Source organism: Microtus oregoni, unplaced genomic scaffold (assembly GCF_018167655.1).
Source record: "Microtus oregoni isolate MIOR12 unplaced genomic scaffold, Mior012 000022F_ref0000154, whole genome shotgun sequence".
Lineage (NCBI taxonomy): Eukaryota > Metazoa > Chordata > Mammalia > Rodentia > Cricetidae > Microtus > Microtus oregoni.
Genome location: NW_024543081.1, coordinates 7,790,585 through 7,932,954, shown reverse-complemented (window position 1 = coordinate 7,932,954; position 142,370 = coordinate 7,790,585). Strand labels below are relative to the sequence as shown.

General features: G+C 49.1%; 3 protein-coding genes across 7 annotated transcripts; 1 reads left to right on the top strand and 2 right to left on the bottom strand.

Annotated features, from left to right (window-relative positions):
• Window positions 1-53,345: 53,345 nt before the first annotated feature.
• Window positions 53,346-119,849, top strand: Ppara (peroxisome proliferator activated receptor alpha). 3 transcript variants are annotated; one of them, XM_041671920.1, is made up of 8 exons: window positions 53,346-53,717; window positions 54,459-54,545; window positions 96,778-97,024; window positions 102,980-103,140; window positions 104,916-105,054; window positions 106,210-106,412; window positions 114,755-115,202; window positions 117,863-119,849. In XM_041671920.1, the coding sequence occupies exons 3-8, from the start codon at window positions 96,817-96,819 to the stop codon at window positions 118,108-118,110; spliced, it is 1,407 nt and encodes a 468-aa protein (XP_041527854.1). In that variant the 5' UTR covers window positions 53,346-53,717; window positions 54,459-54,545; window positions 96,778-96,816; the 3' UTR covers window positions 118,111-119,849. The 3 variants fall into 3 exon arrangements, with proteins under 3 accessions (XP_041527854.1, XP_041527853.1, XP_041527855.1); XM_041671919.1 differs by having other exon boundaries at window positions 53,346-53,791; XM_041671921.1 differs by lacking the exon at window positions 117,863-119,849 and adding an exon at window positions 115,756-115,913 and having other exon boundaries at window positions 53,346-53,791.
• Window positions 119,850-124,548: 4,699 nt separating this feature from the next.
• Window positions 124,549-129,123, bottom strand: Cdpf1 (cysteine rich DPF motif domain containing 1). 3 transcript variants are annotated; one of them, XM_041671918.1, is made up of 4 exons: window positions 129,093-129,123; window positions 126,577-126,692; window positions 125,639-125,750; window positions 124,549-124,919 (listed from the first exon to the last, which is right to left on the bottom strand). In XM_041671918.1, the coding sequence occupies exons 2-4, from the start codon at window positions 126,687-126,689 to the stop codon at window positions 124,785-124,787; spliced, it is 360 nt and encodes a 119-aa protein (XP_041527852.1). In that variant the 5' UTR covers window positions 126,690-126,692; window positions 129,093-129,123; the 3' UTR covers window positions 124,549-124,784. The 3 variants fall into 3 exon arrangements, with proteins under 3 accessions (XP_041527852.1, XP_041527850.1, XP_041527851.1); XM_041671916.1 differs by having other exon boundaries at window positions 129,055-129,114; XM_041671917.1 differs by lacking the exon at window positions 129,093-129,123 and adding an exon at window positions 127,727-128,539.
• A 3,470-nt stretch (window positions 129,124-132,593) lies between these two features.
• On the bottom strand, window positions 132,594-139,004 carry Pkdrej (polycystin family receptor for egg jelly). Its single transcript, XM_041672580.1, has one exon. It carries the CDS (start codon window positions 139,002-139,004, stop codon window positions 132,594-132,596), a length of 6,411 nt encoding a protein of 2,136 aa, XP_041528514.1.
• Window positions 139,005-142,370: the final 3,366 nt, after the last annotated feature.

The following is a 142,370-nucleotide window of genomic DNA, read 5'->3' as shown; positions in this document are numbered from 1 at the left end:
GCTTCCTTGTGGTACTTTGGAGCCTCGGAATATTCCCAAAGCAGGACTCCCTTCTCCTTTCCACCCAGAGAGGAGGGAAAATCAGAAAGATCCAGCCAGCTGAGCAGTTAGGTCAGGAATCGGGGCCTAATGGGCTTTCCTCCAAAGTCACTGTGGGTCAGCTATAATTTTTCACTGGCCTGTACCCCGTACATGTACAGGTTGGAACATGGATGTGCAACAAGGTCTTTGCAGAGAAACATGCACAGAGGCGTGTGTGTGTGTGTGTGTGTGTGTGTGTGTGTCTGTCTGTCTGTCTGTATTCCCCCGGTGGCTAGCATTCAGACCTGACCTGGGTACTGGTAATAGGCATTTTCCACCAAGGTGGGCAGTGTCTTTTAGATATTGTCTCTCTTCTTTAAGTGGATCACAGAGCCCTTTGTCCACCCTTGCAATAACTGCAGTAGACAGCCCATCGCTGCCCCTAGGGGCTTGAAAGGAGCCCCCATCCCTAGGCTGGGGTATGTTGAGGTAGAGGGTGGTGGGGTGCCGTCAGAGGTAGTCAGACCCAGGCAAGGCCCCGACCACCTTCTCCCTATGTGAACGGATGGACAGTTCCAGGCGCCGGCCATTTGCAGACCCGGAGGAATGAGAGTGAGCCTCTGGGCCCAGCAGAGGAAATGGCGGCCCAGAGTGGGGAATCTAGAAAGGCGGGCCCTAGGGCGGGGAGCTGCCCGGAAGTCCTGCTATTGCTGCTGGTCAGCTGCTAGGGGCCTTCTTCCAAGGAGCCACCCACAGGGCTGGGCCTTCCCGGGCAGGTCTGTGTATGCCTGCACACATGCAGGGCCTAGGGCAGGGCTTGCCTGTCAGGAACATCAGGCAACTGAAGGGTTGAATGAGATGGGACAGAAGCCCGCCCCATACTCCTCACAGGTCTTGGAGCTTGGTTTTTAAAGAGAGGGTTATAGTACCAGTCTCAGAGTCCGGAGGAAGCTCATAGGAGTTCTTGGCCGGGAAGCCCATGAGTTGCTGTCTTTATAGCCTCATCGTGTCCCGGTAGGAAGATCTAGGAAGCCCGCATTTGTAAGTGAGAGGTACTTGTTCACCTTATCCTCAACGTCCCCTTCTCGAAATGGGAGAACATCAGACACACGGGCTTCTTGGGAGGTTAAAGATCTGTGATGTGATGGGACATTTGGACAGATGCAGGGTTGTTGACGGGTCGCAGCTGTGGGTGGGCCATGGGAAAGAAGCCTTGGCATTGGGCCTTGTGACTTTAGGCTTTAGAACTTTGAGTTTGGGTAGGGGATCGAGGCTGGAGCTGGGGTGCTCAGGAGGTAGCCTGGCCACACTAGTATGTGCGGGAACCTCTGGCCCAGTTTCCTGGGTGCCCAGCCCTGCCCAGGATTCCTGGGGTAGGTGTGCCTATGCTTCTGGCTCAGGCGTGGGAGGAGGGATCCTGGGATCCTGCCTGCTCTCGCCTTGCCGGGGCACATGGGATGAACCTCACCTGGGCCTAGGCTTTCAGAGTTCCTATTAATGACCTATTTCATCTACCAGCAGTACATGTGACCTTCTGGTGGACCCTTCAAAGTCCAACATGGCTGCTATCAGAGGTCTTAGTGTCAGGGAGACACACTCCATCCTGCTCAGGCCTAATGCCAGCACATTGGGAGACTCAGATCCTGAGGGCTGGGGCCAGAGAATCTCAGGTCTGCATCCAGAGTTCTGTAGCACCCTGGGAAAGCTCTGAGATGTGGACACTCTTGAACGGGTGACCCTCTTGGCCATCTAGCTGAGAGGTCATGCCAGGCACTTAAAAGTGGGCACTCCCAAGGCCAAGAACGCAACTAAAACCTCACAGCTAGGTACCAGGGTAGGAAAGGCATGGATGGCCACTATAGTCAGTGCCCAACCACCAAAAGGGGATAAGACCAGGTGGGCGGGCCTGGATGGAGATCTCCACAGCTGAAAGCCCCTGCCTTGCCTCAGGTGAAAGCTTGGTCACAGTAGGCTTTTCCCAGAGAGCACCAGTGCAGCTTGGCTATCACAAACATGTCTTACGCTGATTGACTCCCATTCTGCAGAGTACCTACTAAGTGCTAGGACTTTGCATGCGTTTTAAAAACCATGGCCGTGTTTTAAAAAGTGTCCGTTTTTAACTTTAATCTATCCGATTAGATTTTATCTCAGCATCTGACCAGAACCCTTGCGAACTAGTTAGAATCCTCCTGACTTTGTGGAAGAAGTCCTAGTCTAGTGAGGGGTGGACATCAACTTTTCTATACCAGAAAATACAGGCTCAGAGAGGCCAAGGAACTTTCTCACAGCCACACAGCTTGGGTAGCAGAACCCTAGCCTAGATCTTCTCCATGGCTGTGCTAAACAACCTGATCTTGGACCCCTGTTTATTTTCTGCCTGTTGGAGACTGACCTTGGCTGGTTCTCCTCAAACACCCAACCTCAGTAAGGATCTTTCCTGCAGCCTGGAATTCTGCTGCAGAAAGGAGTTGTCCCAGGTGGGGCTCCAGGTCATGTAGGTTTGAGGGTGCTGAAGACCCCTCCCTAACAGAACTACCAACACCTCTACTCTGGTGCATGCAGGTTTGAAGGGTCCAGGACATTGTCCTAGCTCATGGTCTCATTTGCTGTGAGTCACACTCAGGGTGACAGTGGGAGAGAAGGAGAGAACATGGTGCTGTCGTTGCTTCTCTGTGGCCCTGAGACAGGGAGCTACTTGGGACTCTGGACCTAGATGCTGTGTCCCAGGTCATGGTGGTCTCCTAAATGCCAGTTCTTTATGGTGAATAGGAACTGTGTCACCATAGGGAGCAAGGGAGCCTTCTAAGAACCCCAGCCAGCCTTCAGTCAGTGTGGCCCATGCTGGGGGTTTGAATCCCCAAGCCCACAGAGTCTCAGGCACACCAGAGTCATGCCAAGCTCCCTCTCTTCTTCATGGCCACAGTGCACAGGTTTTAGGTCCTTCAGCCTACCAGGCCAAGTGTGCCTGTGGGAGGAGATCCAGTAGCACCATCCAGAGCACAGTGGAGAGGACCATGTGGTGCTCTAGGGGTTTGCCCCCCTCTCTACAAGTACCAGCAGGCCTGAGGCACACAGAGCACCAGCATGGCTGGCATGGCAAATGCAGATATGTTCATCTCACTAAGATGCCACTGGCTCGATCCCTTCTGAGGAGGCTCAGGCTATGCACTTGGAACACCTGAGGAATCCAGGCGACTTCTTGAAGGTGGTGGACCCACCGCCCCGATCTCTTTCCTAAAGCTGACCGTCAGGGCTATGGCTGCAGGGCCCTGCGCCCAGCCCTACTCCTGCCACGTCCCAGGGCTCCCTGCCAGGCACCACCCCCCCCCCCCCCCAACCCTGTACAGGCCACATCTGCTGCAGCAGCCACGCCAGAGCTCCACCTCCTATCCTGTCCCCATGGAAACCAAGGAGGGGGGGTTAGCCACTGACTGGTTTCCATTAGAGCAGCCTGCTTTTCTGGAGCCCTGCCCCTGAGCTTCAAGGCCTCCCCAGAGACTTCTTCCTGCATTTACTGAACACCACTCAGTCTGTGCCAGGGAGCCCAAGGGTCTCAGCCTTGCTCACACTGGCTGACTTCCATCAGGGGAGTATCAGGTGGGTCCAGGGCCCTGCTCAACACTGGGGACGCTTTGGGTCTTGGCAAGTTACGGTATCAGTACTTGGTCCGTCCTCGCCGAAGACTATCCCTACAGAGATTTGAATGACCCAGAGAACCTGTGTGGCTGAATCAGTCCTGCCTGGATTCTGGAACTCCCACCCAGCCATCAAACTTATGGGGCCTGGACCCCTTTCTTGTTACTGGGCCTTGGTTTACCCATCTGTAACACGAGAGGGCCAGCGACTTTCCCTGCGTCTCTTGTAGATGTATTTAAAAAGGAAGGACAAGAAGGAGGAAGGGTGAGGAATAAAAAAGAAGACGGGGCCTTGGTTCTCAGGCCCGGGTTTTGTTTGCTTTCAGGAAGGGTTTTTGAGGGAGCCTGGTCCTGGAATGTAATGGAGACGGTGGTTGGAGAGGCCACGAGCCAGCCCGAGCCCTCGGCATCTGTTTGGCACCCAGTGACCTGGCTATGAGGGCAGTGACAGGAGGCTTCAGTCCTGCCAGCGGGCTCTGCAAACGACTGGAGAGGCTTCCGGAGATCAGCAGTGTAGGCTGAAAATGAGATCCAGCTTTTGAAACCTCGGTGGGTTCATCTCTAGGAAGGCGGGGAGGCCCGTGAAAGGGACACACACGGTGGCTTTGTGAATTTCTTTCCAGGGTTATATGTGTCTGTAGTAGCTCAACCTGGCTGACCTTTATACTGGGGGCATCATAGCATGCCACCCCCTTCAGAATCGGGAAGCTGAATTAGAGAGTATGGGTGTAGTTACCGGCACTGGCTCTGGGGGGACTTTGGGGGCAACCTCCACGTGGGCTGCTTGTGAGAGACCATTGCTGGCGCTGGTACTACTGAGGCTACTGAGTTCTACCCACGTTGGTCCCACACCAGGACCAGAGAACTGCTGGTATCAGGCCATCTGAGTCATGCAAGCCACTGGCATTGCCTTCTGTGCCTCAGTGTTTTCATCTGCACAATAGGGACAGTGACTCAGACTCTGTGTAAGAACTAGATGAGAGGAGGGGTTGGGGTGGCGTCTGAGTGGTACCAATGCAGGGTCCTTAAGATGAGCAAAACAGGCCACGCGTTCCAGTTGCTACTGCCCATGCGTTCACGCACCCTCTCTTGATACTGTCTCTGTTTGATTTCCCATTCAGGTGCCACCCCAGCCTCGTATCCCTAGACTTCCAAGGGTTACTGGCCCCTCCCTGTGCCAGGGAAAGTGGCCCATGAGGATGCTGTCTGTACCTCCAAGGGTGGGTGTGATGGCATTTTCAGTCTTCTGCCCTGGGCAGGGAGGAAACTTAGATGGGGATGGTGGCCTCCGGTGGCTACTGTCCAGCGTGCAAACCATACAACCTGATAGCTGTATGCCAGAAGAGCTGGAGAGAGCGGCATCCTGGGCCTGGCCTGGGCTGATTTAGACATCCAGGAGACTAGGAAAGTGAAGGAAATGAAGGAAATTTCCCCAGGGAAGGGAGAGACAAGATAGAGGCGCTTAAGTGCCCAGATAATTACAAAGCCTGGCCTGGTGGTTTACTACCAGGCGGACTGGCTCCTCTGACTGCCTCCACGACCCATCCTTCTGGCCCCCCCCATGCCCTAGAGACCAGGGAAAGAGGCCGTGGGCACTGCCCCCACGCCCAGCCTCCACATTGTCTACTAGAGTTGAGCTCCAAGTCGGCTCTTGCAGGAGGTACCGCGAAGGGGATCAAGCTTCATTCAGTGCCGGGCTCAGACATCTGGTATCTGGGTGGCCTCAGAGAACGCCAACCTCACCCAGCCCCTTTCTACAGACCGAGGGAAAAGGGCTACGAGATCAGACTCTCACAAACAGCATCCTAGCCTGTACCTCTATTCGCAGCCGCAGGGACCTTAGTGGGCAACTAAAAAGGAGACCACTGCCTGCCCCTCCCACCTGAAAGAGGGCTCCCATCCGTTCTCAGTTGAAGGCCAGTGTCCTTAGCGGAACATGTACTGCTGTGGGTTGTTCTCAGGGTGTTACAGTGTAGCCCTAGCTAGCCTGGAACTTGTTAACTTCACAGAGACCTACCTGCTTCTGCTCCTAGAGTCCTGGGATTAAAGGTGCGTGCCACTGTGCCCAAGTCTTGGCGGAATTCACGACTAGCCTTGTGTCTCCACAACCGTTTTTCATTTTATTGGGACCCTGTGTCGCCACCTCGAAGCCCTCTGAGCCCTGTACTCAACACCCATACTGTGGACTTACAACCCCGGTGGTCCTTTCACCCCGGTGTCTACACTGGGAGATCCTGGGGCAGGGTGGCTATAACTGCTCATGGTCTTACAGCCTGGATCGGGTGTGTTTTGGGGGAACATTCTGAGACTGAAGGCTGTAGAAGGAAGGTCCCCATGCCTCCATGTACGGCACCTGACTGGGACCTCTCCCAGGGATGTTCTCCAGTGCCGTGAAACACAGCGTTCTCTAGGGCTGATCCACACATATGGAACTACATACAGCTCAATAAAGGTGGTTTCCTAACTCTCAGACAGGCCTGCATATTCCTGCAGAGAGGACAGTCCTACTGTGGCTACCTTGTCTGCCATTCACCTTCCGGGGCCTGTGATCAACAGATACAGTATGTCTTCATCCAGTGAAGCAGCTGTCCTGTAGCTTGGTTATAACTGTATAACACGTGTGCATTCAACCTCATTGTTGGCGAGTGGGTGAGAACTGTGATCCTGGGACCCATTCCTCATAAGCCTTGGGCCTCAGCGTCTCCATCTGCCTTGCTTTAGCTCTGATATTGGTGGGTAGCTGGAAGGTTCTAGAGTCCAGATTAAGCCGCTGGCTTGAAAGCATTCCTGAGCTTCAACCTGAGGCCCTGATTTTTGAAGTCTCCCTAGAAACCAGGAGGACTGACCCACAAAGCTGCAGGTGTCTGTTGTATAGATAGGACACTCGGAGCAACCACCCGCTTCCCCAGGCCAGGTGCTAGGGCGCTGTCACCTGGTGGGCACTCATGCAGTGCCCAGCACAGCCCACCAGGTTCCTGAAACATAGGAGCCACTATGAGGGCAGGCTGATGGAAACACATACACACACACACACACACACACACACACACACACACAGGAACCCCTGTGGAGACAGGTAGATACACAGATACATGTATACATCACACACACACACACATACACGCACGCGTGCGCGCACACACACAAAGCTGGGTTGTAGGTCAGGCCAGACCTGGCCTCTGCTTTCTCTTTTCCTTTGTGTCCTAGATGTTTTGGTTCATGAATACTGTTCCTTTTGCACTGGAAAAAAAAATACTGAAGTGACAAAATAAACCATCTGTCCAGAGAAAAATTGACCCTGCCTAAGTTACCACTATGTGTTTCTTCCCCAAATAGAGGCATTCCCAAAACAGGTGTGACGTTGGAAGCGGTTAACACCATCCGCCAGCATGTACGAGGCTTCTAACAGAAGCAGACCCCGTAGGGGCTTTACAGGGCCAGTGTCCCGTGTCCGGATAGCTCATGACCACAGCAACGGTGCCACTTTAGGACAGGACCCTTGTGTGCTAGCTATAATGTTCTGAGTCTTTTATCTGAAAAGAACATCTGAAAAGAAACCAGGACTGGTTTTCCCCCAGAACCGGAACCGAGGCCTGTTACATTGACATCACAAACAGTGGCATCATTTGTGAGACTTACCTAAGCGGTCCAGGTGGGAGTGCACAACCTGGGAGATTCTGTGGCTTCTTGGTTTTGGGTAAAGCAGGACTTCACCCTGGGACAGCCATTCTGCCAACCTAGATGGATGTCATGGCCCCACTGGACCCTGCAGATACATAACGTAATTGTATGGTTGTGAGTCTGAGTAGGAATGAGGTTGGGGTGGGGCTGGCCCGAGACTCCGGGCCCTCCTGCCTGGTGTTTGGCCTGACAAATTCAGTACTATCATGAACACCAGTAACTGTGCTATGGAGGGTAAGCTCTAAGGGACAGAGGGACGGCATTGGGAGACTCATCAGCCTGAGAGGGGGCAGTGTACCTCTGTGGTTTATTCAGAGGCTCTTATGGTAGATAATGTAGTATCTGCCCACTCTTGGATCCCAGTGAGGTCCCTGTCCCAGGTTCCTGGGGATTAAACCCAGGGCCAGTGTCTGAAGTTAGAGGGAGCTTTGCAAAGCCCTCTACAGCTGGGGTCCCCTTGAGCTTGCCAACTACGTACAGCCAGGTGCATTCCTGCATTACTAAGGGTGGAACCAGGGTTCTCAGAACCACTCTTGGACTGCCGGCCGGAGCCCTGTACTGTCAGCATAGGAGCCATAGGCCTTCCTGTGTCCAGAGTGGGCCCGAAGCAACTTGTGTAGTCTCGGCCACTGACCCTATAGGGCTGTGCTCAGCCCCGCCAAGGGTCTGATCAACATCTCTGTTTCCCTCGGCTGACCATCTTAATCCCATGTCACCTGACCCTGTACCTGTGACCCTAGTTTGGAGGCATGAAGTCGTGCTGTTTAGAAAGCAGGGGGGCTCTTCTGCGGGCTCTATGGGCACCCCACCATTTTGTTTGTGGAAATGCCCCTCTTTGAGCCCAAGCAGGTGCAAGCTTTACTGGTTTCAATGTTCCTATGGTTCTTTTCCTAGGGAGGCCTTGGAGCCCAAGAGATGGGTCCGGCCCACGTTCCCCTGGTGAGGTTAGGACATGGGATTGCCTGTCCAGGCTGTAGGATCTGTGAACAGCAGGCAGCTGTCCTGAGATCATTAAATTGGGTAATCTGTACACTGTGGGTCCAGAAGTGGAGGGGGTTTTACTTTTGGTCCATGCCAAAAGAAGAGATGGGAGGGGTTTAGCTGTCAAGGGTACAGGACAGTCCTTTCTCAAAAGATAGGGTCGGAGGCTTGGACTTAGCAGCCCCAGCCCTGGGCTCTCCTCTTCCCTCTTGCCCACTGGCTTCTCTGGAGCCTTCACAGCCCTGTGTGGATGAAGAACAGCATGAAGCTCTCATGGGCTCCCACTTCCACCTGTGCGTGCTAGCAGCCTGTGGAGACAGAGGGATGCCAGCAGTCCCTAGTGGGCCTCAGGGCCCGGCACGTTAGGAAAGAATCCTGAGTCCCTCTAGGTCCTAGAGAGTTTAATGAAAAATCACTCTCTGGCGATAATGCTTATCTAAGCAGGACAAGGTGACAACCCTCACTGCTTTTGACTTGTCCATGAGAGAGTAGCCCCTGGTCCTTGGTGACAAATCCTGGAGAAGGCCACAATCCTAAGAGGATACCCTGAGCCTTCTTACAACCCAGAGCTCGTGGAAGTGTGGATGCCTGAACCATGGTGGACTCAGGAGGGCAGGAGAGAAGCAGGCAATTCTGTCCAAGGCCAAAACACCCAGATGTGTAGGGATGAGGGGGGAACCTGGGAGGCCTTCTGATCAAGGCTGACTCTTGGTCTTGGTGTCCTGTTGTCAATCCTGGTCTATCCCCCCCCTTCTTGGCTCATAGTGACAACTGAAGTTCCTTACCTCTTGGTAATGCCCCAAAGTCCTGTTTATACCTCATAAACCCCAGTGTCATTCCCAGAGTTAGGCAGGTAATGGACACTTGTGGATGCCAGGCACTGCTAGGCCCAGCGATAAATGCGAGTGGAAGGCCATCCTGTCTGAAAGATCCCAAGTCTGCAGGGGCAGTACAGGCATTGTGCGGTGAGGTGGAGGGACTCCCAATGCCGGTGCTGCCTGACAGTGCATACTGGGGTGGTCATCTATGGCAGCCGGAGGACATTCTGCCCACAGGGAATTGTGGGTACCACAGTAGGGTTGGAGTTAAGGGAGGATCTTAGCCAGGCACCAGTAAGCCAAGCCCCATGAGCCCTTCCCCTATAGTCACAGAGGACTCTAGGGTAGAGGTTAGGTCTTCTGTGTGATTTGGCTGCCTAGGAGCCTTGGCAGGGAGTTGGTTTGGAATGTGGTTCCTGGCCGGCTGGAACTGGTTAAAGCCAGGCTTGGCTCTCTTGTGTTGTCCTCTGTCTCTTGTGACCTGGAACTCCAGGCCTCTGGTGCCAAGGCCACAGTGAATAGCGCATGGGTTGTCTTATCTAGAGGTGGCTGTGGGAGTAACCAAGGAAGGGAGGGCCACACTACTTCTGACCTTTCTCTGTCCAAGCTACATGACCTGCCAAGCTGACGCCTCATTTATTTTTTCATTTCCTTATGTCTTGCAGAACATGGCTGCTCCAGAGAGCCTCCCAGGAAAGGAAAAGCCAGTCACGTGTATCAGAAGACCCCGGAGGACCTCATACATAGGTACGGTCTGCCCCACTTGGGCAGAGATCTCACTCCATCACTCGGTCGGAAATAGTCCTGGAGATGATAGTATACTGGCAGACAGGAGTCCACGAGAGAAGCCAGGACCAGTCCTCCCCTCAGAGACTTTACCTGCTGCCAGGCCTACCCTGCCCTCATCCCCTCAGGGGCTCATCCTGGCCTCCAACCAGTGGAAGAGATCCTTGCCCAGGACAGGACAGGAGACAGTGCCAAGGATTCCGGGTCCCTGCTTCAGCCCTGCCTTCTGCCCTGCAGGCTGTGATGGCCTGACTTGTCCTCTTGAAGCAGATGGAATCCGGCAGGGACAGATTGCCTGTGGTGGAGGGCAGAATTAGTTCTGAGACAGCCTCTTGCAGCCCAGTCATGCAGTAGGCATACTGGACCTTCTCCTCCAACCTCCTTTCTACCTGCCATTTATCCAGATAGGTTCTGTTAGCATTTAAGCCTCAGTGTGCCGGCCCACAGAATGGGCAGAGATACTTGTTGGTGGAGATCAGGGACTGAATGGTGACCCTTAAATACCTATAGCTCAGTGGGGAAGACCCAGGGAGCTAGACAGTCTTTGGAAACTGTAGGTTCCTTGACAGGGGAAGACTGTGTAATACACTGAAGCCAGATTGCAACCCCGATCGCAGCCTCCTCTCAGCCAGCCTCCACAGGCTCAGAATCAGCTCTCCACGACTCAGCCATCCAGTTGGCGTCTGTGCCTGCTGGTGCTGCTCAGGCGGTCCTCAGGTTGAGGCATTGTATCTGCCTCTGTCCAGAGGGTGGCGCTGTGCTGTCTTCTTTCTTCATATGGCTGAGCAAGGGTCTGTATCTAGGAGCCCAGATGTGTAGGGCTCCGTGGTTTCAAGTTAGTTTTGAGGAGGGTGCGCAGAGGCCTCATCGATTGGGATGACCTAGCCACTTGAAGGCCTGGACCTGTTATATATCACTTAGGTAGGGCAGGGTGCCTACTCTGCCCTTGGCAGGCTGTGTCACCCACCAGAGGTCCAGTGCCAGCAGTTTGGCCAGAACTCTGGCAGTGACATTCCCTCCAGGGATGGCTCTGTGCGTGGCTCCTCCATGCAGCCTCTCGGTCCTTCGTGACCAGGTCCTTGTAGGAGGGGTAGGCCCAGGACTTTCTGAGATTTGAGCCCCAACATTTGGCCATGAGCTACCCTGAGTTCCAAGTGTCTCCTAAGCTGTGCCAAGGCCTTTTGTGGGCCCTTGCAAGTTGGTGTTTGTAGGAAATGATACAAATGCAAAAGGAGTGTTCATGGATGTACCCCAGCACCTAACAGGTGTCTCTTTCCTTCTAGGCATCAGCCTCTTCTCGACAACTCTCCCAGGTGACCTCTGAAGCTCAAGGACCCGTGTCCAGCCCAGGTCAGAGCAACATTTTGGTTATTTATGGAACTCAGGGCCACCTTCCCCAGCTCTCCTGGATATTGCTGTAGGTTCATGCCACACAGACCTGGAGGTTTGCATATGCTGGGCCTTGACGGGGCAGCCTCAACCCCTGCCAGGCACTTTCTAGGACTCTAGGATGTCTGGGCATATCCAGGTGCACCCAGGACCCTAGACTGGGCCATCTTTCTGCCCCAGCCATCAAGAAGGAGATGCTGGGGGCACAATGAGATGACCTCAGGACGTATACAATATCTGCAGTATTACTTGAGACTCAGTGGTAAAGGTCCTGTTTCCTCTGCCTTGGACACCTTACAGTTAGAACTGGGAACCTGGGCCTCTAGTGCTCAGAGGGACCTGGGAGCTGTGCTCACACTTGTCCCTGCCTGCAAAGAGCCAGATGCCAAGTATAGCCTTGGACCTACCCAGATGAATCTAGATCCAGGAAATTGGTGTGGCCATGGTCAAGGGCAGTCTTATCACCCAGGCTGTAGGCAGGGTCCCACGCCTTCTTGTATAAGCTAGAGAAATCCGTATTTGGGCCTGGGATCCCTCTGCTATCTGTGCTTTGGTGTAGATGAACTGCCACACACAACCCTAGTCTCTGTGTCTGCACCTGAGGTGAGGGATGTCAGCCAGTGCTTGAGAGTAGGGCAAATAGACAGGTGTGTGTATGGGGGGATTTCAGATCTCGGTAGATGGGATAGGACAGAGTGGGAGAGCCCAGGCAGAGATGGAAGAGAGACCGAGCCTCTGAACACCTGAACTACCTCAAGAGTGCAGCTGGCCCAGGTATCCCTAGGGACCTAGTAGCTCCTGGCCAAGGGGCTCTGATTAATAGATCCTGGACTTTCCGGGATACCCACCCTAAGACAGACCTTCCTGTCATACCCCATCTTAGCCCCAGGCAGCCTTTAATACACACACACCCCCCCCACTGTCCCATGGGCATAGATGAACCTCTAGAGTCCAACAGTGTACCTTTCACCAGGGCTCAGGCTAGGAATGTGCCCGAGTCTCTGAGTCCCAGGAGCTAATGTGTATGGGAGACTGTGGGTGCAGGACACCAGGAACAAAGGTGGGAGTCCCAGAGGGCTCCTGGGCCAAGACATATGAGGAAGGGTCCGGAACAGAAAAGAATGGGCTCGGTTGGGGTGAGTGGCCAGTCCTGGTCCATGACCCAGTCCCTACTTAGCTCCATGCACATAAGATGCACTGGGTGTATACAGTAGGTGCTTACTCAGTGCAGGTGTTAGTGACAGTTAGTTTCAGAGACACCCCCCCAATACACAATATGGGGGTTTACCATCCCATTCTCCTTTCTAGGGATCCCTTCTGGTGGAGAGAGTTAGCCCCATCTCCCCTGTGTCCTGGGCATACTGGACCATGGGGTCTTTGAGACACCAGCTTAGACTGGGAAGCCATGGAAAGTTGGGACTCTAGGGTTTAGTTGGCAAGGTTGGAATTGCACCCCATGAAATCTGCCAGACTGGATTTGGGCCGGGGAGGTCTGAGCACAGGCAAGCCCCTGGCTTTGAGCTCTACCCCTGCATGTTTAGCCAGCCATGGTCCCTACCGTGCTTGTAGTGTTGGCCCCAGCAAGTAGCCAAGTAGCCAAGTAGCCAACCTCAGCCGACCACCAACCCAGCAAGTGGTGGTCTCATGGCCTTGCGCAGTCTCGGAGGGAAACTGAGTCTTGGGGTCAGTGGGCTGGACAACCAAAGGAGAAGCACACTGGAAGTTAGATATGGGACTTCCAGATTCCCAGGGTCTGACACTCCCAGTCAGGAGACCAGCTGCCCCAGATCTCTGAAGGGTGAGGGAGGACACAGATTTATCTAATAGCCAGGTAGTGTGTTTTTTAGGTAAGGTCTCTAGCCTAGGCTGACCTTGAACTCTGCATGCAATTGAAGGTGGCCTTGAACTCTTGATCCTCCTGTCTTCACCTCTTGGGTGCTTGGATTCTAGGTGTGAGCCACTACACCCAGGGTATAGCGTGTTGGGGATTGAGCCCAGGGCTGGAGGCTTGCTATCCAGGCACCCCACTCTCAGAGCTCTAGCTCCAGATCTCTTAAACATTTTTAAAAAGATTTTTCGCCTGGTGGTGGCAGCACACACTTTTAATCCCAGCACTCGGGAGGCAGAGACAGGTGAATCTCTGAGTTCAAGGCTAGCCTGGTCTACAGAGTGAGTTCCAGGACAGCCAGGGCTATGCAGAAAAACTCGGTCTCTAAAAAACAAGCAAACAAAAAAATTTTCTTTAAAAAAACAATTAATGCCTAGCACTCGGGAGGCAGAGACAGGCGGATCTCTGTGAGTTCGAGGCCAGCCTGGTCTACAAGAGCTAGTTCCAGGACAGGAACCAAAAGCAACAGAGAAACCCTGTCTCGAAAAATCAAAAAAAAACAAACAAACAAACAAAAAAAAAAACAATTAATGTGTGTCAGTATTTTGCTTCCATATGTGTCTGTGAGCCACGTTTGTGCCGTGTGCTCCCAGAGTTTAGAAGAGGCCACTGGATCTCCTGGAACTGGAGTCGCCGATTGTTGTAAAGGACCACGCGATGTTTGGAATACAACCAGGCTTCTCTAGACGAGCAAAAAGTGCTTTTAACTGCTAAGCCATTGCTCCAGCCCCAGGACGTTCTTTATTTAGTCTTACAAATACCTTGCATTTGGTCGTTGGCTCCAGTGTAATGGCCTAGCCTTGGTCCAGCACCAGCTCTGTCTTCATGTAGTCTTGTAGCCTCCAGCTCCCAAGGACCCCCTGCCAGCCAGGCTGAGTGAGGATGATTCCAGAGAGACGTTCCTGAGAGGCTGAAAGGCCCTGAGGAAGGCACCGTTGGCCTTCCATGATGGGGAGCTTCTTGGGAGGCTCTCAGAGAGGCTCTGATCCCTCTGAACAACTTAGTGACCTGTCACAATGTACCTGAGTTCTCTCTGTTTCCTTATCCCTAAAACACGGGAGGATGAAAACACCCATGCTGTCCTGTGGCTGGGGGTGGGGTGGAGGGCACAGTCACAGCCTCTCTGTGTTCCACCATTTTTAGCCAAGGATCCCGTTGTCATGAGGACAAAGTGAACCCTAGTAGTAAGGAATTTAATAGTGCCTGGCACGTTGAAGGTACCAAATGCTCTCATTTGCTGGGCCTCGCGACAAAGGCCTAGTTACTTAGGAAGACTAAAAGTTTGAGGCTAGCCTGAGCTATATAGAATGAATTCGTGGTCAGCCTGGGAAACTTAGCATGACCCTCAAAATAAAAATTTTGAAGGGTAGGAGATGACACTCAATGGTAGAGACCAGGGTTCAGTCCCCAGTACCACCACCACCCCTAAACTGTGTTCACACGTATGGGTCCTTAGTGTGTACCCAGAACTGGCCCATAAGGTTAGAGCACTCTTGAGTGGCTAGGGACTTGAAGCCAGAACCATGTGGTTTCCCTCTGAGGAGAAGCCTTTAGTGATTAAAAGAGGCCACCATGCTGTTAACACTCTATAGCATTATCAGGACCACTATGGCTGAACAGGTGATGTCTGGTGGCACTCTCCCTTGCCACGTCACCATGGCAGTGTTACCCTGTAAAGATGACGCGGACTCCTCTCAATTCCACTCTGGTTTTTGTTTGTTTCTGTTCTGTCACAGGCCCTGCCCTGGATTCCTGTCGACTGGTCCCTGTCAGAGGCGTAAACCCTTGGCTGTGGGAGTTGCATCTCCCCTATGACCCACCCACCCTGCAAGGTGGCTTCCATGACTGTAGCGTCCCTGTCCCCTGGGCCTCAGACTGGCTACCTGTGAAGTGGGATTGTACTCCACACAGGTTTTTTGCTCTGCACAGGTCCAAAGGAGGCAGCCTGAGGTGAGACCTGTACCCCCTAGAGCTGTTTTCTTTGCCCCAACTGTGTAACTGGATTCTGAATAGAGCAGAGGCTATGATGGGGAGGGGGCACAAAGCAATTCTGATCCAGCCCTCTGGAGTGTCTACTGCACTCTGTCTAGAGAGGCTTGGAGACCAGCTGTGGTGAGGGGGCAGAGGGACCCCTGGCCAGGAGCCGGAAAGGGGAATTGAATAGATGATGGTCACATGTTTAAGAAGCAGCTGGAACGAGATGAAAAAGCTAGGGCTGTTCTAGTTGGATCCGTAGAAAGTAGGGATAGTGGTAGCCATATGCTCCTGAAGAAAGTCTTCCTGGCATCCGTCCTGTTGATGGCCGCTTTGGCAACTGATCCCTTGACCTCTTGGCCCCAGACAGGAAGGAACTATCTAGCCCACTCGTTCCTGGAGCATAGGATGGCACTTGAGCCCCTTGGCTTGGGGCCTCCCAACCCGGGCAGGTAAGGACATGTCCTGTAGATTCTAGAGAGGAGCTCAGGTGCGGGAGGTGTCACCGTGGGCCACCTGGAGCCCCTTGAGGGGAAGTGTGGGAGTCTCTGGAAGCCCAGAGCCAGTTTGGAACTTGGGTGGGAGGAGAGTTCTGGAGGGGATGGCTTGACCTATTTTCTCTGACCAGACCATCTCAGGCCTGGGCCCAGGGCAAAGCCTTGATCTGGTGGGTTGTTCTTTCTCCTCCCTGCCAGGCATCCACTGGTCCCACCCTCTGGCTTCCACAGCCTTTGTCTTCCAAGGGTGCCACAAAATGGCCGACACAGCCCTCCGCCATTTTGTAGCTGAAACAAGCTGTAGCCTTGGAGAGGAGGAGACCCCTGCTTCCTGCCTGCCCCGAGTGGCCTGGACAGAGCCCAGGACCAGCGCTCCCCCAACCCCCACTTGGCTTTGGCCATGGCTGCCCCAGGCTTGGCACAACCAGTTGCTTGGCAAGGGTGCCTGGGAGTCCTGGCCCCTTAGCCAGCTCCACTTCTGCCTTACTACCCACCAAGCAAACAGAGGAGGCTGCACATCAGAGTCGGGAAAAGCCAGCCACCAGCACTGTCCTTGGTAAGGGCTGGGCCAGCATGGATGGTTATAGAAATGATGTCTGTACTGCGGTACCAGGTTCCTGAATGTGGCCATCAACAAGCATAGATTTGAGTTAGGTCTCCCTGAGAGAAAAGCCTCTGGCCTCCAAATGCCCTTCATACCCTTAACCTGTCCAGGGACCTTGGGGATCCCTGGCTGAGTGTGATATAGAATGCCAGGGTTTCACAGCGGCCAGTCTGTCTCCTGGCCTGGGTAACCTATGATGTCATCAAGTAGTCCAGGTGCTTGCTAGAGGAGGCTGCTTTGCTCCAAGAGCAAGGCTACCCAGTGGGCCACTGGAGCTCTGAGGTACAAGAAACTTTTCCCTGTCACACGGTTCCTCTGCCTTCTAGAGATCAGAAGCAGCACCTCCCAGAGTGCTACCTTAATGACGCTATCCAGGCCCACAGCACCCCCAGCGTCCCTTGGTCATCGTCATACAGTGCTGTCCAGCTTCCCAAGGTAGGACAAACGGGGCAAGCTCTGGGAGCCAGGAATGGCCAGACAGCCCCGCCACCCCGTGAGGTAGGGAGGTTCTTAAAAGAAGCTAGGGGGTAACTCCCTGGGAAGCAGGGAAGGGTGTGGGATAAAATGTCTTTGACTCTTGGGCAGCATGGGGGTTGCTCCATGGCCCTGCCTCGCCCCGTGCCCTCTACCAGGATAGCAAGAAGCCATGTGTAGACAGTAGGGCCAAGCTGTCCCATCTAGGGAGCTAGCTGGATGCCAGCCCCAGGCTTCTTCTCACAGCTCCCAGGAAGAACATTCTGTCACCATGAAGTGAGGCTTGCTCAGGCCATGTCCCCTTCCAGGGAAACCCTGAAGTCCAAAACCCCACCTGCCCAGTCCAGTGTTTTCCCATGTGCCAGGCCAGGATGGAACCTCCCGGGGTCCTGGAGTATAGGCTTCCTAGAATGAGAAAAATCTCCCCAGGAAGGGCCAGGTTCAGAGGGAGTCAACAAGAAGGCAGAGTATGTGCCCCACAGTGTGGCATCTGAAGTCATTTCCCACGCACCTTCCTATGTCCTGGACAGTGCTTGGGTCGGGGAATATCTGCGGATGAGTGGCCAGAGCTGGTAACCTGTAGCTAAATGTCCAGCCCCAGGCGGAGTGCAGGAAGCAGGAGGGCCCCGCAAGGGCCTTGCCCAGTGTACCACGGGCCTTCGGTGCTTTGCCCTAGGCATACGCCATCATGATTCCCACTACTGTCCATACCAGACTGCTATCTCACTAGCCCTCCAGAGAAGGCACAGAGCCAACTGCCGACTGACTTTGTCTTGGACCCTATTTCTAGATGAAGAGGGCTAGGCTCAGATCTGGGCCTTCCCAGCCAGGCTCTAGACCCTGAGTCTCCCCTTTTCTCTCGTGAATTTTGCTATGGGTCACATTGTTCATTACCTCTATTCTAGGGGTGGGCATGCTACCAGGGTACCGCAGCTCTCGAGTCTGCTCAAAGCCCAGTGCAGGTCAAATCCACCTCGGGATCAGTGTGAGGTGTGTAGGGCTAGAGAGAGCCAGGTCCGAGGCACTTAGATGCTAGCTCCAGGTTTGACCTTGCATCCCTGTGGTACACTTTTGGAAAAGGATGTTCAAGTCTGTGGGTACTTCCCCACGGACCTGTCAGAGCAGTCCAGTCTGAAGCCAGGGCACTGAGCAAACCTGGGTCATCTTTGTTCAAATATGATCTTGTAATGTCTCAAGCGATCACATTAGTCATTTTGCTAAAGTTTACACAAAGGCCTCACTTGTCTTAGTGACTGAGATTTTGGTCACCCCTAATATGCTTGTCTTAGCCAGACCAAAGAGACTCCTCAGTAGGCATGGCCCGCCTCTGGGCACACTGACCCAGGCCTAGTCAGTAAGCATGCATCTTGCTAACTTTATGGGCCGTGTTCACGAGGAGACCCGCCTTCTGCCCAGCCGGATGCCACCCCTCCCACTTTTCCCAGACTCGCTGTTGGCACGGCCTACTGAGCAGAGACACTGGCGGCTTTATGGGAGAAACCTAATCAGGGAGACCAGGAGGGGGAGGCTGCCATGGGGGGGGGGGGGGTCTGGCTCTTGGTGGCCCCAAGCCAAGCCTGAGGTGACTTCAGGGTGACACCGTCTGTCTGCCTCTCTCCCTCCAGACATCCGCCCAGCACTGAAAGGGCCACCTGCCTGCCTAGGCCTTTGGCGCACCTGTCCTGGCCGGCCTGGCTCCTCCCCCAGGCACCCTGCCCATGGGCAGACACTGCAAGACTAGGGCAAGGCTGGGAGGTGGCAGCTGGCAGATGGCAAGGTGCCTGCTGACTGCTCACTCCCTGGCGACCTGTTCAGGATCGCCATTCATGTGCACTGCCCGCCCCGCCAGTGGCCCTCATCCAGCCTCGCCCCACTGGATCCCTTTGGTTTGTTTCAGGACCCCTTCCCTGTTACCCGTTAAGAAAGGAGGCATTTATGTGAGTCCCATCCCCCAGGGTGGAGGCCAGTGGTCAAGCTAATCCTGGCACATCTGAACACTTCTCGAGTATGAACTGGGTCTTTTCCTCACTCACTCACATTCAGCTTCAGAGACCAAGTAAAGGTGACCACAGACCAAGAAAGGGTGACCCTTCCGGAGTCTCGTGGAACCAGTGTACCCCTGTGTAGGGCAGAGTTGTCTAAGAACTGAGTGGCCATGGTAGCCGGGCCTGCCAACAGAGCATGGAGAGACACCTGAGGGAAATGGGTCTTAGACAGGCACCTGTGGGTCAGCCTCGCCAGACTAGCACCCTGGGCAGAGTGAGGCCCCCTGGGGAGCAGAAACCTTGTGGGAAGGAACAGGAACCACAGGTCAGTGGTTCTCGGAAGAGGGACAGACCAGGGCAAAAGCCGGGAGGTGGGGAGGGCCTGGGAGATGGCCAAGGAGAGCAAAGGAGGCTTGCCCAGGGCATTCTGCTGCTTTGTGGGCTGGGGGCGGGGCTGACAGGCACGGTGGAAAGGATCAGAGAAAGGGTGTCCGATGGATAGCTGGGCCATCTTGGTGGTAACAAGCAAGGCTGGTAGTCAGGGAGGGAGGGCCTTTCCCACCCTTGTGTCCTCACCACCCTCGATAGCCAATGGTCTCATCTTCCTCTCCTTGAGATGTGCAGGAATAGCAAGGCTTGTAACAAACTGCTCTGGCTTGATGGGCAGATCCAAAGCAGGCCTTGTCTCTATTCCACACCCCAGGCTCAGCTCCAGAGCCCTTCAGCTGGCTGGGCTGCTCCCTCACTGCCACCATGTCCCTGCTTGGCCTTCCATCTTTCTGCTGGCCCTGCCGTGATGCCTTGGCCAGAATGGGCCCAAGGGAAGTAGGGTAGTGACTTGATTCATGGAAGAAGTCTGTAGTCCAGTGAGTCCCTTCTCTGGCTCTCAGCTCTCAGGAGGGAGAGTTCAGGCCCCACTTGTCCTATCTTGGGAAGCTGCATCTTGCTGACAACCTCTGAGAGAGGATTAACTCTTTCCGGGGTGCAGTTAACTACCACAGTGTACGTGAGGGAGAGTATAAGCCTGTCCCCTCGTGGCGCTGCTTCTCTCAGGCCCCACAGTCAGTGGCCACATGGGTCACTGACCACCCACATAGACATGCTTGACCACCATGGATGAAGTTTGAGTCATAGTCTCTGGCCAGCTGGTTTGAGAGGCCATTCCATCCAAGCCTTTGCCTGCTGCAGAGTGTCACCAGGCAGCAGACAAACTGGATGAAAATGTCACTGTGCTGTAGTCTAGCAGGGTAGCCCATCCGGGGGCTGGGCTGTCTCCCTTCGGAAGCTGATGACTGTTGCTTTTGTTTCTAAACCCAAACAGGGTCAGAAAGTGGTGCCAAGCAGGAGCTTCTGCATGCAGCCGACTTCCCTGTGGTGAGTAGGGCCTCACTGTCCTTCCTTGGGAGAGTAGGGAGCCATGGGAAACCTCAGAGTGAGAAGGACTAGGGTCAGAACCACAACCCTGCCACTGCTCCAGGACCTCAGCTTAGACGCCCTTACCTGGAGGCCTGTGCCTCCCACCAGCAGACTGCCCCCGGGGGATTCATCTCATCTACCCATGATGCACTGTGATATGATTAGCTTTGACCCCCACATCAGGCTACCTAGGCTGGATGTGGTTTAAAGGAGCTGCAGTTCCATCCATTACTAGCTTTGAGACACAGCCTTGCTACCCTGAGGCAACACTGCCTGTAGGCTCACACCCTTCAGGTCACCCAGCCTGAGAGCTCTCTGGGGACCTCAAAGGCAGCTCTCTGTCCTCTGTCACCGTCACTCAGCTCTCCAATGTGATCCCAGCACTGATGGAGAACCACCTGCCAAGAGAGACATGCCTAGTGTGAGAAAGAAGGACAGATGAGGGAAACAGAATTACATCTGTTCCGAGGCTGGGCTAAGGCACAGGGTGGGGTGGCCACGGTCAAGGAGGGACCAAGATGCTTGTCTCCCGCTATTTCTCTCCTACAGCTTGAGTTCTGCATGTTGCAATGAAGCCCAGACTCGGGGAGGGTGGTCAGGAGCAGGGGCAGGACAGGCACTTTTGGGGGCTGTCACAGTGGCATGTATCAGCCTCCTGCTGATTGCTAACTACACTGGCCAAGGAGCTGCTGAGAATCCCCGAGGGTCCCCAGTGAGAGGCAGCCCAGACCTCCCAGGCAACCCTGCTTACAATATTGTATCCTGCTGGCCAGGGGCAGAACCCGAAATGTTGAGAGGCCCTTGATGAGGTGTGCCTTCTCTCTTCCTTTCAAGGTGTTTCTGAAAGGCTCAGATGGCGTTGGCAAAAGTGACTTCTGGTCATTCTCCCATGTCCAGGTGCATCCTGGGAACTGACAAGGTTAACCATGGCCAGTCAGTGACACCTCCGCCTTCCCACCTGGTCCACTCATCATAGATAGGAACATGGGGTGGAGGTGGGAATGAGCCACTCTCTTCCCATGCCTTCCTGCCTCGCTAGCTCTGCTTGGACCATCCTTGGGGATATGTGATCTGTCTCTTAGTAAAAGGGTACAGACTTGAGGCAGGGGATAGCACCCCTGAGGCTCACATAGATGTCCTTCTAAGGCTGGACAGTAGGTCCAGGCCACACTAGTGCTTTGGGGCCATGTTCCCAATCCACTCTGCCTCATAAACTCCAGATCTGGGTGCATGGTGTGGACTTAAGCCTAACGGCTCCAGGGTCCTTGGACTTGCTCCTGTCACCCTTGGCAGGGAGAGGGAGGTGTGGCATCAGGTGCTAGGGTTCGTACAGAGAACCAAAGCTGGTTGGCTTTCTGGTACTGGCTACAGAGCTTCCCTCTGCATTGCTGTCTGAGGCCTGAGAGCAGAGCCACCTGGGGGCTAGAGCCTGTGTCTTCACAGTGACCCCACCTCACAGCTGGAGGAGGAGATGACTCCACCAGCCTGGTGCCTGCCCAGGAAAACTATGGAAGGAGGCCTGCAGTCGAGTCTCCAAGACTCCGTTGGTACCCGGGAGCAGAGAGCTATGGACGCATCTTACAAGGTGGGAAGGATGCTCCAGCGCACTGCTGCTGCTCAGCTGGGCAGGCTGTAGGCCTTGCTTATAAGACGGGCTTACAGTATACTTGCCCAAGGGTCCCCTGCAAGCTAGTGGCTGTGAGCGGTGCAGGCTGACTGTTGTCCCAGAGTGGGCCTCACCTGTCCCACTACACAGTGAGTGGCAAGACCCACACCAGGCCGCCTGTCCTTACCAGGTCTTCCTCCCTGCTGGGCTCTGTCCAAAGCTCTGGGAGTCCCAAGCTCAGAGCCAAACACAGAGCCCCCGCTGACTTCAGGAAGTGCTAGTCGCCAAGGACAGACTGGCCATCAGTGTCCAGCCAGGGTCTGCACTTCCGCCCAGCTGGCCACCATGGGGAGCTAGGCTGCCTCCCACAAGGAAAAAAAATGGTTTTGAGCCTTCCGTAGCAAGGTCAGCTCAGGCCACCCTGGGGGAAGGCAGAGACAGAACCAGAGCCCTCTAGGAGGGGCTCTTCCTGTGAAAGAGGAGGGTGCATGCCCAAGGTCACTGCCTCGCTGGAGTCCTGGTGCCTCCAGCGCTTCCTGTGCTCCGTCACAGAGACTGGGTCTCAGCCAGGTGGATGCTGAAAGCTCCCTGGACCTGGCTGGCCTTTGACAAGTGACATCCTTCCCCCACTGTGGCCATTCCTGCCTAGTGATTGATCAGCTTTTTCTCTTTTCTCTCCGCCCCCACTCCCGTCTGCTTGGTGATTTTGTTTTAGTGTCCTGGCCCACTGTGGGGGAATCCCTTAGCTCCGAGCTGGCCATGTTGGGCCCCTCACCATGTTTCCAGCTCTTCTTCCTCTAGGAGGCATCTCCAGACGCCGTAGCATCCAGCTCGACACCAAGACTGACAGACGGCCTTTGGGGTGAGGTAGTAGGTTGTATGGTTTTGGGCTCTGCCCCGCTCTGCGGTAACTATACAATCTACTGTCTTTCCTGAAGTGGCTGCAATATCTACAGAGGACACAACGCCAGCCTGGCCTGGGAGGCTGAGGGAGGCGCAGGGGATGGTAGTCCCTTGACCTCTCTGGTCTGTTGGTTATCTGTAAGGGTTGAGGCGTGGGGGTGTGCAGACATGTGGTATTTCCAGGGCACCTCCTCTCCCTTGGCCACGCTGAAGCGGCTCTGACCCCATCATATTAGGCTATGAGGCCTGGCCTTACAGGCCTCCCTGAAGAAAGGGTCTGGACTGCACCTTCAACTCTGTTCCAGAGTTGCCGCACACTCCAGACCTGGCATATGCCCAGGCTTGCCAGCTCGAGGGCAGGCCTCTGTTGAATAGCAGCATCTCCATCTACATAGAGACAAGGCAGCTTTTCCATAAAGGAAGAGAGAGGAGGGTTCTAGCCTGCTCGGGCACCCTGCGGGCAGAGCCTGCAGCTGGACTGTAGGCCGCTGTCCCTGGGGCGGTGGGTCCAGACACTGGAGACGTCCCTCATCCATCTGGTGGGTACAGGCCTTTCTTGCTGAGCCACTGTCTCCGCTTCCCCTCCTGCCCTGTGCCAGCTGTGCCATATGGCTCTGGCGGCCTGTGGCCAGGGTGGGCGGGGAGCGGCTGGGCCTCCTCCAGAACGTGGACCCCGCAGGGTGAGGTAGTAGGTTGTGTGGTTTCAGGGCAGTGATGTTGCCCCTTAGAAGATAACTATACAACCTACTGCCTTCCCTGAGGAGCCCAGGGTCACAACACATGGAGGCCCCTGCTCAACAAGCCACGTGGAGAGCCTGTGCCACAGATAGGGTGGGGGCAGCAGTGTGGGGCCTGGATAAAAATAAAAGCATTTTGACATGAATTTACAACTGGTCCTTGGTCATTCTGGAAATACGGGTGCTGGTGGTGGGGGATGTGAGAGCTGACCACAGCATCCGCATGTCTGTGTGGACAAAGGATTGCAAGAGCTGCTCAGGGTAGTGACTGTTACCTATCTCTCATATTGCATGTGCCCCTCTGAGGCCCAAGCCCTGGAGAGGGCGCTTGGCCTCGACACCAGTGGAACCACAGACTCTGCGACTCCAAGTTAGTACTCAGAGCACAGCCCAGGATGGCTTCCAGTGTGTCTTAGCCCCCACAGTCCTGACCAGATCCAAGAAATTCCCATCCTTTCATGACTGCTTCCCTCAGGACAATATTGAGGTGGCCCTGAGTGTAACTTTCCATCCTTAGGCCGAATGGCCAATTATTTACCTTTCTACCAGGGGCCCTAAGCCTTCATTCAGGTAGTGTTGGGGGAGGAGTCAGTCCTGGGCTAGGGTTAACTTAGGAATGTAGAATCCTGTTCTTTTCTTACCTGACCAGATGCCAAGGGCCCTCCCTTGTGGGTGTTGGCATGGCTCTGTCGAGACCTTGGCCTTCTCCCTATGGTAGCTGCCCCTAGGCCAACTTCCATCCTGAGTCCTGACCTGCCTCAGCTCTGGGCACCCACACACCTACATGGGCACACCTGGGCAGACCAACTACCTTAATACTTGCCTGCGGCCATCCTCAGCTGCCAGGGCTCTCAAACCTAGCCTGCCACTCCTGAAGATCTAATACCATGCTAGGTCCAGTACCCAGTACCCAGAGGACTCTAAGTAAGTACCCAGAAGAGTCTAAGCAACAGGGAGGATTTCCCAAAGTAGGGCTATCTGAGCTGGGTCTTGCCGGCTGTGTAGGAGCTGGCAGCTAGACACTCAGAGACGTAGATAGTCAGACCTCATGGAGTGACCTGTTGTCTCCTCACTGCTATCTTTTGGGGTCATGGTGGCTAATAAGCCGTCACCTTACCTATGTTCATCCTGTAGTTGGTTAGCCAGTCATGTCTGTCAGTTCTTGTCCTCTGAATGTCATTTCTGTCCACCCACCCTTGCTAGGCCTCAGGACCTAGAGGGGAGTCCCTCCTGCCCTTCTGTGGGAGGAGCTCCGCTCACCATCTTCACCGTCCCTTGCCCCCCTCTACGCTCTCCTGCTCAGCCCAGCCCCTCACCCATTCATCCTCACACAGGCCCAGCCTCCAGCTACCACACCTAGCTGTGTCTTTGTAAGCAGACTGACGTGCGGGCAAGTCACAGCCACCTGACTCCTACACCGCAGTGAGAGACGTCCTGGGCCCCGCAGAACTCAAGGATACAAGACAAGAATAGACAGTGGCCACCTGGAGGCAGCCCTTGGGTCGGAGGGCATCTGAGAGCTCTGAGGAGCCCTGCAGTCAGGGTAGCTTCCTGGGAGATGCCACCTGTCAGGGTGGGAGCTACCTAACACTCTGCAGAGTGGAAATTCCAGAGACTGTGTATTCTCTTCCTCACTTCTGCTTCCTATTGGGGGAGCAAACCAGTCCCACTTGAGAGGGTGGAGTCAGGATTCCAGGGCACCCCAGATGATAGTGCCTCAGGGAAAGTACACAGGAAGGTCCTGGTCGCTGGCCGGACACCTGATGCCACCTGCTGGCCAATCTAAGAAGTGGCTCCTGGGCTGGGGGGACAGATGGGCTGGGGTGATGTTTAGGGGCCAACGGGATTCCGCAAGTCCATCCAGGCAGGCTGGGACTATAATCAGGATGTACATAAGTGACCTTGAGGACAAGCTAGTTCAAGGCCAAGGAGGAGAGCAGTTTGGAACTCGGGTGACCTCAATGCAAGGAAGCCAGGTTCCACAGAACCGCTGGAAGCCCAGGCACCATGAGGAAGTGGAGCTGAGTCATGCAGGAGCAAGACCTGCACATCCTCACTCCTCCTGGGATGACTCACCTGGGGCGGGGGTTGGGGGAGTCTTCTGGGTGTGACAGGTGCAGCAGCGACAGAGGATCCAGCAGTATTGGGGGGCTCAGGAGTCACAGAGCCACAGCCAGGGGCTTGCGACTGAGACCCACGAGGCTGCTAGTGGCTCCCCAAGCACTTGGAAACTATTTAAAAAAATCAGATATATAATATAAATGAATGCTGCATATGCTGCATATAGTATAATGATCAGCATTGATTCAGAAGATATTACATAGCAGGTGAATACCAGCTCCTGTCAGGCATGTGCAGGGGTGAGGGGTTGTGCAGAAGGCTACAGGAAGGCCATGTGCTTAGGCCCAAGGGTCTATTTCTGGGGCCAGCCCTGGGAAGGGAGCCCTGTTTCAGTCTCTGCCATCTTAACCTATTCATCACATGAGCCACCCTTCTGACCAGCCAGTGAGGGGCGCTGGCTGCACGCTGATCTGCCTCCTCCACTCGGCGGGGTGCTTCCCAGCAGCGACATCGTGTGGCATCAGGAGGCTATGGCAGCTGTGAACTGAGATCAGCTCCAATGAGGTGGTGATATGGGGTGGGGGGCAAGTGGGAGCACTGATCTGGGCTATGCCAGCATTGGGGTCCGAGATAATTCAGGGAAGGTCTGCACGAAGCTGGAGCTGGTCCTAATACCCCTCTGGAGCATGTGGCTGAGGGGAGGCCCTGCTTGGGAAGTGACTGTCATGGCTGAGTCTCAGCTGTTTGCATATGCACATATGCCTATGACCCTCAGGCAGATGCATACCTGTCCTGTGACATTCAGTGGGCATGTGTCTCTGGTGTCACCTACTGGGATGGATTGCGGCACTGGAGAAGTCCCTATGTCAGTTGGATGGATGCGGCTGCTCAGCCCTCCACTCTGAGCCCAGGTCTTTCTCAGGAACTGGACAAGGTGGAAACAGCTAAAGTCAGACCTGGGATGACCCGAGAACTGAGATAAGCCAGGAAGCAAAATGTCTTTGGGTGTGGCTGGCTTATGGGCCCAAACCTTGGTACAAAGGCAGGTGGGACTGCCAGTTACTCCATGCTTCCTCCCCACTTACTGCATCCTGACCCCAAGTTCATTATGCACACCCTTTCCAGCCCCAGCCTCTTCCTGCCCAACCAGGATCCAGCCTAGAACCCTAACTGTCTGTGGTCTAAAGTGCAAAGCCAGGTTGCTCTATTCTGTAGAGGCAACTCCCTGGGGGTGGGAATGGGGTGTACAGGCTATTGAAGTAAACCCAGGTGTGCTATGACGCAGCTTCAGGATGTCTGATTCCAGTCTTCAGTGCAAACCCTGAGGCTGTCTTCCCAAGCTGGCTTCACGGACATGGAGACTGAGGAACAGAGAGATAGAGCCGCTTCTTCAAGGCTGCACAGGAGGCTAAGCAGAGTGGGTAAAAGAGGTCATGTCTGTTCGCCACATCTATAGCTGTCCTGCCTTCCCAGCCGCTGTGGACTATGAAAATGGCAGGCAGGAGGAAGGACTAAGGAATCTGCACAGGGCCTTTTCTGTTCTACCCCAAGCTGCCCTCCTTGGCAAGAGGAAAGTGGCCAATGATCATCAGTCTGTCTTCCCAAGAAAGAAGTGACTGCCCTGGCTTTGAACAGGGATGAGGAGATGGTCTGCCTGGAAGGTTCTCGAACCCCAGCACTCTGGCCCTAGGCATCAGACATGCCTTTAGCCATGACCACACGGGTGATGATAAGCCGTCAGCGTGAGGAGGAGGCATTGTCTTCTTGTGATCTCTGGAAGCCAAAGTAAAGTATGTCCTGCCTTCCTTCCCCTTGTCGTTTCTCCTCCCTTCCTCCCCTCTCCTCATTTCCCTAACAGGCCTCACTCACCATCTACTCTTATCCTGGGCACCCTCTCTCTTGGTTCTGTCTTCTGCTCATTTCCTGGGTCAGCTTGGCCTGAGTTCAGGGTCACAGCAAGGGACCTTCTAAGGAGACACTGCTTCAGTCAGTGTTTGTTAAACCGCAACTGGCTGGCCTGCCGCTGAGCAGGGCTGTGTGGGGTATGAAGATGTGGAAGGTTGGGGAGGGGGAGACCGGGGAATGTGTGAGGCCCTGAAGCCTGGGAAGGGGCCTCACAGGAAGAAGAAATGAGGTCTTGTGGGTCTGAAGACAGGAACAGCCGCAGAGGCCCCGGGAAGAGGACAGCAAGCAGAACTGGATGGAGACCAGGGTGGTGTGCGGAGGAGGCCCCAAGGGAGGTGCCCAGTAATGTGAAGGAACCCTGGAGGGGGCCAGATAGTGTTGACAGAGCCCCTGTCCTCATGGGGTGCTGAGCAAGGGACAGGGAGTGACCAGCTACAGGAATGAACAATGCTGGGACTAAAGTGTGCCTGGTAGAGCCCAGGAGCACTGAAGGCCCAGCCAGTGTCCGCTGACCTGGCAGGTAACAGGGGATCCCTCACATTCCTCTGGGGGAGCTGAGGTAAGCTGTGGACAACCCTGACAGATGCCCTGCCCTTGAAGCCCCTGTGCCTCAGCTACAGGAAGCCTGCCCACGGCCCCTCAGGCCCACAGGCATTGCCCTGCAGTGCCCCTGGCATCCACAGTAGGCCCCCAGGTGTGGCAGAAGTAGTAGCATCAGAATCCCACCCAGAATCCACCCTCTCCCTGCTGTTTCTGCTCAGGAAAGAAGGCCTGCTTCTCCCTGGTGCTTTGCCATCCTCATAGGTAGCCTCATAGGTACTGGCCAGGCCAATGAGAGATGAACAGGTTCTGCTCAGGAGGAGGTTCCTTGTTGGTGGTCCCTGCAAATGACCTGGTCCCCCAGACCAACAGCCCCTGAGCTTACTCTCTGAATGGTTCTGGGAAGTTTAGGAACCATTGGGGTGCGGCCCCATGGGGGTATCAGAAATGCAGGCGTGGAAGGGTTCTGAGGGAGGAGGACTCTGCTCAGAGCAGCCCCTTGAGAGGTAGCTATGAAGGGCCAGCTGCCTATGGTGAGGCCAGGGATGTGACTGGTGAAGTAGCCATTTTGCTAGCTGCTCAGGAGTGGGGGAGCATTCCAAAGCATGGCTGTTGTTCGTGGTCTGTGTTGGTGCCGAACTTGTAGGTATTGTCTTGTCCTTACTCACTGTGGTCTCAGGGAAGCCTTGTCTGAGGTTGCTAGGGTTTTAAATGGATACACTGGTTAACCTATTGTCCAGCCTCACCTCTGTCGTCATCCTCCTGTGCCCACTCCACTTTGTCCTGTGCCCCGAGTATGTGGTCCACCCGCAATAGTCCCCTAGGGTTCCGGGGACTGTGGTCATCCTCACCTGTCCCACGGCTTAGCAGTCGGAGCGGGCTGTTAAGCGAACTAAGTGGTAGTTTGGGTCAACTTCGTACAAACTAGTCACTGGGGAAGAAGGAACCTCAACCGAGACAATGCCTGTGAACAAACTGTGGGCCATTTCCTTGACGAATGGTCGATGGGAGAAGACCCAGCCTACTGAGAGAAGTGCCACCCGTGGGCAGTCGGGCCTGAATTGTGCAAGAAAGCAGGCTGAACAAGCCATGAAGGCAAGCCAGTGGAGTGTTCCTCTATGGTCTCTGCTTTAGTTCCTGCTTCCAGGTTCCTGCCTTGAGCTCCTGCCCTGGCTCCTCCTAATGATGGACTCTAACCTGTTTAGACGAAAACAAACTATATCTGTAAGTGTGTGTGTGTGTTGTGTGCTTTACTCTTAGCTCTTTGGGGACCCACAACCCAACTCCCAAATAATCAGAGACTGATTCTTTCTTATGAATGTTCAACCTTAGCTTGGCTTATTTCTAAGTAGCTTTTCTTAAATTATCCCGTCTACCTTTTGCCTCTGGGCTTTTGTCTTTCTTTATTCCTTTCTTTACTTCTTCCTCCATAGCTGGCTGGTTGGCTGACTCCTGGTGTTCTCCCCTTCTCCATTTCTCCCTCCTCCCTCTTCTCCTCTTATTTATTCTCTCTGCCTGCCAGCCCCGCCTATCCGTCTCTCCTGCCTAGCTCTGGGCCGTTCAGTTCTTTATTAGACCAATCAGGTGTTTTAGACAGGCGAAGTAACACAGCTTCACAGAGTTAAACAAATGCAACATGAAAGAATGCAACACATCTTTGCCTCGTTAAACAAATGTTCCACAGCATAAAAGAATGTAACACCCTTCAACTACTGTTCCACAGCATTTATCCTCTCCAAGTTAGCTGTGGTCAGGGTTTTATTGCAGCAAGAAACCGAACTAGAACAGAAGGTAAATTAAAAAGACTATGCCAGGGGTCAAGTGAGCCCAGAGCTGCGGGAGAATTCAGGAGAGGCTGCTGCAAGTTGGTGGGAACCTGGGGCAAGTCGAGGCGGTGACTGTTGGCTCTTGTAGTGACTCGTGAGATGTGCTTGCACTATGAGTATCCCTGGTGGCGCAGGGAAGTGGTAAGCGGTCTATAGCGCTGCCCCATGTCCTCTCCTGGAGTCATGGAGCAGTGACCCATGGAGGCTCTGACAAGGTCTGTAAAGGGGGAAGCAGGTCCACATGATTTGGTTCACTCATGCTAGTGACTGTCTCACAGAGCAGGAGCCATGTCAGGGGCTGTAGTCCACAGAAGTCTCAAACGGGCAGAGAGTCTTGGGAGCTGGCAGCCACTGGGCCTCAGACCAGAGTGGACTCACACAAAGCATGACAGAGTGATCCACCCACCACTCTGGGAAGCTGCAGCCCTCACACCCCCAGCACCACTACCATACTTGGCCATCCAGGGAGAATCTTAGCCTGGCTTTGGGTGGTAGCCTATCCTGAAGGGATCCAGCAGGCTCAGGAGTAGCAGAGGGAAGGGTAACTGGATACGCGCACATCTGGGTCCACAGAACACTGAGATCGGCTCAGAGCCAGGTGAGCACTGGGTGTTGTTAAGTTAGGCTCCAAAAGCCAGAACAAGGCAGGAACTCCAGAGACAGAAGGTAAGGTAAGGTCCCTGACACTTCCAGTTTCAGACAAGGCCCTTGGCCATCAAATGCTGCTTCTCTGTACACGGGACTTCCGGGGTGCAGAGCCTGGCTCCTGAGCGTGAGGCCCCGGTCCTGGCAGCTTTGCTAAGGGTGCTGGAAATAGTGGGTTTCTAAGCTACAGTTTGGACAGGACTGGGAGACAAGACTATGCAGGCCAGAGATGGGGGTCTGTATGGTTGGGGCAGTGGTCCCTTTATAGTCAAGCTGCTTTAGCCTGATCCACCAGCCAAGCATGAGTTGGAGGGACATCATGAGCTTGAGGAGTTTGGAAACCTTCTAACAGACTCCCCAAGGTACAACGGAGAGGCCCAGAGGTGCTTTCTATAGCCGTGATCAACACCATGACCAAAAGCAACTTGTGGAGGAAAAGGGTTTCTTTCATCTCAGGCTTCCAGGTAACAGCCCATCACATAGGGAGGCCAAGGCGGGTCGTGAAGCAGACGTCAGGAAGGAGTACTACTTAATGGCTTGTTCTCAATGGCTTGCTCAGCCTGTTTTTTTTATACAGCCCAGAATCACCTGCCCAGGGGTGGCATTATTCATAGTAGGCTGGGCCTGCCTACACTAATCATTAATCAAGAAAATGCCCTACAGACTTGCCTACAGGCCAGTCTGATGGAGGCATTTTCTCAGTCCAGGTTCGCTCTTCGCAGATGAATGGGATCTGCGGCTTCCATATAGGCAGTTCCTAGTCTGTCCACAAGGTGGCGCCCTGCGCTGGCAAATATACCAGTAGTAAAAGGCTGGTCAAGTGGGTGCTTGGCCTTGGCTGCCAGTAGATTAAATGGTTCTGGTCTCCAGGTGTGGTAGCCTCTGGTAAGAGTGTGGATGGAGACTCGGGCTGAATAGCCTCAGTGTCAGCCTGGGAAACCTCAATCTCCAACCCACATGGACCCCTGTCCCCAAATTTCTTTTGTAGGTTTGCAGGACTCTGACCCCACGTCCACCCGAGTTCACCATAGTGCTCTGCCTCTTTGAATTTCATTTTCCCCACCTGTAAATAGAGAAACAGATATCCCTACTCCTCTCCGGTTCAATAAGATTGGCCATTGCCCCCCAAAAAGTCTGCCTATCCCTCCAGTCAGTACCATCTCCTCCCCTACCTTCCCGTGTGCCAGTCCCTACAGATAGAGGGGTGTCCTGCAAAGTGAAGGGTGGCCGCCTGGGTTAGGCTGTCAGCAGGAGGTGAAACACTAAGAGAAGGGGGAACTTTGTTGATCCCAGGTCCCAGGCGTGCAATGCTTCTCAACCTGTAACTTTGAGGGTCAAATGACCCTTTCACAGGGGTCACCGAAGATCGTTGGAAAACACAGGTGTTTACGTTATGATTCATAACAGTAGCAAAGTTACAGTTATGAAGTAGTGATGGAATGATTTTGTGGTTGGGGGGGTCTCCACACACGAGGAGCTGGATGAAAGGGTTGCAGCGTTAGGAAGGTTGAGAACCACTGCAGTAGTGGGTGGATGATGCCTCCAGCGCAGAGGTAGGGGCTGGTGTTCCATCTGCTCTTCCCAGACGAGGCCATCAAGACGGAGACGCCAATGCCGCTTTCAGGGTCACGTAGACGTGCTCCTTCGGTGATCTCTGATCTTGAGCCTGATCATGGGAGTTGTGGCTGTCAACACGACTGGTCACCACTGGGTAACCCTGGGTATGTCATCATGAGAGCCTCAGGGGTGCTGATCTCTAAGAGGGTCACTGGGTCCCAAGGCAGGTTCCAAAGTGTTGTGGTGGGGAAGGGAGGCAATTCAGGGACAGCCATGTGACACAGACAGGAGGTCCTGGCAGCTTATGTAACCTGGCAGGCCCATGTCCCACTGAGGAGTTGGTGGCCAACAGATGAATTCTCCCCATAGGCATGGGCAAAGGCAGCTGCTGGCCCAGCACTGAAGGAACCTGGTAGGTACAGGGACCGGGTCCGAGAGCCTGGTACCTGGGGCACATGCCACCACAGGGTGAGGGTGCCTTGTCTAGGGGTGATGGGCACTGCCATTTACTGTTCTGAAGGAGACAGGCTCTGATGCACAGGGAGACAGCTAGAGCTGGAGAGAGGAACAGCATTGTGTGTCCCCACGCCCTTCCTAGCTGTTGATTGGTGGCTCAGTTCAATCTCTCCCACTAAAGTGCTCACTCCTGGGGCCAGCGTGACCTGCTTCCTCTGGCCTTCCTGCCATAGGGGGCTGCTTGCCCCCACAAAAGCACGAGTGTCCAGCCTCAGCTCACATTAGCCCTTCTCTGGCAGCTTTATCTGGCCTCCCCCTCAGCCTTTGGGGGCACTAACCACCTGCCTGTGGGGAGGAGCTCCTGGGTATTGAGTCTCTTTCCACATCCCAGTGTTTACTCTCTTCCAGCTTAAGGGTGAGAACCCTGGGATATCAAGGGGGGCAGGCAAGACCTTCCCAAGGTCTATAGCCTGGAAGACGCCTGTCCAAAGCACCAGTGGCCTCGCATTACATAAACCCTGGCTTTGTCACTGCTTGCCCTGGGCGACTTCTCATCTCCAGGGAGCTTTCCTGGACTCTATCTCCCCTCTCTGCCCCAGCTCTTGTACCCAGATGTTCACAAGCCCTGGCACCTAGGACGCTTGTGGGTTACTAGAACAGAGGGGAGCCAGTCACAGACGTGAGGCATGTCTGTCACCCACAGGATGAGGGTGTAGCCGTATGTCCTCACTACCACCAACCCAGGAGAAAGGTGATTGGTACCACCTACCCAGGGAGGCCAGGACCTGGCCCTGAGGCCCCCTATCTGCTCCAGATCTCCCCTCCCCCACCTTCTGAGTGGATCCAGTGTTGTCACAAGTCATGTGCCATGCAGTCCCAGAGGAGGCCTGTTTGGACAGTGAGACCCACAAGGACATAGGTGGCAAGAGCCAAGGAGAGACCCATGCTGTGGGGGAGGTGCCTGCCATAGGGACTGGCTGGAACTCTTGTTTCATGACCCCACCTCCGGCTCCTGTGCCCCAGCCCCCCACTTAGCATAGAGCTGACACTACGTGAACCTGGGTGAGTGATGTAGACCTCAGTCTGGGCTCTAAGGGTTGAATAAGAGTTTATGGGGGAGAAGAGGGGTGTGTCTTGTGTCGAGGGCACAGAAGAAGCAAAGGCCTGAGTCAGGGCAGGAAGTACTGTGTGAGCGGATAGCAAAGACACACGGGACAGGTAGAGGCATTGAGGCTGCTCTACCAGGAAGGGGAAATGGGTCCCGGTCTGTCCAGAGCCACTCTGTCCATACCCTGTTTCTGCTCTAACTTCAGTAGTCTGTCCCCTCCCTGTCTTCCTCAGCCTCTCCTGTCCTGAGCATTGTTGCACCTCCCACCCAGTTCCCGCTTCTCCTCCCCTCAGCCAGCTGGACAGTGTTTAGTAGGCAAAAGAGGATGCTCAGGCCCAGAGAGAGGCCAAAGTGATGGAGCCACCTCCGGACCCTGACCCCGGGTAAACCTGGAATGGGTCAGGTGGGAATTTCCCCATTTCTGCTAACATTGAATACTTGCACAATGAAGGATGCAGCTGCATGGGAAAGGTCCATCTCACTCACCCCCAGTCCGGCAGCCCCACTCATCTCCTAACTCCGCCTTCCCTTAGGAGGACTCCCCAGCAGGGTCGTTTCTATGGTTGCATGGATGCTGCTGCCTCTGTCACTGCTTCCTAGCTAGTGGGGCAAGCCTAAGCTAAGACCGAGTTTTCATAATTCATAACGAGTCTCGGTGTCATTATTTGAGATCTGGCGGCAGAAAGATATATCTGCCTAAATACCCCAGGGCTTCTCTTGCCTCCCTGGCCCAGCCCTGTCACCCAGAGCTTCTCTTGCCTCCCTGACCTGGTCCTGCCACCCTTTCTCAGGGTGCTCCAGCCCTATTGACCACCAAGCTTCCCTCTCATCACCACACCCTGCACCTCCCTCTAACTGACCCCTCCCTCCTCTTGTCTCTCTTCTTGGTGGGAGCCTGATCACCTTGCCATCTCCCCTACACTCACCCGCCCTGCTGGGATGTAATCCTTTCTCTCTGCCCTCCATCCTCCACTCTTCTCCCTAACAGTCCTGGGCAGCTTTGAGGACAGGCCTTGGTCAGGCTGTCCCCTCTTGTGACTTAAGTGTGAATTGGACTTGGCTCAAGACAGGCAATGGTAGCGGGACATCTAACTACCCAACCTTCTAGTAATGACCTGCTATGTTATGTGGCCCCCTTGTCACTCAGGAGTGCCCTCATCCATCCCCACCCCTCTGGTCAGGCATAGATACTGAGCATAGGCTTGGGGGGCTATGCTCTGTGGGCAGCTTCTCTTGAAGCCCCCACTGGCTTCCCTCAAGTCGGTGTGATGGAACAGGGGATATATGCAGGTTCTCAGTGGCCACCTTCATGATGGATACAGTCAGAGCTACACACCTTCGAAGGTTTGGGGCTACACACCTGTGGAGATTTGGGGCTGCAAACCTATGGAGATTTGGAGCTATACACCTGTGGAGATTTGGGGCTCCATACCTGTGGAGATTCAGGGCTGCATACCTGTGGAGATTTGGGGCTACAGACTGAGGGGAGGAACCTTCCTCTCCCTTCTGATGAGGACCAGTGTCAGGCCATTGCAGAAGTGCTGTGCCACAAATCTACATACAGGCTTTATGCCCCCTAAGAGTCCCTACACCCAGAGCAGGCTGTGTGATGTGTGTCAACAGCTCTTGAGGCCAATGGGACACTCAAGCTGGGCTGTGTCTTCACACCTCCACACTCAGGGGTGCTGACTACAGTGAGCAGCTAAATACTGCAGAGATGCTAAAGCTCAACAGAGCTTGTCACCTTGGCCCCAAGCCCCCTTGTCTGGAACTGACTCTGGGTTCTAATCTCCAGAGCACATCAAGGACTTTGTTAGTCTAGCAGGAGTTGGCCTGTTCTGACATCAGTTCCTACTGGTGGGGTCCTTAAACTGACTGAGGCCAGGTGATGTGCAATGTCTTTCTGTATGCTGTGAATGTAGTTGATAAATAAAGATGCTTTGGCCTGTGGCAAGGCAAGATAGAACCAGGCGGGAAATCCAAGCAGAGATACAGAAGAAGAGTCTGAGAGACACCAGTCACCCAGCTGCCCAAGAGGCAAGATGCCAGTGAACCGGTAAAGCCACAGCCATGTGGCAATACTTAGATTAATAGAAATGGGTTAACTTAAATGTAAGAGTTAGCTAGTGATAAACCTGAGCTATTGGTTGACCATTTGTAAGTAATATTAAGTGTGGTAATTTGGGAAGCAGCTGCAGGACTGGGCAGAACAGAAAAACCTCCATTTACAGCCAGGGTTTAGTGTGGTGCTGGACCTGGGAGCAGTTTGGTGGACACAACACTGACTGTAGAGAGGGTCTGGGTAACAGGCACAGGGAGTGACATGCCTGATGTCAGCAGGTACTGACTGGGCTGTGTAGGGTCGTTTATACCCAGTAATCCTTTATTTAAAAGCTGTGGATTGGCCAGGGTCTCTCAGGAGCATTTGGCAGGGTCCTCTGCTGATGTCAAGGATGAGGGGCAGGGCAGGGTCCTCAGGTGGATCTGAGGACAGGGCAGGGGCAGGAAACTATGCTTAGTGTGGACTACCAGTTCATGGTCAGCACCCACATTCGCTGTGTCAGTCCTGACCCTAGGCCCCAGTAGACAGGATGATTACAGGTCCTCATGCTGGCCTTTTGGTCATCAGGCCACCTATGGATCTGTGTGCAGGGATCCAGAATTCTCTGATGTCTTTGAGACAGATTGAGCTAGAATGGCCATTGATATTGTCTATGTGCCCTGCCTGATAGGCAGTGCCATGACACCAGCCTTTTTTTTTCTGGATCTGGGAGGACACTCTTGGCATACGGAAGCCATAGGAGTGCAAAGCTACTTTGGGTTACATAGTACATGGGTACAATCACCCCAGTGCTGGATGCTGGCCCTCTGCCTTGGAGCCCTGGCTAGCACTTCCCTTTGGTGGTCTGAGGACAGTGGGAGTAAGCAATGGCAGGGAATGTGGGATGATAAGCATGGATGTCCTGGGAGCCAGTAGGTAGAAGAGTCTTCTGGTAGTTTGAAAGAAAATGGCCTCTAAAGGGGGTGACATTATTAGGAGGTATGGCCTTGTTAAAGGAAGCAGATCACTGTGGAAGTGGACTTTGAGGTCTCCTATGCTCAAGTTACAACCAATGTCACAGTTTACTTCCTGTTGCCTGTGGACCAAGATGTAGAACTCTCAGCTCCTTCTCCAGCACCATGGCTGCCTGCCTGCTGCTGGGCCCCACCAAGAAGATAATGAACTAAATCTCTGAAACTGTAAGCCACTTCCAATTACATGTTTTCCTTTATAAGAGTTGCTGTGGTCATGGTGTCTCTTCACAGCAATGGAAACCCTAAGTAAGACAGAAGTTGGTACCAGGGTCTGGGTATTGGTAGACATGGCAATGCTTTTGTTCGAAGGACTATGGACCTTGGGGCTTTGGATTAGAAAAGCAGTTGAACACTTTATATGGTGCCTAATGGGCCATCCTGGAAGGAGCATGGAAGACAGTGGTGCTGATTGTGATTCGTTGAACTGTGGAGGCTTGGCTTAAGAAGTTTCAGAGAAGAATTTTAGTAGGTTGCCTAGAGACTGGTCTTGTGATATTTTGGTGAAGAATGTGGCTCCTTTTGCCCTTGTCCAAAAACTCTGCCAGAGGCTAAAGTGAAGAGTTTTGGATTAATTCCACCGGCAGAGGAAATCTCCAAACAACCTAGTATAGACTCTGTTGTGTGGTTGTTAACTCTAATGAAGATTTATAATGGAAAGGAGCAAGCTGAGCTACTAAAAATACAAAATGTACAATTTGAGGAGAAAGGGAGTACCAGGAAGTGGAATGAAGCTAAATTCTGTGTTCAAGGAGATAAACAGATTAAGAAATAGAATAAAGGGAGTGGTGACCTCAGGGCAAGATCCCATCCACCTAGTTTCTAAATTGTAAAAAGGGATGAAAGAAAAGCTTAGAGCCCCATGATGGTGCACACCTTTAACCCTAGTACTTGGAAAGAGACTGGTGGATCTTTCTGGGTTGGAGGCCAGTCTGGTCTCCAGAGAAAGTTCCAGAACAACCAAGCTTAGGTAGTGAAGGAAATCATGGAAAACAGGAAGCTGGTGAAGATGTAATTGAACAAAGGGGCCATGTTCCAGCCCCAACAAGCAGTAGAACTTGGCAGTTTTGGCCACATGGTTCTGGCTTTAGAGTCAAGGAGAACCAAAGAAAGTCTCTGAGGCCAGGCATGTGTTAAGGGTGTCCCTGAATGGAGGCCCAGAGAGGACATTGTGTGAAGTTGTCAAATTGAAGCCTGGATAGCCTTGGAGACTCGAAGATGCTGGAGATGCCAGGGCCATGGGATACCTGCCGAGGAGGTCTGCTAAAAGGGAGTAGAACCAGCCTAAAAGAAATAAGTATGTTGCAGCCAACAAAATGAAAAGGCATTGGAGCTATGAAGACCATTTTGACATCAGACATGGAGAGGCAGAATTTGGAGTTTGCCCAGCTGGTTTCCAGTCTTGTTTTGGTCCAGTATTTCCTTACTGTGCTTTCTTCACTACATTTTGGAATAATAATGTATACCCTGTGCCATTATATGTTGGAAGTATAAGGTCTGCTTTTTTGATTTTCTTAGAGGAGATTACAGTTAAGAGATCGCCATGAGTCTCAGAAGAGTCTTGAAACTTTAGACTTTTAAATTAGTTTGAGACTGTTACGACAGTGGGAACTTTGGAAGTTGGACTGAATGAATTTTTGCATTATGATGTGGCTACAAGCCTTGGGAGACTAGGGAGTGGAATACCGTAGTTTGAAAGAAAATAGCCCCTATAGAGAATGGCACTATTAGAAAGTGTGGCCTTGTCAGACGAAATGCGTCACTGTGGGGGCGGGCTTTGAAGTCTCCTATGCTCAAGCTAAGCCCAGTGTTACAGTCTACTTCCCGTTGCCTGTGGATCAAGACATAGGACTCTCAGCACCTTCTCCAGCACCATGTCTGCCTGTGGGCTGCCATGCTGACAATGGACTAAACCTCTGAACTGTTAGCCACCCCCAATTAAATGTTTTTCTTTAAAAGAGTTGCTATGGTCACGATGTCTCTTCATAGCAATAGAAATCCTCCTTTATCAGTGGTGTGTGTGTGTGTGTGTGTGTGTGTGTGTGTGTGTGTGTACTGAGTGGCTTTATGTATCAACTTGACACAAGCTAGAGTTATCAGAGGAAGGACCCTCAGCTGAAGAAATGCTTTTTTGAGATCCAAGTGTAAGGCATTTTCCCAATTAGTGATCAATGTGGGAGGGCTCAGTCCATGGTGGGTGGTGCTATCCCTGGACTGATGGTCCTGGATTCTATAAGAAATCAGGCTGAGTAAAATATGGGAAGCAAGCCAGTAAGCAACACCCCTCCATGGCCTCTGCATCAGCTCCTGCCTTGGGGGTGCTGCCCTGTTTGAGTTCCTTTCCTGACTTCCTAAAGTGATAAACAGCAATGCTGAAGTGTAAGCCAAATAAACTCTTTCCTCCCCAACCTGCGTTTTGGTGATGGTGTTTTGTCCCAGCAATAGGAACCCTTGGACAGTGTGACAGGACTCCAAGAGTCCAAAGACCAGGCCAAGGTCATACCATAGCCAGGCATCCAAGTTGGCTATCAGGTCTTCGGCTCCCAGGTTGTGAAGTGGGATTCCCCTCTGTGTGCTGTGATTACCATTAATGAATAAAGAAACTGCTTTGGACCTATAGCAGGGCAGAACTTAGCTAAGCGGGGAAAACTAAACTGAATGCTGGGAGAAAGAAGGGTGGAGTCAGAGAGAAGCCATGTAGCCTGCCAGAGACAGATGCTGGAAACTTTACCCGGTAAGCCACAACCATATGGTGATACACAGATTAATGGAGATAGATTAAATTAAGATGTAAGAGTTGGCCAATAAGAAGATAGAGCTAATGGTTCAAGCAGTGATTTAATTAATATAGTTTCTGTGTGATTATTTCGGTTCTGGGCAGACGGGACAAACAAGCAGCCTGCTGCTACGAGGTTGAGCTCCTTTCTCTGTAGTACTTAGGGATGAATGGGCTATGATTTATTCCCTTTCTTGAGGGAGCCAGTCCCAGGATACATCAGCCTCTGGATCCAGGATTTAGTGAAATCTGGGGTCATAGAGAGGTGACCTGGGGCTTCTGGCAAGCCTGCTGACACTGTCAGCTCTCTAAGGTGGCCTTGAATCAGGGGATAAGTGACCAGAACATCTTGGGCACCTCCTGTCTTCTTTCTAGAGCAACTGGCCTTTCAGGGCCTGTGGGCAGCTGGCCAAGGTATCTGATTGCTTGATCCTCAGGAAGGCATGGTTCTCACTTAGCAATCTGTTCAGGCTTCCTGTCCCAAAGGCAGTATGAGTCCAGATAACCTGAGCCCTCATGTCAAAGAGGATCCTTAGGGGTCCTGGGACCTCTGTGAACACCAGCTTGGCTTCTGCCTCCCTGCTTTTCCATATTTTTGGTCCTCTGCTAATCTATTCACCCCTGATCTCTGTATTCATCCTTTTTCCTGGGCAAAAAATCTATAGGTCACTTCAGGGTTCAACGCCAAGACCCTGGGCCCAGCATGGACACTTCTGTCCCCCTGTTTACCTGTGTCCTGTCCTCCCCTGACTCTGCCCCATCTCAGCAAGGTTACAGGAAGAGTTCAGTTCCTATCCTGGCTCACTAGCCTCTGGGCTTCAGAATTTTGTCTTCAGAACAGAGATTACTGTACCATGCCATAGGACTGGCATAGAGACTGACTATGTTTATGCTTACCAATCATGAACACAGGGCTCTCTCTATCCCTGTTCTTATTTGACTTGAGACAGGCATAGCCCTCCTGACCTTTGCTAGGTGTGACCCCTGCCTGAGATGGAGGACCACCTGTCTGTCAGCCCCAAGACTCTGAATCCTCATCTTCAATCTTCACCTCAAATGTCTAAAACCCAAGCCCTCCTGACCACACCCTATTCAATGCTCTCTCACTCTTGGCTCTTGCTCTCCCTCCTTCCCTCTCCCTGCCTTCTTCCCTCCCTCTCTCCTTTCCTCCTCCTCTTTTTTCCTCTCTCTCACAGCTACGCACTGGCTTTGTGGATACTGCAAACACCTACAGAATGGCCCATAGGGACATCTCCTCCATGGACCCTGGCCCAGCTCCACACTCTGCCCTGGACCTGAAGTCCTTGACTTCTGCTTCTGTTGTCCCTGCCCCATAATTCTCCTCTATCCCTGTCCCTGTCACCTGGAGAGCAGTTGGCCTCATACCTAAGAGGGGGACTTCAGGGACCGTGACTGTAGGTAAGTCAAATGTAGTGTCCCTCTGCACCTCCACCCAGGACAAATCTGGTGCCAGCCCTTTCTGTAGCCAGTCCTTTCTCCTTCATGCCTGACCTAAGAGGAACCTTCATGAATCTAAGACCATGGCTTCCAGAGAGATGAAATCTGTGGCCCAAGACTGTGAGTGTGAGAATTACCCCTCCTCCCAAAAGCTGGGGCAGGTAGGAGTGGTCGTGTCAGGAGCACAGGACTCTGGGAGAAACCCTCAGCAGAGCGGGATATCATTCAGGGGCACAGAGCCTTGCCTGTTGACTATTTTGGAGTTCTGCTTGCAAAACTCAGTGGTCCACCCCATGGGTGCAGCAACCCATTGTCTCCCACAGAAGAGCGGACGAGGATGCTGGAGCATTTTAGATAGCAGTGGTGATAGGAAGCATTCTAAGTGTCAGCTTCAGAGGGAAGCAAGCTGGGGGAAATGTTGGTTCCTAGGGATGGAAGGCCCGGGGGAAGAACAGAGGGAGACTGAGGGCGGGAGAGAAAAGAGACCAGGAGCACAATGTGGAGCCCGGAGGAGTAGGGCTGAAGATGCCGGTGTGGGGGAGCGAGAGATTAAGATTGTTCTGAATAGGCAGGTGGTGGTAGCACACACCTTTAATACCAGCACTTGGCAGGCAGAGGCAGGCAGATCTCTGAATCAGGGGCCAGCCTGGTCTACAGAGCAAGTTCCAGGACAGCCAGGACTATACAGAGAAACCCTGTCTCAAAAAATAAAAACAAACAGATTGTTTCAAGTACACACATGGGCCAAGTGTGAACAATACAGGACAAACTAGACACCCCAGGGTGCTCTGACCAGAGGGCCCCATCCATCCTGCCTGCCTGCTTCCAGAAGCTGTGTCTGAATTCCCAGACTCAAGTGAAGAAAGGAAGAAATAAAATCTTTGCAGCCCTTTCCCGTAAGCTGTTACAATTCTATCTTTGTTCCTCTAATGAAGCAAATGCTGGAGAAACGGACAGCCCTTCAAATTTCTGTGAAGCCTTAAATAGAAGGTCCAGGCCAGGCTGCACCCCCACCATTATGGGGGTACCAGCTGGGAGAAGAAGCAACTACAAGGACATCTCGGCTGCCTTTTGGAATGACCTTCTCTCAGAAGCCGCTACTTGCTGTGGAGCAGGAGAAATTGGGAAACCGGCAACAGAGAAGGTCATCATCAAAGCAGTTGCCAACATCATCCAAAGACGCGGCCTGTCCCTGCCTCCTGACCTTGGCTTTGTGGAGTTCAAGGTCTCAAAGCCTTGCTGGCTGTGAGGAGACTGTGGGTCACGGGACCAAGTTCAGGACAGCCGCTGCTCTCAGCTGTCTCTGGTATTCCTAATCACTGGAGAGAGAGCAAACAAAAGAGCGTGCGCACACATCCAGACACAAGCTCACACAGATGTACCCATCTAGACGGGGCATGCCAACACACCTGTACGTGTCCATAAACGCGTGAGTGCATGCTCACACATACATGTGCCCATATACTTTTTTTTTCCATCTGGAATGGCACCTCTGCCCATGCGTGTGGTTATTCCATGCCATTGAGGAGCTTGAGGAGCACAGCCCACTGATTTGGTAGGATGTCTGTATGATAAGACCCAAGCTATCCCCTTCTAGCTGGAGAGCCACAGGAATGTGTGTCTTTATCAGTGTAGCCCCAGCCAGAAGCCCCTGGAAAAGTGCAGAGTCAGTTGAAGGCGCTCAAAAGTTACTGTTTCTCTTTAGGACTTGCAGCCTTGCTACATTTCATTACTACGTGGCCTGGTATCCTAGTCAGGAGATACTTTGAGACCATAAATACTGGGTTAAAATTTCACCTACTTATTCTACCATCCATGGGTGATGATTTTTGCCGGATTCCACTGTCACAATGGTTAAATGATTTTTTTATTCCATTTTATTATGTTTTACCATTAATCTCAGAAGACATTCTAATTCCCAAGGACTTTCAAGACTAGTGAGAAATACAGCTAGGGCAAACCAGTACAACGGCAGTAGTAGGAGGCACGGGGATGGAGGTAGCAAAAAGCAGGACACAGGGAGGCCTTCCTGGAGGGGCTGGTGCCTGAAGTGAGACTTTGAGGGAAAAGTAGAAGTGAGCGACAGAGATGCCCCACAGAAGGAAAAGTGAGCGGGAAGCAGCACAGCTTAAGTCCAGAGACTGGAAAGAGGTGAGATGCAGCTGGTGCCGATTCCTGGTGTGGGGTCCTAGGGCTCTGCTCAGAACTGCGGGCTGCCATGGCGTAGGGTTGTGGACGGAGATGGGGCTGTGCAGGTGGCCAGAGATAGCCTACAGAATCAGTCAGGTGGGACATGAGCAGATAGGGTCGCCAGGTAGAGGGAGAGTCTCCACTCTTGCCCGTCATCATCCCTGCCCTCCTGCAGCCCCTCAAAAGGCCCGAAAAACCAAGTCTCACTGGGCAGTGGAAGCTCATGCCTGTAATCTCAGCACTTGGGAGGCAGAGGCAGGCACATCTCTGTGAGTTCAAGGCCAACCTGGTCTACGGAGTGAGTTCCAGGACAGCCAGGGCTACACAGAGAAACCCTGTCTTAAAAAAACAAAACCAAAAACAGCAAGAAAACCAAATGAAAACAACAAACACGTTCCAAAGAGGTGAGGTCAAAGACACCCTGAGGAGCAAGTGTGGGTTAGTGTTCAGACTCAGAGCAAATGGATTTTGAGAGAGAGCCTTCTTTCAGTGGAGGGACCTTCCTCCTGGAGCCTGCACCTCTCCCAGACCCAGAGACTAATCCACGGGGTCCACCCACCCAGTTTAGAGAGTGCCTGGTGACCTTGGATCCTGCCAGTTCTGTCACAGATAACTTGTTGGGCTTCCTCCCAAACCAGGCAAGGGTGACCAGGCAAAGAAGTGCAGCTTTGGCCTTCAGTTTAAGGACTGAGCCTCCCCATCAAGTACTGAGGAGTGAAACACACAAGGTCTGCTCTTTGAGAGTTTGCCAGAGCAAGCCTGCCTGGCATTTCTTCCTGCTCCCAGCAGGATGTGACGTCTATTTCAGACCAAAGCCACAGCATGGGACAGTCACAGAACTCAGAGAAGAACTGGGGCAGCCAGCTGTTCAGGAGGGTAGAAACCCAAGAGAGATTGTCCCTGCCCCTGGATGGGCTTGGGTGTAACCTTCAGCTGGTCTGCTCTGGCCTTGCTGAAAGGAATCAAGTCCCTAGGGCCGCGGACTTGGGGCTAATTCTAGGCCTGAACTAGTTATAAATGCATTTGCAAAGCACAGAGCACCGAATTCACTACCAGGCTCAGCCTGGAAGGTCATGTGGTTGCCTCCTCTTCCCCCAGGTCAGATCATGCCCCCTGGCACTCTCCTTCTGAGGCCCGGCACAGTCATGCCTCCAGATACTACACAGGATCCCAGGCTGGCAGGAGTGTTCCTGATCGGCTAACCTAGCCTCTCATCTTACAACTACCAACAGGCTGCTGGGAGACCAAGGTCAAAGAGCCCAGGAGGGAGCATGGGGAACAGTTGAAAAAAAAATGAGGGCTTGTGAGCAGGGCCTCAATGCATCCTCTCAGCCTCAATTTCCATTGCTGGGAGCAGGCAGAGGAGCAGCCACAGAAGGCTCCCTCAGAGACGCTCAGCACTTTGTGGTATCATCAGTTGCCTCCTGAACAGTGAAGCTGGAGGGGTTAACGCTGGGCTGCCTGACCCTCTTTCCCCTGAACAGTGGCATCCTTCAGAACTGTGGCCAATATCTCTGCCTGGTGACTTCCTTTCTGTGCTAGGGAAGTCATGGGTCACATGTTCAAGGGCAGGTGCCATCTCCAGTTACTTAGCTTCTGTCATGTGGAATCAATAATGCTCATAACTTAAGGGCTCCGGAGACTGGGGGATGGCTCCGTCAGTACAGTACCCACTGCACAAGCCTTCAGTCTCATGAAAGCCCAGCAAAGACTGGATCAAAGGCCTGGAGGAGCACTGGAAGGCACACACCAAAAAAAGTAACCAAGATACCACCAGGAAGAGCCCACAGATAGAAGTAGGGCATAGTGGTGTTTGCCTGTAATCACAGCATGTGGGAGACTGAGACAAGGAGGATTGTCAAGAGTTCTAGGCCACCCTGGGTTGTAGAGCAATACTCAGCCTTGACTCAAGGGCTGCAGATGGATCAGCAGCCACCCGCATGGCCTCGAAGTGCTATGGTTTTCAGGATCTACCAGACTCACGGTCTAGCCATGATAGAGAGATGACCATATTTAGGTCCAGCACATGGCCTACCTCTGCTCCCCTCAAGAATCCTGCAGAGAGCCGGGCGGTGGTGGCGCACGCCTTTAATCCCAGCATTTGGGAGGCAGAGGCAGGCAGATCTCTGTGAGTTTGAGACCAGCCTGGTCTACAAGAGCTAGTTCCAGGACAGGCTCCAAAACCACAGAGAAACCCTGTCTCGAAAAACCAAAAAAAAAAAAAAAAAAAAAAAAAAAAAGAAAGAAAGAAAAAAGAATCCTGCAGAGGACTGTCCTGTCCAGGAGTCAACAGGTGCGCCGGTGGCTGCAGGCAGGTGGCTAGGGCAGAGGCACGAAGATGGTGTGTCCTGACTTTCTTACATACTTGCTATGGCACTGTGTCTTCAACCTCAATGTAGGCAGACAGGGAGGAGCAGATTTGCTCTTAATAAAGTCAGTATAAACAAGGGACTGGAGAGATGACCCAGAGGATACAGGCGCTTGCTCCCCAGCCAAATGACCCGACTTTGATTCTTGGAACCCACGTGGAGGAAGGAGAGAACCGACTCCCACAAGTTTTCCTCTGTTCTCCATGTGTGGGTCATGGTAGGCACCTCCCCCAAATACACTTTTATAATTTTTAAAAAATATTTATTTATTTATTATGTATACAATGTTCTGCCTGTATGCCTGCAGGCCAGAAGAGGGCGCCAGACCTCATTACAGATGGTTGTGAGCCACCATTATGGTTGCTGGGAATTGAACTCAGGACCTTTGGAAGAGCTGGCAATGCTCTTAACCACTGAGTCATCTCTCCAGCCCCCCAAATACACTTTTAAAATGTAAAATAAAGTTTTTTTTTAAAGTGTAAGCAAGTATGGGGGAATAGTTCAGTCAGTACTGCCTTATAAGCGTGAGGACTGGGTTCAAGTCCCAGAACCCACATAAGAAAGGCACTGTGGTACATGCTTGTAATCCCAGGGCTGGGGAGGTAGAAGCAGGCAGATTGCTGGTCACTGGCCAGTCAGCCTAGCCTGTTCGACAAGTTCCAGGCTAGTGAGAGACTCCCACAGGAAAAAGAGGATGACAGCTGAGAAACAATACCCTGTCTGTCTGCACACCTACATCTGCACCAGTGCCCACAGGAACACACACACACACACACACACACACACACACACACACACGCACACACACGCACATACAGGAATCAGGTCTGCTCAGGGCCCACTTCTGTGTGCAGGGTAAAGCCAAGTGCCTGCTCCAAACGAACAGGTTGTTTTTTTTTTTTTTTTTTCAGGATTGTTTTCTTTCTAATTTGCCATTACCCAGAGCTACCTGGAAAATGCTAATGAGCTTGGCATTCAAATCTCCACAGTCGTTCAAGTCACCCCTATAAGCAACACGCTTACTGTTGAATTTTAGCTCCTCCCACTTGGACCTGCCCGCTTCTGTTCACTGTGGCACAACTCTCCTCCACTCCTCAGACATGAGAGGAGAATCTCTGGCCAGCTCAGCAGCAGAGTTCCATTGTCCCTTGTGTGTGCACACTACCCTCTGCTCCTTCCCCTGGGCCCAGGGCAGGTCAGGACAAGCAGGCAGGGACGTTCCTACTCTTGAGTCTATGGCTGCTTGGTATCCCCTCTTGCCTGCCCATTGCCTGTAACACCAAGCCCCACTTTGCCTATATTCTAAGACTCTCTGTGTCTTGGCAGAATGATTTTGCAGCTGTACCTTTGGACTGCTGGCCTACGAGCTGGCTCTTGCTTCCAGGCAGGCAGACAGCATGTGGCCGGTACCATCCCATCTGATGACAAAAGAGACTAGGGGTCAGCCTTCAGTCTTCCGTGGAAGCCTTCTGGGTGCCGCGGCCAGACAGCTAGTGGAGGCAGACTCTTCTCCACCCAAAGAGGGATGCAAGCCAGCAAATGACCTCAGTAGACTGAGGTTTTCCCAAGGCACCAGGGGACTGTGAAGGCAGGTGCCAGGGACAGTAATAGGCTAGACAATGTGTGGCCAGCCTAGGACACTGTAGCCCAAGATAATGAGCGAGTGCTGAGATGTGGTTCAGTAACTGGGTAAGATCCCAGAACCCAGCTTGCTGCTTGTCAGCGCTGAGGTTGCTGGGCAGGAAGACGGGAATTATGTTTGGAAAGCACCAGCTCTGCCCCTGCCTCCCACTTAGCCCTGCCACATAGGTTTAGGGTTGTTTTAAAAGTGAAACTCAGCACTAACACTTGACAGGAGACTTCAGTTCGTTCCAGCGCTTCCACCCTGGGGATGTGAGGATGGGGCTCTGGTGCCTAGGCTGTCCTCCTGCCGGCTAACCACTTTTTATTAAGAGCAGATGGTCTTTCCCATGCGGCCTGGTTCCATGTCCTTCCCTGTCCCAGGCCTTTTCCAGAGAAATGGACTGCCTCTTAAACCATGAGGCATGAAGCTCCCTTCCCTGCCCCTAACTGCCCCTTCTAGGGACACTCCGAGGCTCCCAGATAGAGGAATTATGCCTTTCCAAATCTGATCCCTGGGAGGATGCCCAGTACCTTGTGCCAGAGCCCCATGTGTGCAAAACTCCTGCAGGCTGTGCCGCCCACACCCTGCTCCTTGGCCTTCTGCAAGATCAGAATCTAGCCCTCGCATAGAATCTTGTATTTCACACTGCAAGTCTCAACATAAGCCAGTGTGTTGACTTGAAAAATAAATATCACAAACAAAGCCAGGGAAAGGGCTGGGCATGGAAAGTCCAGAACCATATCAAGAAGCCTTTGCCGCTCGCTCACCTTTTGGATCTGAAAACAGAGCCGTTCAGGCCAAAGGTGGGAAGCTGCAGAGGGGGCTGGGTTCTGACCCACTTGGAGACTCATCATGGGGTTGCCAGCATTTGGTGAGGCCAAGTCGGAACAAATTCGTATCTTGCTGATAGCACCCGTCTATTGCTTAGGGAATTTCCTTTCAGAAAGGATATTTTCAACCGTAATAGATTATAAAGGATACTCAGGGAAGAAAAGTACATTTCTTTAAAGCAACTAATAAAGGCTGAAACTATGACACTTCCTTTCCCTCCATGTTGCTGAAGAGTTAAACAAACAAAACACAAGAGTTTTTAAACATGGCCTGTCCCTTTCTAGAAACCCAGGTGTGGGGCACTGTCCATTTCCACTTTTTAGTAAAGCCCAGGGCCATCCAGCTGGTCTTATCTGCAAGGGCAGCCTTCCTGAGCTCTGCGGACGCGCTGCAGGGCACCACAGCCCCTTCCAGAGAGTGCTCTGGAGCCTGGGGCCTGGAGGCTGCTCTGGACAGAAGGGACTCTTCTACAGAGGGCAATGGAGTGGCAGGCGGGGAGGGCAGCAGGGGGAGGCATGCAGTCATGGTGTCGGTAGGAGTGAGGGCTTCCTGTCATCTATGCCGAATGGTAGCCGTAACAGCGCAACCAGAAACTGCCAGATAGCGGAGACCTGAGCTAGCTGCATGGCATAGGGAAGGAGGGGCTGGAACAGAGGGCAGCACGGCCATGAGATGATTGCTGAGATGCCACCTAGAGGAAGTACGAGCCTTGGGCTTGTGGTCACCACATTAAGACTGTGACCTGCCTTTCGGAGGGGGTCATGCAAGCACTTTCCTCATTCTTGCACCAGGACGCTGGGAAAGACACGATGACCCTGCTTGCTAGGTGGGGAGGCTCCTGTGGGAGTCAAGTCCAGTGCCGAAGTTACAGAGTGACTAATGGGTGGAACAGACTCTGTGCTAAGGGGGACTAAGGGGACAATATCCCCAGCGGAGGCAGTATGTGTACTCCCAAGCCTCCAGGAGATGTTGAAACTCAGTATCAGAACCTAGGGAGAAAACCTAGGAAAACCTGGGATATTCCTAGTCATTCAGGCCCAGGATAAAGTTGAATTTATATAGCAGGCACAATAATGGATTAGCAACCAAACAGTAATACACTGTAATAAGCATTATTAAAAATATGTGAAATGTTTATTTCCATTTAATATTTTCAAACTGAATTTGACCACAGATTCTTGAAAACAAAGAAAGCACATTTTGTTTGTTTGTTTGAAACTGGGTCTCTTCTATTATGCAGCCCTGGCTGTCCTGGAACTTGCTCATGAAGCAGGCTGGCCTCAAATTCACAGAAACCCACCTTCCTCTGCCTGCCAAGTGCTGGGGTCAATGGCATGGGCTACCACTCCTGGCTTGCATTTGTGACTAACACACTAGGCCTTATCTCTACTCTCCTGACCCTTGCCCAGTCACAACAATGTAGCTCGTGGTCCTACCTCCTGTCCTTGTCAGAACAAATGTCCTTTGGGAATCGAATCTGTCTACTTCTGCACTGAGACTCTCCCAGTACACAGTGGGCCAGTCTGCAAGTCTGTGCTCTGGATTGGATAAAAGGCACCTCTAACCCAGTGCCTCAAGACATAGCCCACTGGGGATATAGTCACATGTGTCCACAAGGAGAGTATCTGTGTGCCCTGGGAGGGGAAAGGGACAAAGAGCAGAATTACTGTGGGCAGGCTGCTTTGACCTTCCAAGACTTAGAAAGACAGACATCTGACCCATGGTGAGCACAGGCAGTCTATGAACTTAGGCTGGAGATGGGTTAATTATCAAAAAAGGGTAGTGTGTCCATGATGCAGCAGTTTCTGGGCAGAAGGTTCCAGATCTTGCACACCTCCAGTGAGTTTATAGCTTTACCCTCCTCTGCCTGGGTAACCACCAGATGTTGACATAGCTCCTGTATCATCTGTTGTTCTGATGAGATTGCAGCCCCCACTTAAAACCATTCGTGGTGGGCTTCCCACAGACCTCCATAGCCCAGTCCTCCCCAGCTACAAGACCCTTCCTGGATAGGGCCCCATCACCTCTGCCCACCTTGGCCCACTTCCACACTCTCCCCCCTTGAGCCTGTCTCCCCTTCTTGTCATGGCTTTTGAATTGTCTGCTGCCAACTCCAAAAGTCCTGGGGCCAGGACTGACTGTCCAGAGCACCGGGCTCTGGTGTCTGCCAGAGCCTGAGGTGTCAAAGCCAGCAGGTGGCCTCTGTACCAGATAAGTGCAGATCGCAGAATGGATATGAGGTCTGAGAGCATCCCCATCCTCTCTAGGTGACTTCTGCTCCTGATTTCTTCATCTGTGTAGCGGGAGTAGGTGGAACTGCCTTCCAGGGCTACCGCGAGTCTCGTGTCTAAGGTGAACATACTTTGTTTCCTGGACGGTGAGTGCCAGTCCTAGGGTGGCATCCAAGGACATACCGGGATTGGTCTTCTCTGAAGTCTACCTCTGGACACCAGCAGCTTCTTATTTTCCATCAGCAATACCTACTTCTCCTGCCCTGGTGGACTTCCACCACCTGATTGAAGGCAGGCTTCCAGGAGACCAGAGGCCACTGTCCTGGCAGATGACAGATGATAGGAGGGCTTTGCAGCAGGGGGCAAGCCAGTGACCCTTGGAAGCCTTGGGTGGCTCCTGGAAAGGACTTACATAAGCTGCAAGGTAAATACCGATAGGCCTGGACCCCAGACCCGTGGGAGAATCTCTAAATGCTGGGGCAGGGCAGGTAGCGGGACTCCTATGCTTCCTGTACCCGGCTCTCACTGCTGTCCGTACGCTTGCTGCAGGAAACTCCCTGCAGGTATTTCTTCCATACACCTTCAGGTAAGTGTGTGCAACAGCAGCGTCACAGACTGGCTTTCTCTCCTGGGCCTGCCACCGGCCAGGAAATGTGAACATGGAAGGAAGGGACAAGTGTGTCTAACCTGCATCCCGTGGGCCGCATAAGTCCCAGGATAGCTATAAAGGTGACCCAACACTTTTGCAGGTGACATCATCATGCAATCTCAAAAGGCATCCCAGAGTGAACTATGACACATGCCCAGAAACTCCCAGTGGGGTTAGTAACATGCCAACTAGGGGACACAAGCGCTTTGATAGTCCCCAGAATCACAGGAGTCTACTAAGCCCTGCACAGGCAGTGTCTCTGCTCTGTGTGCACCCATAGACACCAGTCAACACTTGGGAAGCAAGGAGAGAGGGTACAGAGGCATCCCAGAGCCAGGTGTGCATCCTCTGCTCTCATGGTGGGTGCAGGACAAACCCTTGCGTCTCTCTCCTCTGAAAGCAGTCTCCCAAATGAAATTCACTGTCCTCTGGGGCAAGTGACAGGGGACCATTTGAAAAGAGAAGTTCCAGATGTCTAAGGGAGGCCAGATGAAAGTCTGTTCAAAAGTGATTCCTCTGGATATGTAGTTTAAAAAAAAAAACCAACAAGTTTTCTTTTCTTGAAACCGTAGGAGCTCCAAGAACCCCAACTATTGGTTGTCTGTGTTCTCTGTGTTCACAGCGACTCTGCTGGCCCCTTACAAACCTTAATTCTCTTTCCTAACCATTATTTCAAGATCATTGTAAATGCCTAGTAGAACTAGGTTTATGGCAGAACATTTCGAGAGAGAGAGAGAGAGAGAGAGAGAGAGAGAGAAAACACCCCTGCATGTGCTGCATGTGGACTCTGGTCCTTGGAGCTTGGGACCTGTTGTACACCAGGTAACTAAGATCTCTTTCCACTGGCCACCCTGGCCATCTGGTACCTAGAGAAAGTCCTTCAGATATGTAGCCCCGTGAGCAGCCTCCAGTCACCCTTGCTCACTGTTATAAACATGCCACCTAGCACAATGCTGCCACTGGTAGGACAATGGTTTAATGCTGTCCCTGCCTGTTCCCCAGGTCATTCAGGAAATCATATAGGCAGGTCACTTTGCAAGTTCTTTTAATGTTTCCATTTATTTATTGTATGTGGCAGAGTGGCTGGTGTGTGTGTGTGTGCATATGGAGGTCAGAGGACAACTTTCAGGAGTTGGTTCTTTTCTTCCACCATGTGGAAGGTTCAAATACAAGCCATCAGAATTAGTGGCAAGCACCTTTACCCACTCAGTCATCTCCAGGGTCCCAATTTTGCAAGCTTTGAAACATTTTACAAATGGCTATTTCCTGGCCAGCACGAGCAAGAAAAGGAGGGCTTGCCAGTAGACAAGTAGGGAATGTTCTGTGGGTGTCTGGAGGGTGGGGCAAAGTTCACCAAAGGTATGAGGCTAATCAGCAAGGGTGGGTTTAAAAGTTCCTGAATGTTACAGTTTAATCGGGTCGGGTCCCCAGTTCCCGAGTAAAGAGACTCGCGCTTAAAGTTTCCTTTCCCCAGTAGGTTCTCCAGGGCGCTCATGGCCACAAATAGCATAGTGGCAGGCGCAGCATGAGGACAGAGAGGAGGGCTGGCATAGCACACATTTCGTTCCCAAAGGAGCGGTATCCTGATGCGTTGGCACCCCGGGGGCCGTGTGCATTCCGTGAGCAGAGATCCAGGGAGGACGCAAACAAAGTGGCTGCGCTGGGCCGCAGCACCCCCCCCCCCCCTCCTCGGCGCTGGCAGTTGGCAGAACCCCAGCGCCTCAGCTGGATACAGTCAACCCCTCTATCCCCCAACGTACTCAGAGGGGGTGCAGCCCGGGGCGGGGCAGGGGCTAAGGGTTGGAGCGGCGGCGCCTCCTCGCCACCGTCCCCGATGTCCTTCACCCTCCTAGTTCCCCGCCCGCCACACCCACCCTGGCACCTCGGCCACCTGTTGCCGCGTGCCCCGGCTTGCTCTTCCTTTCCCCCCCATTTCTCATCCTGGTACCCTGAAAATCAGATCTTTCCTGCTCGCCACCCCTACGAACTCCCGGGACTCTGGGGTGCGCTCGGTGGCCTAAACCAGCTCACCGAGGGCACACGGCGGGAAAAGTTATACCCGACCCGCCACCTTGAACTTCAGTCCCGGTTGGTGTGAGGGGCTGGGAACTGTAGCGCGCGCGCTTCGGGGTGTACCCTTTCTGCAGGGCTTTCTCGTCCGTCGGGTGACCTTGAGCAGTCCCTACCCCTAACCAGCCTCAGCTTACTAACGGACACCGTGGCCCCCGGGCACCAAATGGGCGTCGGGAAGAGCTGCCCCGGGCCTCTTCGGCCCCGCCCTGCCCCTCAGCAGCCAATCGTGCGCTGCCGTCTAGGGGGTGTGTCTCGCCCTGAGCCGCGGCCCCGGGCCTAGGGGGCGGGGTTTCCGGGGCGGTCACCTCGCCGCGGGACCCCGCAGGGGACGTCCGAGGGGCGGTGCGTGTCGTGGGGGCGCGGCTGGCACGGGCTCACGGAGGCGGTGCCGGTCAGGGGCCCGGGACACGGCGGCCCCACGACAAGGGTGACGGGGGCGGAGGCAACCGCTTGCGCCCCGCCTGGCGCCGCCTCCCCTGGCGCGCTGCCCTCGCGGACCCGCAGGCGGAGCGCAGCCTCAGGTGCTCCGGGGCGGGAGGGCACGCGCGGGGGCGGGAGCCAGGCGTCCCCTGTCCCGGGACAGTGAAGTGGGTGGACAGGGATAGGAGGGGCTCAGTGGCGCATGCGCGCGGATCAGGGGCGCGGGTCTACAGGCACCGGCGAGGGCACAAGCTGGGAACGTGTGCGACTCTCGGGGCCTGCGGGACTGTCCGCTACTTCGGGTCCCCGCAAGTGCCAAGCGCCGGCCCCGAACTCTGTTCGCAGCTGGTAGTGGGGCTGGGGGCTTCGCGGAGTCCTTGAATTGGAGCGACGCTGGGTCCTCTGGTTGTCCCCTGGAGGGGAGGGCCCACGGGCGGAGACATCGGGGAGCGTCCTTCCCACGGCGCGGTGCATTTGGGCGTCACCCACCGGGGGGCGTTTCCTGAGACCCTCAGGGATCTCAGAGGCGAGGTAACCTGAGGACCGGACAGACTGATTCTGGGATCACTGAGCCCGGCTACTCCTGTGGATCTGGAGAAACGCGGGTGGGTTCCTGTCACCAGCAGCCGACCCTCTTTGAGCACCAGTTCCCACATTGCGTCCGACCGTAGTGGGGAGATGGGGGACAGGCCCCAGCAGTAGGGTAGAGTCTGGCAAAGCCATTCTATGTCTCTGCCTCTCCAGAGCCCAGTGCCACAGCGGGCCCTGTGTAGGGCAACTTAAGTCTCCTCAGCACCTCTCGCTGTTCGCTGCTCGGCCAGCCTGCTAGGGATAAAGGAAGCCTAGAGTGCCAGTGTGCTAATCTGGAGGGTGACTGCCCCAGTACCCGCTCCAACTATCCTGGAACAACTGCACCCCTCCTTTTCCCAAACTTTTTTTTTTTTTATTTAAAGGGAAGAGGGTGTTTCTCTGCAGTTAAGATTCTTTCTAAGAAAACATACAGTGTTATAATGTCTTATAGTCTTTTAGAGGCACTCTGTTGGAGTTGCTCACCCACCGCAAACCCAGCCCACTCCTTTCCCCTAAGGAAACCAGAACGGCCTCTCCCCTCCTAGCACTTCTTGGGGGAGGAACTCAGAACTTTCTTGAGCGACCCTGGAACACTGTAGTGGTTGCAGGCAGCAGGGTCACAGTGACTTTCCCAAGGTGGCGGAGAGTTGGGGGGGATCCAGAGAACATATTGTGACTGGTTCCTTCCTTAACGTCCTACAGCCAAGACTGAAGTTCAAGGCCCTATCTTCCCGGTGGAACTGACTTTTGTCGCAAGTCAAGCTCAGGAACAAGACGCTGTCATCACAGGTAAAAAGAGGACTCGTGGAGCTTCCAGACTGAAATATAAATTCTGTCTTTGGTTGCACTAGCAGGAGGCCGGGGGGTCGGGTAGATTATTTTATGATAAAATAGTAAATGCATTTTCAGGGTTTGGAAAGCCAGGCAAATGGATGGAACCATGTTTCATTTCTGAGTGTGTGTTCTCTGGGAACCTCAGTTCTTTACAGCAGGCTGCTTTGGTGCTTTTTAAAAAGAGGTGGCATTGCTTTAGAAATAGTCTAACTGACTGGTAAGGCTGGCCTGATGTCTTCTAGCTGTTTCCAGATAAATTTGACTACGTGGTCAGTGAGTTTCATCATCAGTCATGGCAGGGATGACCCCAAGAAACAGTCAGATGAATAGTCCTTAGCGGCCACATAAAAGTCCAGGGACATTGGGCCTGACGGTAAATGAAAGGCAGTAGAAAGCAAAGTGTTTCTTTTCCCGTATCTTAAACATGTATGGAAACACACCAGACTCCCAGTGCTTGTTAGCAGGGGAGGATCCTGTTATGTAGCCCATGCTAGCCTGGATCTTGCTGTGTAGCAGAGGCTATCCTTGAGTTTTTTATATTCCTGGTTCAATCTCCTAAGTACTGAAAGCTGAAGTCATTCTTTGTAACTTATGCTTGTCAAGCCTATTAATTAGAGAGTTCTAAAAATTGTGCACGTGTGTGTGTGGGTGTGGGTGTGTATGTGTTTAAAGGGTAGAAAGAGATGGGAGAAGAGAAAACATGTTTCTTCTACATAGACTTTTATAATGCTTTATTAGGTTGAGGAAAAATATTTTCATGTGAATAAAATGTATCTTTGCTTCATTTAAAGTGTCTGTATAATATCCCACTAGGCTTAGATACAGTATTTAGCCAATGCATATATAGATAAATGTGAGTATATAATTCATTTGATTCATGCTTACTGTGTAGCTGCTAGGGGCTCCTGTGTCATTCACGAACAAGACAGTCATGGACTTGCTCATGAAACTAATTTTCATGCCAGAATATAGGAAACAGCTGGAGTTGGAGCTCAGTTGGTATAGTGCTTGCCTAGTACACAATGTACCCTTGGTTTGATCCCACGCACTACATAAATCAGGTGTGGAGGGATGGCACATGCTTGTAATCCCAGCACTGAGGAGACAGAGGCAGGAGAATCAAAAATATATGATAAGTTTGAGGGTAGCCTGGGCCACATGGGACCTCGTCTCAAAAACAAATAAATAGACATGCTGGTGCATGTCTTTCATCCTCGTACTCAGGAGGCAAAGGCAGGAGGATCTCTGTGAGTTCAAGACCAGCTTGATCTACACAGTTTTAGAGCAGCCAGTGCTATGCAGTAAGACCCTCTCTTAAAAAATAAAATAAGCAAACAATAATAACAAAGCTAACAAACAGACAAGCAAAAAAGAAGTTTAAAACTATCCTCATAATGGTTAAAAGATGAAGAAACTGGAATGCAGTGAGAGAAGGGGTGTCTTAGCCGTTTGTGCCTAGGGACCCTTGTGCCCCCTTTTTAATGTTATGATCATTTGTGGTTTTATAATACTGTTTGAAAAGATTTTATTAAAACATCGTTTGAAATGTCTCTTTGACATAAATAGATTTTTATTACAACAAGTTCCCTTGCCCCTGTTTGCTCTTGCAGCCTCTGTGTGGGGTGTTGTTGTTGTTAGTGGCTGATGTTTGTCCTAGCTTTGTGGCATTGCAGCTAAGGTCGTGGCCAGTTGAATGTCTGCTTTTGGTGGCAAAAGGGAGAGGGTCTCTGTTTTTATTTCTGATTTTGGCAGTTTGATGGGCACTGTTTTAAAAATTTCAGTGGGCATGGTGGTGGTGCATGTTTTTAATCCTAGCACATGAGAGGCATTGGCAGATAGATCCCTGTGAGATCCACGGCCTGGTCTGCATAGTGAGTTTCAGGCTAACCAGGTCTACATAGAGAGACCCTGCCTCAAAAATAGATAGATAGATAGATAGATAGATAGATAGTGAGTTTCAGGCTAGCCAGGGCTACATAGAGAGACCCTGCCTCAAAAATAGATAGATAGATAGATAGATAGATAGATAGATAGATAGATAGTGAGTTTCAGGCTAGCCAGGGCTACATAGAGAAACCCTGCCTCAAAAATAGATAGATAGATAGATAGATAGATAGATAGATAGATAAGCTATAACTTCTGTGTATGGGACAAACATTTGTTGTGTCTGTGGCTTTAGACTTTTTAATGTTGCAGAATAAACTGGATCATCTAGGGTCATGGGCTTAGAGAAAATTAGGCAGAGAATTTAAATCTCCAACTTGGTGATAAGAGGACCTTTGTTATTGTTTTTGGGTTTTGTGAGGTTTCTGCTTTGGTTTTGGTTGTTGAACATCAAGTCCAGGGGTGCAGGTTCACAGCACATGCTGTACTGAGGGGTGCCCCCAGCTGCAGGTGGGTTTCAGTAGGAGCTTCCAAAAGAGAAACATGTGCTGTGTAACAGCTTGCTTCTCTGGGTGTCCAGCAGAAAGGAACACTGTGCATGTGGCATTCCAAGCTGTTCTATAGATTTATTTGTATTTACTTGTTCTTCAAAGATGTGTGTGTGTGTGTGTGTGTGTGTGTGTGTGTGTGTGTGTATACACGCTTTGTCTCTCCTGAGCTTTGTCAATGGCTGAGCGTCAAGGGGTGGTGACTGCGGTGTCCTGGAAGAGTCTGTGCATGTCACATGGTGAAGCCCTCGTTCTTGGGTGAAGTCTTCCTAGTTGAGCTGAGCTGGTTTGGGGTCTGCACAGCAGAAAGGAAAGGGCACTGGAGGGTGCATTGGAGACAGACCTGGATTTGGCGGGAAAGGTGTGATGTCATTCATTATGACATTTTGGGTCCCCGCCTCTCAGCTGCCACCTGCTAGGCCACAGACTTCTGTCCACCTCCCTATGCTGCAGCTTCTCAACAGAAAATGCAGTTCTCTAGATCACCTTGAAGAGCTGTGACACTGAGAAACAGCAGCCGAAACAACCGTGCCCATCTGAGTAGCCGTCAGGGCGGCTCAAGCTCTGGGCCACCTCTGTTGCTGACCTACCCTGAGCCATTTGTATCTGTCACAGCCTTTTGACCTCCCGGAGACTTTGAGAAAGAGATTTTCTCACTACCCTCCCATGCCCTCTCATCAGATTCCAGTTTGAAGCAGGTAAAGGAAAGGGCCGATGGCTCTAGCAGTAACTTAGAATGTGACAGACAAGTCCTGCATGTGCCCCCCCCAGTGTCTCTCCAGAGGTGTCCAGCCTAGGGCCAGCAGGCTGTGTGTGTCCCAGGATCACTGTGAATGTGACCCAGTGTGTAGATGATACGACGGTGCAGTGTCAAAAGTCAGATGCCTGTTAGACCAAACCATACTGAGGGACCTACTAAAAGGCAGCCTCCTGCATCATAGTGGGACTTATGTTTAGGTGTTGCCTGGCACCATGGTTCTGGAGAGTCTGCCGCTCCCACTGAGGCGGGGGTGGGGAGTAGGGGTAAGGTGTTGGACATGGAGGGCTGGGGGTTAGGATCTGTCCACTGTTCACCTGCTAGCACCATAGATTTTGTAGGAACTTGGAGAACCTCATTGAATTTGTAAATGATTGGCAGTAATGAGATCAGCAGGAACTCACTGCCCTATACCCTTGTAGAAGCATTCATGTGGAAGGACAGGTGTCTCTGAGCTGGCAAGTGCTACATCCTCGTCTCCACTGTGGGACACCTCTTGGTAGTTGGCAGCTCTCCTTATGGCCAGGATGTAGTTCCTGTGGCTGTGGAGTGAGATGTGGTAGTTGCTGTCAAAATATTGTGTTTGTAATTATCACTAGATTTGGGAACTACTCTATATGAAATACCTTTTTTTAACACTACAAAGCCTGAAGATATGTTTAAATAAAGTGTTATTTTTTTCTGCAAATCATGGACTCAAATACCTGACTGAGGAAGAAATGTGGTTCAAGTTCTGTAAATTGGGACATGGAGCATTCATTTTTAAATATATATATATATATGTGTGTGTGTGTGTGTGTGTGTGTGTGTGTGTGTGTGTGTTTTCCCTGAATGTATGTCTGTGCTTTATATGCATGCCTGCTGCCCGTGGAGGCTAGAAAAGAGCATTGGATCTCCTGGAACTAGAGTTACAGATGGTTGTGAGCTGCCATCAAACTCAAGTCCTCTGCAAGAGCAGCCACTGCTTTAACTACCAAATCACCTCCCAAGCTCTTCAATGTATGTATTTAATGGACTAAGGGTCTTGCACGGGATGTATATTCTTAGGAGAAATTGGAGACATTAAATGCTCCTGTAGGTGGCACACCACAGGCTGCTTTTATTCTGCTGGATTTTAAGAGATTTGGAAATAAAAAAAGGAGTGAGTGTCTCTAATTGGACCCACTTTCATGACACTTTCTGCTTGGAGAACACAAGGACGCCTTTAAAACAGCATCGCTCTGAGTCCTGAGAGTCAGGGCTGGAACACAGACTGGTTAATTGTCCCAAAGGTCACTGAAACTTGTGAACAATTCAAGATTAGGGTAGGTTCAAGAGTGAGGGGCCCCCTGGGCTCTTGACAGCCATTTGTAACTGAACAAGTCTGTGGTTGTGTGATAACTACTCTGAGGTGACAAGCAACAACTATCGGGGAGAGACCTAGTAATTAGGGGTGAACTGGTGGAAGTGCCCAATTCAAGACGTTAGCAGTCAGCTTTAGGTGAGCATTAGCGGTGAAACAAGATGGCCTGTAAAAAATACAAGATGAAATCACGCAGCAGGTGACAAATCTTAGTGCCCCAAAGCCATTGTTTCTGTGTTCCCTCCACGCTAAATGCAGATGGTTTTTTACTGGAATAAGTTTTAGCTGCGGTTTTCCAGGTGGCTTTTCTGATTGGTCAGAGTGATATCTTAATGGCTTGCCGATCCCAGAGCCCTGCTCTCCTCGTCTGGAATCACGAGCCGAGCCGCTCTGATGCATTCCAGGCTCCAGTCACAGACCAGCCTGGGGGAGGGTTTTATTCACCACTTTCTAGTCCTGTGCATGAAGAATGATGCTTTAAAAAAAAAAAAAACTGTTCTGGGAACTTTGAACTTTGGCTGCCGTGGGGTCATGTCTGAGTGAGTGAAAGTTATTGACAATGGAAATCATCCGGGCAGCGTGTGGTTGCAGTGCCCTTGGACTTTACAGTTTAGGGAAGCGTTTTGCTCAAGTATTATCGTTGCCTCGGTCTTCACTTTGGAAAATACTGCAGATGTCACCAGATGCAGCCGGGGAAGCTGGGCTCACCTTTCCTGCCTGCTGCTTCGTAAGCAGGAGCCTAAAGTACTTGAAACTTCAGAGCGTGACCTCCACGATCTCGCCTTCATAGAAGTCGCTTTGTCTGCTGTTTTCCATTAGGAAAGACAGTCTCTTGCTGTTGTTTTGAAATCACAGAAACAAGCCTGAGCTGCTGTACTCAGTGTGGAGGACTGACATAGGAAAGTCACTTTAAAGGAAGGAGTTCAGGTGTGCAAAGATGTGTAGGTTTGCATGACACAGAATGTGATGTGTGAAGAAGGAGGCTTGAAAAGGGCGTGCGGCGAAAGAAGGGGTCTTAGTGTCTAAACGTGCTCTGAGCAGTGCTCTTTGAAGTACCAGGCTCATGGGACGAGTGCCGGTGATAAATGTGGGATGAAGCCGTGTAGGCGTCACATGCCTATAATCCACGCTTGGGAATCCAAGGCAGAAGAGCCACAGATTCTGGGATAGCCTGGGCTAAACAACCGAGGGAGCATGGCGTGGCGAGGTTGATGCCTGGTGCCTTTATCCAAAGCAGAGAGGATTTTAGATGTATGAAGGCATTATGGCAAAAGTGGGAACATTCAAAAGTAGAATGGCCCTGGCAGTAGTGGCACACGCCTTTAATCCCAGCCCTCGGGAGGCAGAGGCAGGTGGATCTCTGGGAGTTCGAGGCCAGCCTGGTCTACAAGAGCTAGTTCCAGGACAGGCTCCAAAGCCACAGAGAAACCCTGTCTCAAATACCAAAGATAAAAAAGGAGAATGGGTTGGACAGTGACTGGGGGGTGGATCAAAGATGGTGGACCAAGGGCACCCACCCTTGCCACTGACCCTGCAACCTGGATGGGACCATGAGAGAGGAGCGGGGAGTGTGCATCTGGGCTGGTATGTGGAGGCCAACAGGAAAGTTGCGGTTCTCAGCCAAGAGGACAGCAGTGGAGAGGGAGGAACAGCTCACCTGGAGCAGCCAAGGCTCCTTGCAGGGTTCTGGGGTTGTACTTAGAGACTGGGCAGGGAGCGTAGCAGGATTCAGAAGGAAGAGTGATATATGAGCGGCTTCCTTTTACTCTGGAGACCAAACATTATCGGTTTTTCCCGTGCCCTATTCTCTACTTGGATGAATCTAATAAAGGTAGCTTTTAGTGTCTAGGGCAGAAGTCTAATGAAGGTGAATGTTTAACCACACTCAAGGGCAGCTGATAATCTCGATAGCAATAGAGGCACAGGCTCGGAGAAATGGGAGCCCGAAGGAAGACTTCAGCCAGGACTTCCTTGACTCAGAGAGCACAACCCTACAATGAACTGTGACCCTTTGGAGAAATGAATGAATCTAGAAGAGGCTTTCCTGGTGGGAGGAAACATTTCTAGTAGGTATTTTAAAAGAAGGGTTAGGGAAGACTCCGAAGCTTTAGTTAAGGAAGTCTCTCAAAACCAGACCTCAGGAGATGGTAAGGCGCATTATAGCATAAGGTGAACACATCTAGACCCAGTTATCTTGAGAGCTTTGTATTTAGACTCATGAAGGGAGATTACCAAAGGGCCTATTAGCATGGACTTCCCAATTCTCAGTATCCTCAGGGTCGGTCCCCTGAACCCAGCGAGCCCCTCTGCCTCCTGCTAGGCCCCTGCATTTTGCCATCTCTCTCTGAACTCCAAGTCCAGACATCACCTGTGACCTTGCCATGATTCCCAAGCTTTGTGTGTCTTACTCTGAGCCACCCTGCACTATTCCCTTGATCCTCCCCCGTCTCACTAATTGGCTCCCACCTGGACTGGTCTAGGGGAAGCTTGGAGCAGCATAAGCTACAGGGTCCTCTCCCGTCACTTAGCAACCCTCAGACTCAGGTTTTTCACCTGGCCTTCAGTTTCCTTGTTCATAAATGGGATGACTACCAGTGCTTTTTATAGACAGCCCTGCCGGGCAGGCTATAAGAACTCTGTAGGCACTTGTCTGCCTAATTAAGTCCCGCTGTCCGTCAGCCCATACGTTAGACACTCATGGGTTTCAGTGGTGACCAGAAAGGCATAGCCTGACTCCCCAGAGCTGACATTTTCCACTCTGGCCTCTTACAGTTCTTTTTCTACTCTTTACTTCTTCCACAGATGAAGACGACATGCACCCTTCTCCTGTTCTAGGTCTTCTCTCGACCCGTAGCCTCTTCCCTTTAGATCTCAGCTGAAGACTTCCTTCTTAGCTTTCTCCCTGAGCCTCCCTTGGTTGGAGCTTTCTGACATGGGTACCAACAGAATTCTGGATGCCTTCCTGTCAAAGCATGCGTGTCTGTGCTAAGTCTGTTCACATATGATTTGACGAAAGTGACTTTCCCTGAGACCCAACAGCTGCAAGAAGCCTAGTGCCCCTCGCTCGCACCCCACTCCCGCTCGGTAGGAGCAGGTGCATTCTCTGTCTGCGAGTTCTTCAAGGTTGCTTTCAATGCCGCTTCCTTCGTGAAGTCTTCTCGACTCTCCCCAAAGCAAGTGTGTGTGTGTGTGTGTGTGTGTGTGTGTGGTGTATGTTTGTGTGTATGCACGTGTGTGTGCATGCACATGGAAGCCAGAGCTCTCAACTCCTAGTATCTTCTACTATTGCTTGCTACCTTACTTCTTTCCTTTACAAGGATTTATTTTTAAATGTGTGTTGTTGTATGTGTGTGTGTGTGTATGTGGATTCACACTCACGCACCATCCATGTGTAGGTATAGCCAGAGGCCAGAGGCACTAAATTCCCTCATCACTACAGTGCATCTCAGAGCACGTTTGTTCTAAGAATTCGGAATTTCCCTTTGCTAAAGGAAAGAAGTTGAAGCAGAAGTAAGACTCACTGAAATTCATGAATCTGCAGAACCCTTTCCGTTCTTTCCATCGTGATCTCGAGGCATTAAGTGTGAGTTAAACTCCTCTTGACCCACATCGGCCGGCGGGATCTAATCTTAGGTGATTATTAACTCTAATCAGGAATTTAATGACCGATATTCAGGAAGCATTACCCATTTAATCACCACGCCTGCCCGTCCCCTTCCTGTCGCAGATGGGTCCGGCAGCCTCAGGACAGTAACCATCTTCCCCTGGCCAGCAGGTCAATGGCTTCCCGAGATGGAGCCTGGGAGGGTCATTGCAGACTTCGGGGTGCAGTGGGCCCCTTGCCATTCAGCTCAATTGGCCTGCATGAGGTCAGTTGTTCCCTAGACAAATATAAGCCTCTCATCCAGGCCTGTTTGCTAGAAGAATCTAAAATGAGAGTGAGCCCAAGCTACTCCTTGATTTGCCTGGTGGGTTTGAAGGATGGGGAGGCCATCTGGGGGTCATGAGCCATGAGGTTAAATGGGAGCAGCGCTAGCCCCTGCTGCTTCTGGGCAGGGTACCCTAGCTGCCCTCACTTGTGCATGGGAACCCAGGTAGTGAGATGGGTTCCAGGATTTTAGTTTTTCTTTTACAGTCAGGCTGTTTAAATTACTGCATGTCCTCGGGAAGCAAAGGCAGGCAGTTCTCTTGTGAGTTCAAGGCCAGCCTAGTCTACAGAGCAAGTTTCCAGGACAGCCAGGATTGTTACCCAGAGAAACCAAGAAAGAAAGAAAGATTACTGTATGTCATTTATATACAGTGAAATCTATCTGTCCTCAGTCTATAGTTCTGTGAGGTTTGAGAAACACTATTAGATCCATGTTTTCTCGCTAGATGCCAGCTAGGGTTTGTTAACTGTTCCTAGATATCATTCTTAGTGGCCTTTCTATTGTTGTTGATGCCAACCCCCATCACTTTGTTTTCTCTCTCACATCACCTGTTCCTGGCTCCCCTCTGCCTTCACCTTACCCACCCCTTCTGCAGCATCTCTGATTCCAGCAGAATTCAGAGTTCTCCACCATGAGAGCTCAGGTAGGCCCCTTGCTCCCACCCCAGGTCTCAGGATGGCCCACCATCAGAGTCCCTCAGGATTCTTCTGGAGAGCTGGACCTAAGTGTCACACCCTTGGACTCTAGGGATAGTCATTTCTTGTGATTTTGGAGGCAGAAGTCTGTATCAGCCGGCAGAGCTGCATGCCTGTGAAGGTTCTGGGCAGAACCCATCCTTGTCTTTCTAGTGTCTCTGATGGCCACAGCCCTGTGTTCCATAGCCCACCAGCGTGGCCCTGCTGTGACTGCTTTTGCTTCACAAAGCATCTTCTCTCATGTCTGTCTATGGTCACATTTCCACTTTAATATTATTTAGTGTGTGTGCATATTCATGTGTGCACATTCATGTGTGTGAGGTCAGAGGGCAACCTTTTAGGAACCAGTTCTGGCCTTCCACTTTGTGCAGACGGGGTCTTCCATTTTGTGGAGGCAGGGTTTCCCTTGTGAGTACCTCTATGCCCTATACTCCAAACTAGCTGGCCTGAAAGCCATCCAGAGTCTCCTGTCTCTACCTCCTTCGCCACAGGGGTGCTGGCATTAACCGCATGTCCACTGCATCCAGCTTTTCATGTAGGTTCTGAGGATTGTACTTTGAGTCAGAAGGCATGTACAGCTAGCCTGTCTACCTGCTGAACTATCTTCCCAGTGTAAGCGGAGACTGCTCATTTGTTCCCAGCCGCCCAGATACAAATAATCACACAGAAACTGTATTAATTATAACAGTGCTCAGCCAATGACTCAGACATGGTTCTAGCTAGTGCTTCCATCTTGAATTAATCCATTTCTAGTAATCTGAGTATTGCCACGAGGCTGTGGCTTATTGGAAAGATTCCGGGTCCTTCTCCTTTGGCAGCTACGTGACATCTCCCTGACTCCACCTACTCTCTCCCGATATCTCTGTTCAGATTTCCTGCCTGGCTTTATTCTGATAAGCCATTGGCCAAAACAGCTTTATTCATTAGCCAATAAATGTTGTAGTACGGAGCGGCGGGCTGTGTCCCGCCACCCAGCTAGCTTTACCGGAAATAATTACACGGAAATTGTATTCTTTTAAACACTGCCTGACCCATTAGTTTCAGTTTCTTATTGGCTAGCTTTTACATATTGATCTAACCAATTTCTATTAATCTGTGTAGCCCAAGAGCTGGCTTACCAGGAATGATCTTAACCTGCTTCTGTCTGGAGTGGGAGAATCATGGTGACTCCCTGACTCAGCTTCTTTCTCCCAGCATTCCGTTCTGTTTACTCCGCCTACCTAAGGGTTGGCCTATCAAATGGGTCTAGGCAGTTTCTTTATTAATAAGAAATCACTCCCACATCATTTCCCCTTTTTCTGTTTAAACAAAAAAGAAAGGCTTTAACTTTAACATAGTAAAATTACATATAGCAAAACAGTTATCAAGCAAGAATTACAGTTACAATATTTATATCTATTTTATCTTTTATCATAACTAAGGAAAACTATAACTATTCATTCTTTAACTCCATCAAAGACTCCAGAAGGATATAATACTACCTAAGTAAACAAGAAATAAGAAAACTCTAGAAATGACAGAGACATCTTGCTGCCTGGACAGTCACCCAAAGTTCTTTTGTATGGTTGGGGCATCCATCTTCAGCCTTCAGGCCCAAAGTATCCAGCAGACATTTTCATGAAGCAGGAAATTCCAAAGACAGTTTAGTCATTATCTGTTGTGTCCTGTAGAATGTCTCGCAGACTCTTTCATGAGTCATGAACCCCGAAAGACCAGCTCACCTTTAGGCAAGTTCAGCAGTCCTCTCTCTGCGGGTTCTCTGTGTCCATTTTATGCAACAGTCCAGGCAAGAGCAGTTTCTTGCCCAAATGGCTATCAAACTCCATAAGGATCCTCTTTGATGCCCATCTTTCTCTCGAAGTAGATTGGTGCTGCCAGGAGCAGACGTGTCTCATTGTCATGAAAAGTCCTAAGTTATTAAAATATTTTAAATGCCATATTCTGTAGCCTTTGAGAGATATGAAGAATGCCTATCTGAAATATGTCTCTATATATCTAGAAAATCTAAGTAACATGACTACAAACTTGACTATTATTTATGATTATCCATCAACAACCTATATTTCCTAATTATACATTACATTTTAAAAATGAACTACACAATCACACCTTATTCAAGATCAAAAATACATATACATATAACAAAATTGACCTTAAAATCCATACCAATGCAAATTATTCATACCTATATCATATCCCCCTTTAAATGTAAAAGAACATTTATAAACAATATTTTGGGAACATGGGCGCAGTTTTTTTCTCCAAACTGCTTCCTGCTGAATGGGGGCGTCGTTAATTAGGCCTTTCATGGTATAACCTGTGTGCTAGTTTCATCTTAGTTGGCAGTTGAGCGAAGCAATTTTCTGAAGATGTTCACAACAACCTTTCAGGAGGGCGTGGTCTATCATACCAAATTGTAATAGAAAAAATCCATAGAGTCTCATCCTCTGTGAAAACAAAAGAAGACTCTCTCCAAAGCATCATATCCTTAGACCCAAATTTTGAAGTCATACCCTCATGATACCCGTTCTGGTTACACTTGGCAGTCCATATAATGAAATGTCTCTCTGTACTTAGCTCCTTCACAGTCAAAAATTTTAAAGAAAACACAATGTACATTATCCAGACTCTCTGTGAATTTTCCATTTTTACGTGGCTTATTTTTCTTTATTTCTTTTAATCTCTTAACTATCTGTACTCTGTCTCTTTAAAGACTTTACCTTTTTTTTTAAACCATTAACTTTATTCTCTATATTCTTTTCTTCTCTCTCTCAAGCCTACGTACACTCATCCAACACTGTGGTCTTTTATGTCTGAATCTGTTTTATTGTGAATCTGTAACATTTTTTTTACTATCCAGGAGCATTTCTTAAAATGTTAAGCAGTTCTTAAAAACTTAAGTTGCACCATGTACAGGTAATACGGTACCGCCTGTGTCCTGCCCAGTTGAAACCTTAAATGCGCTGTTTTTATGGTAATTACGGTAGTTTCTGCCTGAGACCAGCACAGTTCAGCATGGCAGAGCTGAGCCAAGCCGCTCCTGCCTCAGAGCCATTTGGTGCCCCTGAGCCACACACAGTTCCAGGCACACAGCAGTCCACATTGCCATCAAGCAAGCCGTAGAGCTTTACTCCAAATGTTCCATTTAAAAGCTCTGTCTCCCACAGGAGCCAGACAGAGATCGTAATGGCGGCACAGCCCAGAAAGCCGGCATTTTAAAACAGCCAGTTTTTTCCTGCTGCTGAGTCAGGACAATTTCTCTCTGTGGCACGCCACCCACAAACAGCAAGAAGCTATCTTTTCCTTATTTTTAAGCCTTCTCAGGTTTTTAAGTGGATTTAGCCCATCACCCACATCAAATAAAAGCAACGCAGAAGGACATCCCACATCACCCCAGACCCATGCTCCCCCTTTTTGGTGATGTCCATCACTTTGCCTTAGGCCTAACCTACACCACGGTGAGCTCACTATGACTTTATCGTTAGTGACTCATTTGCAGATAACCTCCATCTCTGAGGTATGGTGAGTTGAAATAGAAAATTCTGTGAGGAGCACAGATTAACTGATCACAAGACCTCCCAAGCTCACTGTAGAACCCCTTGGCATGGGAGAGAACAAGCTGCAAAGCCTGGGCTCAGGACACAGACAGCTCTGCAGCCATCATCCCGTGGCCACTCACGGCTCCTGCCTTCACGCCCACAGTGTGTTGGCAGCCGACCTTCACTCAGGGAGGTGTGGAACATTGTGGCCTTTCAATTGTTCATCCTTAAATTTGGACCTGGCAGGGAAATGTAAATCACAGTCGTACTGAGTCTGCCCATCTCGTCCCAGTCAGAGTGGCTCGAGGAAGGAAACAAACCACAAAAGCTGGTAAATCTGTGAGGAGAGAGCAAGTCGCCCACTGTTGGTGGAAAGGTAGACGGGTGCAGCCATTGAGGGAACCAGAGTGGAGACATCTCCAAAGCTAAAAACAGAGCTACCGCACCGTCCTGCTATCCACGGGAAGGATCCTCAGGCAATATTCCTCAGAGACACTTGGGCAGCCATGTTTATGTAGGCCCTGTTTACAGCAGCCAAGATAAGAATCATCCTTGTGGCCTATCAGTAGATGAGTAGATAAAGAAATGCAGGGCGTACTGGCAAAAGAGTTGTATCTAGTCACAAAGAGTAGAATCTGCCATTTCTCAGAAAATGTATGAAACTAAAAATTACCATGTAAGTGACAGAGACTCGGCAAGGCAGATGCTGCGTGTTTCTCTCATGAGGGGTCTACACTTGAAAACACACGTGTATGCATGGCATGGAAGTTAGGGGGGACTCCGAAGGAGAGGCTGAGGTTGAAAGGGAGTGGCGAGGGGCAAGAGAAATGAATGGGAGGGCTAGAAAGGCCAGGGTTCCCCTCCCATGAGCAGTCAGGATTTAAAGACATACATGACATGAAACGGGAAGGAGCATTTGGGGTGGGAGGCGAGTGAGTGGGGAGCGTAGTTAGACGATGCGCCGAGTATAACTATGTACTTTGCACACTATCTAAGATATGATAATAAGTGATAGTGGTGCTGTTCCAGGGAGAGCATGTGCCACAAGTACACGAGAAGAGAGAAAGCCAGTGGTGGTGCCTGGGTGGAAGGAACAGCGGGAGAACAGCTAGCCGCTACGGGAGGTGCGCTGAGGTCGCCTCCTCATGCAAACTGAGAAAGCGGCGGTGATGAGAAGCCTGAAGAAGCAACTCCCACACATTACAGGGATTCACAAGGCCATTCATGACCGCAGAAGAGCACAGGGTAGCGGCTGAGGAAACCCTAGTGGTTAAAGTACTTGCCCTGCAAACACATGGACTGGAGCACTGGTCTCTGAACCCATAGGTGCCCAGTGTGTGGCAGCCCACCTGTCGTTCGTTCTAGCCTCAGAAGGTGGAGAGTGAGCCAGTTAGTGAGACTGACTATATTAGTGAGTGCTGGGTTCAACCGAGAGACCCTGCTTCAATGGATGAGGTGGAGGAGCAATTGACAAGATTCTGAATAGTGATCTTGGGCTTCCATGTGCACGCATGCATATGCAAAAACACACACAAACACATGCATGCACACACATGGGCCTACACATATGCAAAAACATACGTCTACACATGCATGCACACATACGCACATGCACACCACACAACAGGAAAGTGGAAAGGGGGATAGTGCAAAGGAAAGGTAATGTATTGGTAGCAAGTCCATCAAAGTGAGTCTGATGGTTTGTGTGGCACAGAAAAAAAATTGCTCCTATTCACCCTCCCAATTACCAGGTTTTTAAAAGAAAGTAGAGTGTGGCTGGAGAGATGAATCAGTGGTTTCAAGCATTGGTTGATTTTTCAAAATACTCAGGTTCTGTTCCCAATACTCACATGGTGGCTCACAACTGTCATTAACTCCAGTTCCGGATGATCCGATTCCTCCTTCTGGCCTGTGTAGGTACTGCATGCATATGGTGCACAGACATACAATGCAGGCAAAATGCCCAGATACATAAAAGAAAAATAGATACATATTTTTTAAAAAGAAAGAAAGAAGAATAAGGAAGTAAAAATTATATACAAATATTATCAAATTAAATGTAGTAATATGCAGAAGTACAATATGTTTTAACCACATGTCAGGAAGCCAATAAGAATGGAAGTTGACTGGTTAAATATTTGGAAAATATTTGAAAAAAATCAAGTAAAAATTATCTATGAATTTCACAGAACTTATGGAATGAAAGAGAAAGATCAGTGTAATTCATAATATTGGTTGGATGAGGGAAAAATTGTAATACAGTTAAAGCATTGAACAAAATTCCAAAGAGAAAAATGCAGAATCTTAATCCAAGAAAGGATCTGTGAAATCCCTGGCACCTAACAGTGAACACTCGAAGCTCTATAAAATTAGCTACAGATTTATTATGTAGTTGTCTGCAGCATCGTGATATCAGCATTAGACAATGTAACAGGACAAGAAAAATAAAAGTCATAAGTGCTGGGAAAATATTTTTTGACTTTTGCTTATCAAAAGACACTTAAGAAAATGAAAAGTAAAGACACAGACTTGGAGAAAAAATTATAAAGCATTTATGAGAAAAAAGTTATCCCTGAAAATAGAAGGAACTCTCATAACCCAGTAAGAGAAAAGTGCAGTTTTAAATGGGGAAAGAGTTGACTAACTCATGAGCAAAGGGCATGTTCATAAGGGGATGGAAAGAGAGCACACGGGAGATGTCTCGCGTCCTTAGCCTGTTGGGAAAAGCAAGTGAGCAGTACGAGCTCTCACCTAGTAGAGATGGACCGTGACTTCCCTACCGGATCAGGTGGCACTAGGCATTCTGGCCAAATGTGTGTGGGGCTGTGGAAGGGAATCTCATACATTGCTGGTAGCAGTGAATGAGGACAGTCTCTTCAGACAACACTGTGGCCGGTGCCATCCATAGACTACAACATTAGACAACATGTGTGAACATGTTGTATCCCTGAACTGGTGGTATACAGTATGATCACAATGGCATGGCATGATGGGAAAGTCAAGATTATGGAGCCAGTAAAGAGAACAGTGGCCTACGAAGGGAGGAACAAGTGAGTCAGGGACCATGGATGGGACACTTTGGGGGCAGCGAAGAGTGCTCTGTGTTATACCATAATGCTGATGGCATCCCACAAAATATGTCCAGTTCTGCAGAGAGGGATTGCCAGTGGTAACTAGGGACTTCAGTTAGTGGCGTGCGATGTTGTCTCATCAGTGAGCTAACGAATCTGTCTCCCCAGTACAAGGCCTTAGTAATAGGAACTGGTGAAAGCTGAAGCATTGTATGGAAAACGTGTTGTGCTCAAATTTTCTATAAACCTTAAAACATATTGTAATAATGGATTAAAAACTAAATGCATCTATCATACACCTAGGAATAAATTTGAGAAAGCACCCGAAGCCTCCGCTAAGAAGCTTGATGTTATTATTGGATGTTATTATTAACGTTATTGTTGTTATTAAGTATGGTTTGTCCTGGTTAGTTTTTACTCAAAACTTGACACAACCCAAAGTCACTCGGAAAGAGAGGAACTTAATTGAGCAATTTGCCTTGATCAAGTTGGACTGTGGTCATGTCTGAGAGATTGTCTTGGTTAATGATTGACGTGGAAGGGTCCAGCCCACTGCGGGAAGCACCATGCCTAGGCAGGTGGGTCTGTATATAGGAAAGCTAGCCGAGCAAGCCAGAGAGTGACCCAGCAGGCAGCATTCCTCCATTCTTCTGCTCCAGTCCCTGCCCTGACTTCCCTTGTGATGGATGGTGTGACCTGGCAATGATGAAATAAACCCTTTTCTTTCCCAAGTTGCTCTTGAGTGTGATGTTTATAACAGCAACAGAAAAGCAAAACGTATCACAGACCAAGTAAATAGACAGGTATACCATATTCATGGAAAGGGGCTACCTGGTTTCATAAAGAAGTCATTTCCTGTAAGGAAATTCCTGTGTGACATACTGAAATACTGACCTTGAACACCAACCATATGCATGTTTAGTTGAGTGGTGTGGATCCTACCAAACTGGTTGTTGATGCTTTCAGTGGTCTGGGGCACCTAAAGCATGTCTCTTCCCAGAAAGTTTTGGGATGCCTGTGATGGCTATTCTTGGTTATCAACTGATTACCTCTGGAATCAACTAAAACCCAAGCATCTGGACATACCAGATGTGAGATATGCTTTTGATTGAATTATTTGAAACAGGAAGACCCTCCATAAATCTAAACCATGCCTTCTAGTAGCAGCCCCCCCCCCACACACACACAAAGGACATGGAAGAAAGAAGCATTTGATTTTTGCTTGCTTAGTCTTCAGTCTATGTTGGAATACTGAAGAAACGGGTTCTAATAACTGCAAAGGAATGCCTTAGTAACAGGATGATTGAACTTGACAACCAGAGTGAAGACGAAGCTCTCTAGGAAATCCCAGGGACTCCAGCACCATATTGGTACTGCTGAGACACCCGGTCTTGTGGGCTGAACAACTAAATTCTTGGCCTTTCTGGAGACAGTCTTGTTGTACTACTTGGACCTTACCTGTAAATCACTCTTCTAAGTCCCCTTTAAGGTAGGTATGTAGGTAGGTAGTAGATAGTTAGTAGGTAGGTAGGTAGATAGATAGATAGATAGATAGTAGATAGTAGATAGCAGGTAGGTAATAGATAGATAGTAGACAGACAGACAGATAGACAGACAGACAGACAGACAGATAGATAGATATATAGATAGAAATAAGGTAGGTAGATAGATAGTAGGTAGGTAGATAAACAGTAGGTATGTAGGTAGGTAGATGATAGGTAGGTAGATAGATAGATAGATAGATAGATAGATAGATAGATAGTAGATAGAGAGATAGTAGGTAGATAGATATCAGGTAGGGTAGATAGTAGGTAGGTAGCTAGTAGGTAGGTAGGTAGGTAGGTAGGTAGATAGATTCAGAGTAGCAATTATGTTCTTTAGAGAACCCTGACTAATACCGCACCTATCAAGAATCTTACAGCAGAAAGTATTGTTATGCTTTTCTTTCTTTGTTTAGCTGGGCATCCCTAGGTAGCCCTGGATAGCCTGGAACTTGCTATGTAGATCAGGCTAGCCTCAAACTCAAGATATCTGCCTTCCTCTGCCTCCTGAGTGCTGGGCTCAAAGGTGTGCCCCACCACACTCTAGGGTCATGCTTTTATTCAGCAGCTGCTTCTGTTCCTGTGTGTTCTCATGACTTTAGGTGACAGGCATCCCATTTCTTTAAGAAAGGCTTTGCCTTGAAGTCAGCTCTGTCCTTTCAACACTGCGTTATCTTGGGGCCGGCCCCTCTCCCTCCCATAGGCTCACTGCTTAGCACAGCAGGGAGCATTGTTCACACGTTAGCGCCAGTATGAAGTTCATGTCATAGCTATTGATGAAACGGTGTTGTGTAGGAGTAGAGGAGGAAGACAAAGTGAGAATTCTGCGTAATGAGCTGCTCCTGCTCACGTGGGCGGGTCGTAGGTAGGTCATCAGTCAGGACCTAAGAATGGAGCAATGGCGAGTTGGGGAGTGGCTCTTCCACCCTGGGCATCCTCAGGAGGCTTTTGAAAGGAGGGGTATTCGAGTGTCCTCAAAAGTGTGAGTGATGCTCCAGGTTGAAGAAATTGGGGCGAAGCATGGAGACTGAAAGCAAGTAATGGGTCTGCCAAGCTCTGGGTGTTTTGTATTGGTCAGAGAATTGAATTTACAAAGGAAAACAAACAAACAAAAAAAGATGCATTCAAATAGTTATTGAGTTCCTCTGTGCCCCAGGGGTACGTCAGTAAGCCCCAAACACAAAATCCCATCCTTTGTATCAGGGACATGGGATCGTGGGCACAGAGGCTGAGTTTTGGACTTGGGAAGGTGAAAAGAGGACAGAAGCAGTGGGAGGAGCAAGCTTAGCTTGGGTCAGCTGGGTCTGGAACATTGTGAGATAGCCTTGTTTGACCTGGGGAGAAAGAAGTATGATGGGGGAAGTTGAACTCAGGTGAGAACCTGCTGAGCAGACTCGATTGGGGGTTGTCCTGGCAGCTCAGGCCACCAGCTAGGCTCATGCAAAGAGCAGCAAGGCAGTGGAACTGAACTGGAATGTTCCAGAGAAGAGGACGAGATGTCCCAGGAGAGAGGTGGGAGCAGGTAACTGTGGTGACCATCATGAGGCCGGGTTGGGACTCCATGTGAGTGGCATGGGGCTTCCGAGTGAGGCTGGCATGTGCTTTGATTCAGCTGTTAAGAGGCCCCCACTGGCCGAAGGCAGAGCTGAAGGTGGCTCAGAGCGATTACAGAGGACTTGGGCAGGTGTAGCCCTGATGAGCAAGGGCCTATGTGGGAAGGCACTGCACCACGTGGGAGTCAGGGAGACCCTGGCTTAGAGCCAAGACCTAGTGAGCTTCCAGGCAGCTACACAGAGACCAAGCCTAGCTCTGGCTCCCAGCTGCAAACCCAGCCATGCTGTCCTCCTTAGGAGTAGAATGGCTAGGATTCACCCCCAGGACCGCGAACCCGGCCCCATGCGTGGGACCCTTGTGTTGTGAAGTAGATGCAACACCATGGCTAGGGTTTGGAGCAGAGGAGATGATGTTTACCGAGCAGGGTAAGGATGAGGGGTCGGATGAAAACCAATGGAAGAGAAAACAGTCTTTCAAAGCAAACAGCACGGAGTGGAGGGAAAGCAGACAGTTCAAAGGGTACAAGCTGCAATCCTGGGCACAAATAAAAGAACAAGGTCACACAGGGGCATGCTGGGGTCAAGACTTGTGGACAGCTGGGCCCAGCCTCAGCTATAACCTCTTGCTGGTAGAGGTAGCGGCACAGAATCTGCAGAAGTTGCTCAGCATGCTCCTGTATTGGACCCTGGACAATTTCATGATTATCGATTCCAGACACACATCTGTCCCTTGAGGTCTCATTAATAACCCATAGTGGGTTTCCTGTCGGTGTGTGTGTGTGTGTGTGTGTGTTATATGTTTGTGTATGCATGGGTGTGTGTGCGCACATGCATGCAAAGGCTACAGGTCAATATCTGCTCTCACAGAGCCTAGACCTCACTAATTCAGCTAGGCTGCCTGGCCAGCAAGCCCGGGGGTCCTCCTACCTCTGCCTCCAAGTGTTGGGGATTACAGGTGCATACCACCATGCCCATTTTTTATGTTTCCTGACTTTTAATTTTATTCAGGGCTTTAAAGCAGAAAATTCCATTTCCCTCCAAAAATGGACTGCCTTCTGGTCCCTTAGTGTTCATGCCACTTTAAATCATATCTGTCCTTATTTCCCTTCAATCAGTTATTACGGGAGGTGCCTGACTTAGGAGTCTTCATGTCTGCTAAGCATTTAAATCCCTAGAATAGATTCAAATCGGTGTCGTGGGGGTGGACACTGGGGCCCTCTACTCTCTTACTTGGAAGTGGACAGAATAATTATGCTTCCAGGTTTCTTTTGTTGGTTGTGCTGAATAAGAATGGAAGCTATGTAGCTCCGGGGACCTCTCGTTCCAAACAGGAAAGCCTTGTATACACTTCCAGCTGGCAGAGGGACAAGACTGAGGGCATGCAAGCGGAGAGGCCTGAAGGCTATTTAAGAAACAGCTTGAGAATGGGACGCAAGATAGCTTGGGCGAGAAATTCTCAATCTGTGTAGACTCAGCTGTGCAGACGGCTCCCAGAAGTAGAGGTACTCACACAGTTTCTACATTCTGTTTAAAAAGAGGAGAGCTACCAGGGGGTACCCCCTTGAAATTGTTCTCCACACGGCCGGCAAGGAAAAGTCATGGGCGGGTTTCAGATGCAGGGAGAGATGGCAACCTGAGCCTAAACAGGGACCTGTGCTGGAGAGAGCCAGACTGCCTCACAAGAGTTCAATGTGAATCTTAGATTAAGGTATTGTGTCTCTGTTAAAATTTGCTGGAAATAGTAAGTGTGCCCTGGTGTGTGGAGAACACCTTTGTTTGTAGCAAATATGCCATAGCAAACATGTAGGTTAGTACTTGGGGGATGGGGCCATGACTAATCCTCCAGTCATGTGCACGTGCGTGTGCACACATGCACATCTGCGTTCACATGCATACCCATAGATACAAATGGTAACTATACTGAGAAATGGTAATTACACTGGGTAAGAGCTTACTGTAGGCCTGATACCCAGTGTGTCCTCTTAGGGGTGGCCTTTCTCCACTCAGCGTGATTCCTCGAGAAGCATCTGCGCTTTTGGGTTCCTTAGTAGATCCCTAATGTTTGTTACTGAGTCCCATGCTTTGTGGTAAACCACGGTGTGCATCACCCACAAAACACATCTAGGCTTCTTCCAGGTTGGAAGTACTATTGGTAGAGATGCTTTCAACATTTGTGTGCCCGTTTCCTCCCTCCCCTCCGTTTAAAGATGTATTTATTTGTTTTTGTGTGTTACGAGCCTGTGCCTTCTTGAGTTTGTGTTACATGTGTGCAGTGCCTGGGAAGGCCAGAAGAGGGCATCAGATCCTCTATAACTAGAGTTGTAGGCATTGTCTGCTGCCCAATGTAGATGCTGGGAACCTGCGTCCACTGCAAGAGCAGTTCTTGCTGTTAGCTGCGGAGCCATCTCTCCAGCCCCTCCTTTTCTTATTTAAAGGCTCTGTTGAGATGCAGTCCACACTGGTTCACGGTGTGTCATCCCAAGAAGCTGAGCTGACTTACACAGTTAGCGTTATCTCCGGGCTTCCCAGCTCCTCCCTTGACAGCCCCTAATCTGCATCCTATAGGCCTCTTCTGGAACCAGACACAACCTGGTCTCTGTGATCACCTTTCCCATGTAGGGAGTCTGCTGGAACATACGCCCATTCTTCTTATTGACAAAATATCTCGTTGTGTGGACAGAGTGTATTTTATTTAACTGTGGTTTGGCACATATTTGGTTTTTGAGTTTTTGCTACTGTGAATAAGGTTGCTACGGCCATCTCTTTATGTGTCTTTTAAAAAAAAAACTATGCATGTTTGTGTATGATATATGTGCAGCCGTGCAGATGCCAGAACTCAGATACGGAGGTCAGAAAACAACACCTGTTTTCTCATCCACTGTGAGTCCCAGGGATGGAATTCGGGTCCTCAGGCTTGCTTAGCAGGTGCTCTTACCTACTGAGCTGTCTTCCTGTCCTCTTTGTTATCATGGCCTAGTGGGCGTGAAGTCACAGATCCCGTGGTTTGGATTGCATTTCCCTTCCACCTTTCCATGTACCTGCTGTCTTCTTTTGGAAAATGGCAGGGAAATGTTCTTGCACACTTTCTTTTGTTGTGTGTGCATATGGTGTTCATGTAAGCACACGCATGTGGAGCCCAGAGGATACTGTCAGATGTCTCCCTTTGTGGCTTTCTACCTTATTTTGTGAAACAGTCTCTCACTGAACCTGGAGCTCATTAATTCAAGCTTGATTCCTGGTCTAAGGTCCAGGAAACCACGTGCCTCAGGTCTTGTCCCTGTACTAGGCCACAGGTGTATGTATATTGTTGTGCCTGGCTCATATAGGAGTGTTGGGGATCAAACTCAGGTCCTAAGGTCTGCATGGTAACTTTTTTAAAAATGATTTTTCAATACAGGGTTTTTCTGTGGAGCCCTGGGTGTTCTGGAACTCACTCTGTAGATCAGGCTGGCCTCAAATTCAGAGATCTGCCCTCCTCTGCCTCCCAAGTGCTGGGATTGAACATATGTGCCACCATGCCCAGACTGCAAATAGTGTTCTTCCTTTTACCTCTCTGCCTTTTAAAAGTTTAGTTATTTTAGTTCTTTTGTAAAGAAGTACCTGGAAGGCAGGTGTGGGGAGCACATATCTTTAGTCTCAGCATTAGAGAGGCAGAGGCAGGCAGATCTCTGTGAATCGAGGCCAGCCTGGTTCTCACAGCAAGTTATAGGCCAGCCAGTGTTACATAGTTGAGACCCTATTTCAAACAAAAAGAAAAGTATTATTTTCCTATCCATGGTGGCTTCAACTTTATTCAACAAATACATGAATTCCTTCATTTGAATTAATCCTAAACTTGTAATTTACATTGCAGTTTTCACTTATTTTTAATCTAATTTTTTATAAAACACAACCTTCCATTTTTTTCATTTTTTAAAGTATAATTTTTATTTATTCCTTTAGAATTTCATATACACATGCAATGCATTTGGATCACAATTACCCCTGCTCCTCTCCTCTATCCCCTAGTTACTTACAAGAATAGCTGGAACCCCAGCTATTGGTTGAGTAAGCAGTAACTAAGAGCATCCTTGGCCTTGCTGCTGGCCAAGGCACAGAGACCCTGAATCTTATCGTTAACCTTAGTGTTCGTTTGATAGATGTTCGTTATTGAGTTGGTTTGGTCTTTCCTAATCAGAACTCTTTAAGGTCTTGTCATATTTTGCCCACTGTCTCTTTAGCCGTTGCTATAACAGCATGCATGTCCCAGTGTCAAATTGCACACCTGGAATTAATTTCACATGACTGTGACATATTGGTTGATTTTTTTAAACTGTTTATGTAGTTTGGGATTTAATTTGCTAATATTTTGCTCAAGACCTTTATTTTGAAACTCATAAGCAAAATGCATCTGTAGCGTTCCTTCTTTTAACTGGCTTTGCTGGGTTTTTGAGTGGTACTAGCTTCATGGAAATGCATCAGGAAGCATTTCCTTCTTGTCCTGGTTAGACTTAACTGAGAACTTGGCGTATCTTAGATGACTTGGGGGAAGGGGCTAAAAAATGAAAAACCTATATCTTTGGTTTTGGCCTTCCTATCTTTATCAGGCTGGCCTGTGGCCCTGTCTGTAGGGGGTTGTCTTAATTGGTAATTGATGTAGGAGGGCACAGCCCACTGAGGGCAGCACCATTCCCTGGGCAGGTGGTCCTGGGCTCTATAAGAAAGCTGTCTATGTGTGGGTCCGTGAGCACCAAGTAATGTTCTGTGGTTTCTGCTTCAAGTTACTGCTTGAGTTCTTGCCTCAGTGATAGGCTGTGGCCTGGAAGTGTAAGCCAAGTAAATCTTTCTTCCCCAAGTTGCTTTTGGTCATAGTGTTTTATCATAGCAACAGAAATGAGACAAGAATACTTCATTTTTAAAAAAGAGATTATATAAGATTGTTTATGGATTCTTCTTCAGATATTGGATAGAATCCTCCAGTAAAACCATCTGAAGCAGGGTATTTCTTTGTTGGGATGTTTTAAATCACAAATTAAGTTTTGTGGTCATCAAGCTATTGGTGAAGTTATAACAGTAACTTTTGGGAATTTGTCCATTTCTTCTCATCTGTTTTATTTCCCGACAGCAGGGGCCTGCATCTTGTATCTATCAGCCTAACTGAGGTTTGTCAATTATGATTGTTTTCCCTGGAGATCCAACTTTTTGTTTCATTAATTTTCTTTATGGCTTTTTAAAAATTTTAACTTCATTGATGCTGTTCCTGTTTTATTATTTTCTTCCTTCTCTTGCTATGCATTTTCTTTGCTATGATTTTGTTGGCTTCCCAAGGAAGACTCTAGGTTATTGCTTTGAGCCCTCTCTGCTCCTCTTTCCCCTGCTGGGTATTTTAGGACTAGGAGTTTCTTTCTGCCATATTCCTGCAGCTTCTCATGATTCTGTTGCAATTGCGATATGTTGTGTTTTCATTTAGTTCTGTATGTTCCAAATTCATTTTGAGACTTCATCTTGACTTGTGGGTTGTTTCGAGGAGTACAGTTTCATTTTCAAACATTTAGGAATATTTATGTCATCTTTCTCTTGTTAATTTCTAGCCTGATTCTGTTGTTATCAGAAAGCACAGTTGACATGGTTTTGGTTTTAAATGACTGAAATCTACTCAATGGCACAGGATATATGCCTTGGTGAATTTTCTGCGGGCTCTTGAGGTAAATGAAAGTGTAACCTGCTGTTGGGTGATGTCTTGGCCCTGCTGAGCTTCTGTAGCCAAGTTATAGTAAGCCGCGGCTGGCATGAGAGTTCAGCACTGAAGTATATGCTATATGAGCCTAGGGACCAGTGTTTGGATCTGTGGAACTCAGGGATATGCTGAGTGGGTCTGGCAGCCCTCCTGTAATTCCAGACTGTGGAAACAGGGAATTCCTAGAGCAAAATGGCTGGCAAGAGGAGACATATTGGCAAACTCCCTGAGAGACCTTTTCTCGCTGAATGAGGCAGAAAAGCAGCTGAGGATGATTCCTGATGTCAGCCTCCAGCCTCCATGCACACCCTCACATATATGCACCTGTATACACATGTACACGTATGTACAAATATATGTTTCTGTACACACATACACACACAGGAACACACATACATACTTCACACATATGCACCTGTACAGGCATGTACACACATATACATGTACAAACATGCACCGCACCTGTACACACATGTGTGAACACATGCACCTGTACACACACACACACACACACACGATAACAGAAAAAGAAAAGCGTTGTCACCAGCTGAGTCATGCAGAAACAGTGTGTTTATTTCTCACAGGCTGGGAGTCTGGGATCCCAGGCTCAAGCTCTGTAACTGATGAGCTATTTCCTGTTGCAGAAACATCTTGCGTCGTCTTTACCTGATAGAGAGAGGAGGTGACTCACAGGGCTCTGCCCTACGTGCTCTCTTCCCATCCCATCCACCCTCTTGAGCTAAACGCCTCCCGAAGGACACATTTCCTTATACCATTGCTTTGTAAGCTGTTGGACAGAGAGAGTCCATTGAGCTACCAGACCACCACCACACATGGAGTCTTCTTGTTTTATTAATTATGTTCCCCTGGTCTTCCATAATCAAGCTGACTTTCTGTCCTACTAACGTTATTGGGTCCTAAGAGGAAGATGCTGAAGTCTTCAGCCATGCCTGTGGACTGGTCCTGTTTTCCCTTTGTCTTTGCCAGTTTTTGCTTCACGTATTTGGAGGCCCCCTGTTTGCTGTCACGTCTTTTTGGTAGGTGAATCCCTTCATGGTCATTCACCCTCTAAGTATCATGCTTTTCAAAAGAAGCCGCGTGACAGCCTAATAATGTTCTTTTTTTCCCTCATTTTATTGAGAATTCATTAGTTCCCATGTGTCAATGTCAGGCATGAACAATGACATGTTATCTGATGATTTTATGGTTCCATATTTTCTAAGACTCAAAATGACATCTAAAAATATTTATTTATTTATTTAGTATGTGCACAGCATTCCTTCCATATGTGCCCGCAAGCCAGAAGAGGGTGCCAGGTCTCATTATAGATGGCTGTGAGCCACCATATGGTTGCTGGGAATTGAACTCAGGACCTCTGGAAGAGCAGTCAGTGCTCTTAACCACTGAGCCATCTCTCCAGCCCCCTCAAAATGACATCTAAGTGCAGGTGCGGGGTGGAACCAATAATTGAATTTAAGCAATGTTTTGAGTAAGTATGAAGAAAGCAACCTGCTAGATTCTTGAGGAAATATATATCAGAATATCAAGTATACACCTAAAGAGCTATATAGAACCTCAGGTGCATTGGCTTCTTCTGAACACTGGCCATAAGGCACACATGTGGTACATATGCACACATACAGACAAGACACTCATATACATAAACATTTTTAAAATTAAACAAGAATCTCAGGTTTCTACCCAAGGAGTATACTGGGATCTTTAAGTATAATGATCAATTTACTTTGAAATTATGCAAGCAATCTTAGTGAATATGAGATGCTACTCTCCTGAAGACAGTGTGGCGTGTAAAACATTGAAGGGGCTGAGAACATGGCTTAGCGGCTCCAAGTGCTCTGAAATAGGGAACCTGAGTTCAAATGCCAAGCACTCAACACAAAAGCTGGGTATGGCTGGGCATGGGATCCCAGCGTTGGTGGGTAGACAGGAGGTTCCTGGATGCTTGCCAGCCAGCCAGCCCAGCTCAAACAGTGGGTTTCTGCCTCAGTGAGAAACTGTCTCAAAACCTAAGGAGGGAGGTGATAGAGGAAGACAGCAGAGTCGTGCTCTGGCCTCCAGATGTACGTGATTGAAAATGGGCACTCACTCACACATAAACCCATGTACAGTTTTAAAAAACATTTATAAAGTATTGAGAAATACCAACCAAATGGCCTTATTATAGCCAACTTATTTTATGATGTGTGAAAATGATCGGCCCCTTGTCCAGAGAAGATAAAAACCAGCTTACACCAAAACAAACAAACCAACAAATATCAAACAAAACAAAACAACCAGACAAGCAAACTGAAATCTGCTTTCAAAGATGCTGGGTGTCTGGTGGCGCAGACAATAGCAAGTACGGGAGATGTGCTGACCTGAGGATGACACACAGGGAGGAGACTGGACAGAGCTTGCAAAGTCCTTAATTTGAGGAACTGGCGGCGGGGGGGGGGGGGGGGGGGGTAGTGTCCACCCCCAGGCAGGTGATGAGAGGAGAAAGATCTCTGGTCCCCAGACATCTGCCAGTGAATTTGGGGGTACATGTCTATGGACAGAAGAAAGAACCATCAGAGGAGTTTAGAGGGAACAGGGAGCAGGACTCACACGGGGCCAGACATGGTATCTGGCCCTCATACAGGCCCAGGAAGTCTGCCGACTCCCATTGCCAACCTGGAAACCCACATGCTTCAGTGGGAACCCAACAGGAGATCCCTCCTCAGTAGTGGGGAGCGCTTTGCTATGCTCCTGTCTAGCAAATCTCCAGGACCAGATGTGGAAGGACCGGAATTGCCCAAGGTGTTTAGCTGCATCCCCGGACAAAGGTTAAGAATATTTCTAGGATCCCACAAAGCCAGTTTATGCAGTAGGATCAAAACCCAGTGCCATTGTCCTTGGCTTCTCATCAGCCCTCATTGTCTGCCATGTAGCCTGTTTGGATGTTCACCTTCCTAGACCTGGATGGAGGGGGAAGGACCTTGGACTTACCACAGGGCAAGGAACCCTAACTGCTCTTCAAACTGGAGAGGGAGGGGGAAAGGAGTGGGGGGAGGGGGAGAGGAGTGAGGGGAGGAGAACAGGAGTGAGGGGAGGGAGAGGGAAATGGGAGGCGGGGAGTAGATGGAAATTTTTTTCAATAAAAAAAAAGAATATTTCTAGGAATACAAAGCTATCCTTGCCCCACGGCAAGCAAGGAAAGATCACAAAACTAGTTATCTAAACATTGCTGGCATAGGAAGACACAGGAAGAGAGGAACTATAATGAGGATAAAAATCAATGTTTTGAAATGTAGCAGGAATGGCCATGGATATTAGATTTAGCAGCCAAGTACATTAAAGTCATTATGATTGAATTTCAAAGGTTCAGAAAGCCAAGTGGAGACGTGGATGATATTATGGAGAAAATTGAAGTTCTCCGGTGAAAATTGCAATAGCCGAGATATAAAACCCACTGAGTGGGGTTGGTAGCAGATTAGACACTGCAGAAGAAACACTGGTGAGGTTGAGCTGAGTCAGAAGAGTCATTTAAAATGACATACACAGGGGGAAAAAACATTTTTCAAAACATGAAAATGCCATCAGTGACAGTAGTTTGACTTCAAGCATCTAATATGTGGATAATTGGAAACCTCAGGGAATAAAAGAGGGATAGGATTCTAATTTCCTTTCTGTAGCTATGACCAACACTATGACCAAAAGCAACTGACAGGAAGAAAAGATTTATATGGCTTACACTTCCAGGTCACAATCCATCACTGAAGGAAATCAGGGCAGGAACTCCAGGAGATTGAAGCAAAGGCCATGGAGAGAACATTCCTTTCTGGTTTGCATGTAGACTTATGCTTAGCTGGCTTTCTATATACAACCCAGGGAATGGTGTTGCCCACAGTAGGCTGGGCCTTCCTGCATCAATTAATAATCCAGACGCCCCCCACCTCAGACATGCCCACAGGCCAATCTGATCTAGACAATTCTTCAGTTGAGACTCCCTTCTCAGGTGGCTCTATGCTGTGTCAAGTAGACAAGTAAAGCAGCTAGGACAGACAAAGAAAAGTTTTTAAGGAAATAATAGAGATGATGTATTGGGAAGAGTTAATTATCCTAAAAGTTTTTCATCTGATAACAAAGCTTTAAAACACACAAAGCTTGCCAGATGGTGGTAGCTCACTCCTTTAATCCCAGCACTTGTGAGGCAGAGGCAGGCAGATCTCTGTGAGTTCTAGGCCCTCCTGGTCTACAGAGAGAATTCTAGGACAGCCAGGACTACACACAAAGAAACACTGTATTGAAAAACAACCCCCCCAAAAAAAGAAAGCAAAAATAAACAAAACAAAATAAACCACATAAAGCAAAGAATGATGTCACTGTAAGGAGAAATATCTAAGGACACAGTAGTCTTCAGATACATAAGACAGATACAGACACCAGCAAAGATAAAGAACATTGAACAACATTGCCAACCAACTTGATCTAACTGACATTTATGTGAAATACCTCCCACCACTAGCAGGGCATACAGTACTTGTTAAATTACTTAATTCACTAATACAAACCATGTTTTGGTTATACAACAATTCTCAATAAATTTAAAGAGATTCAAGTCATATAAAGTAAGTTCTCTGGCCATAATGGAATTAAATTAGAAATCAGTCGCATAAAACATGACTGGAAATCATCAAATATTTGGAAACTAAATGACAAACTAAACCAGTAAGGAAATACCAGAGGAAATTATGAGGTGCTTACACCAGATGAAAACTTAAAACAACATATTTAAGGCTTGTGGAATACCGCTTCAGCTTAGGTGGAAATTCATAGCACCAAAATGTATATTAGGGGAGAGAGAATGAACTTGAATAAGTGATCTTAATCTAGAATAAAGGTCTGGGAGGAATGGCTCAGTTGGTAAAGTACTGCCATTCAAACATGAGGATCTGAGTTCAAATCCCCAGCACCCACATAAGAAGTTGGGCATACGTTTTCTTGGAAGACTTTGTCTCTGACCTGCTCCGAGTGCTCCACATCTCTCTGTAGCATCAATAAAACACAGACAGCCAGTGATACTGAGTAATCATAACTCAGCTGAAGAAACAGACACGGCATATCCATTTCAAATTGAGGCCAACTGAGAGTGTGATTGCTGTAATCGGGAGCAGATCAAGAAGGAAGAGTCGGTTATCTTCCAGCTAAGTCATTCCTTTTCCCTTTTCTTTTTACCTTGTCCAGGTGGCATGCCTTTTCTTTCAAACTTTCCCCCACAAGGATAAATGATTCTATGATTATTTCTGTTTTATTTGTTATGAAAAAAAGGTGGGCATAGCAAAGGCACCTAGTGCTTGAAAGATGGGAACAAGTCAGTCAGTCTCTAGACCTTGTTAGCCACTCGATCTAGCCCACCAGTGAGCTCGAGATTCAGCAAGAGACCCAGTCTCAGTGCATAAGCTGGCTCATGAACCATAGTGAAGAAGGGGGTGATGGGTGGAAAGCTCACAAGGCCAGAGGTGGGAAGGGCTGAAGCCAGGGTCTTCTGGACATGACAGGACTACTATACTCATGAACTCCCAGCAGCCATGGTCGCCTATGCAGATCAAGCAGGCCAACATTCCAGCAAGGAGTGGAGAGAGGGTCTTGAGACCCCCCCCCAACTAATGAGCTAAAGGCAGTCAATGGCTTCTAGGGGAGGGAGAGTCAGTTTTCCTTAAGTGGCCCCTCGCAGGATGACCATGCTTCATTGGATGACCACACACCCAGGGGTATATGGACAACACAAACTGGAGCTAATGGATTATTAAATTAGAGGGAGGGAGAGAGGGAGGGAGGGAGGGAGGGAGGAAGGGAGGGAGGGAAAGAATAAAGAGAGGGATGGGGTGAATTTGGGAGGAATTAAATAGAGAAGTTAGGGTGGATATGATCAAAATATAGCATATGAAATTCTAGAATAGTTAAAAACACTTGTTAAAAAATTAGTGAAGCCACCTGACATCAACTTCTGGTCTCCGTGTTCACACTCTCTTGCACATCCAAATGCACAAACACACAACGATAAATTTTAAAAGAAGCTAGGAAAGGATAAATAAATCTGATATAAAGCAGAAAGAAAGAGGGATCAAAATGGAAACGGAGTTGTTAGAATACCAGGTGGAGAGAGAGGGAGAAAAAAAATCAATGAACAACTAAGCGTATTCTGTGGGAAGGTAAATAAAGCTGAGAAACCTCTAGCCAGGCTGATTGGAGGTTGGGAGAACAAGTCACCAACATCTGGCAGGAGTGGGGACATCACAAGTTCTACAGACATAAACTGGCAGTGAAGGAGTATTAGGAACACATTTGCATCAATAAATTGGGCAGCACAGATGAAAAGGACAAATTACTTGAACTACATGGCCTTTCAAAACCCATTTCCAGAAGAAATACATCACCCAAATAGCCCTAAGACTATAAAATAAAGATTATTTTTTTTTTTGTTAAGAGGCTTCGCTTAGAGAATTTCAAGATCAAATGACTCCACCAGAGGATTTGTTCAAATATCTCAGGAAGAAATAATGCTGGCTCTCTACGTCCTTTCAGAAAACTAAAGAGGAAGAAACAGTTCCCAGTTCATTCTGTGAATTCCGCATGAATCTAACAATAAAATTAGTAGACATAAAGCTAAAGATCAATGTCCCTGGTAAACATAGAAGCAAAAATTCTACTAAAAAAAGAACATGATAAAGATGATGATCTCAGCAATGCAAGGATGGCTGGACAGCTTTCAAAGCAACAACAAAAGATGAAACCCCATCTCAGGAGGATGCAGGACACTGTACAATCATCTCAATAGCCCCAGAAAAAGTATATAAAAAACAAAATAGTTTTTGCTTATAACTTAAAAACAATAACTGTTTCTTGACAAAGATGGAGAAAGGGAATTATTTGCAACACACGGTGCCATACTTGTGTGTTTGGTTACTATGTACATGAATATCAGTCTATACCTCACACCAGATAAACAAAGGTAACCCGGAACAGATCGTAGGTTTGAATACAAGGTCTAAAGCACTAGAACTTTAGAAGGATTCATGGGAGGAAAACCCTTTGACTTTGTATAAGCAAAGTCTTCAAAGCTCTGAAGGCAGCCACCTTGTCTATACAATAAATAAACAAAAATGGAGTTTCCCCAAACCAAGACTCGCCCTCCAAGATGGCACTAGGAGAATAGAGACACAAGCTGTGGCATAGGCGGGATCCTACGTAAAGCGTGTGCTTGGTAAAGGGTTATATCCATTATACAGAAAGGGCTTCAAACCTGGAGAACACAGATCTAAGCTTTAAAACTGGCAAAAGATTTGGATGACAACACCAAAGAAAACATATGTGTAGTAAATGATCTGTGAAAAACGGTCAGCATCTGCGGCCATCAGAGCCGTCACCTGGCACCTACATCTCATGCTCCCATCTTGGGGCCCTCGCAGTCTCAGTGTGGCACTGCATCCATAGAGAGTGTCCAGATTCAGAGAGCCCACCCCACCAACGCCAAACCAGGCCTTGCACACATTGCCAGTGGGAAGGGAAAACGATGCAAACACTTTGGAAAACAAGTTAGTGGTTTCTTTAGAAGCTCAACAAGGGCCTGGAGAGACGGCTCAAACACTGGCTGATCCTGCACAGGACCTGGGTTCGGTTCCCAGCACCTACAGTGCAGCTCACAGCTGCCTGTTAATCCAGTTCCAAGAGACCAGATACCCTCTTCTAACCTCCATAGACATCAGACATGTACACAGTGTATGTACATGCATGCAGGTCCTCATGCATACACATAAATATATACATAAATAAACCTTTTTTAAAAAAAACATTGAACAAATAAATACATACCACCATTCAGCATTCCCAGCCCTGGGTTCTTCAGGCAGGACAAAAGAAATACACATGTGTGGATTTTACCCTGGCTCCCAAATGCCCCTCACTGCTTTGTTTATAGAGGCAAGAGCATGGAAACCGCTCGAATGTCTATCAGCAGGTGAGTGGGTGGCCAGACAGGTTACCCATCCCATAGCTGTGACTTTGAAGCAAGGGACAAATGGACAAGTAATAGAGCCCAGCATCTCAAAAGGATGATGCCGAGTGAAAGGGCCAAACCATAGCTACCGTGATTTTTAGTGCACTGCTCTGTAGCAGCAGACTCTGGCAGGTGGGGATGCTGACGTGCTCGGTACGAAGATGTGGAGGACCTCTCAGGGGTGATGGATGTGCTGTCGGCTTGGTGACAATGCTGTCATATTTGTGTATGACATCACAGTCTGTAACCTTTGCACACTATCAATGTGTAGACTGTTACATGTCAGTGAACCTTCCTTTTCCTTAAGTTTTTTTTTTCCATTTTGGTTGTGTGCATGTGTATATGTTTGTGTTTGGTATGGGCCTGTGAGTGAAGTTGCCTAAGGAAGCCAGAGGCGTCAGCTCCCTGGGGGGCAGCTGGAGTTACAGGAGGTTCCGTTCTATCTGACGAGGATGCTGGGAATAAAACCCGAGTCCTCTGGAAGAGCAGCACATGCTCTTGCGCACTGGCCCATCTCTCCAGCCCCTGAAGCTTATTTTTGAAGTAAAAAGGGAGAAGATAGTTGGACATCAATATGGACTGGAACTGAGGCCTTGGCTGAGGGCTCAACTGAGACCCAGACTTAAGCGGCCCTAGGTAGTGACACCCTACAACGGGTCCATTGCTAAGTGAGTAGACAAATAGACGTGCATGACCACACTGCATTCAGCAGCGTGAGCCACTCCCTGAGAGTCAGGTGACCCCCAAGTCTTCACCAAAGTCTATCAAGGACACCAACACAGAATTATACCACTCAGTCATGTGTGGTGGCGCACACCTTCAATCCCAGCACTCAGAAAGCAGGGAAGGTGGATCTCTGTGAGTTTGAGGCCAGCTTGGTCTACATAGCAAGTTCTAGGCTAGCCATGGCTACATAGTGAGACCCTATTTCCCCAACACACACACACACACACAAAAAACCAGACAAATGAACACATAGAACTACACTACTCAATGGAACATGCACTATTGTGTGTGCATTGTGTGTGTGCATTCACATGCATCTTCATACACAGGAGTGGGTGCGGATGCCAGAGGTCAACCTCAGGGTCATTCCTCAGCTGCTCTTCATCCTGTTTTTTGAGACATGCACTCTCACTGACCTTGGGGGTCTCTAATTTGGCTAAGCTAGCCAGCCAGCAAGCACCAGGGACCCACCTGTCTCTACATCCCCAGTGCTGGGATTGCAAGCACACGCCACCACACACAAGCAACTCTTAAGTGGTTTCTGGGGCTCGAACTTGGTTTCTCGTGCTTGCAAGGCCAATATTTGCTAACTGAACCACCTCTCCAGTCTTTGTACTCTTGAGGTATACAAACCAGGAAGGAAAATGTAAGCGTGGACTGGGGGGTCCTGGTGGGGAATGACGTCGGCAACCTGGGTTTACTATAGTTCATGGGCTGTGACCCTTGGCAGGTTACTGAGATTCTCTGTACTTTATTTCCTTCTCTATAAAGTGAATTCAGTGACAGTGCCTGTCTCGCGGGGCCGGGCAAGGATAACAAGAGCTGATGGTATCTTAAATGTTAGGTACTTAGGACTCAGTGTGTGGCTCATGATAAGAACTCAGGAGTGTTCGCGCGGCTACCATCACCACCAATATAATTGGCCACATCTCTGATTTACAGCAGTGTTGTGTCTGACAGACACCAATGATGACTGCTTTATCAATGATAGGCTTAAACGTCTGTAAGCTGTCAAATAAACGCATCGAGCAGAGACATAGGAACTTAGCAGTCCACTCTAAGTTGAAGATCTAGAATAGGGTGCTGTTAGGTCCCGCCCATGAAAACCATTCACCAGAGAGAGGTGGGTACTAAATATTGGTGAAGAGGGCATTCTGGAATCTTGGAGAGAGTGAAAAGGGTGAGCAGGAGCTCTGCACTCTTCAGCTTTCTGAACCTGTGGTTCCCAGCCAGAAGTGTATCAACTTTTTTTTTTTTTTTGCTTCCTGTGGTTACTGTTGAGAAACTCAAGAGCTTTCTCATACTTGACCCCTTGCAAGTGATGTCATGTAAATGATGTCATATGTCTCTCCCACCTTCTGGAGAAGATCAACTGGTCCCCAGTGTGCTCTGGAACTTTCCAGCAACTAGCCTTACTGTGTATCTTTCCTCATCCTATCTGGACCCCTTTGGACCCTGGCATCTGTGAACTCATTCTGTACTTTGCAGGAAAACAGCACATCTGCCCACTAACTGAGCCAGTGTCCTCGTCAAGCCGGGGTACTTGTCCTAGGCTCTGCTCCAAATGCCTGTTGCAGCCATCTCCAGCTCTCTGGGGCAATCCCCAAATGTTGGGGGACAGGATGACAGCCTCATGAGGACATGTTGCTCCTGCTGCTATTCCATGAGTGCAGAGCCTACCCTACTGCCAAGGCAGTCCACATATAGCTCATGATGTCTGGAGCTCCTGCTTTTCAGAGGGTGACATCCAAACTCCTAAACATGGTAGGTCCTGAGACACCATGACAGGCTTCTCCTACATGCGCTGGGTCATCTCTTACCACTCCCCCAGCATGAGAAGTCATAAATGGTCACAAATCAGTCATGGCTTCTTCCATCCAAAGGTAGGGTTCATTGCTCCACCTTGGGTTGGGGTTGGCCTTGCAACTTAATCTGAAATACAGGAAATGGCTAGAGAGATGCTGTACAGCTTATGAGTGAGAGCTGGCCTATCCCAAGAGACCTCACCCTCTTGAGATGGTTCAGTCCTCGGAGGAAGCCCAAAACTCCCAGCCCTAGTGAAGATGGAAGACATGGTGGGCAGGGGCCAATCAGAAGTTAGAACCAATTGCTGGGCATGTGATTGAGGCCATGTTGAACCTACCAGCCATGAGTGAGTCTCCCAAGAGCTATGGCTCAATGATAGAGCCAATGACATAGCCTTTATCATCACCAGAAAACCTGCCTTGCCGGGCCCAGTTTTATTGGGAATGAAGTAGTAGTGCTTTTAAGCCATTATGTTTAGAGCAATTTGTTACCCAGTCACACGTAGCTGTTACAACTCTTGGCATAGCTTGTCTGGCATTCATTGGTTATATTTTCAGTAATGTCTTGGTCATGTAGGTGCACTGTTACCTCCTTCGTGAGGTGCCCTTTGCCCTTTTCTGTTGAGTTTCTGGTCATCTCTTAGGCTTGGTGTCTGGTGTTCCTGATCTCTGACCTGCCATGGTTCCCACACAGCACCTAGCATCTCCAACTGTTTACCGACATGTGCCTCTTCTGTACTAGTTGGGCAAATAAATGATTTGCTCTCTGACCCTTTTGCTGTTCTGTGAGTGGGACCCATAACTCCCATCCCATCTCGGTACTGGGAAAATTAAAATCATTTTTTATTGAGGACCTGACACAATGGGTTGCCTAATAAACGTTTGATTTTCCCTTGTCCTTCCTTTTCTGCCTACTCCCCACTCCTCATTCCAGGGCCCTGGCTCATGGGCCCCTTCAAACTGCGGTTTCTAGTGTTGAGCACAAGCGTTAGCTTCAGTGGCCATTTGGGTCTCGTGGAATTCATAAAATACGGTCTCTCTTCCCAAAGGGACCATCAGGTTAAGTCTAGAAGCAAAGAGTCCTCCTTTGGAGTCTTCGCTGATGGAGTCTTTGTGCCAACTGCCTGCGGCCCTTCCTCATTCTGGACTGCTGGCATCGCTCTGCGGCACAGTCCACTTTACACGTGGCAGGGCTATCGATCCGTGGCTTCTCTCACCTGGCTCCTCACCATCACAGCATGGTCCCCAGGGCTGTACGTTCTGTCTGTACAGGACTGGGGCCTCTGAGTGACAAAGACAAATGCTGTGTTAGTTGACTTTGGATTCTTAGGACACACTCCTGGTCCCGCTCACCTTAGATTGCATCAGACACAGAATGTGCCCAAGCTTGTGGCCTTTCTTTCATTATTTTAACATCACTATTCAGAGCGGTAAGATTGCATCGAAAACCATTTCAGAAAGTTAAAAGGGCACGATGGGTTTCAGTTAGAAGTCATAAGCCCCCATCGCATAGTGGGGACCTGTTCCTCAGCATCAGCTGGGAATATCCATTTATGCTGTCAAAGAAGGGCTGTGGAGACCCAAAGCTACTGTCTTATGCCACTTTGGACTTGCCATCCTGTTTCTCATGCCAAGTGTTGCTTGTGATCACAGAGTTTCAAGTTCATCCCTTCATCATTGTTGGGCAAGATTTAGGAATGGTGAGGAAATGATCGGGACTATGTAGGACTTGTTAAAATACGCCCCATGTTTCTTTACCATTGCTACGTGCTAACCTTGGCCTTGGGTTTCTTGTATGTCTTGTGGGCACTGTCTACACTGACCACTGGCAAGTTGATCTCTGTGTGGTTGGTAATAAGTAACCTATTTTGTTGAGCCCCTGGGTCATAGGTGAAGGTACACAGAGGGCGTCTGCGGCTTTTTGTTTGTTTATTCTGAAATGTTAGTTTAGGTCTTTGTCCAGCAGACTGAACCCAGAGACTTGTAAATATGGCTATATTATATAAAAGAAATCTGCAGAGTATGACTAGCTTGTGAACTAGACATGGTGAGGAGAAAGACTCCATCTGGGAGCCACTTGTGGCGTCAATGGTCCTTTGATTAGACTTCCTCATTGGCCTTTCAACCACTCCCTTAAGCCTAACCATGCTTCCTAGAGTAGTGAAAGGGTTAAATTGGTTTCTCTAGGTTTGCGGTGTTGAGCACTGGGAGGCGATGAGCTGAGGGTGTCCTGTGATACAGAAAACTAGGAAACCGCCGGGCAGTGGTGGCGCACGCCTTTAATCCCAGCACTCGGGAGGCAGAGGCAGGCGGATCTCTGTGAGTTCGAGACCAGCCTGGTCTACAAGAGCTAGTTCCAGGACAGGCTCCAAAACCACAGAGAAACCCTGTCTCGAAAAACCAAAAAAAGAAAAAGAAAACTAGGAAACCACTGGAGAAGGCATAGGGGGGAAGCCGGAGTCTGCGGGTGTCTGGATGCTTTCCTGACAAATGTCCCAGGTTCGCTTTTTCATCGAGGGATTCAACTGTTTCCGTAGCTGGGACAGTGTCGTGCTCCCTCCTATTTAATAAGTAATTCTAGAAGATATTTAGAAAGTGACTTGGCAATCCAAGAAACCTCTGTTAATAATACACAGGTTTGATGATGGTCAGGGACAGCAGGTGCCCCTGGGAAGCCCAGAGTGATTTTTCTATGTTACAAGGTCTTTCCTTGTGGCCTAGGTTAGCCTAGATCTCACAATCCTCCTGCCTCACGGGCTTCCAAGTAGCCAGGATTCCATGTGAAAGTCACTTGGCTGGTTTGGGGGCGGGGGAAGGTTGCTTTTTGTTTTTTGTGTTTGGTTGTTTGTAGACAGGGCCTCCACCATGCAACCCTGGCTGTCCTGAAACTCACTCTGTAGACCAGGCTGGTCTCAAACTCACAGAGATACGCCTGCCTCTACCTTCCAAGTTGTGGGATTAAAGGTGTGTGCCACCACGTCCGGTTCCTTTGCAGGCAGATGAACTTCTGGACTCTCCCCTGGCACACTCTGTCACAGAACATATCCAAAGTTCAGCATTTGCAGTTCTGAGGGAAAAGTCAGACGACTCTCCCGTCCCTTTGCCTCTTCGTGTTTACTGTCTGCTGGGTGCTAGTCCTCGCCCCAAAGCCAGGGAGTGTGCTGAACCAGTCTGGCCAACTCCTTTGCTTTCAACTGAGGGGTTGATCCCTGTTTCCCACAGCTCTCGCTCGGTGACTGGGGAACTTCTCTGTTCATTTTTCTATTTTCCCCCATTTCTCATAAAATTACAGTCCCTGTGGTTATACTTCCCTCTGAAAACTGCTGGCGATATATCCAGTGCACAATCCCCTTGGCTTTTGTTCTCCGTATCCGCTGCTCAGATGATGTCCTTGGAGGCCCTTTCCGACTGACACCCGTAGCAGCTGCTCATTCAGAGGAGCCCCACCTGGCACAGGTGACGGCATGATCACTTGTTCTGGGCCGAGCAGTAGACATGGCTTTTTGAACACCTGCTCCATGGCAGAGATTGCTTTGGACCTAAGCATGTAAAAATCAGACAAATGCACCCCTTGCTCTATCAAGACATGCAATCTCGTAGGAGAGACAGATGTAAGAAGTTACACAACCCTATGCAAACAGGGCCCAGGTGTGGTGGGCTTTAGAGGAGAATGAGCTGAGCCCCACTTGGCTTCACACAGTAAGTACTCATTGTGAGATTAGCAAGTCGGGTTAGCCTAACCATCTAATGTCCTAGAGGGGCAACATGCAAGATGCTTCAGCATCAAAGGTTGCCGATGGATAATACCCAAGTTCTCATATGCTTTGTCTTGTCCTAACATGAAACTGTGCGTCTGTTTCTTTTGTTTCCTTTTTATTGAATGTTCTAGAGTTTTCAAATAGTTAACTTCCTAATTCCCAATGGAATATTTTTGTTACTTAATTCAAATATTAACCACGCACACACACACACATACACACCCACCAGAAAAAATAAAAGGTCCCAGCAGTGGTTACTGCTGAGATAGGGGATTGTTTCTCATTTTTCTATCCTTCTGGGACATCTGGGGCACAGGGCACAGCCACTGGCTGCCCTGGCTGCTCTTCTTAGTGATCCGTCAATGGTAGTGAACTGTGGGTATTGGACACAGTCAGTGATAGGACTGTCCGGATGTTTTTGCTCCTAATCAGAGTAAGCGAGGATGCCAGGGTATGCTGGGATCCTCCGGGTGAGCATGTTGGGGTGTGCCCATGTGACCTCTGTTATCTATCTGGGGGACTCATTGAAAAGGAAAGGCTTTTATCTGCCCTGCTTGGAGTCAAGAAGGACCTATGTGTTGTGTGCGGTGCCAGGCCTAGCGGCCAGAGTTCACATCAGGATTGCCCCACTCATGAAGAGGTATTATCCCAGCTATCTCATGAAAGGAAAGACCAGCGTTTCTCTAGATAAACTCAGTTACTCTTTAAAAGCCACCAATGAGTCAAATCACACGATTCCCAAACGCTGGCACTCCCTGAAGGTCATGACAAGGAAACCAGCTCATGGCCTTAGCCCAGTGCTCCTGGTGTGTGGGAATAAAGGCTGCTGTCGGTGACAGGGATGGCAAAAGGAGAGGACACAGCCCTTCCCTAGTACAGACTTTGCCCTGTTCTGGCCTTTTCATGGGGATGAACTTTATGTCTGACCTCATGATTGTGGCTTTTGAACATTTTGTTCATGATGAAAAATAACTTATGTAATGCTTATCATTCCGCTATCTGGCTTGCCAACTGGAGAATTACTGCTTTCAATACAATACAAAATAAAGTGTGTCTACAGGCTGGGGTGGTAGCTCAGTGGTGGGCTCTGCTCAGCATGCAGGAGGCCCTGGATTCCATCCCCTACGCCGCTGCTCCAAATAAAAAAGTAGGCACCAATTTATGGAATAGCATACACAGACAGAAAAAAGAAGACCATCTTTAGCCTACAATGCTTAAGATTGTGTGTATGTGTCTGTGTATGTGGTGTGTGTGTGTGTCCTTGTGTGTGGTATGTGTGTTTCTGTGTGTGTGGTGTGTGTGCGTGTATGTGTGGGGTGTGTGTGGAGTGTGTGGTGTGTCTGTGTGTGTGGTGTGTATGGTGTGTGTGTGTGTGTGGTGTGCTTGTGGTGTGTGTATGTGTGGTTGATGTATATGTGTGTGTGGTGTGTGTGTGTGTGTTTAGGTTACTATTAGTTGTCTTCCTGACATTGTTCTCTACCTTGTCTTTTGAGACAGTCTCATTCAACTTGGAAGGCAGCTTTTTGATTAGTGTGCCAGGGAGCCCCAGGAATCCTCCTGCCTCTGCCTATTCAGTCCTGGGACTGTAGGTGCACACTGCCATGCCTGGCTTTGTCTGTCAGAGACAGGGAGTGAACCCAGGGCCTCAACCCTGACAGCAAACACTTTACCAGCGGAGCCATCTCCCCAGCCCCATGATGACGATTCTTTACTGTTTCCCCCGGTCTATAATGATTATCTGTGATAACTTGTCAGGGCTCCAAGCCTGAGATGTGAATTTTCACAAAAAAATATAGTTCTACCCATTTTTCGTTCCTTGAGGAAACCCAAACACCCCTTTCTCTTTGCGCTTGAGAAGTCTGTTGACATTTGGCAAGTGGGAGAGTGCGGAGCTGCCAGTGCACATGTGTTCGTTCAGTGCTCTGGGAGTTGGAAGTGCTCTTCAGAAGACACGGGCTCTCTGTGGTCACAGCACGGCAGGAGCTGCTTCACTTGGAGCCCACAGCCTGGCTAGTCCGCAGCAACTCTGGCCTTCTCTGCAACGTGAGCTGTGGTGTTCTCCGTGAGGCTTGCTCTGGGACTACTTCTAGATGGAAAAACAGGTCAGGAAGCTGAATGTCGTCTAGTCAGTCTGGCTGGGTGCTTGGTGACCTGTCAGGCTTAGGTGGGCTGGAAGTCGGGCCTACTGAAGGCAGCAGTGGGCGGTCCCAGCAAAGCTGCCCGGTGAAATAGCAAAGCCAAGAGGCCTAGTGTGCTCTATTTCCATGGGCTGGACTGACACACTGAGGGATTGGACTTTGACCTGGAGATCACAGGAAGTCATTGGAGATTATGGAGAGTGTGCTTATCATAGGGGCACTGATTTTTGCTTGCAGGTAAGTGGAGTTTGGAGTTGCCTGGGACTCACTTAAAACTCCACGAAGCACTTGGTAGTGTGTAGTTTTTCTAATACTATCTACAGTTGACTGCCCTTCACGTCTACAGAAGGACACCCGAGAGTGAATAACACACAACACTCTTGCTGACTGCACCAGCCTTCCTTCCTGGTGCCCCTTAACCAAGCCCGGTGGCCTCCCTGCTGATCCTAGAATGTGCTGGCCTGTACCAGCACTTGGTACTGGAACATTCTTTGTACTGGAACATTCTTCTCCAGAACAGCGCATCCTTCTGAGGCTTCTGGGTCTGAGGCATCTGTGCTTTACCTGTCCCTGCTCGTGTCTCTCACCCCCACCAAACATCCCATTCAGTTGGCCTCTACCCGTGTCCCCATTGGAAGGCTTGTTTCAGGGAACATGAATTGTGTTTTTGTCCATGACTGGAAAGCTGAGCTCATGTGTAGTGAACAGTCAGTAAGCAATGAAGGGTTGTCCTCTGTGTACAGTTTGACTCTTTCTATATTTGTTGTTTGGAGATTTTAATATATATATATATATATTTTTTTTTTTTTTGAGAATTTAGCCTGGGTCTATATGTGTGCACCAAACATGTTGCCTGTTGCCCATGAAGGTCTGAGTTCCCTGGAACCACAGTTACAGGTGTCTGTGAGCTGCCATGTGGGTGCTGGAAATCAAACCCAGATCCTCTGCAAAAGCAGCAAGTGCTCTCAGCTGCTGAGCCATCTTTCCAGACCCCGTTTAGAGAACGCATCACTGTGATTTCAAGTGTCAAGGGTGGAGAGTCAATGCTGCCACTGCTGAGATTTGAACTTAGGCAGCCCTTCGAGGATAAGTGGTGTTCGTTTCAGAGCAGAAAGGGAATGCTCTTCTGACTATTTTTGTCCCACAGGTTGACGCTCTGTGGCCTGCCTGGCCACTTCCAGCCAACATGGTGGACACAGAGAGCCCCATCTGTCCTCTCTCTCCACTTGAGACGGATGACCTGGAGAGTCCCTTATCAGAAGAATTCTTACAAGAAATGGGAAACATTCAAGAGATTTCTCAGTCCTTTGGGGAAGAGAGTTCTGGAAGCTTTAGTTTCACAGACTACCAATATTTAGGAAGCTGTCCAGGCTCTGAGAGCTCTGTCATCACAGGTAAGTGCTGCTTTCTGGAAAGATCTTCCTAGATGTGTATTTTCCTCAGAGTATTTAAGACTTTTAAAAAGAATCTCTGTCTCTCCGTCTGTCTGTCTTCTCTCTGAAACCATCATTACAATCAAAGTAATGACTGCACCCATCAGAGTCAGCTTGGTGCTTCCCCTGCAATGCCCTCCTTCCTCTCTACCGCATGACTTCTGATATGTTTTCTAGCTCTGTAGGCTTTTACGTGTGTGTTGTGTCGGCTAATGTGTGTTTCCTGCAACTTTCTCTAAATGCATGACTCTTCCTAGACATCCTTCTACACTCCCTGAGATCCGTTGATGACGCCTCTGTGTGGTGGTTGTGTACCCATTCTTCCCTCGGTGCTGTGCACTGCCCGACATGACATTCTTTCTGTTTCCATGTGTCTGCCTGTGAACACTGGAGCTGTGGACAGTTCCCAGCTCCCGCATTTAGAACCACTGTGATACATCCAGGCAAGGCTTTGTCCAGACACCTGTATTCTTCTCTTGGGTAAATACATAGGAAGGGCTGAGCTAGCAGGGCAGGTGTGTGTGTGTGTGTGTGTGTGTGTGTGTATGTGTGTGTGTGTGTGTGTGTTTAGGAGATGCCAAAACGCTTTCCAAAGTGCTGTCCCCACCATCAGTGTGGGAGTTCAGCTCCTCGCGGGCTCATCTGTGGAAGGTGACCACTCTTTGACGCCTTAGCCATCCTTGCAGGAGAGCCACAATGCTCCGTGGGGGTCGTTTTAGTTTGCTCATCTCTGGTGTTGCATCTTCTTGTGTGATGATTTGTCCTGTAACTGTTTTGGTAGAGTTTCTGGTGAAATTGTTTGCCCACTTTGTACTTGGGTTGTGTATTTTCTTATACTGATAATAGAAATTTTATATGTATTCTGGATGCAAGGACTTCCTCAGGTAAATAAATGGTCTACAAATACTTCCTCCCAGCCTGAAGTTTGTCCTTTTCTTTAGCTGTGTCATTCAATGAAAACCAGTTCCTAACTGACAAAGTCCAGCATATCAGTGTCCTTCTTTTGGTGACCATGCGTCTTGTGTCATATTTAAGAGGTCTTTGCTTGGACATTTTCGAGATGTTTTAGGTTTTACGTTGAAGTCCTATATTCATCGACTTAATTTTTACATACAGATCAAAGTTTCTTCTCACTTTCTCTTTCGTTCGCGGTTGTCTGGGCATAGCTCACTGACAAGAACACACCATTGTCTGTGTGCCTCTGAAATCAGTGGACATTGTAGGTCTGTATCTAGGCTTTTGCTCAGCTCCATCCATTTCTTTCATTGGATGCCAATCCCATGGTGCTGGCATCTCCTGAGAACTCACACAGACATCTGCTCTATGCTCTATGTTCCAGTCCTTCCACTCCTATGTATTCATCCAAGAGAAGAATGCAGATACCTGGGTAGAGCCTTGTGCAACTGTTCACAGTAGATCTCTGTGCAATTGCCCGGAGCCCCCCAGATAAGTTCTCTGGTCTAGTTGTGTGTGTGTGTGTGTGTGTGTGTGTGTGTGCGCACACGCGCGCGCGATTATATACACTTGAGTGCACGTACTTGTGGCGGTCAGAGGCATTGTATTCCCCTGGCGTTGGAATTGGATATAGATGTAAGCAATCTGAAATATATGCTGGGAACCAGACTCAGGTCCTCTGGAAGAACAGTGTTCTTACCCACTGAGCTATTTCCTAGCCCTAATTACTCGAGTCAGTCAAGGCAGCTGAGTTTTTTCATTAGAGTTATGTGTGTAGTCAGTTTGAGGAGAATTGACATCTTCCTGATCTGAGTTTTCCTGTTGATCTCTGACAGTCGTGTTTCTCATATCTGGGTCCTCTTCAGGTTCTTTGCCCATGTGTTATTTAGTCTCATGTGTAGGCTTTTCACATATTGTGTCAGATTTATATGGAAGCATTTTATACTTTTAACCTGATTATAAATGAGTGGTATTGATTATTTTGTATTTAAAGTTCTGGTTATTCGGTGCTACATATATATATATATATATGTGTGTGTGTGTGTGTGTGTGTGTGTGTGTGTGTGTGTAATCATTTTTGAATGTTAATTTTTAAACTTAATTAGTTCCAGTGACTTTTTAAATATAGGTTCTTTAAGTTATTCTTGTAAATAATGATATCATCTGCCATGGAGGCAGCTTTGCTTCCTCCTTTTCAAAATGGGTCTCTTTAATTTCCTTTTTCCACATTGTTACACTGGTTAGAACTTCCAGCACGATGTTAGGTGGGAACGGTGATGCCTCTTCTTAGTACTGGTCATGAGAAAACCACCTAGTCTTTGCCGTAGAGTGTGCTGGCTACCGTTTCTTTTACATGCCCGCTAACAGCATTCCTATTGGGCTGCTGGAGTTACCTTCTTGTCCCAGCTTGCTGTGAACTTTTATTAGGCACTGGTGTTAGGTTTGGGAAAATTATTTTTATGTGCTAGGACGATGATCAAAAAGCTTCCTTTTAGTTTGTTTGTATATATATATATGCATTCAAGATAAGATTTCTCTGTGTAGCCCTGGATGTACTGAAGCTCATTCTGTAGACCAGGCTGGCACTAAACTCACAGAGACCTGCCTGCCTCTGCCTCCCGAGTGCTGGGACTAAAGGTGTGCACCACCACCACCCAGCCCCTTGGAGTTTATTTATACAGTGAATTGCATATGTTGACAGTTAAACTAACCTTGCGTTCCAGTGGGAAAATGTTAATTTGTCCTAATGTCTCATACTCTTGGTAAACAGTTTAATTGTCTAATATTCTATTAAGGGGATGCTAGTTTTTATTTCTGAAATATCCTTGTCTGACTTTGGTCTTAGATTGATTCTTGCCTTGTGAAATGAGGAAATGTTCTTTCCTTTTTGGTTTCCTGGAAGTTTTCCTGGAGAATTGTGATGTGGGATTCCCCTCTGTATGTTATGAATATGTTTACCATTGGTTAATAAAGAAGCTGCTTCAGCCTATATCAGGGAAGAATATAGCTAGGCTGTGAGAGGGAGAGGGAGAGAGAGGGAGAGGGAGAGGGAGAGAGAGAGAGAGAGAGAGAGAGAGAGAAGAGTAGATGGAGTCAGAGAGATGCCACGTAGTTGCCGAAGAAGAACCACTGCTGGAACCTTTCCTGTAAGTCACAGCCCCGTGGCAATACACAGATTAATAGAAATTGTTTGGTTTAAGATGTAGGAGTTAGTTAATAAGAACCCTGAGCTAAAAGGCCAAACAGTGTTGTAATTAATATAGTTTCTGTGTGATTGTTTGGGTCAGGGCAGCCAGGAAATGAACAAGCAGTCTCTGTCTACGGAATTGATACTTGGATTTCCTTGAATGCTTTGTTGATTTCATCGATGAAGTCATCTGGGCCTGAAGATTTCTTAACAGCTTCGCTCTTCCTTCCCATAGCTAATGCTGTTGTGTACATCTCTCTCTCTCTCTCTCTCTCTCTCTCTCTCTCTCTCTCTCTCTCTCGTGTGTTTGTGTGTATGTGTTTCATTGTGGATAGTTCCTATTGCTGTGTTTTCCACTTTGCCAATCTTTTCTTTTGCAACGTCTAGTCTCCTTGGTTTATTGTCCACAGCAGATATTATAGTTTTCATAACCAGCACCAGGATCTATTTTTTGAACCTTCATTTTTATCCAACACACACAGTCTTCCGTCTTGCTTTTTAGGGTATGGTCAGAATAACTTTTTAATGTCTTGGAAGCAAATTCTATCATCTGTGTCACTTCTGGGTCTCTTTCATTCATTTCTCTTCTCATCGCGAGCCAAGATTTCTGCTTGTATGCCTTGTAATTTTTTAATTGAGTGGCACACACTGTGAGCTCTGTTGTGTGGTAGAGTTTGCATTCCAATAAGCATGCCCAGGCTTTGTTCAGAGATGCAGTTAAGTGACTGTGAAATGTTTGATCCTTTAGGATCTTGCTTCTAGCTTTGTTAGATGGAACCATATAGCTTCTACTCTAGAGGCGACTTCCTCACTGCCAAAGCAGTAAGTACACTCCAGGTGCTGGTCCTGATGTCCCACACAGTCGGGAGTATCCACTGTGCGGGGTGAGAACAGGAATGAATGTTCCTGGCCCTGCCAGGGCAGTTCCCTGGGATCAGCTGCTAGGATGTCTTTTTATAGTTGGTTTGTTATGATTTGTTTTCCTTCCTTCCCTTCCTTCCTTCCTTCCTTCCTTCCTTTCTTCCTTCCTTCCATCCTTCCTTTCCTTCCTTCCTTCCTTCCTTCCTTCCATCCTTCCTTTCCTTCCTTCCTTCCTTCCTTCCTTCCATCCTTCCTTTCCTTCCTTCCTTCCTTCCTTTCCTTCCTTCCTTCCTCCTTCCTTCCTTTCTTCCCTTCTCTGTGTGTAGGAACATATGTGTACATGTGTGGTGTGTCTGTGGAAGACAGAGGACAACCTCCATGTGTTAATTCTCTTCCTTCCACTGTGAGCTCCTGGGATGGAAAGCAGGATGTCAGGCTTAATTAATCTGACTACTTCCAATTCTTAGCAATTAAGCATGAAACTACTGGGGGCCAGGGAAATGGTTTCATAGGTAAAAGTGTTTGCCATGTAAGCATAAGGACCTGACTTCAAAACCTAAAAACATATGTTTGAAAAAAATAGAAGAAGCCAAATATAGTAGGCTGGGTCCACAATCCCCATACTGCATGGAGAAAAAGGTGGACAGATACAAGAGCCTCCCCGGAAGCTCACAAGCTAAGCCAGCTACCTGGTGTACAAAGAGGTAAACAACAGGAGAGAGACCCTGCCTCAAAGTGGAAGGTGATAGCTGACACCAAGTTGTCCCCTGACCTTCATATGCATGCCATAGCACGCCATGGCATGCACATCAAACACATCCTACATACGCTTTTTTTTAAAGATGCTATCATTGATTTTTGTGTGGACCTGTTCCCAAGGCAGGTGGGTGAGTAACCAGAGATGCAATTGTTCTCACCTATGACTGTTTTGCTTTAAAACCAGCTGTCCCTGTCGTTCTATGAGTGCACTGGCCATGAGTGACAGCAGTCACTCTACAACCCTGCCGGTGCTTCTGCTGTCAGTTTCAAAGACATTTCATTTAATGGGTGTTCAGTGACGGTCACTGTGGTTTTAACTCACAGCCCGCTCATGACAGTGGCACACTCCTTATCGGTCTGTCTTCTTGGGCAAAGTATGTATTATTCTATTGATGGGCTTCTGATGCTTTTGGTTTATTGGTACCTTTTATATGTGTTGTTTTCTATTGTTTGGTTTTAAGACTTCTTTGTATCTTTTAGACCCAAGGCTTTCATCCATTGGGTTTTTAGAAGCATTTTCTCCCCTGCTCTGATGTATCTTTTCATTTCTCTTTCCTTTCTCTGCCATCTCTCCTCTTTTGTCGCTCAGTCTCTTTTTCTGCCTTATTCTCGGCATGCTCTCCTCTCAACTCTTGCTCTCAGCTCTCTTCCGTTTCCCCCTCGTCTGCCTCTCCATTTTCTCTTCTGTCTCTGACTCACTGTGTAGCTCAAGCTGGTCTTGGCCTGACAATCCTCTTGCCTCCGCTTCTGAACTTTAGGGTTAGAGACATTGTGTCACTGCACCTGACCCGCATGAATCATCAGGTCATATTCTGGTGCCACTGAGTAACAGGGACAACAAGACTGGAAAGCAGCCAGCTCTGTGTTGGTCATGTGGCATGGGAGGCTGGGGCCCACGTGCAGGTCTCTCTCATAACATGGCCTCTGAAGAACTGGAGGTAGGGTATGAGGAAGCCGGCTAGTGTACATGAGCTTCAGGAATGGGGGCACCATGGTAACTACTGGCAGTGTGTGGCCAGAGGCAGGGCTGATTCAAGACGGGCACCTGCCCTCATCCCAGGTCCCCTGACTACTTCCAAATCATCTTCCCAGGGATCCGGTTCTGACACGGGTCTTAGTACCTCAAGTCTCACACACTTTCCTCTTCTTTACAGACACACTCTCTCCAGCTTCCAGCCCCTCCTCAGTCAGCTGCCCTGTGATCCCCGCCAGCACGGATGAGTCCCCTGGCGGTGCACTCAACATTGAGTGTCGGATATGTGGGGACAAGGCCTCAGGCTACCACTACGGAGTCCATGCGTGTGAAGGCTGCAAGGTACAGAGGCCCTGGGTGGAGGGGGAGGTAGCCACATGACTTTGCTCCTCTGCAAGATGCCCACCACTGAGACCTACAGAAAGGGCAGAGGACTGGCCTCAGTGGCAGGTTGGCTACTCTGGAGAATCTAGGGCAGGTTGCTTTGCTGTGATTTGTAAATATTCTAGAGGGATGCATCCTTCAAAACAAAACAAAAAAAAACAGGGAAACCAAACACAGTTGCTTTAAAAATGTCTCCTCCCATGACACAAAGTGTAGGCTCCGTACTTTACCTCGGGACCACCTCAGAAGCCAGCTGGAGCAGAGGTGACCATGCAGTGGGGTGTGTTTACCTACAGCCTCCTGACCTCTCCAGGGGCCAGCTAGGGCAGAGGTTACCATGCATTGAGCAAGGGGCTAGCCATCAGACGTGTCCTGCCCCTTGCTCGGAGTCCACAGTGACTGGCTCTCCTGCTATTGTAACTGACCCCCACTGGTCGCTTCTGGCACATACTCCCGTCCTTCTAGCCACCTGCACCCTCCTGAGTATCTCTCTTCTCTTAAGAGTCAACTTGACCTCCAGACAGTCATGACCCAAGCCCCACATACATGAAGCGAGCCCCCTTCTGCTGCATATACATTCTCAAGTTTGTCACTTCCATGAACGCCATATATGGAACTGAGAGACGCACATGTTTGCTTAAAAGCCACAGGCTCCCTTTCTAGTACCTTCCGGAAGTATCCAGGCTCTGAGGGAATACCACAGACATCATTCTTGAAGCCCTGTCATTTGTTTTCAGGTGGTCCTGGTGCATGGGAACAATAAGCCCAGATCTAGGGCCTGGTGGCCCCTGGCATTAACTGTCCTTTCTTCTCACCCTTCCTTGCCATTCCACACATCTTTCTTCCATTCTGCCTCAGATGCCTAGATGAAGAAGCTACTCCTTCCAATCCCCCATCCCAATAAAGGCCTGATCCCTTCTGCGTGGGCCATAAGAGTCCACCATGTCAGGCAAGTGGAGGGGGCACTCAAAAGCCAAGGATCAAAAGCTAAGATAAATGCCTTATCTTTATCTTATCTGAGTTTTCCTTCCATGTCCCTTTAAAAGCACGTCTTGTGGCAGGGCTTTCTGTCGAGGTCGTGTCCAATCGCTTTTGCTTAGTCTTGGCTTTTATGGGCTCATGCTGTTTTCTTCATGGGTGAAGCCCCAATGCTGCTATAAAGCAAGGGTGTTGCTTTCAAATAACTGGTTCCCTCTTGCTATAGTGTCTGCTCTTCGGGAGTTGGTATTGTGGCCCAAGAAACTACCATTCCCTCTTCCCTAGTCAGGTAGGGTCTTTCTAAGATCGCTTTGAATTCTGCCTTAGATCATTATTTTCCATCTTCAATGCAGTGAGACGCGCATTTTTTTATTTGCCCCAGTTTACATGACTAGAACTTTAACATGTAGTTTCTTCGGAAAGAGACAGTGAGGCTGGGTGTAGCTCAGCCGGTCGAGTAATTTCCTAGCATGCATGGAGCCCTGGGTTGGATCCCCAGCACCCCACAAAGCAAGGCATGATGGTGCTCAGCCAAGTGGTCTCAGCACTTGGGAGGTGGAAGCATAGAAGCAGGAAGACCAAGAGTTCAAGGACATCGTTGGCCACAGAGCAAGCTCTTAGCCAAGCTGGGCTACATGAGATCCTGTCTCAAAACAAACCAGTCAGTCAAATGCACAAGAAAAGCTGAGTGACACCAGTCTGGTGACTTACCCAGAACCCATGTTCTTTACGTCAATTTTGTGGCGATATCACAGGGCTTCTTTCGGCGAACTATTCGGCTAAAGCTGGTGTACGACAAATGTGACCGGAGCTGCAAGATTCAGAAAAAGAACAGGAATAAGTGCCAGTACTGCCGCTTCCACAAGTGCCTGTCCGTTGGAATGTCACACAATGGTAGGTAAGGCTGCTGGGCACACCATGTCAGCCCGTGACTCAGTTTATCCTCCTATATTTTCAGTGGGTGTGCTGTAACATGTAAATATTCCCAGCAGCTCGTATTTAGCAGAGCACTTGGAAATACTGTGGTAAGACTTTGCTGTCCACTTGGGGTGTGGGAATCACGAGCGGCACGATGTCACATCACTTCTGTTAAATGTAGGTTCATTCAAACATTGTGCCATGCTGTGAGTTTTGTTTTCTCAGCCATAATCTAATTTAGAACATGGTACCCAGTGAATGTAAATCAACCAACCAATCAATCAATTAATTAATTTTGAGTTGAGGGTTTTACTACCCATCCCTGGCTGGTATGGAAATCACTTTATAAACCAGGCAGGCCTTGAACTCACAGAGATACACCTGCCTCTGTCTCCAAGAAGTACTAAGAGCATGGACATAGTGGTACATGCCTGTAATCCCAGCACTCAGAAGGCTGAGGCAAGAAGAGTTTGGTAACTTCATGGCCAGCATGGGCTACATAGAAAGACCGTGTCTCAAAAAATACAAAATAGAGCTGGAGATATATCTCAACTGGTAGAGTGCTTTGGCACGCCTGAGGCACTGGGTTCCTAGCACCACGTAGACCTGGCCTGTAATCTGAGTACTTGAGGGGTGGAGGCAAGAGTCTCAGGAGTTCAAGGTCATCCTCCATTATATAGTTGGTTGGAGGCCAGGATGAGGCACTGCATGAGACCCGGGAGGGAGGGAGGGAGGGAGGGAGGGAGGGAGGGACAAAGGGAGTGTAGGAAGGAAAGAGATAGGCAGATGGATTATAAGTACATAGATATAGATATAGATAGTTGATTAATAGGCAGAAAGATGATTGATAGACAGGTGATGTATATAAATGGGCAGATGATTGGATTGATAACCAGATGATATAGATAGTACATAGGTGATAGTTTGCTTTAAGTCCCCTTCACTTTGGCGGATGGCCTACCTGAGGACAGTAAACTACCCCACTGATAGGCTCTGTGGTTGGCCTTTAGTCTGCCCCGTAGAAAGTTTGGTCATAATAAGGAATAGGTTTAGCTCGTCATGCCTGGTGTGGCCTCTGCCTTGGTCATCAATTTCTGCATCTCCGCTTGTCTCATCCCACCCCAACTCCAGCGATCCGTTTTGGGCGGATGCCAAGATCTGAGAAAGCAAAACTGAAAGCAGAAATTCTTACGTGTGAACATGATCTGGAAGATTCGGAGACTGCAGACCTCAGATCTCTGGCCAGGAGAATCCACGAGGCCTACCTGAAGAACTTCAACATGAACAAGGTCAAGGCCCGGGTCATCCTGGCAGGAAAGACCAGCAATAACCCGGTAGGTGCTCCTGCTGCCCTCAGAACCTTGGTGTATCCCTTGGTGATGTCAGCTGGGGTCACAGGGGATGTCTGAGAACATTGTCCGATGTTGGAAAATAGAATTTATCCCAAAGTCCAAGGAATGGCCATGGAAATACACGGCTTATTCTGAGGCACTAAGATGTAGCTTGACACCAACAGCTGCCTTCCTGCCTGGGCTCGCCTCAGCTCCTAGCAACCGAGACATTATAAAGGCTAAGTAATTGATACACCAAAAATAATCTAGTTAATTCCTTACCCAGTATCAGGGTGTTTCTTAAGTGTGTTTTAATCCCTATTTTAAGGCCAGAAATGAAACCTATTCCCTCCCGACTCGAATCACTCATTCTTCTGCTAAGCTAAACCTGCCTTCCTTGACACCTTCTTGCTTCTCTTTCTCTCTGATGGCTTGGGTCTTGGGGAGGGGCCTTTGTTGACCTCCTATGTCAGCTTGCCCCTGCATCTGCAGTTCCTGTAACAGTTGCCGGGCTCATGACCCACTGTTCCCACAGATGGATAAGCCTGTGTACACTGCAGAAGGGCGTCAAGAGCCATTTCCACAGAGGGGCCAGCCCTCACTTGGCACAGAAGGACTCTTGCCTGGTATGACAGGTTTAATTTGTGCTAATGAATAGCTTGGAGCCTTCCTCACTGGGAATTACAAGCAAGAATTTTTAGTCACAGGAAAACGGAGGATTTCACAAGCTATACACTTTAATCAACAAACCCCACCTCTCTTTTACTGAGTCTTCTAATACTTTGGTGAATTCTCCAGTGAGATGGGCTGAGACACCTTAGAAGGTTACAGCAAACTCCACACTGGGTGACCCCAGAGACCCTTTCCAATTAGAGCAGTGGTTCTCAACCTTCCTAATGCCGCGACCCCTTAATACAGTTCCTCACGTTGTGGTGACCCCCAACCATAAAATTATTTTGCTGCTACTTCATAACTGTAATTTTGCTGCTGTAATGAATCATAATGTAAATATCTGATACGCAGGATATCTGATATGCGACCCCGAAGGGGGTCCTGACCCAGAGGTTGAGAACCGTTGATTTAGAACCTTTTCTGGCTCACAGGGTAAAGTTTGCATTTCTATCATGATGACCCCAAACGAGGGAAATTAGAATTTCCATTGGAGACCTTCTATTTCTCCCTCAAACTCTGAGATTTATAGCCAACATAAGAGTTGGCTTTATTCATACCTAAGCACTCTGCTGGATAATCCCTACTGAGGTGCCTCTGCTTTCTTTACCAGATTCCACAAGGTTCTTAGGAGGGAGGGTCCCACTGTCCTCCGTCTTGAGGAAGTCAAGAGTCATGTGGAAATGAATGCCAGAGTAATGGTCCAGGGCTGGGAGCTGCCACATTACAAAGACAGGATGGGGGAGGGATTTGGGAGCTGGCTCAGACAAGTCAGTGTCTAAGGACCTGATTTTGGATCCCCAGCTCATACATAATAAGCCAGATGTGGTCATACATTTCTGTAATACCAGCACTGTGGAGGCAGAGACAGGAGGATGCTGGAGCTTTCTGGACAGCGGGCTTAGCTACATCAGCGAGCTCCAGGTTCAGTGAGTGACCTTGTCTCAAAAAATTAGAGACTGGCTGAGGAAGACAACCAATGCCCACCTTTGGCCACCACCTACACCTTCAGTGCACCAGTGCACCAAACAAACATGTACACACACACATCACACATTACATACATACATACACATACACACACATCACACATTACATACACACACATCACACATTATATACACACACACACATCACACATTGCATACATACATACACACACACATCACACATTACATACACACACATCACATACATACATACACACACATCACACATTACATACATACACACACACCACACACATCACACATTGCATACATACATACACACACATCACACATTACATACATACATACACACACATCACACATTACATACATACATACACACACACCACACACATTACACAACACATACATACATACACACACATCACATACACACACACCACACACATTACACATCACATGCATACATATACACACATCACACATTACATACATACACGCACACATCACACATTGCATACATACACACACACACCACACACATCACACATTACATACATACATACGCACACACACCACACACATTACACATCACATACATACACACATCACACATTACATACACACACACACATCACACATTGCATACATACACACACACCACACACATCACACATTACATACATACATACGCACACACACCACACACATTACACACACCACCAAATTAACGACCTATGGCAGCTAACTGCCTGCTTCAGCCACAAATCTCTGTGCAGGGACCAGCTTTAGAAGCGATATCCAGCTGCTTTTGACCCCTCTGTTGACCAGAGATACCTCCTACCTCCAGGTCTCACGTCATTTCAGAGGCTGGGCCTTCTTCTCTTCCTGCCCAGACTACTGGCCAGCTTCCCAGAACTTGCTGGTCCAGTGTGAGACCCCCATCTTTCCTCTTCCGTCTGTGCCCAGCCTGGGACATTTCCAGGTGGCAGAGTGCCCGCCACCAGCTTCGCTACCCTAGCACCTCTGCAGAACTCTGGTTTTGTTGCTGCAGTTGTATTGAGAGACTGTAGGCTGTGCATTTTACAAGATTTAAAAAATTTATTTTGCGTGTATGTGCAAGCATGTGTGTGTGTGGACATTTGTGTGTGTATGTGTGTGAGTGTGCCTGAATGTGCCTGAGTGTATGTCTGTGTACCACATGTCTGCAGAAGCCTGTGGAAGCCATTGGATTTCCTGGAACTGGAGTTACAGGTGGTTGTGAACCACTATGTGGGTGCTGTGAACTGAACCCCAGTCTTCAAGAGCAGTAAGTGCTCATCACCTCTGAGCCGTCTCTCCAACCCCATGTTTTATGATATTTCGAAGCTGGGAGTCCCTTCAGGGAGATTAGGCTGTAGCCCTGGTGTACTCAGTTTGACCTGTGTCCCATGGCACAAGGCTCAGTGACTGTCAGGTTCTAGGCTGGAATGACAGCCCCAGCAAGATCCCAGCAGAACATCAGTGCGGCCCAAAAACTGCGGTTCAGCTGGTAAGCAGTTTAAAGCGCATGGATGCGATGCATGTGAACTTGTGAGGTGGGGGGATGGGCGTTCATGCCAACAGTGCAGCACAGTCTTGCTGTCCTGCAGCCAACTAGGGCAGGCGCAGTCACAGACACCACACACCATACCAGGAGACAGCAATGCTTGTTCGATGGTATAGTCAAACAGTCCCTGGTTTGCTAAAAGTGGAGGTCAAGTCCCATTTTGTAAAAGACCCATCGGAAGAAGTGGCGGCTCAGGCCATCTGGAGCTGCTCGGGGCATGGGGACCTGGAGGCTGGATTCCGCTAAGGTCAGAAGGCAGCTGTGGGGGAAGGTGAGCTTTCCCGAGGGAAGGACTGAGGAGACAGATGAAACCATTGCTTTCTGTCTGGACCCTGGGTCTGATTTGAGCCCCCTGGAAGTGCAGACACAGGACCCAGAAAATGGCCAGGACCTCTGGTGATGGGGCTAAAACATTTCTTGGGATGTGTTCCTGTCTGATTTGAAAGGGGCAGAATTGGAAACATCTTAGATGTCTAGATGTTAGAGCCAGAGAGATAGTTTAGCAGCTTATAACTGCCTGTATCCCCCAATTAGAGAGCATCTGCTAGCCTCTTCCAGCCTACTTGGGCACCTGCATGCATATGGATCTCTCTCTCTCTCTCTCTCTCTCTCTCTCTCTCTCTCTCCCTCTCTCTCTCTCTCCCTCCCTCCCTCCCTCTCTCTCTCTCTCTCTCTCTCTCTCTCTCTCTCTCTCTCATGCATGCGCACACACACATACACTAAACTCTAAATTCATAATTAAATAAATCTTAAAAAATAAAGTCTAGTCACAATATTGACCTGTCCTCTGGGCATCACCGTCTAGCTCTGGCTGGTGTGGAACTTACTCTTTAGACCAGAATAGCCTTGAATTCACCGAGACCTTTTCACCTCCCTAGTGCTGTGATTTAGGGCCGGTGCTGTTGTGCCTAGCTTTTTTATGTGAGAGACAATGTCTCACTAGCCCAGGCTGCTTTTAAACTCACGGGACCCTTGTATCTGAGCCTTCTGAGCACTAGAATAATAGGCATGTGCCTCCATGCCCAACCGACTTGGAATTTTTAAAGTGATTGTGTTTTTAATCATGTGTAGATGAGTGTGTGTATGTGTGTGTGTGTGTCTGTGTGTGCACAAGCACGAGCACGTGCTCACATGCACATGAATGGAGGTGCCCACAGAGGCCAGAAGAGAGCACTAGAGATAGAGTTTCAGACATTGTCAGCTTCCCAATGTGGTTCTGGGAACTGAATGCAGGTTCTCTGCACAAACAGTGCTTCCTTTTTAACTGCTGAGAATTCTTAATTGTCTTTTAGCAAGGGCCCACCTGTTTATTTTGCCTCACCCTGTGAGCTGTTTGTGTAGCTGAGGCTGCAATAGTCCTTGGAGATGCCCTTCAATAATCATCCAGCCCCCTGGAAGGCACCACTCACCACAGCCCCCTTCTGGAAGAGCCCAGTGTACATTTGGCATGTCAAAGTCTCCAGGAGGTCCCAGCCCTACTCACTGTGTTTCTCTAAATCTTGACTATGTATTTGCTTGCTTCCCACTTTTCTTTCTGCTGAGTGCATGTTAGGAAAAGACAGTGTTCAGAATGAAGGTGACGCTGCTGTCCCGATCAGTGTTCTCTTGCTGGGAAGAATCTCCATGACCAGGGCAGCTCTTACAAAGGAAAGCATTTAACTCTAGTCCCAGGGGGCCTGAGCTGCTTCTCTACCTGCAAGAGCACTGCACACACATGGTGAAACGATGTACATAAGGCAACAATACCCATACACATAAATGATTTTCAAAAGTTACTCAGACATTCTATAGGCTAAACCCAGAGCCAAGCAGCCAGGTATCTTACTTACAGATTCTTGCTCAAGACCCTTTTTTTAAAAGAAAGAAAGAAAGAAAGAAGAGGAAGAAGAGAAAGAAGAAAGAGAAAGAAAGAGAGAGAAAGAAAGAAAGTTGGTCTTATTTATTTATTTTATCTGAGTGTGCCATCTGCATGTACTCCTTAATCCCAGAAGAGGGCAGCAGATCTCACTTCAGATGGTTGTGAGTCACTTGCAGTCACTGGGAATTGAACTCAGGACCTCTGTAAGACCAGCCAGTGCTCTTAACCGCTGAGCCATCTCTCCAGCTCCCCCCCCCCTTTTTTTTAAGATACCACAGCATCACAGAGAATCACACATACATCCTCTCTAAACTCAACTCACTCTGGTGTCTTATAACACTGATGGAGAGTGAATTCTGGAAATGACCATTATGCTGAAAGTGTCTGGGCAATAATGACAAGAGGAAAATGTCTCAGGGCCAAGAGTTCTCTCTGTGGTAGAGAAGCCTTCCCAGCACAAACAATCTCCATAATTACAAATACTCATTCAGTATGGACATTGAATTTTAATTATTAAGAGTTATATTAAATTTAGTCTGTGTATATGGAGGCATGTATGCAGAGGTCAGAGGACAATCCACAGAGTCAGTCTTCATCTATTGTGTGGGTCCCAGGGATCAAACTCAAGTCTTCAGGCTTGGAAACACATACTTTCACCCACCATGCTATCTCACCTACCCTAAAAACGTGGACCTACTGTATTTCTGTAGTCCCTTAAATCAGACTTTCACTGTTGGTCTTTTGGGAAGCATAACTGTCTCCAGATTAACCACAAGAAGGTGGTTATCAGACCTGTTTTAAGACTCTTAGAGAAACTTTTTTTTTTGCCTGCCTAGATCTGACTTGAGATACTCAGTGGCTTGCCTCTGAGTTTTGCCCATAGAATGTCCGTGAGTCATTTTTTATTAAGCGTATGGGTATTTTTTGCCTGCATGTATATCTTTGCACCACGTGTGTGCCATGCCCTTGGAGGTAGAAGGAAGGTTCCAATCCCCTGGGACTAGAGTTACAGTGGTAGATATACATCACCACATGGGTGCTTGGTGGAACCAGATACTCCGGAAGGCAGGCGTGCACTTAACCTCTGAGCCACCTCTCCAGCCCCACAATGAGTCATGTTTAATGCATCTCCTTTTGTTAATATAGAATCAGATTTTTTAGTCCAGTGCTGTATTGCCAGTTCAGGCTCTGCCTAAACACCTCAGAGACAATTGCTTCTTCTCCACACATCCTCCTGCCTCTGTACCAGGCACATCCCGGGTGTCTTGACTATGCCTCTATTCTGTGGCTCATGAAGATGCTCTTAACAGCCCAGCATAGGGGCAGGGGACTAGGCTCTTCCTAGGCAGCTGGAATGCTTCTGCTCTACAGTTAGATACACTGGATTGAAGCAGTACTAGCCACCTCATTAGTGACCTGTGCTCACTCAGTATAGACATTACCTGTGTGTGCACACATGCGCGCACATGTGTGCTATAGATGGTCCCTTGATGCTGTCACTCCTGCTTGGCAAATATGAGTTCTGGCCAGTAGTAGGGTAAATGCTGGCTCTTCTCTGTGTCCCTGACATTTAATCTGTCTGGGTACAGTGACTGCAAACAGCTGTTTGTCCCAGCGACAAGTGATTTTTTTAAACAGTTTATGTTTTTAAATTGCACACATTTATGGGATATAGTTTGAAAATCAGATGTAAATACAAAATGTGTGCCGATAAGATCAGAGCAGTGTGTCCACCTCCTTAAATAGTTATCATGTGTCCAGAAAGTCTAAAGTCCCTGTAAACTCCTTATGAAAAATGCAATATACCTGGAGTCAATGGCATTACCAGACCCCTCTCTCTCCCATCTCCCTTCTCTCCAGAGTCTCTTCCCTACTCTCTGTTCCTGTGAGGCCAGCATTTTTAGCACCCACATGAGCGACAATACATGGTATATGTGTCCTTTGGTTTCCTCCATTTGGTACAAATACCAGGATGTCTTTTTTATGGCTGAATGATATTCTATTGGCATAGTCATTCATCTGTCAATGGCCATTCTTGTTGCTTCCACATTTGTCTCTGGGGAATAGTGTGGCAGTAGCCACAAAGATCCAGCATCTCATAGCCTGCCTGTTTCCTCTGATCACTTTATTTATTGCTTGCCCAGTTACTGTGACAGGATACATAGCGAACATAAGTTGGTGTTGGGCTGATGATAACTCTGGTCCATCGTGATAGGGAGGGCATGATGGAGCATGAGACATCTGGGCACATCGTGGCCACAGCCAGATCAGGGACAACAGGTGCTGACTCTCTAGCCTAGGGAATGGTGTCACCCACATTCAGGGAGGCTCTTCCACCTCAGTTAAACCTCTGGATATAAATGTCCTTACAGTTTGTCTCACCACCAATCTGACGATCCAGAGTAACTGTCACCTGCTTACATAGTAGTGACAAAGCTGGATGGTTCACTAGACTTTATAAAGAGGCAGGACCTGCAGGTGTGGATGCCATGGTGACCTGCAGGTGTGGATGCCATGGTGGATCTGCAGGTGTGGGTGGTAATGGTGAATCTGCAGGTGTGGACGCCATAGTGGCCTGCAGGTGTGGACACCATGGTGACCTGCAGGTGTGGACGCCATGGTGACCTGCAGGTGTGGATGCCATGGTGACCTGCAGGTGTGTGTGTGTTATGGTGAACCTGCAGGTGCAGACACCGTGGTGGACCAGCAGGTGTGGATGCCATTGTGCCGTAGCACAGAGGGAGTCAGCCTGGGATTTGGCCCTTGTTCCAGGATAGCCCACTGATGCAAGGCCCGTGTCTTCTGCACTGGGAGGTGGTACTGCTCCCACTCTACAGAGCTGAACAAGGCCTGTTTGTTTATTTCTACACAAAGCCAGTCATGTTTAGCATATTTTTATATGCCTGCATATATGTCTGCTCCCCTCCTTCCTGCCTGGTGCTACATAGGTCAGCATTAGATTCTCTGGAACTGGAGTTAGGAACGGTTGTGTGCTGGAAATCAAACCAACATCCTCTGCAATGGCCGCTGAGTTATCTCTCTGGCCCATGACAACTGTTACCTTACTGACTTATTTGTTAGTTTTCTACGAAGTCTTTGATTGTCTGACTTTGAAGCTGCCCAATTACAGGTCTGCACTACACATGTATTTTGAATCAGCCCAGCACCAAGCCTGGAGATTTAGACACAGTAGCTTCCCATTAGTTTGTTGATGTTTAAGGGGACTGCATAGTTTGTCATAGGGTAGCCACTTGATTGACATTGGCACCTTCCTTTGTAGCCTTTCGTCATACATGACATGGAGACCTTGTGCATGGCTGAGAAGACGCTTGTGGCCAAGATGGTGGCCAATGGCATCCAAAACAAGGAGGCAGAAGTGCGGATCTTCCACTGCTGCCAGTGCATGTCCGTGGAGACCGTCACCGAGCTCACCGAATTCGCCAAGGCCATCCCAGGCTTTGCAAACTTGGACCTGAATGACCAAGTAACCTTGTTAAAGTACGGTGTGTATGAAGCCATCTTCACAATGCTGTCCTCCCTGATGAACAAAGACGGGATGCTGATCGCGTATGGCAATGGCTTTATCACGCGGGAGTTCCTGAAGAACCTGAGGAAACCATTCTGTGACATCATGGAACCCAAGTTTGACTTTGCCATGAAGTTCAACGCCCTAGAACTGGACGACAGTGACATTTCCCTTTTCGTGGCTGCTATAATTTGCTGCGGAGGTAAGTTGATATGCCACTGTTAAGTACTTACAGGCTATCCCTCTGGAGGAACTCAACGGTTGTAGATACGGTGCCAGCCTAGGCTCTGATACGGTGAAGTGGGCACTGCCAGGGTGGGGTGGTGTCTGAGCCCGAGTTACTGCCAAGTAGAATTGAGAATATATCTACTATATGTCGTGGTTGCGTTATTATAGTATTTATTAATGCATATTGGCATGTTATATGCCTAAACTAAATATATGCTCCACGGATAATACAATTATATCAAATATAAGTGTCTTAGATACACATACTATACGGTGATAATTTGTACTATTGATATTATAATTATTGTATTAAATAATAGTCTGGAAAATACAGTGCAGGGGTAAGGTACCGTGCTGTTAATACTGATGTTAATTCATGCTAACCAGAAGCAGCTGCAAGGTCTGCTTTGCCAGAAGGAACAATCCCAGGGAAGGAAGAGCTGGGCCTCACTGGGGAAGCTGGTCCTGTGGTCCCTGATATTTGGCTCAGCACTGTGCTTCTTTAAATAGCCTTGTCTCTGGTCTAGGAAGGTCATCCACCTACTGTAAGCCCAGCTGACCTTGCCTGGCCTTGGCATAGAGCTCCGGGTGACAGTTCTTCCCAACTGCCAGAAGCCATCCTGCCCTTCACAGTCACTGTCTGGTGGGTGACTAGTTGGATTGAAGGCGTGTCATTACTCTCGTAAAGCACGAAATCACCACAGATCTGTAGCGTTTGTCGGGTCCTTTGTGCGATTGCGTGTGGATGGGGGAGGGCAGCAAGGCCATGCAGAGTTATACATACACGGCCTTTCATGGCTGCTGTCCTGCACCCACCCTGTGGCTATGGGAACTGCTCCATATGGAAAATAGTAAACTTGCCATGGTGAAGTTAAAACTATAAAGAGTGAGTGGGTCATTCTACCATTGGAAAACATAGCCAAGGGGTTGGGAAGATGGCTCAGTCAATAAAGTGCTTGCCACACAAGCATGAGGACCTGGGTTTGAACCCAGAACCCACATTTTAAAAAAAGCTGGGTGTGTGGGCGTGCTCTTGTAATCCCAGTGCTGCGGAGGCAGGGACACCTAGATCCTTGGGGCTGGCTGCACAGCCAGGTTAGCCTGCTTGGTGAAGAGCTGCAGGCCAGTGAGGACCTTATCTCAAAAAAAACAACAAGCGATTTCATCAATACATACGTACACAAAATACAAATACGTACGTACACAAAGACCTTGGTTATTTATATTTATTTTACTTCTAAACCAATGAAGGTTAAAACTCACATCAGGGGCAGGAGAGATGGCTCATCGGTTACCAGTATGTGCTATTCTTGCAGAGAACTCGAGTTCAGTTCCCAGAATTCATGTCAGTCAGACAGCTCACAGTAGCCTATCACTCCAGCTCCAGGGGATCCGATGCCCACTTCGGGTCTTCAGAGAGCTGTACTCATGGGCGTCCCCCACCCTCCCAACACACACACACACACATAATTAAAATAAGTATATAAAAATAAACCCACTTTAAAAAAAAACAAGATAAATTTGTGAAAGGATACATTTTAAATTTCAACCAGATTATCAAACTAAAATTGTATATACTCTACATTTTGATTACCAGGATATCTGCTTTGCTTTTAAATACTAAGATTAAATTTCTGAACTTTCTGTAAAGGAAAAACTGATACAAATGATATAATAATTGATAATATGATTTAGAGATGTCACTCCCCTCTGGAAACAGGAAACAAAATAGATAAAATAAGCATATGTTATCAGTAAGATGTTCCAAACATAAATAAGGGCCAGTGAGCTGGGCCCATGGATAAAGAAAGCCCTTGCAAGCGAGCCTGACCGCTCAGTTTGTTCTCTGGAACAGCATAAAGGTAGAAAGAGAAAACCAGCTCCCAATGGCAAACATGAATTATGAAATAAATACTCCTATATAGATGTCTTCTATCCCTATACATATACATATGCCAAAAAAAAAAACCCAAAACACCCACACCATCATTTGCAGCTTTTAAGGCCTGGTCATGCGTGGATGAGGTTTAAAAGGCACAGCTGTCTGGAGGGGCTAAGACCTGAAACTGTCCCAGGAAGGCCACCAGATGAGAGGAGTGGTACTTCCTGCTGTGTGCTCTCCCAACGCCAGGGGCTCCTTTGCATTCTGCCCAGCCATGATCTCCCCACCCCGCATCACTTCGCAGTCTGCTTTCCACCTGGGCCTCACTGGAGGTATTGATAACGTTGCTTTTAAGGCAGAGCCCAATCAGCCGCACTCCTTCAGTACTGGTGGGCAGCGGAATTCACAGCTTTCCCCCGGGAAGAATTACTTCATTTCCTACATTACACAAAGATGTGGCATGATTTGGGGCCTGTCAGGCCAGGCAAATCCAGAAATGGGAGCTGCACTATACGGGGGATGGAGGTGGCACCGTGTACTGGCTCTGTAAAGAGCTAGGAGCGTCAGTCACGTCTGTCCCCATCAGAGCCAGTGACTGTGGAAAAGTCTGTCTGGCCTCTAGTCAGGTTACCATGTGAAGGTCACTAGGCGCCTTCTCCACGGGGCCACGATAAGCAGTGACACTCAGCTCCTCCACTGACCAGTGGCTTTCGGATGGTCACACAGACGTCTCTCTCTTCTTTTGAGCGTAGATCGGCCTGGCCTTCTAAACATAGGATACATTGAGAAGATGCAAGAGGGTATCGTGCACGTGCTCAAGCTCCACCTGCAGAGCAACCATCCCGATGATACCTTTCTCTTCCCGAAACTTCTTCAAAAAATGGTGGACCTTCGGCAGCTGGTCACAGAGCATGCGCAGCTCGTGCAGGTCATCAAGAAGACCGAGTCCGACGCAGCACTGCACCCGCTACTGCAGGAGATCTATAGGGACATGTACTGATTTCTCCTGAGATGGCAGCCATTGCCACCGTCCAGGGACCTCTGAAGTCTGCAGCCCCACACAGGAGAGTGGGGATTTGCACAGACGACCACCCTCCTACCCTTGGAGATGAAGAGGGCTGAGCCTAGGTAATGCAGGCTCTTCCCACGTCTTTCCTTTCTGAATTGGCACTTCTAAGAACACCTGTTACTCAAACGCTGGTGAGCGGAGGCTAATAGGATTCAGACAATCACAGGGAATGGCAATCCCCGGGCTGATCGTAACTGGTCCCGCACTAATCAATGCATATTTCTCTACATCGCGTTTATAATTTGTCCCTATAATTAATGTGTAACCTCAAAGTCTGAGTGTTTTCGTCTCTGCTCACTGACCTTCTGGCTGTGTGTGCCCTTGTAAATCCTGAAAAAACTAATCTGCACTTTTTAACCAATGTCTGATACACAAAGACAGGATGAGGCCCGAGCGAGCGACAAGTTCTGCAATCCTGTTCATGTTAACCCCATAGCATGTTGGCATGACAGCAATTCCAGAGATGGAGTCGCAGAAGATCTGTCAACGCTCCTCTAGGCCCCCTCTGGCAGCTCCTTTAATATGACACTTTATGGCTTTTTTGTTTTTAAATCTTGATGGGGAGATACTCCCTGGAGTGGAGAAGGCAAAGGTGACTTTACTACCCAGGCCGGGAGGGTCTGGTCACCCTGGAGAACAAGAGGCAGGGGTGTGATGTCCTTCCCCTTCTATCTGTACCCAATAGAAGATCTCACAACACTTGATTGGGTTTTTGTTGTTGTTTTGTTTCAAAGAAGTAGATGATAAAGTCCCTTTTCTTCCATCCCATTGGGCAAGCAGTGCTGACTACCTTCAGGAGAAATAGTTGGCACAGAGAATTCCCAGACCTCACGGACCTGCTAGCACCTGCCCTCCAAGAGGGTGGCTGCATTTTTCTGATCAGGGTGTATCTTTTGTGCCCCTTCCCATCTTACAAAATTTTGACTCTTCTGAAGTCACATTATCTGTTATTAAAGAATGATCAAGATGGATACTGCCAGGGAGTTGGGGATGTAGCTCAGCTGGCAGAGGACTGGCTGAACCCTAGTGCTGCTTTCTGCTGGGCATGGTGGCGCGCGCCTATGACCTCAGCAAATGTTTAAGGTCGCCTTCATATGCACACTTAAGTTTGATTCCAGTCTGTACTGCATGAGACCCTGTTTTCTTTTAAAAATATTGATGCAGATAAAATATTCAAGATCAGCATTATGAAGACAGTAAAATGAATAATATGGCCATGATATTTCAAGTAGGAAAAGGGGAAAATTAGGGTCAAGACATGGTTTAAGATTTGCACACTTATGGCTGAGTGGTGGCGCACACCTTTAATCCTAGCACTCGGGAGGCAGAGGCAGGCGGATCTCTGTGAGTTAGAGACCAGCCTGGTCTACAGAGCTAGTTCCAGGACAGGCTCCAAAGCCACAGGGAAACCCTGTCTTGAAAAACCAAAAAAAAAAAAAAAAAGATTTGCACACTTATGGCTGAGTGGTGGTTGTGCACATCTTTCATCCCCGCACTCGGGAGGCACAGGCAGGTAGACCCCTGTGGGTTTTGGGTCCAGCCTAGTAGGGCCAGTCTGGTCTACAGAGTTAGTTCTAGGACAGTCAAGGCTACACAAAGAAACCTTGTCTCAAAAAACAAAACAAAAACAAATAGAATGAGTCTTTTTCTGTCCCGCCAGCCAGCTCCCAAATAATGACACAGAAACTTCTGATTAATTATGAAAGTTTGGCCCATAGCTTAGGCTTGTTCCTAACAAGCTCTTATAACTTAAATTAACCCATTTATATTAATCTATGTTCTATCACATGGCATTACCTCTCTTCCATCTTGGACCTCCCGTTTCCTCTTCATGTCTCCTGGAGTCTCTAGAGTGCTGAGATTCCTCCCCCTCTTCCTTTCTCTCCCTGGAAATCCAGCCTATACCTCTCCTGCCTAGCCATTGGCCATTCAGCTTTTTATTACACCAATCACAGCACTACATTGTCATACCGTGTACAAATATCCCATGACATCCCCCTCTCTCTTTCTCTCCTTCCTCCATGTCTTCTTTCCTCTCTCCTATTCTTTCTCACTTTCCTGCTTTTCCCTCTTCCCTTCCTGCCAGACAAAGGCTCTGCTGGGTAGCAGTCTCTGCAGGCAGTCTGCCCAGGCTCTCAGGAATCAGTGGCAGAGCAAATCAGTTCCATAAATGATCCCAGTGAGGATTGAGCTCATTCGGGAAGGAGCCTGCCTCTGTGGCACATGGCATACCCAGTCTTTGGTCCTTCCTACAGGCTAGAGCTGGTCCTAGGTTTAAAGGGTCAAAGGTTGGATTCCAGTTCCAAGTCTCTTCAGTGCATCTGTCCCCAACCAGGGTAGACTTCTGTTCTGATGAGCCTTAGACAAATGCCACTCTGGGGTAGGTGACCTTGGAAAGAGAGTTTTGAGTCATAGGTTTTTGGAGTAGCCATGCACTCTGTTTGAACTTCCATAAAACCTATAAAAGTAGCCCCTTGCTGTATGCTTTCAGCATGGACCACACAGCTGACTGACAGCTCTGTGTCGGCTTGCATCAGAGCTGATGCTCAGTGGTGTTCATGAAATGTGGTGTTCTCAGAGCCTCGTGTGACTGCCAATGAGTTACCCCAGGGAAACCAGGAGGGACCACAGTGGCCTTGGCTTGGAAGTCACTGACTTTGTGCACTTTCATTAATAGGAAGGATATTCACGATGTGGTCACATCGTGATAGGATCTTTCAGGTCCCCTAGTCAGATTTAGCAAGGTGACAGTCACCCAAGCCTTGCCAGGTCAAATACTGTGGCACATGTAGGAACGATAAAGTGGATAGCTATGGTCTGCAAGGTGTCAGTGGCATCAACCAATAGCCCAGTAAGAAATGCCACCTTGGTTCCTGGAGCTCTAGAGCAAGGGTGTGGAGCCACTTCTCAGCAATGAAGGCAGAATTCTCCTGGTGCCAGACTCCTTGGAGACCAGTAGTCCAGATCAAGTCCCTCCTCCTCAACTCCTGTGTCCAGGAGATGTATGTGTCTCTGTGAAGGAACATTTGCTGTTAAAGGGAGCTTTAAGGATGCATTTGTGCAAAAATGGCTGTTATCTACTGAACTGAAGTCTACCTGACTTCCTCTGGGACCCTGTCTGCTCCATTCCGCTAGCCTCTCCCTCCACACCACCTCTTTCCAATCGTCTTATAGGCCCTTCCCCAGGAGAGATTCTTTTTTTTTAAATTTATTTATTATATATACAATATTATGTCTACATGTATGCCTTCAGGTCAGAAGAGGGCACCAGACCTCATTACAGATGGTTGTCAGCCACCATGTGGTTGCCGGGAATTGAACCCAGGACCTTTGGAAGAGCAGGCAATGCCCTTAACCGCTGAGCCATCTCTCCAGCCCCCCAGGAGAGATTCTTGAAGCAGATCTTCAGCAAGCATGGCCCCTGGGCTGCTCTACACTCAGCTTGTATCTGTCTGATTCCAAACATATCTCACCTTGAGCCTTTATCAACACACCATGACATGGGTATGCTGGACACTCAGCAGCCTGACACATGGTGGAAAGCGATGTTTGCCCTGCGTCCTTGGCCATGCATTTTGAAAATTTCTTGCTGAAGTTCAGCTTAAAGGTTTTCTGGTGTCCCATAAGATTGACTAGTCTTTGGCCCAGGGCCTCCTAGAGCCAGAAAGCCCACGACCTTCGCAGAATCTCTCTTTAACCTTTGTGGCCTTTCGAGATGAAGATCCCACTAGAAAAATGCAGCACCTGCCTACAGCTGCTCACCCAGCTTGCAGAGTAGGTCACAGCCTTTGAAGGGGTGAGAACAGGAGCCTAAACAGATCTTCAAGTAGATACCACCAACCTGATGGTTAGAGGGCCAGCCTGGTTTCCCGGTGGCCCACCAGGTACCACTCTGTCCCCAGTCCCATTTGTATGGCTGACACCCATGAACAGAATCAGGTAAGAATATCAGAACAACAGCCTGACTCAGAACAGAGATGGCTGTTGTCTTTCTCTGAAAACAACAGCACACACTAAGATCTGCATCAAGACAGGTTTGGGTTTAAATGAGTAGATCATGTTCCTCACTAGCCTCCTCTGAGGAATGCATTGGCATCTCTGGTTTTTCCTCAGTGGAGTGGGCTTCAGGCTCATCAGACCCCAGCCAACAGCTGTCGCATCCATGTCTCAGAATCTCAGAGACATGAGAAAAAGAGTGTGTTGCTTTGCTCCCCTTTTGTCAGAGAGAGTGGTTGTATAGTGAGGTTCACCTTTTGGGAAGTCCTGTGCCAACCGGAACTGACCAAACTGCTTCCATGGTTAGTGTCATGTCTTGACCACATGGCTGCCAGGTGGCAAAAGAAAATGAGAAACATCAAGTTTTACGTCATAGACAGCGACCAGGCTCAGTTTCATTTTCTTTTTATTTAAAAGTTTCCCAGTTGAGGTCAAATATAGAAACTCTGGAATGATCTGTGAAGAGAGGAGATAATGGTCTCCTCTTTTCACATCTCTTTCCCCCTTGTCCAGCTTCAAATTCATTTGTTCAGTGAAACATGCTTCACCACTGGGGCACAGGTCACCCCTACAGTGGTGAGGCCAGAGCAGAGGCAGATGGGTATCTGGGCTCCCTGGCCTGCAGGGGGCACTTGGGCATCTTTCCCAGACCCCTGGGACTCAGTGTGTATCAAGTCATGTAGAGTCTGGATTCAGGCCCTGAAGACCAGCAAGTGGCTGACCCTTTCCTGGTAAAGTTGTCACTGGGAGACATTTCACTTTTTTAAAAAAGGCTCTTTTGTCAGGCCTGAAACCAAGTGTACCTCACAACAGATGACTGCCACTTGGCTCTTTTCTAGGAAGATGTCAGTATTATCATGTCAAGTGTCACTATGTTTTCTGCACTGAATGAAAAAGAAATTATCTTTATAGCTATATCTTAAATACTGTGATTTCTGTTTTTTTTTTTTGTTTTTTAAATGCTCTGATACAAGCAGTTGACTAGCTTGTGATTGTGTGTCTGATTGCCAACACCTGGAATCTTCTAAGTCGGGGTTCAATGCGGTGTATGTTCAAAGCCTGGCCCTTGAACCTGCTGGACCCAGGAAGCCCAAATACACAACAGCACCACTGCCCATGAGCACATGCCCCACACCCGAGCTGTGCACTCTCTCTTTCCAGTGTGGGCATCTGCTCCTTTAGTCATTGTTTTTTTTTTTTTTCTTTTTCTTTTTCTTCCCCCTCGCAACAAGTGCAAGCCAATCTGTTTGTATCCATCTCTGCCAGCCAGGCCTTCCTGAACCCTGACTGGAAGTCACTAACCTTACACTGACGTTGCTATCAAGGCTACTACTGAGTAGGCTTGTAGGGTTAACAGCTGCCCGCTATTCAGGGAATTGTTACCTGTAAATTACCAAAGAACTGTGGTGATCTGAGTTGTTCCACTGTGTCTCCATGTCATTTCCAGTCTCTTGGCCACATTGCTCCTTGGTGTGTCTTTGTAACACCCTCCAAGACCCACAGTGCCATCCCACTAGAGCCCAAGGGGAGGGGTCTGACAGACACACACAAGGACATGCTCATTTCCAAAGCAAGGTCTGAGCCAGCTTTCTGCTACCTGCTCACTACTGTCCATGTGCCATTCTCTCAGAGATGGGGGCCTGCAGCCCTTCTTCACTTCTGTGGTAAGAACGGTCCTGAACAGGGATTGTTGAGCCAGTGCTGGCATCCTCTCCCACCTCCCAGCTCTTCGTGGATACAGGGCTACCCAGGACATCAGGAATCCAGGGTGAACACAGAAGCACAAATAGAATTTACTAGTCACATGAACTGACTGGTTCCAGGCAATTAGAAAATGGCTGTAACTTAACCTTAATTAAAAAAAAAATATTGAGTCCTCTTCATTTTCTCCATAGGAGATTGAACTGACTGTAGGCGTTGATTTATATCCTGAATTTATGGGAACCTGTATGTTTGGAATGTCCTACTGTAAGACTGATGAATGTAAAGAGTTAATTTCAGGGTACAGTTTTGCCTTAATGGTTTTAAAAAAAATAAACTATTTTTAAAACTTAGTTGGTTCGTTTTGAATGCTGCTGGGACATGGCTGGTTTGCACAGACCGAGCCCCACAGACTGGCCCCGATGGGATGTACTGAGTGTCCAAGTAGGTCAGTGAAAAGGTTACTTAAACCATTAGCTTAGTCTTCAGGTCTTTAATTATAAACATGGTACAGGGTCAAGGTTTAAATCATTTCCCAGACATGTGACACAGAATGTGACGTAACCCTTGAATACCCTTGGAGGCTGATTTCCCTACAGACATGACATCATGCTACTTGGAAGTCCTGAGAGAAGCCGGGTGTCTCCCACAGGTACATCTACCGGGCGTGTCTACCAACTGTCCACCGAAGGAGGCTCCCTTTCCCTCACTCTTGGCCTCCACTAGAGGCCAGTCCTGGAGCTGCAGCTGGATCCACTCCGGCTGTCTGGCTTCAGTCTTGGCCACCTCCTGGGTTCCCAGGGCTCCGGGTACTCCACAGTTCAGAGAAGGCCAGATACACAGCTCCCAGTCGGAACCCTGGCCGAACCAGCCCGGTGCTCCACTGGAGGAGGCCCTGCACATGGTGGTCAGGGATGGCTGGAAGGCCTCTTGGAGGCACCTTTTCTCTTCTCCACATCCTGCCGGATTTCCTGAGGGAAGGCACTGATATTCTCCTGAACGCAGGGGAGGCAGACCCTCTTGGAGTAGAACAGGCTGCAATCCTGTGAGAAGAAACAGGGTTAGAACATGGAGGGTAGGGGCAACACAGCACTGCCGCTCCCAGGCAAGCCCCGCTCCGCCACACCACATAAGACACAGGGAGAGGCAGCCACCAGAGCAACAAAGGGATGCACCAAGGGCTGGCAGAGTGGCCACCCTGCTTGAAGTTCTGAGGAACGATCCATTGCAATGGAGACCAGCTTACTAACAATGTATTGTTTAATCCAAGAAAGGGGAAGATGCCTGACATTCTTGGGGGCAACTCCCACTTCTGCTTCCCAAATACAGCCCAAATCCAGGGAGTGAGCAACTCGAGGCTCCTCAGAGGCTGGCTCCCAGCCCACTTTTCCAGTCTGTTGACCTCAAACACTCCCTCCATAGTCTTCCTGCCAAGTCATGGGACCTGAGGCTCCTGCCACCATCCCCTACATCAACCAGACAGCCTAGAGAGGAGACAGTTGTCGGGTATGACCTGTGGCAAGGCCCCTTGTGTGCGCTGACCCTGCAGCAGGTACCAAGGGGTTCCCAGACCCTATGACGACTGCAAGGCCCAACCTCAGGCTGAGACACTCTGTCTGCCCTCACTGGCCCTTTCCCTTTGCCCTTGTGTCCCCAAGGCTAGGCTAGCTGTCATCTAAGAACCCTCACCCTCTCTCCACCTGGTGATCAGGAGGTTCCCAGATCTGTGGGGCAAAAACAGGAAGTCCCCAGGTATACCTACCGGGCCCACACACACCAGCCTGCCGCACACACTGCACCGTGAGCCGAGGACCAGAAACCTTGCCTTGTCTGAGGAGAAGGGATCCTTCATGATGTAGCTCTCCTCCAGGAGGCTGCAGGGAGAAGGGACACTCCCCTGTGAGCCACGGCAGGGCTGCACGGCAGCACCAGGAGCCTCAGCTGGCAGGAACTAGTCAACCTGAGCAGTAAGGTAGTGGCAGAAAGGCTGGCAGCTGGGGGACAGGCAGGACCTGAAATGTGACCTAGCCCCAGCTCCGCAAGGTGCAGTGGAAGACTCCCAGTGCATGCCAGAGCAAGTAGGATTCACTAGGTGGGCTCATGAGGTCAACGGGGAGCACACTCTACTCCATGGCACATACATCAGCATGAGAGCAACTGAGTGGCATGATCCTCCAGGGACGCAAGGGAATTGAGCCTGGTCCCCTGTTGCTTTGTCATGAGTCCAGAACAAGCCAGCTTTCTCACATAATGTGTTTGATGAAGGATGAGCCACAATCCAACAAACAAGCTTAGAACTATCTCTACTCCCAACCTGCATGAAACAGACCTTCAGAAAGCTGGTCCTTAGGAACCACTAGGTACCCACCCAGCCCCGAATACCATCAGCAAGGACAGCACAGGGCAAAACGCCACAATGCTCCTCCATTGCTGTTTGACCTGGGCCACAAGGCTTCCATCTCATAGAGCAAGTGCTTAATTGTCCGCTGCACCTACAGGGAGGGCAGGGAATCCTGGCAGAGTTTTTCAAAAAGCTTTCCAGCCTCACCTGGGGCTTCCCTGGGCTACGCCTGGAGCATCCAGAACACGGGCAAGGACTGATCTAGGGTACAACACAAAGCCAAGTACACTCTCCACACAGCATCCTCCAAGCAATGCTGGACAGAGCCTCTGGAGCACTGGCTCAGAGCGCATACTCACACAACAGCCTGGGTGTCTGGGGGCTTCTGCCCCACGTAGCTGTAAGGAGCTGTCAAGGCACAGAGCTGGCACTCAAACATGCCCAGGGGGCGGGGTTCTGCCTCAGATGCCATCTTCTGTAAGACCAAGAGGTAGGGGCATCACCATTGGAACCGAGAACCAGCACCCTTCAAATCCACTCTGCTTGCTGTGCATATTCTCATCCACAAGATGCAAGCCTCCTTGACATGTAAGCTCAAACTCAGAGCAAGTAACATCTACTCAATGCCACCCAGGATTGCCAAGTGATGAGATGAACTGCGGCTAGCCTGGGCTACAAAACAAAGTGAAATCAGAGAATTTGGTTTTCATCCCCACATGCTTCAACTAGATAATTTACTTTGTATTTACGTTCGTTTATTTGGAAAGAGGATTGTGCATCCATGGAATTCATGACAAGTTCAGAGGACAACCTGCAGGAATTCTCTCCTACAGTATAGGTCCTGGGGATTGGTACAGGGTCATCAGCCTTGGCAGCGAATGACTTTAACCTCTGAACCATCTCACCAGCCATAATTTTTTAATTTTATTTTTGTTGCTTGACTGATTTTGTTTAGGTATGCATGTGCGTATTAGTCAGGGTTCTCTATAGTCACAAAACATGGGATGACTCTCTCTCTTTCTCTCTCTCTCTCTCTCTCGTGTGTGTGTGTGTGTGTGTGTGTATACAACAATTTATTGGTCTGTCTTACAGTCTGTCATCCAACAATGGCTAGCTGTGAATGGAAAGTTCAAGAATCTAGCAGTTGCTCAGTCCCCTGAGGCTGGGTGTCTCAGTTGGTCTTCTGTATGTTCTAGAATCATAAAGTAGGGGATTCCAGTGAAGGAATGGATGTGCTGACAAGGTGAGAGCAGGTAGGTGAAGAACGAGCAAGCCCTCCTTCGTCCACTGTCCTTACATAGGCTCCCCAGCAGAGGGTGTGGCCCAGATTAAAGGTGTGCTTCCGGCCTCAAGATCTGGACCAAAGGCATGTTGTCTTCTTGCCTCAAGATCCGGATCACAAGTGTGCCCTCCATTTCTGGATTGTAGTTCATTCCAGATACAGTCAGTTTGACAACCAGGAGTAGCCATCCCAATGGGCCACAGAACCAATGTGGAGTCAGTTCTTACCTTTCACCAAGTGGGATCTGGAGATCAGTTTCAGGTCAGGCTTGGAAGCAAGGCACCTTTATCTGCCGAGCCATCTCACCAGCCCCTATTTGGATAATTTCTATAGACTTCCTTCAAGTTCACTGGCTTTATTCACATAACTGGTAGGCCCCTTAAGTTATTCTTCCTCTCTTCCTGTCTACTGTTCTTTTTCTCCTCCTCTGCTGAAACCCCCATGTGTGTATGCATGTTATGTGTCTTTTCCACTGGCATGTTGAACGTGTTAACCATGCTTGTTTTAAACCTCCCATCTGATAGTTGTAACAACATCTGAGCCATGTCTGGTTCTGCACCTATTGAGTATCTTGTTACTTGGCAGCAAGGCTGTCTCCTTGCTTTTTCTTGTGTCTCAGTCTGGGTTATAAGCCTGATTTGTCTATAAAATGGTAGAGGTAAAAACAGTATTTAGGACCCAGAGTGGGCATGTATGTCAGGCCTGTGCTGTTTGATGCTGAATCAATCTAATGAGAGGTTTGGCTTTCCTGGTTGTTCTTCTGTACTGGCTTCGAATTTCTCTAGCATTACTTGTGCTTAGGTGTGAGATTTATTGGCCTCTCAGATACTATCTAAGGACAGATTCATGTGCCTCCTGCACATTCCCTTCACTGGAAGAATCTTCACTTGCCATTTTGATGGCACTTCTATACTCAGGTGTAGCTAAGGTCTTGGAGGACCTACCTCCCTGTAGATTGCTGGCTAAGTGGTCCACCGGCAAACAGAGTTTGATGAGTTCAAGAAAACGCAACTGACAGATTTTATGGCGCCGTATCGAAATTCCTACCTCGCCTTTCAAAGTTCCCACACAACCCATCAGCAGCCCCCCCCCCCTCCCCGCCCCATCTGTGCCCTCCTCTAACCCTCCAGGTCCTGCAGATTTGGAGCCAGAAGGCACAAGCCTTGGAAACTGGCAGGGGTTCCAAATGATGTCTAAAAATGAAAATCCTATTTTGGGTGTGCGCGAACCTAGCTAGCTCTGCTTGGTATCTCAACTCGCACGTCGCAGGCCTGCTGCTGGGCACGTTGCCCTCGCAGCAGGTGACAGTCAGGGGACAGTCCCAGGATAGCGAGACTCGGCCAGAGCCTCCACCTCCCGCTCAGTCTCCCGGGTCAGCAAGGCTCCGCCTGGCGACCAAAGACACCTACGGCTCGGATCACCCACTAGCCACCCGCGCGCAGCCCTCCCCTCGCCCTCAGCGGGGTGTTAGGCCAAACGCCTCCCTCTCAGCTTCCAGAAGCGCCGAGGCGAGATCTAGCGAACCCGGCAGTGAAGAAAGAACGGTGCCGCTCACCACGCGCGTCCCCGCGACACACGACCACGCGCACTCACCACCTCCCCGCCGAAAGTACCACGGCGCCTGCGTGACCCGCCCACAACCCTAGCTCCACCCTATAGCGCATGCGCGGCCCGCCCCAGATCCTCCGAGGCTCCGCCCTCGGCCCGTAGCGTCCGTTCAGTCCCTCCCGGTGGAGCGGGTGGCGATTCCACCCGGTCTCCGCTGTGGCGTGTCCTTGTCGGGGAAGAGCTTCACTGGCCGCTTCCGTTTCCACTGCTGATGTCTAGAGGTTGTGGATCTCTGCTTGAGCTCTATCTGGGCTTCTTCAGGACAAAGCGTACTGATGGCAGACAAAAACAAAACCAATTCTTCCTAAATTTTGCTTGGTGAACCAGTGAATGTATTGGGATTATTTACAGAGCTAAGGATGACTGAAGTAATTGCAACATTGAAAAGCGTACCCAGTGGGGTTAATGACTTGTCTGCACGACTTGAAGGCAGCTCCATCTGCCTCCTGCAACAATTGCTAACTGCTTTAGTAACTTTGGGAAGAGGCTTTGTGGATATTATTTTTTTGTTTGTTTGGTTTGGTTTTGTTTTTTCGAGACAGGGTTTCTCTGGGTAACCGAACCCTGGCTGTCCTGGAACTCACTTTCTGGACCAGACTAACCTCGAACTCACAGAGATCCTCCCGCCTCTGCCTCTCAAGTGCTGGGATTAAAAGCGTGTGCCACCACGCCTGTCGTGGATAGTCTTAAATTAAAAGTTTGGTGAACTTTCTGATTCTCGTCCATCCTCCTCTGCCCCCAGGAGAGAATGTTTCCATCTACAGAAAAGGGAACACTATATAACACTTCGCTTCTTTCTATGGCCAGTATTTCTGCACTTCTTGAATAATGTTCCCTGAACCTTGGAAGGGGTCACATAGAACTCTGATTACTTTCTTTCACTTATGGTTGGGCATTGGGCCGCGATGCCATAGGAATAGGTATTTACAGCTGTTTGGCTGGTTTTGAGTCTCATTAACTACCACTGACTGCAAAAAGAAGAGCAGCAGTAACTGTGGGTAAGAAAGACAAGTATTTTACGGGCATGTCTGTTCATTTAACCAAACAATAGTACTCTCCCCACCAGAGCCTATGACCTCCAGCCACAAGTTTTTGCCAGTTTTATAGTTCCAAACATGGGTTCCTTCCTGGGGAGCCTTAAATCCAATCAGTGTCGTCTACATTCACACCGGTTTGCCATGATTGCACCAGCAGACACCCCTTGCCTGGCGTGGTCGTGTAATGAAATCCATAGCCAAGCAGGACTATTGGCAATAATTCTCCCTCTGCAGTGTGGGCTCCTCCTCAGTTTTGGCATAATTTCTCCATGTCCTGCGATATATGTGTTTTCACCTAATTTAGCCATGCAACCAACATTAGTGGAAATTGCCTTTCTGGTTTCTCGGATTTAAACGGTTTTGTTGGCTAGCAACTTGTAGGGACACAACCTGCCCTTGACTGTGTGGGATTTTCTTTCAACCAACCCTACAGCTTCTGGGGAGGGTTTTCTAAACATGCAATGTCCTTTCTTTACTGTTGCTGTGCTGTTCTTCCAGACGCATCTCCAAGACATCTGATGGCCAGCACTATGACATATATGTAATAAAACCCTCTCACAGAAGATGGGCAGAATCACTGCGCTCCTGCCGTTTCAAGCAAGTGCCAGTTGAGTTTGAGATTAGGCAGCAGAAGGGATTCTGTAACAAAGCCATTCGCAATGTACAGTACAACACAAAACAGCCGGGCTGTTGAGTGCTCCGCCCTAAATGGGACATCTGTAACACTCGCACCCCCAGCAAGGCTCAGGGAACATCTCACAAGAGGGGCCAGAAAGAACTTAAGAGCAGAGAGATGGCGGGGGAGGGCATTGTGACATGCTGTCTTTTGGGCATGGCGTGGCCATTGGCCTCATGAGTTCACAGCAACCGAGTTTACCTGTACAAGTCTACACATAGGACCAAGCCAGTTAACATTCCAGCATGGATAGGGGAGGGACTCCTGTGGCTCCACCCTGTCTCGGGAGTTATTGGCAACTGACTGGCTACTGGGGAAAGAAGTGTCATGGTCCTAAACGCATCCAGAGTAGGCGGGACTTCGGATGAGGTTGATGATGGTGGTGGCAGCACGAAGGTGGGAAGAGGAAGTCTTGGGAAAGTACAGAAGGAGTGGTAGGAGTGGGTAGATTCCAGGTATATACTTCTATGAATTTTAAAATAAAACTGAATATGGTGATACACACCTTTAATCCCAGCGCTGGGGGGAGCTGGGATTTTATTTAATTTTTATTATTTATTTATTTTTTGGTTTTTTCAAGATAGGGTTTCTCTGTAGCTTTGGAGCCTGCCCTGGAACTAGCTCTTGTAGACCAGGCTGGTCTCAAATTCACAGAGATCCGCCTGCCTCTGCCTCCTGGGATTAAAGGCGTGTGCCATGGCCACGAGGCAGAGGCAGGCAGATCTAAATAGTGAGTTCCAGGACAGCCAGCTCCTGTCTCAAAAAAAAAAATAGAGAGTGTCTTTGAAGACACAGATGAGTCTTCAAAGTCGCAGGACGCTGCTGTGAGTCTAGTGCAGCCGTAGCCTCGCTTGTGTGTTTCTTTTCTGGCCCTCACCTTCAAAGGCAGCCACAGATACGCCTTGATCCCTTACACAGAAATCACTGCACAGGTCACAGAAGAAATCTCAAGTTTAATTCATATAAAACTTAAAGTGGCGTCACCATAAAGACGCATGCCTCTGGGTAACAATATAATAGTTGTTAGCCCTTTGTTCTTCGTGAACAGTGAAACGCATTCCCTTCCTCCTAAATCATCTACCCAGTCACAAATGTACCCCAACGCCCAAGTCATCGGACACATATTGTTATATTCAGAACAGGTACCATGTTTCCAAAACATGGACCTTTGTGCGCCTTTGTTGGCAACAGCTGTGCTTCTTGGTCAGACACTGTTGCCAAGTGCACTAGAAATGCTTATTCTGAAGGGATTAAGTGGGAAGTTTCAGATCCCTGTCCCCTGCTCTGATCTCTGCATCTTCAAACTCTAAAGCCAGTCCTGGCACTCCCCGAACTGGACCCCTCTCACCCGGGCCTGCAGAAAGGCTGGAGGAGAGAGGTTTCCCAGGCATGGTCTGCAAGGGAGTCTCCCAGGGAGACTGGCCAGTTTGCTTCTGCTTAGAGGCTGCTGGCCTGAGGCTAAATCCACGATGGGACCTGACCAGCTCTTTCCCTTGAGGTTGGGTCTCAAAATCAGTGGCTGCCACTCCTCCATACTGCTGCAGGCTTCCACAAAAGGAGTCCCTGAATCCCATCCAGAGGGAATCCCACCTTGCCATCCTCTTTTCCCCCCAATATTCCCCTCTGCTCTGGGCTCAAGAGCAGAGCCCAGAGCGGGGATACTCCAGGTATGGATATGTGCATGACCGAGCCATCAGGACATTCTTTGGTCCCCTTGACAAACACCTAATGTTTCGGGACAGTCTTGCTTGTGGCCCTTCCAATCCTCACCAGTCAGACAACAAGGTAAGCCATTTTCTTCCCATTGATGTTTCTGGTCTTCAGCCCCAGGAACCGGCGATTGTTTTTCTCTGGCTGCCCATACATCATGTCGACCAAGAATTCGGATTGGTCTTTGTCCCTAGATCGGGAGGTGAGAAAGTCAAACCCAGATCTTAGATTATCACACAGGTAGGTTATTGCCTCCGCCTCATCTGATGGCTCCTCATACACAGGCTGCTTCATCTCATCGTAGGCAGACAGAATCAACGCCTGAAACAAGTTGATGAAGATACAGATCATCACCAGCATAAAAGATGATAGAAACAGGACCCCAAAAACCTTGTTGCTGGAAAATTCTGTGTTCTGAAAGGCTGACACGCAGTAGGAGAAGATGGTTTGGGTGGCGTGACTGATGTTGCTATAATTCCATTCGTGCTGACCGAACACCAGGTACCCAAAAACTACGTACATGAAGGCATACATAGATACCACCAAGGCCACATGGAAGATGCCAGGAAGGGCAGCCTGGATGGCCTTCTGAGCCAGGCGCACATCATAGAAGAATCTGGAATACCTGAGTGTCTTCAGTATGGTCAGAAATAACAAGAAAGCCAAGATGATCCTCATGGAATGATCAAGCCGAGAAACAGCATGGAAGGGGATGAAGGCTCCAGGGTGAGTCAGGTAAAGCTGGACCATGCTGGTGGCCAGGAGGTGCTTCTGGAAGAACAGTAATATCAGCAGGGTAAACATGCACTTCAGAGACAAGTTGAGCAGGTTGTACACACTTCTTAAGTAGGAAGCCCTTTCTTGCGTAATGACGTAGCCCTCGTCCACAATATAGGCACAGAAGAAAATGAGGATGGCCACATACAGGTAGGTTTCTGCTGAAGTTTCTCTGTTGAAATCAGATAGCGAGAAGGAGTACACAGAGAGGCTGGAGTTGACGACCCCTAAAGGAGAGACTTCAAATACAACTGAAACGCTACACACCAGACCGGCATCTGGATTCAGGGTGGTCAGTTCCACAATCACAGCCCAGGTCATCTCATCAAGCCAATTCTTTCCCTCAAGTTCCTGGAGCCTCAGTGTGGAATTGGAGATCTGCTCTTCTGGAAAGAAATAGAAGGCATACCCTCCAGATCCATAGGTGTTTAACACTCCGTAGGAATGATACACCCATTTCTTCCCAGGGGGCTTGTAAGTAAATCCATCACTGCTTTTGCCTGTAGTCCGCTTGCCAGCCTTATTCCAAACACTGGAATAGTGTTTTGTGTCTTCTGGGTCAATGCCGTACTGCGGGTGACAATGGATTTCTCTTGAGATGCTTCTCTGCGCAAACTTCTTGGCCAACAGACAAGTTTTGTTGCTAGGTTTGGCCCTCACTTGCCTCATAAGTGGAAGGCCAAGGATTTTGGAGGAGCCGTCTGGAAGGAACGTTGGGTTCAGGTTGTTGTGTAACAAAGGCAGGAGCACACTGTTGAGCCATGTGTAGATGTCACCCAACTTCATCACGGTGGCGAGACCCATGGAGAACTGATGGCCAATGAACTGGTTATAGAAGAAGCTGTCTTTATGGCGCAGGGTGACAATGAGGAGTAGGAGAAGGGTCAGGAATATGAAGTGGGTCACGAGGTAGCTCAGGAACAAGAGGGACCTCCTCCTGGTCCTCTTCTTCCTCCTGAGTATTTGGATTTTGTCATCGCTGATGGGCTGGTATATGCTCGAGCTTCGGAGGTAGTCCATGTCCTCATGGAGCTGCTGCATCTCCTCTGGCGACATCTTCGCCTCCTGCAGCCTGATTTCTGTGTAATGGTACTTGCTGGACCATGAGAGGTTTTTACAGTACTTGGGGTTTTTTGTCCTGGTGCTTGACCACAGTAGAATCTTACATGGTTGTACAAGGAAGACAGACTGACAGAAGGAGCAGAAAGATGCAAAGAGCCACTCTACTGACTTGTCATAGCCGTACGTCAGGCCATAAAATACAATAAGGAATGATGATATGCCAGAAGTGGCAAACACGAAAAACCAGGCTATATAAGTACACCACCTGGGCAGGATAATCTGGGTCTTATTTTTAACGGGCTCAGGAGTATTTTGCTGGGTTAAGGAGTCCCTTGAAGACGTGTCTTCACTGTCTCCCTTACTGTTACTGAAGTTCCTATTGGACTTCTGGGTGTCTGGGTCCTTGCTGTCTGCTTTCTTACTCTTCTGGGAGGTCTTAAAGGCCCTCTTTGAAGGCTTTTCCCTGGAAGCAGACGTGGACCTGGTAGCTGTTTTGGAGAGAGCCTTCACTTCATGTTCATGCCATTTGTCCAGTCGCTCTTTCCAGAACATGCCTTCTTCTGACATCAGGGGGTGCTTCTGAGGTCCCACCTTGTCTAGACTCACTCGAGGTTTCTTCTGGGAATAGGTGAAGAAAAAGGTTATCACTATTTGCACGGGGATTGTGATCAACACACTTTCGATTCCTATCATCATTGACCTGATGATGCGCCCCTCTATGGATTCACTTTGCTCATTTATGTTCAGATTGAAAAACATGATATTACAAACGAGAGAGCTTAGCAACATGGCCAAGCAGCAGGACAGCCGCTGGAGCCTGTTGACTGGTTTGGGGACAACGTCGGTGAAGACGGAGAACCACATGTGGTTTTTCCCAAGCTGATGGCTCAGGTCAATGAGGAAGAAGTCGATTCTTCTCAGAGGTTCATTCGGGTTGGTGACAGGAAACGTGGCCTCCAAAGTGGTGTCCACAGAGAGCCACCTTCGGCACATAAACAGCCAAATGCGTCTGCTGAAGAGATTTTCTACTTTGATGCGACTTAGGTACCAGCTAGGCGCTTTGCCTTCGTTGTCGTGCCACACTCGGATGGAATGGATGTCCCCCAAGTCATGCTTTGTTGTTAGGAGGAACGTGTTGATGCTTCCTCGGTAGAGAGTTCTAAAATAGGGATGGGTTAAGCAATGCACGTCACTGGTACTCTCTGTTCCCATAAGCTGGATAAAGACGTTGGCTCTGGTTCCAGACCCCAAGCGACTCCCAGTAAAGATGGTAATCAGGTAGCATATGCTATCAAAAGGATCATTGTCAGGCAGTATTACCACATGGTCCCGAAGATACTGATCCATTACATCCCTGTGCAAGGCCCAGAAAGCAAAAATAACGTACAGGATTATAATGAAGAGCACAGCCAGGAAGGTTGCGGGGTTTTGGCTAAGTTTTCTAATGATGGTTAGCTGCAGATCCACGGGGTTGGGGATCACGATCACCTTACCAGTCACAAAGTGGGTGTGCAGATGATGGTAGATCAGCTTGACCGAGGCCAGCTGCCGCCGGCTCCGCCCCACATTCCTGCAGATGCAGTGGACTCGTTCCCATGTGGTCTTCTCACCCAACACACAGGTGCCTTCTTGCCAATCACCCTGGATCCCATACAAGTCCAAACAGTGAACCATGAAGAGGGCAATTCTCACTAGCTTGTTAGTGGGCCTAAAGACAAAACGAGGTGCCTGCAGGACCACGGATACGTTATACTTGAATGAATGGCTGCGTTGAGCTATGATTCGAAGCAAAGATGATGGCAGACAAACCACTCGGGCCTTCTTGACTGGACAGGTTGGGTCAAACAGGCCACTCCACTTGGCAATGGGGGGGATGTCATGAGGTACTAGGAAAGTGGCAACCAAATTGGTGGGGGTGACCTTACTGCCTGCATATACCAAGGCCTTGAACAACACTGTCACTTTTGTGACAATTTGAATCAGCACCTCCCCAGTTCTTCTGCTGTCCACCTCAAAGCTAACTCCACCAGTTGTCAGCTTTGAAAACCCAGCACCCTCAAGGGCTGGTCCCACCATGAGGTTAAAACTCGCTAAGGTCAAGTCTTTTCTAGCCATGTACACTTCCGCTACATCGGGTGTGATCTCTATGACACTACCGTTATCTGTGGCTCCTGTCATTCTGAACCCTACCACATCTGAAGAAATGTTTTCTGGGTAAGTTAACCAAGGAAAGGGGTCATTGGTGAACTCACAAAACATCATTGAAACTGGAGCCTTCGGAGGTAGACCGGGAGCTCTGCTTGCAGTCAGTGTCGCAAGGAGGCAGTCCGGGCAGCGTGTCTCGTTTCTGAAGACCCTAGCAGTATGCGAATTTTCAGCTTTCTCCACATACATGTTAAAGGTGTTGGTCCTCAGTACTGTGGTTTTGCTCCCTGGCACCTTGTTAGCCAGGATTGTGTCTGATAGTGATTCAACTACAAAGAAAGGGTCTTGGAACACATAGTAGGGACTGATTAGCTTAAGAAGGTTAGACAGACTGGTGAGGATGCCGGTGCCCACAATTTCAATGTGCCGGGTGTGAAAGTGTTTGTTCCTGCGTTGGTAGGTTTGCAGAGCTTGGTTTGCTTGCCCCAGCCGTAATGTGGCTCCCACCGAAAATGCTTGACTGGAGTTAGGGGCTTTCTGTGTTAATTTGGTGATCGCTATCACCACCTGGCAGATCTCATCCAGGGTACTCATGGTGGGCACAAAAGACTGATTGACAAGGTGCTCCAGGAACTGAGCTCTCTCATCTTGGAGCTCCGGCTCCCTCTTTATGTTATTCAAGACAGAAGCCACCACATAGATTAAGTAGCCTGCAGGCAGCCAGTCCTGCTTTTGAAGCAGAGTAGACAGTGGTGACGTCGGTCCCGTGGTGAAATTGAGCAGCTGCTGTAAAACGGTCTTCGGGGAGTCCCTGACAGTCGGCACCAATACAGTGGCTTGCAAAGTCACCTGAGTATAAGTCCCTAGTGAGTCGTAGACCTGAGCATACAGCCTCAAACTGTAGTGACTCGCCATCACGCCAACAGGAAGAAAGAAGGCAGGTGTTGTGGACTGTGTCCCTAAATACGCAATGGCCCCCAGTGTATTCTCTTCTACTGAACTGATTTCGCCAGTGCTCTCCAGCTCAGCTACTATTATCTTATACGTAAGGGGGAGGTTCTTATCCTTAAAATCACTACATTCAACAACAAACTTAGTAACCATCGAAATCCCTTTCGCTGGATTGATCTTGCACCTACCAACTTGGGGGCCCTGGTTAATGACAAAGGGATGTATCAAATTCAATGTTGCACCACTCCAAGATACTAGATCCAGAGAAACCCAAAACCCACGTTCCAAAAATTTCCTAAAGGCAAATGCTTTTATAGATAAAAAAGTCCCATTCCTCCTGGTGACAGCTTGCCCTGTCCAGTCAAACATCACTTCATGACCTGACCGAGACAAGATGGACCAGCTATAGAAATCCTGGCTGGAACAACCTGTGCAATCCAGAGACAGAGAGAACCGGTCGGATACGACTAACGTGGGGCCGCAATTTTCTACGCATGAAATGTGCGCCGTCGGCCGGAGTCCTTTCAGTACCTGTACGGTTTTATCTGCAAACGTAGTTCTGTTTTGTTTCCGTACTACCATTCTGAAGTAATACACCACGTTGCCCCTAAGAGTTTCTGGTGGGATGGTTAGTACCGGGCCCACTGCCCAAGGCCAATTCAGTGTATCCTGCTCTGGGTGACAGACATCTTGCTTGGTCACTGGTATGTAATTGTCATCATAGTATATAGGATTTGTGGTACAGTACCAAAAAAATCGGAGCCCCTGTGTGGGGATATCTGCCTCTGGGTCATAGGACATGTTTCCATTCAGGATCAGTTTATCAGAGAAATTCATAGTCACTTTGGCAGTTGCAGGAAGAAGAATCGCCTTCAGGGGACGTTTTATAACCCAAATGTAGATACTATCTGAGTCTGTCAGTGGGGGCAAGGTGAGGTCCCACGTGTTGATGGACAGCGTGAAGTTAAACACATACACCCCGTAAGACAGGGCTAATTTGGGGATGTGGATGGAGGAAAACTTCATCACCCGCACCTGCGGCAGGCGCACAGGTCGGTTCCAGTCAGGTGTGTCATTCACAGAGGCCACCAAAAAGTACAACCAATTCTTGCGAATGATCATGGCTTCAGGACAGTCCCAGAGCATGGTGACGTTGAGGGTGACTTCCTCATTCCTGCTCAGGATGAGGGGAGCGCGCTGGTCTTTCCTGTTGATCTTCACCTGCTGAATGGTACAGGTGGTCGTCTGGCAGGACACCGTAGCCGTGGAGGCTGCAGGGTCCGAGGAGTTGACTTTCAGGAGGACACGCGCAGCTGCGCCCGAGGGACACCTATGGGGCAGCGTAGGGCCCGCGCGGCGCGGGGCTGTGCGCGAGGACAGGCCACCGGTGCCACCGCCCCGGACGCTGCTCTTCTTGCCTTGCCCCAGCCCCGGGGCACTCCTGAGCACGCCCGGCAGCCCGCGAGGGCTGGAGGATGGCGGCAGGCGGCCCAGGCCCAGGCCCAGTCCCAGGAGCAGCAGCGCGGGGCCCGGCCACATGGCTCCCCCAGGAGCTGCGGGGCCGCGGGGCGCAACGGCCGTGCTGCTGGGCTGGGCCGCGAGCGCACCGGGAGGGGCCGGGCGCGTAGCCGGCCGCGGGGCAACGTGCCCCGCAACACTGGAATAAAGTGGTCCACGGAGCATCTGGGGCTCAGACTCCACGAGGCAATGAGTTCCCAGGGGGAGTGGGTTTTCAGGGACTGCGGATTTCTAGGGCTTAGTGAGTTTCAAGAAGAGTGTGTTCCCAGGGGCGGTTGGTTACCAAAGGGCAGTAGGTTCCCAGGAACAGTGGGGTCTCAGGGTCATCAAAGGTCTCAGGACCAAGGAAAAATACTGAACACTGCGGCGTGGGAAATCACAGAAAAGTGGGGGAGTGGGTCCCGGGGAGTCTCGGGAACAAGGAGGATCGTAGAGCTGCTGGGACCAGGGCTATATCACAGGACACTGGAGCGTTAAGGGCAGTGCCATTTCCAGAAGGGCAGAGACAAGGTAGGTCACTAGGCGCTGGCCAGCAGCCTGGCTCAAGACTGCTTCCCACTGCCTTTTTTCTTCCCACACTGGTGTAGGCTCCAGGATCAGGGCTTGCTAAATGAGGTTAATCCCGCTCCCTGCCCCCACCTCTTTTCTTCTTTTTAAAACTGGACACACCAAAAAAGCTTCTTAGCAGAAATTCCGCTCCCACGGGAAAACCAGTTCCAAAATAATGTAATCAGGAAGACCTTGCCAGCGCCTCAGCTCAGTCTGGGGACATTAGACATTTGTTCTTGTTTTGTTTTGTTTCTTCCCTCCACTTTTAAATGCATTATTTATGTATTTGTTTGCTTGTTTGTTTGAGACGGTGTCATCCCAGGAACCAACTGAATGAAGATCCTCCTGCCTCAGCCTCCTCAGCCTCCTCAGTGTTAAGATCACAGAAGTGTGTTTGAACTTAGCTAAAAATAACTATGTAATTTAGTGGGGAGAAGGTTACTGGAGATAAAACCTAATCTGGGAATGATAGACAGGGGCTGTATCCCTGAACCTTTGGGGGCATTTCTTCTTCTTTCGTCTTTCTTTTTTCTTCTTTCTTCTTCTTCTTCTTCTTTCTTCTTCCTCCTCCTCCTCCTCCTTCTTCTTCTTTTCTTCTCCTCCTCCTCTTCCTTCTCCTCCTCCTTCTCCTCCTTCTTTCTCCTCCTCCTGCTCCCTTTGATTCCCTTCTTCCCCTTTTTCAAAGGTGTTCAAAATTATAAATTTCCCTACTACGCAGTATTTAAATACATCCTACGTGCTTATTGTATTTTTGTCGCCTTTCTGTTAAAATGTGTCTAATTCCCCTGGTGCTTTATTTGTACTCATGAATTACTTATCCCAGAGGGTGTTGTTAGTTACAAACATTGGGGGTTTCTGCAGAAACCTTATGCGTATTAATTTCTAATTAACTCTGCTGTAATTAGAGAGTAGATTCAGGATGATTTTTATTCTTTTAAATACAAAAGTTGCCTTAATGGCCACTCTGGGGTCCCACTTGGTATATGTTCCATGTGAACAAATGTGTACACTGTTGTTAGGGTTGAACCTAGGACCTCATTCATGCTCCCCGGGCCCTCTTAACTGAACTAAAAAAACAACCCCCCCCCTTTTTTTTTATTTTGATACAGGGTCTTGCTAAGTTTCTCAGGCTGGCCTTGAACCTGTGATATGCCTACCTAAGCCTTCTGAGTTGCTGGGTTGCACTACCGGGCCCAGCTTAAATGATAATATCATAATTTAGAGACTGATTATATGCAGCCTGTGGGTAGTGGTACTCTCATCTTTGATGTTCTTCCTGAGGTTTCGGCCGGTGCTGTAATTTCTAAGTGAAGTTAATTTCCTACCTTGGGAGTGGAAATTTCTATTTCACACTTCCCTTCTGGCATTTCTCACTGTGCATTTTGGGGACTCTATTGGTTGGTGAGTGTATGTAGCTTTGGGTTGATGTCTTCCTGACAGATTGCTCCTCCTGCCACTATGAAATGTGTCTATCTGGTAACAAGCTTTGTCTTGAATCTGTTTTATCTAAGTAGCCAACAACCCTCCTTACTTCCTGTGTGGCGATCTCTCCCATTTGACTTCGGTGTTTGATAGGGGTTTGTCTCTCCTTGTACTCAGTCACTGTTGGCTTGTCATTAAATTCTTTAAAAGATGACCATCTAGTGTCACTTCTGATAAATGCCATTATTGGCTGTTGATGCTTTTCCTTTTCTTCTTTACATGCTTTATTTGTGTGTGTGTGCACAAACATGAATGTGCACAGTGCATATATGGAGGTCAGAAGGCAACTTAGAGAAGTCAGTACTCTCTTTTCACAGTGTAGGTCCAGAGGACCAAATTCAGGTTGTCAGGTTGGGTAATAAACACCTTTAACTGCTGAGCCATATCACTGGCCCACTCTTGTCTTGTGTGTTCCATTAATTCATTTAACACTTTCTCAGATAACCTTTGGGCACCAACATTTTCCTAGGCTGACAAAGAGGGTGAGCAAAATTAATTAGGCCCTTGAACACGGGACCCTTTTGCCTCTGTTTCCCAAGTGCTGGGGAAATTGTGGGGAAGGAGCAGGGAGATGCCTGAGGGGATCATGTGACTTGCTGTTGGTTCCAGATTACTGCCAACAGAGTTAGGGAACAAAACTGTCAGCTAGATGATGCTGCCAAGAACAGGCATAACTGTGGGCATTTGACCTACACTGGAAAAGTTCATCCAGGAAAAATTCCCAAGGCATTCCACTTAATTTATTAATGTAGACCACATATTAAGACCTCTTTTTGTAAATTATCATTCTGAAATGGGAAGGGTGAGATTTTTTTTTTTTTTGATTTTTGAGACAGAGTTTCTCTGTAGCTTTTGGCTCCTGTCCTAGAACTAGCTCTTGTAGACCAGGCTGACCTTGAACTCACAGAGATCCGCCCGCCTCTGCCTCTCGAGTACTGGGATTAAAGGTGTGTGCCACCACTGCCCGGCTGAAGGGTGAGAATTTAAATATTGTATGCTCTTCTGAAACCCAGCGTGTTTGATTGCTTATCTAAAACTTGCTTGTCACAACAGACACTAAAACTAAGTGGTGGTGGCGCACGCCTTTAACCCCAGCACTTGGGAGGCAGAGGCAGGTGATCTCTGTGAGTTCGAGGTCAACCTGGTCTACAAAGTGAGTTCCAGCACAAGAGCTATTACCCAGAGAAACCCTGTCACCAAAAAACCAAAACCAAAGAGAGAGGGGGAGTAAAAACCAAGACAATATCTGAACTGTCTCCTAAGTCTGAAACATCCGACTCTGTGTGGTAAGCTCTGTGATGCAGGATGTGAGGGTGACCTGGCTGCGACATCTTTGTCCGCAGTAATCGCCAGGGT

What these genes read in the sequence shown, in the direction of transcription:
- Pkdrej (XM_041672580.1), bottom strand. Translation starts at nt 139,004, where the DNA reads ATGTGGCCGGGCCCCGCGCTGCTGCTCCTGGGACTGGGCCTGGGCCTG.
- Cdpf1 (XM_041671918.1), bottom strand. Translation starts at nt 126,689, where the DNA reads ATGGCATCTGAGGCAGAACCCCGCCCCCTGGGCATGTTTGAGTGCCAG. An exon ending in CCAGACACCCAGGCTGTTGT is followed by an intron (nt 125,751 to 126,576) that starts GTGAGTATGCGC and finishes TTCTCCCTGCAG; the next exon opens with CCTCCTGGAGGAGAGCTACA. An exon ending in GGCTGGTGTGTGTGGGCCCG is followed by an intron (nt 124,920 to 125,638) that starts GTAGGTATACCT and finishes TTCTTCTCACAG; the next exon opens with GATTGCAGCCTGTTCTACTC.
- Ppara (XM_041671920.1), top strand. Translation starts at nt 96,817, where the DNA reads ATGGTGGACACAGAGAGCCCCATCTGTCCTCTCTCTCCACTTGAGACG. An exon ending in TGAGAGCTCTGTCATCACAG is followed by an intron (nt 97,025 to 102,979) that starts GTAAGTGCTGCT and finishes TCTTCTTTACAG; the next exon opens with ACACACTCTCTCCAGCTTCC. An exon ending in ATGCGTGTGAAGGCTGCAAG is followed by an intron (nt 103,141 to 104,915) that starts GTACAGAGGCCC and finishes GCGATATCACAG; the next exon opens with GGCTTCTTTCGGCGAACTAT.